Source organism: Borostomias antarcticus, assembly GCF_949987555.1.
Source record: "Borostomias antarcticus genome assembly, chromosome: 25".
Taxonomy (NCBI): Eukaryota; Metazoa; Chordata; class Actinopteri; order Stomiiformes; family Stomiidae; genus Borostomias; species Borostomias antarcticus.
This window is the reverse complement of record NC_140258.1, coordinates 7,262,045-7,386,858: the sequence shown is the minus strand read 5'-3', so window position 1 is coordinate 7,386,858 and position 124,814 is coordinate 7,262,045. Positions and strand designations below refer to the sequence as shown.

Below are 124,814 nucleotides of genomic sequence, written 5' to 3'. Positions count from 1 at the left end.
GGTGTCCTTCTTTATTTATTAGGGGCCAGGCAGCGTAGCTGCCGGAACCCTATTGTATTTGCCTATATTATTATTATTATTACTATTATTATTATTATTCTCCATCTTCCACTGAAGTCTAACTTCCCGTGGACAAAAAATTACCAAAATTTGCACAAAGCTCCAGTACTATACCCAAAGTCCTCAACCTGCATTGTAGGTCAATAAACCTGAAGGTGGCGCTACAGCAACAGTCTAAAGTTTAAAACTTAAAAAAAATCATAACAAATCAGCCATAGGTGCTATCACTGTAAAACCACCACGTGAATGTAGTCCCAAGTGAGACAAAACTTTCATACGCTTTGACCTTGCAGGAATTTTGAAGTCCATCACTCTGATTTCTTCATAAACTGTAAAACCTATCAAACCTATCTCCTCCCACATTTATTGTTCAATTGACACCAAAATTGATCTACTGTATCTTCAGACTGTCCTTACCAAACGATCCTCACAGATTTTTGAAATATGAAAAATTTAGCCCACAGCACATCAAAAAGTTTTACTGTTAACAGTTCTGTATACAGTTCCTATTAATTCTCGCCAAATCAATGTCTGATCATCCTCATAAAAAGTGACAACATTGGCCACATATCCAAGATGTAGTATGATTTATTTCAGAATTTTATCTCAAAAATTGAATTTTTTAAAATATGTTTAATTCTGTCCTCTGAAACCAACACTTCATACAGAGAAAACTACGTTACCCACAATCCAAAGCAAGCTCCACGAATCGGAGACATCGCTGTTGGCAACCCTACCCAACCCCCGCCGAGGATTACAATGACTAAATCGATTGATTGGCAACTGACTGAGTACACAGCTGCTGAAGTTAATGTTCAATTAAGTAAAAAAAGCTAACAAAACCTGTAACCAACATTTTTCAATCAATTAACCCTAAAGTTGCTACACTGGATCTTCAAACTGTCATTCACAAACTCATTGACCAGATTATTGAATTATCAAAATTGATCTTACAATGCATCAAAATGTTTTACTTATTATTATTATTCTCCATCTTCCACTGAAGTCTAACTTCCTGTGGACAAAAAAATCACCAAAATTTGCACATAGCTCCAGTACTATACCCAAAGTCCTCAACCTGCATTGTAGGTCAATAAAGCTGAAGGTGGCGCTACAGCAACAGTCTAAAGTTTAAAACTTTAAAAAATCATAACCAATCGGCCATAGGTGCCATCACTGTAAAACAACCACATGAATGTAGTCCCAAGTGAGACAAAACTTTCATACACTCTGACCTTGCAGGAATTTTGAAGTCCATCACTCTGATTTTTTCCTAAACTGTAAAACCTATCAAACCTATCTCCTCCCACATCTTTTGTTCAATTGACACCAAAATTGATATACTGTATCTTGAGACAGTCCGTACCAAACAATCCTCACAGATTATTGAAATATGAAAAATTGAGCCCACAGCACATCAAAAGGTTTTACTGTAAACAGTTCTGTATACAGTTCCTATTAATTCTCGCCAAATCAATGTCTGATCATCCTCATAAAAAGTGACAACATTGGCCACATATACAAGATGTAGTGTGATTTATTTCAGAATTTTATCTCAAAAATTGAATTTTTAAAAATATGTTTAATTCTGTCTTCTGAAACCAACACTACATACAGAGAAAACTACATTACCCACAATCCAACGCAAGCTCCGGAGACATCGCTGTTGGCAACCCTACCCAGCCCCCGCCGAGGATTACAATGACTAAATCGATTGATTGGCAACTGACTGAGTACACAGCTGCTGAAGTTAATGTTCAATTATGAAGAAAAGCAGACAAAACCTGTAAAAATTAATAAACATATCTCATCCCACATTTTTCAATCAATTAACACCACACAACTTGCTCCACTGGATGTTCAGACTGTAATTCACAAACTCATTGACCAGATTGTTGAATTATCAAAATAGAGCTTATAATGCATCAAAATGTTTTACAAATGTTTTACGATACGATATGAATGTACAAAATTAACATTGGAATGTCAACTTTCTTGTTGTCCTCCTATTCGCTCGCTTATTGCTCCTAAACTTGTCGGAAATTGCCTGGCCCCGCCTCATCGCTGCGAAGCAGCTTTAATTACTTTTATTCCTACATTCTGATAGACATTTCCTGCCTACTGAAATATGCTTAAACCATGGGTAGTGCATCCTGTCAGGTAGGAAATGTCTATCAGAATGCCCTACGACCCATTTTAATGTGTAGCACATCCTGTCAGGTATGAAATGTCTATTAACAATTCATACCTGACAGGATGTGCTATTCATGAATTAAGCACATTAAAAAGGGTCATAGGGCAGTCTGAGACATTTCTTACCTACCAGGATGCGCTACCCATGAACATAATATAATGGGTAATAGTCATCCTGAGGAGGTAGGCCAACTTTTCAGAACACCAGAATTGCTTTTTTTTGCCTTGAGCTGTGCCCACCCAACTTAACCCTAAAAAGAAGCACAAGAACAAGAGAACAGGGTGTGTCCATGTGAACACCTGCCTCTCTGGATCTACAGTAGACCTTTGTGGTACAGTAAGCTTACTTTCACAAATATATATTTATAGGAAATGGCCTGGATTTTCAACGGTGTAAAGCTGTCAGCCTTCCACTCTCCATATTTCTGATGGTGATGTGCAACAGTAGAAGCTGCTCTCCTGTAACCCAAGAGAGGAGGCCTGGTAGAGGCTGTATTGTGCTACCGTAATAACCCCTGGGGCTAACATTGTCAGGCACAATAATGAATGCCAAATATCCTCCTGTGCTGCGATTTTATGATGTATTCTACATAACCAATGCCAATTGGGTCAGGTGTGCATGATGAGGCCAGTGTTGTGGGTAACTGTATCTGTGCTCTTGCACAAAATGTGAAGAATGTGTTCTGAATGTTTGGCTTGAAGGAATTGCCCAAAATAAAATGTTTGACTCAAAACTCGACTATGAGTTACAAACATACTCATTCGAAATGTCTGCAAATGTAATTTGCATATATCTGAAGCAAATATTTTTCTTTGACTTCCTTATTCTTCTCAGTGAAGGGGAGAGATCAGGAGGAGTGGTGTACCACAAAATGTTCTGGGAGAGCAAGATAAAGCATAGCAAAGGGTTATCCACATCCCTGCCATAACAATAAAAATGTTCTCAACTACTTATTTATTTTTCCAATAGTGACAGATCAGAGAAGATTTTATTTAGTGTTGCTGCACAGTATCACATAAAATAACAATCTCAGTCAAGAAACACTCTTAAGAGCTTAAGAGCAGTCTGGTTATACTCTGTGTTAAGTACAATTTGAAGACAAATATTTCTAAATTTTTCTACATTTGGTAACTGGCATCTTAAGTGAAGATTCTGAATGACGGTTTATGTACATCGTGTATAGCAGCATCTTGGACATTGAAGCATTTACCAAGTATAAAATACACTCAAAAGAGAGCAAACAGACTAAATGATAAAACAAGTCTATATGATTCGCAGCATATGACTATATACAGCACAAGAAAACACTGATCTAATATAGATCTAATATTAGTATTTATGTTCAATAAATGTATAGTACAGCAGTTCACAGACAGGCAGCATTCTCAAATGCTGACTCTGAATCTCAATACTTAGCAAACAGAATGTTTGTTGTATCCTTCGGGCAGGCGATTTTTTTCTGAAGCATTTTTTTAAAATATTTTTTGCTATTCTCTTTACATCCCGACAGCAATTAATAAATTATCTGACACAAAAAAAAAATCAGTGGAAGTGACAGGATTGTAATAAGGCCATCCAATAATTTCAATGTGCCCAGTTGAAATGATTTGATGGCTAACTTCCTACCTGCCTAGCGAGGAATGGCTTTGGAGGGAAGCCTGAAGGGAGGGGTGGGTATTTTTTCGGTTGGATTTTGAAAATCTAACTTAATCTTCCTGGTTTCTCCAAAATCACCTACCCTACCTTTAATGTACCCTAGCCTTGCCTTTAGTGACAGGATATTGGTCTTTTAAGTTACTCAACAGTCAAAAGCATTCTGGGTACTAAATTTGGGTATAAATGTAATTATACTCCACTAGATATGTAAATACACTTGCCACTCTGATATGAGGACTATTAAATATAAGGGCTATTTATTGTAATATAAAGCCCTTATGAAGCTTTATTCACTGTAATATAAAGCCCTTATCACAAGCTTGTTGGGCCAAACTAGTTGTTTAGTCAAGCTGCAGTGACAGGATAGTATGGCCTGGGGTGTTGGGGCAGAGGTAAAATGAATTAGTTCTCACACTAAAATGTACTTTTATAGTTGCTAGCTATGTTATGGGTAATACGAATCAATCACTTATTTTGTGTTAGACTAACCACTATCAAAGACAAAACACAGTGTCTCAAGATTTACACATACTGTACATGTTAACACTACCACATAACTGTTTAATCTGCGACACTGCAATATTACTATCGACTATGGATATTTATTAAAGCATTATGGAACAAGAAGCAGTTGTGAGTGTGAGTGAGTGGGAGTGGTTACCCTGCTAGCCGTGGCAATATCCGTGACATCCCACGGCTTCGAGTTCCATAATGCTTTTATACAACGGTTGCCACATTTATCCGTCAATATTTCAAAAAGAAAGACAATATGAACTTTAAAGGAGTAGTAAAGGGAAAATGCATGTTTATCCCTGTTTTAAGGTTACTTATGATCATATACAATGGTTCAGATCAAATGTTGACAAAACTAGCACTTTTGAGAAAGTCTGATAATTGCTCTACCACCGTTTTGGTCATACAATGGATGTGGGTGGGCACCGTGAAAAATCATTCAAAAACATGTTAAACTCTCAATTTCAAAGACTATACCGTTGTATAACAATATAAACACTAGTGATATCATCACTAGTGTTTATATTGTTTATTATACTTAGTCCACATTTGTGGCATGAATCATACACATGGTGTATAAAGACAAAACCATTAAGTTAAGCAACCATTGGGCTTTGTGTGAAAAGATCATTGCTTGGTGCATTGTTCCACTGCAAGCTACCATGTGCTATCTCTGTAAGGTGCATCTTTGTGATCCATAGTTTGATTGATGAGATTGATGTACTGTGCAGCAAATAAATATACATATATAAGATAGGTATTTTGAGTTGTAAGCTCATGCATTCAGCATGTTTATCGTTGTTATCATAACTTTATAGCTGATACCCGCTGGCAACTGAGAATGAACTGCCATTCATGAGTCTACTTCAGTGTTTTTGTCCTTCGACCATCATTGACCATCGCCTACTTTGCAGTGTCTGCCCAGTCTAGTCTGGTCGGGCTGTTGGCTCAGTCTAGTTTGGTCGGGCTGTTGGCTCAGTCTAGTCTGGTCGGGCTGTTGGCTCAGTCTAGTCTGGTTGGGCTGTTGGCTCAGTCTAGTCTGGTCGGGCTGTTGGCTCAGTCTAGTCTGGTCGGGCTGTTGGCTCAGTCTAGTCTGGTCGGGCTGTTGGCTCAGTCTAGTCTGGTTGGGCTGTTGGCTCAGTCTAGTCTGGTCGGGCTGTTGTCCTTGCCACCCTCTGACTGTCTGCTGACCTCGTCCAGCAGGTACATGCTGTCGCGTAGTGTCACTGCCACAGAGTAGGCGTTGGGCTTCAGGGTCAAGCCGTATATGCCGTCCATGTTGACCGGCTCGTCTGGGTCCGCGCTGAAGTGGCACTGGTGGGCCAGCAGCGACGTGAAGAGGAACAGCTGCATCTTGGACAGATCCTCGCCGATGCACCGCCTCATCCCCTGAGAGAAGATGAGCACATGGCCGGTCAGGTCCTTGTTCAGTGCCCCATCCTGGTCCAGGAAGCGCTGGGGATCAAACTTCTCCGGGACGGCCCATGTGTCAGGATCATGGTTGATGGACCACTGGTTGATGAAGACCACCGTGTTCCTGGGGATGGCGTAGCCCATGATGGAGGTGTCTGTGGTGGTGCTGTGAGGGATGGTCAGGGGGACAAAACTGGTGAAACGCATCATCTCGTAGATAAAGGCCATGACATATGGCAGGTGTGGCCGGTCCTCGATGGTGGGAAGACGACTACGTACCACCACCTTGTCCACTTCCTCCTGGAGACGCAGCTGCATTTCAGGAAATCTACAAAGTCAGAGCCAAAGGTCATAAAAATGATGAGTGCATATAGAGAGATAATTTACTGATAACCTACTTAAGCAGCTGTAACCCTGATCATAAGTTAAACGTAAAGAATGATTTTCTTCTTAGTGGAGAGAAATGTTTTATAGTGGGTTGGAGCTTGCATATATTTCAGTGCACACTTGTAAGTAGGCCTGGTTACAACTAATTTAGCATTTGAGGGAGTAAAAAATCAAAGACCGTAGCCTATACGATGCAGAAAAGAAATTGAGCAATTCTGTCCACTTGCAATGAGTCATTACATTATTTGGCAGGGCTGGAGCGGTTCAAATTACACTTTTCCCCTGGCATTTGATATTACTGTTCCCTGCAGTTATGCCACCAATATACATGCCTGTGTCTAGTGGCGTGTTGTTCGTGAACAACTCGGATATTTTGGGTGAATAATGAGTCGTCTCAGAGAGTGATTCGTTCATTTTCTGACTCCACTCACAGCAAGTCAGCCAAGATTACTTCAATCGAGTCTTTCATTCATTGTTCACATGACAGCTGCAGCAGGGAAGTACCCTATGGGAAACTATTTGTTCATTTGTCAGGTGACAGCTCTTTCGTTCCTTTTTCACACATGAGAGCTGCAGGTCATTAGTTCACAAAGCCAGGGCCAGCGTCTCCTATAGGTGAAGTAGGCAAATGCCTAGGGCCCCTGGCCTCACAAAACCTTTTTTCTCTCTCTATAAAATTTTGATAATTATCATAAAACCCAGATTTCGGGGAGTCCCCAACCAGCAGATTGATCTGATTGCCTGAGGCACAACCAAATGTGATACTCAAGGGTATCATTGCTGCTGATGATAGCCTAACATTACATGATGAGGGGATGATGGTGCCTCAGTCTTTATTGCTTGATGGTGGGGAGGGATTATTTCAAAAGGGGGCCTCCACAGAATGTTTTGCCTATAGGACCTCCAAAAGTCTAGAGCCGGCCAAATCCATCTTTGAGTTGTTCATTTGTGAACGACTCAAAGACTTGTAGATAGATTCATTCAAAGAGCCCTCATGTGGCAAATGACGACTCATAGATAAATATAGATTTGTTCGCAAGTGAATAATTTCCCATCTGCTGCGCTGCTGTAGCCGTCACGTGAACAATGAATGAAAGATTCGATTCTTCTACATCCATGGACTCGCCGTGAGTCGAGTCGGAAAATAAATGAATCACTCTTTGAGATCACTCGTTACTCTCAAGTCACCCACAAGATGAATGGTTCTCACCTCACTATGCCTACCACATGCGTGCTGTTATGTAAGAACGTCATTTGAAGTGCCAAAGAAAAATACAAAAAACGAAACAAACAATAACATAATGCGTGTAGGCCTAAGTGCCTCAAATGTAGGCTATGTGTATGTGCAAAGTTGCAAACCCATCGGCGAGGACGGTGATAAAGTGTTTTTTTCTGATTTATCTCAGTGACAAAAACAGAGATCGTGGAAGTAAGACAGATATATAAATAGGGCCTAAATAAATAAATAATGGGAAGAGGGATACAGGTTCCTGATTATATGATTATAACCCCGCCGTCTTGATGTTCCACTAAGGCTCTAATCCTGAATGTTGAATATTAATATATATATAGGCTAATAGCCTACTTTTACCGCCAATTAAAGTAAAGTTACACTAGCTGTGCCTACCTTAAAAGAACAGTTAGGCTTATGATCTCAGACGACTTATAATGACTACGGGCTTAATATTTCTCAGTCAATATTATTAAACCCTACAGTAGCCTATCCGCGACAACCTACCTCACGAGAATTAGGATGATCCACTGAAGTGCCGTTGACAGGGTGTCTTGGCTCGCCCCAAAGATATCAGTCATAGTGGATGGCACGTAGTCCTTTCGAGGTGGGCCCTCTTCCGAGTTACCTGTGATACGGTCCAGTGCCACGATGAAAGCATCTGTCATGTCCCTAATTGCGCTTAATTGAATTGTCTTTCGGTGCTCGACTACCTTCACCGTGATGAAAGTGGTGAGTTCCCGGTTGATATCCTTGAAATTTTCAAATATGGTTTTGATTGGATTGGGGAAATATTGGAGCCATGGCATCACGTCCACTATGCTTCCAGCCCCCACTGCCCGAACGAACTGGTCATTCCGTCCAATAACCTGCTGGAACTCGGCGTCGTCGTATGAGTATCTCTTTCCAAAGCACACTGCGCTCATTGTGTTGGCCGTTGATACCACTAGATATGTCATTGGTTGAAAATATTTGTGCTCTTTAGTTTTTCTTAAGAACAGTTGCAGCAGCTCCCTGACTTCACAGACGAGGTGGTTTTCGATTGCTTTTTTTGTGTTTATATTCCCGGTGGAGAACGCCCTCAGAGTGGACTGAGCAACTTTTCGATGAACTTTCCACCATTCGTTGAAACGGCCAAAAGCAATACTGTCGCCATTGGAAACGTACTGAAAGGAGGTAAAGTCAGGTCTGCCGGCGAAATCAGCTCCCCTTTTTAAGAGCGCCAGTCTGATAGCATCGCCATTCAGCACCACCACGTTTCGACAGCCGAGTTTGATTTGAAATACATTACCGTATTTCCGTGACATGCGCGAGAAATAGAGATGAGGCATTTTGCCCACCTGTGCAGCATTCCCGATGACCGGCCAGGGGAACGGTCCGGGCGGCCGGTGTACGTCCCAGAACTGCCAGGTCCAGCTCCACAGGTTCACGGCAATCAGTAGAGTCACAGACGCCACTAGCATAGCCTGCAGTGATGCCCCGCTGACCACCTCCAATACAACTCGCATATTCATGATGGAGCGAGTACGGTGAATAAGATATGGCAGAAATATTCGCGATTGTGTAAAACACAATTTATAGCCTACAAACAATTGTTAAATAATAATAATAATAAAATAGCCTACTACAATTACTAGGCTACTGCGATTTCTTTACACAATTACTCAAATGTGTAAAACGTGTTGGGCACATAAAATAAGTAGACTGCATGCGGCACCATATTCAGCACCAATTAGGCTATATGCAAGCAGGCTACATAGGGTTGCTTTTTTCTGGATATCGATTATTTCACTTTTTAGAATAAACTCCTCCATCGATTGATTTGATTAGCCTACATTTTGATAGAGGTGAGTCTGGTGAGATATCCGAATGACCCATCTTTATAACGGATAATGGAGAAAAAAAATCCAGCATTCTAAGTTTCAGAAGTAGTCTAATCCAATATATCGCCAATATCTTCTAACAAGATCCAGGGCCTCCACTCACTCCCCGCGTACAGGCTATCCAAACTGTGCAGCCCCGAGTCCAATTATTTATTACGAACAGAAGAGCGTCAAATAGCGTCATGGCCAGTCAGCGTCCGTGGTTTGTTGTGGGTGAGTAGGTTGCAATGGGTGTCTATCCTTTCTCTCTCTCTCTCTCTCTCTCTCTCTCTCTCTCTCTCTCTCTCTCCCACTAGTCTCAGCCAGCTGTAATCTATCCTACACGCAGCTGCGCAAAACTGTTCTCGGTGGAGTTTTTTTTTTTTTGTGCCTCGCTTCCCTCCTTGCATCATTAGCAGCAGCACAGCATCATACCAGTTATTATACACAGTTCTAGGCTACTATATTATGCATACTAATACTAATGCCAATGATAATAATAATAATAATATAATCATCATCTTTATGATGTTGCTGTTGTTGTTATCAAATGATTATGATCAGATTACGGAGTCACTATTCAGATTAAAGTCACTATTTTATAGATATAGGCCACCACTATTTATTGTTTTACCTTATGAGGAAATACATTATTTCATTGATTTATTTATATTCAACCTTTCTTTAACCAGGTTTAGTCTCATTGAGGTTAAAATCTCTTTTGAAAGATAGACCAGGCCAACAAAGAAGCACAAAAGTTACAGACACACATATAACATATTGCATTAATATAGCCCAGATTAGGCATCTAACGATTAAAGATTAAAAAAGAAAAGACACACCAAGTTACACATTGAAGGCAGACAATATTATTTCTATAGCAATGTCACTTGGGTCAAAACATTTACAGACCTGCATTTCATTTTCCTCCATGATTTTTACCCTACAGCTTTTAAAACGTTTAGTGAGACAAGCTCAGCAGGACACTGCTTTGAGAACGTAGCAGATAAACAGAATTGTCCTGCTGGGCAATGAAAGAGCATGAAGGCTATGATAGGAACTGTCTCCGTATGGCCTTACCTGTGGCAATGATTCAGCCTGCCCATAGTTATGGAGGGCCATCCTACTCTCAATACAATGTTTGAAGTTTTTGAGGTAACCTGTTTGAGATGATCATCGGGATAAGGGGAATCTCGCAATGGGTGATTATAAACAATAGCCTACTTTTTGTTGTTAAGATAGGCCCCGAGATTTTATGCTTTTATACGCAGTAGCCTATGTGTAGGCCTTTAAACAATTATTTAATCTAAAAGCCTATATAGGGATACTGAAATATTTCTGAAATATACTGAGGAAAATAAGGAGCGTAGCTAGCAGCATGTTTCAGTAGGCTATTTTGTATTATTCATTAAAAAAAAAGCTTGCAGTACTTGCATTGTGCAGATATGACACGGTAGCAGATTATTGAGCTCTCAGTTTGAATGTCATGCAATGACTTACATCATTTGAATGATGGTGAATGACAATTAATAACAATATTAGGCACCATGCATCTGACCCGAGAACCTTCAACGTGTTGGGGTTTTTTGCTTAGTAAATAATACATTTTAGTCTATCTTGTCTGACTTTTGTAAGAGTGTTCAATGAAAATCTTGAATGCAGGTCAAATGTTGAACAATAAACGTTATTTCTTAATTTCACATAACTTTCTTTAACATGGCATCAATAAATGAACCTGCTCACATTAGGCTTTATTAAAGCTTATTGTTGTTTTTGTATTTAATCGTATTATAAAACTATAATAATAATACTAATAATAATACTAATAATATCCATAATAATAATCATCATTACAATAACAATAACAATAATAACATGCATAATAACAATAATAGGCCTACATAATAATAATAATAATAATAATAATATACTTATTATTGTTGTTGGTGGTGGTGGTATTATTATGATTATTATCATGATTATCACGATTATTATTATTATTATTATTATTATTATATGCATGTTGTTGATGTTATTGTAATTGTGGCTACTATCCATTCCTGTTATGAAACGAAATGAAGTGCCTGCCTGGTCTAGTCTCAATTATAATAGGCCTATAACATAGTCAACATTGGATGCATTTCTGCAAGAATATTGCCGAATATAACTTTCTTTTCTTTTTTAGGATGAGATATCCGTTTAGGATAAGATGTAAACTTTAAAGCAGTCCTGCACTTCTGTTTCATGCCAGGAGACAATGCCTTAACTAATGTTATTTTTTTCAAATTTCCAAATTTCTCTGATTGATATTGGTTACATTGCACTTCGCCTACTGTATGCAGATGATTAGGCCTAGGTGTACCAGACCTAGGCTATACTTTTCCAGAGTCACTTTCACTGAATCCTGCATGAGGTGAGGCACACACTATTGTTTAAATCACATGTATATGAGCACGGTTTTAGATATCACCGAGCACAGCTGGGTTTCAATGAAGGTCCAAGACCTCCTACCGTTTCATCCTTATCACTAGCTTGTTATTTTTAACACCAGCAGCGTTATTACCCAAGAATGCACTCGGTATGGGACCATGACTTTAGTTAGGACTCGTTGATTGCTTCAGTACCACGGACAGCGCATCGCAGACAACCTCCAGGGTTTATTTAGGCCTAAAGTGCGTGGATTTAATTATATATATATTTGCCGAAGGCTATTTAAAGCCACAAAGAATTGATAGCCTATATTTTTACATACCTTTTGAAGCCTTCCTGAATTGTCTTTTTATTGTAAATCAGATTGATGAACGATCGACTGTGCCGGATTGGGCTCATGTTTTTACTCCAAACTATTGTTAATTTCATTATTGACTTAAAATAACCTTCATGGTTTATCATTATAATGTAAATGGATGATACGATCAACTGAATAATAATTAAATAATTTAACTATTTATTCAAGAATAATCAAATAATTCGTTCCATCTGTTGATTTAACGATGTCTGTCCACAAGCACAATACACAAATAATATATTTTTTTCCTTTTCATACATCTTTCATTTTACTGTGGCAGTTATAATTGTATGAAGACAAATGATGTATTATGACAATTGGTATGTTTTCATTAAAAACAATATTAGTAGCCTAAGTGCGTTTATTTATAACAGTGTGGGCCAATCATAGCCTACTTTTGTATCCATGTCATTATAGCTGGTTATCAATGATAATATAATTAATTAGTAAAATAATTTAAAAACATTACTATACCCAGTCCTTATACAAGTAACCTTAAAGCAATACATCAAGATATTTGAACCTTTACAAACATGTCTGGTGCTAATTATCCAATTAGATTTACTGAAAGTAAGCTGAATCGTCCAAACAGTCTACTCAGAAAGATAATACATTGACATTTACGCAACATTCAGTCGAAGTGCGCATGCCAACGTTGTGCTTAAACAACACAGTAGTAGCTAACTATTCCGGTGTCTATGGACATCATGCGTTTTTTAGCTCAATGATATCATGACGGAGGTGAGAAAACCGAAGCGAAACATCACAGAGGAAGACAGAAAAATAAAAAGACAATCTGATAACTTTAAGACAGTACGACAGTGCACTTACTCGCAGAGCCTGTGGGAGTGCAGTTCCGAGAAAAAAATAGAAAAACGCTTTGTATTCCTTTAATGTAAGTGTTACCAAGTTTATTAAGTAGCCTATAATGTCTATTTAGACTTAGGCTGTTGCTTTCAGAGCAAGATTTGAGTAGTGCATGTAAATTCAATAGGTTTCAAGTAAGATTCCCATCAGAAATGTGTTTTCCATCAAGAAATCCAATTCTAAAGGGCAAATTACTCTCAGAGATCTCGTTTATTAAAAATACTTGGCCTTTTCCGAATAGTGAGTCATCAAGAATAGTGAATACCTTCTGAATAATGGTCTTCCAACAGTGAACACCTACTGAATAATTATCTTCCCACAGGGTCTTCCAGCAGTTCCTTGTCCCGTGGAATTCCTCCTGAATGGCTGATCATGGAAGCTTGGAGTGTTCCTGTGGTAACAAGACCAAAGAGGACGAGAGGAAATGGATCAACACTGTCACAGACAAGACCCACTCTCAGCCTCAGGGATTTGTCCACAATACTATAATATAATATAATATTTGACCCCAACATTATCCCTTGTTCATGTAAGTGGGGCGTTGGGGTGGAGGGGTATTTGGGCTTTTCGTTCACAGGCAGGGTCAGGAATGGCTACTCAACTACATTCAGTATAAAATGTTCCTTTATGCAATTGAAATAATAAGCTATTTAATGTCATTTGTGGAGGTAATGCTAACTTCAGAAGCAGAACAAAGACTCAGAAGCAGAACTACTTTATCCAGGATGTGTGTGTATGTGTGTGTGTGTGTGTTGAACCATGAAGGGCTCTGTTTGTGTGTGTGTGTGTTGAGCCATGACAGTGTCCTGTGTGTTGTGTGTGTGTGTGTGTGTGTTGAACCTTAAGGGCTCTGTTTGTGTGTGTGTGTGTGTTGAACCTTGACAGAGGTCATGTGTGTATGTGTGTGTGTGTGTGTGTGTGTGTGTGTGTGTGTGTGAGTGTGTGAGTGTGTGTGTGTCTGTCTGTTCAGTCAAAGGTCAAACTAGCGATCCTGAACATCCCTGGTCATGAGAAAGAGCTCAAGCTGTACAGTAATGCCATGGGACCATTAGTCATATGACATGCATGTCTAGAACATGCTGCAAACACCCAAGACACATATTACTAAATACATATTCCACTTTACAACATTTGTCTACTAACAAAGTCCCTTAATTGCTCTACAGTCCAAATTTGAATGTGTGCTGTGCAATATAAATGTTGGCCTATGTCATTTGTCACATTTCAATCCTACATAGACTTTCATCACTAGATACAAATATTTCCAAGAAACTGAAATGCTCAGTTGAGATCTTTCGTGATTTTGTGACATCAAATCAATTAAAATCACGTTTATTTATATAGCACCTTATCAATACAAATGAATGCAACTCATGTTGCTTCACAGTTTAAACATAAAAACAGATCACAAATGAACAAACTCAGTATCCATACACACACATGCACACGCAGACACACACACAACACACACACACTAACAATACACACATTAATAACAATACACACATTTACAACAATACATAGCCTACATTAACAGCAATACACACATCACACATAACAGTAACAATAAAGTTAATAAGAATAAAATGGGAGGAACATATATACCCAAATGCATATGAAAAAAGCAAGGTTTTCAGTCTGAAGGCTCTTTTTCGACAACCTGGACCTTATTTACGGCATATTATAAGATGTTTGACTCACAAGATAACTTTGGTGTAATTCGGAGGCCTGTAGAAGAAATTTAAAATCCAGCGCAAGCCAAGTATATCCATGTAATGGTGGCGGACGGGGCACCGAGAATGCAGCTTATAAAAAATGTGTTTTCTGCCGCGAAACGGTTGTTTTCATCAATCTATTTTTATGAATCGCTAGTTGTGCTTCCATAGAGCGAGGGCTTGTTGTGGTTTTCACATGCCTCTGTAATATGATCTTTAGAAACGTCTTTAGAAATGAAATACAGCTTCTCCACTTGCTCCAGCACGCATGCGCACAGCGCGCAGACTGGCTATTCTCCGTCTGTAGGCTACACTCGCGGCTCACATTCTCTACGCTACGATCGGCTTGTTGGTGCCTGGAATATTGTGTGCAATATGGCTGAATATTTATCAGATTTTGAGGATATAGAAGATGACTTAGAATATGATGGAAGCCAATCATAGCATAGAGAATGAAGATTGTCCTGATCTTGTAAGTACGATCTGAACCATTGTAGTGCTGTATCGGATAAGCCTACCCAGTTTTCTAATCTATCCAAGAGTATTTCGTGGTCGATTGTATCACTAAGGTCCAGCAGGACAGGGACAGAAATCTTGCCAGCATCTGTGTTTAGATGGATGTCGTTTAAGACTTTGATGAGGGCACTCTGAGCTTCTTGTCTTTGAAATCGAGAGTTTAACATGTTTTTGAATGATTTTTCACGGTGCCCACCCACATCCATTGTATGACCTAAACAGTAGTAGAGCAACTATCAACTTTCTCAAAAGTGCTAGTTTTGTCAACTTTTTGATCTGAACCATTGTATATGATCATAAGTAACCTTAAAACAGGGCTAAACATGATTTTCCCCTTTACTACTCCTTTAATAAATGTAGAACAATTTGAAATATTTAGGAAGAGATTGAGCTCAAAGACAATACATGAATGGTGTGACATGGCAACGTTGATGGCTTTCGTAAATGATGCTTCTAAACCTCTTGATCTTGAGTGTGGTCGTGGACATGGGTAGGCCCAGACACATGTTGGCACAGGCCGAAGCTGTCCATAAGGTTCAGAAGACCTTTTGTAAGTTCATCATTCTCAACGTCTATGTGTTAGAGACAAATGGTCATAGTTCATGGAGATAATGGACAGCAGTTCAGCGAATTCCTCAAGGAAGGCTGCAGAATATTTTGGGGGTCTATACATGACAAGAAGTAATACATTCGGAGTGCTTTGTAATACAGCAGCAAGGTATTCAAATGAAGAAAATATACCGAAGTCAACCTTTTTACATTCCAGACTGTCAGAGAAAAGTATGGCAACTCCACCACCTTTTTTATTTTCTCTGGTGTATCAATGAATTTAAAATTAGGGGGAGCAGATTCTAACAAAACGACTGCACTATTGTTTGCATTTAGCCAGGTCTCTGTGAGAAGGAGTAGGCCCATCCTGTACCGAGTAATATCTGTTAGATTGGGACAACCTAGTTGTACTGTGTGCAGTAGAGCTCCCTTGTTCCCATAGACTAAATGTGCCTTCTGAGACAAACAGCTCAATTGTTCAGATCACATGTTAAGGTGTGTTTGTGTTTGTGTTTGTGTGTGTGTGTGTGTGTGTGTGTGTGTGCGCATGTGTGTGAGTGTGTGTGCATGCGTGTGTCTGCTTGTGTCTAGGTGATTATTGACCAGAAGAGAGCAAGTCCTCAAGTAAAAGTCTGTTGTTGTGACTCTTTCCAGCTTATGTTCTACAGCAGACTAGTCTGCCATCTGTAGATCAGTGTGACAGAGTTAAGTACTACAATATAAACGACATGATCAGTAAATCAACTTAGTAAGGGCTTTATTTTGATTTATGTGAGTAATTAGTGGAAGTGTGCATGCACCTTCGGAATAGAGGAGTGTGCCAGCTGCTCTTAGTTGGCTTATCTTCGTCTCCAGATCGATGCTGAGTATGTGTGGAGGAAAAGATGAACCGTGGGGATGGCCTGGGGCTATTTGAAATGTACCGAGCAGTCACGCAAATGCACTCCATCAAGGAGGTAACTTCTGAGGGGGAACGCCACTGACAACTTCACCAACACACAGCTTTGTGTGTAGCTGTTAAGGGCTTGTGGAATAGCACTGCTCATCGGCCTATATCAGACAGCCGCCATATTGTCCAGGTCTGATGTACTGTAATGCGACGGGAGAATACGGAATTCCATTACTGCAGTGTCTCTCTCTCTCTCTCATACACACACACACACACACATATAAAATAATATATGTCTGTATGGCCATGTCTTGTTAATTGCTTCCCATTAGAGATGAAGCAACCTGCTACAGTTGGGTTGTCTGTCTGTCTGTCTGTCTGTCTGTCTGTCTGTCTGTCTGTCTGTCTGTCTGTCTGTCTGTCTGTCTGTCTGTCTGTCTGTCTGTCTGTCTGTCTGTCTGTCTGTCTGTCTGTCTGTCTGACCACCAGGAGAGTGAGGCATCCAGCCTAGAGATGTGGGTTGAGCACCGGCCCCTCCCCCCCTCACACACACACACACACCCCTCCTCCCTCATTACAGCTGAATGACCTCTGTGACTGCAAATGTCAAACTGTCACAACAACCCCCCCCCCCACCCCCCCCCCCCCCCACACACACACACACACTCATCCCCACTTCCCAGAACTCCACAAATCCTGTGTTTTTACTGATGCCGGAAAAAAAATGGTAAAAGTTGATGAAAAGAGAGCGGCGCTAATGAGTGTCTGAAGTCTCCTAATGACCTTGCAGAGTAACCGAGTGCTGACTGAGGTACCTCTCTCTGCCTGGTCGTTTTTTGTCTGGCCAACTGCTACTGAGGCCCTCGCCAAAGCGTAGCCATCAGCCCGTGAAGGCGTCTCCCTCCTTCCTAAAAAGCATTTTCCCCCTGAATTTTTTTTTTTTTTTACCGGGGGAGAAACCTTTGTCACAAGTCTTTGGGGGCCAGCTGGATTATTGCTACTTTAGGAAGAATAGGAGCCCGGTCACATCGGACATGTTCAACCGCATGAGTGCGCTTTCCAGATCACCCCAGCTAAAATAGACGCTTCCTCGCTTCCCTTTTTTTTTTGCAGTTGTCATCAGTCATTGTTTGTATGGTCCTAATTGAAGAGTCTGACCTATGTACAAAGATGGATGAGTGAGAGGGAAAAAGGCTACTAATGAGGACAGAGTTATTTTGTTTGGGGTAATTCCTGTGTGACCTGACTGGGACTGCTATAAGTTATGTGAACATAAATATTCAGGTCAAGTTTGAACATGTCTGTGCGACAGCTTCCTAAAATGCTGTCCTGGTCGCAGACACAAAACTAGTGTATTTTGTTTCTATTTTAGTACTTCAAGACCAAGGCTTGACTCTTAATAGCAGAATTAAAGAGGGAAAATAATGAATGGCACAAAATGTATACAAAATAATCAACATGGAACTGTCTGTTTCTTTTACAAATGGTAGCTTACTCCAGTAAATACCCCCCAAAAAATCTATCTTAGTTTTGGCTTTTTAGAGATAGGCTACTTGCCAGATCTGCTCTACATGATTGCAGCCATTTTCTCTGTGAAAAGCTAACCCCCCCCCCCCCCCCAGGGCCATCTTTAGTGTTTTTACAAGCAGGTGATGATGATGGACAGTCACGCACGATGGACCACGGCCTGTGGAGGTGTGTCTTACTCTGGTGGTCTGCAAGCTTCCCTTCATACTGTAGCAAAGTCTAGGGAGACCCAGCGGTGAGGATGTGATGATGGCCAAGGTTATTAAGATACCGTATAACACTAGTGAGACAGGCGAGGACTGCTGCACGGACAGCATGTCCTCCAACACCTACAGTAAACCTGCCTTCTCTTTGACTAGTGCAAAGTGCCCGTTCAAAATGCACTTGCCATGACATAATTGTGTCCCCTCTTCCATTATAGTTTGATGCCCGTGGTTGCTCTGCACATTACTACTGTATGCATGCCCGTCAGGACAGATCGACTGAATCAGGTCTGTTTTCCTCTTCTGTACCTTAACGTCCTGATATATGGAGGGAAAGTGAAAACATGCGCCCCTAGCGGATTTGTTCCTATCCTATTTTCGAATAATTACTACGAAGCCATTTCGGTGAAGTTATCAAGACAAAAAATTGTGAGGGTCTTTACAGTAATAACCTACTCACTGTGAGAATTTAAAACAGTATTTCGCCTTCTTTCAAATTTTTTAAATTGCTCCATTCGTTTCATAAATGGACTACGAAGCGAAAAATTCTGTGCTTTGCGCCAGATTGCTCCCATCAGTATGAGACGAATGGTTTTATATGAAAAAAACAGGCTGGTCAAGCTGGTCAACCTCAGCATGGTCTTAGCTGGTCAGTATGGTCTGATCAAGGTGGTCTTAGCTGGTTAGGATGGTATTAGCTGGTCAGGCTGGTCTTAGCTGGTCTGATCCGCAGGTGCGCCTGACTATTCTTTTAATTCAAACCTTTATTTATTCTTGAAAAGACAATTAAGGTTTCCCTCATTTACAATGTCGCAGAGACTATTATTCTTACTGGTCCGTAACCTTAACCCCTAACCGTAATAGGCTCACTTATGATGCTAACTCACCGGTCCTTCATGCTAGCCCTGATGACACCTAACAGCTCCCCCTACGGAAAAAATATTTGCGTCCCTTACCATGCTGGTCTGTGGAAAAGCCCCATAGCTGTAGTTAGCTAGCTGGTAGCATTCTGAACCCGCACACAAGCGACACATGTGTGGTTGTGGAGGGATACAGGCAGACAGACACACAGACAACATTTCTATCATTATAGTATGATAAAAATTACAGTAATGAAGATGTTTACTGTACACAAGACAATACATTATTCAAATCAATGCACTCCCTAGGAACTAATGGCCCTTGAATGATTTCATATCCATAACCATGAATGAATGTCTCAAGTAAGCATTTCATTGTAGGCTACATGTATCTTGTACATAATGAAAAATAAACAATCTTGAATCCTTGAAATATCACCGTTTCTCATTGTATTGTCTTTTTTTCCCACAAAAGGCGGCAGACAGGCTGTACTTTCACAAGTGAGTGGGTTTTTAGGCATTGGCAGTGACCTGGAGCTGGCCAGACAGACAGTTTAGAGAAGCAGTAGGCTGTGACTTATTTTGCCAGTCATGTGAAAACTAATATGCATAAAAATGTGCTGCCACACAAATGCAGGATGATCTGTGTCTCTGGTGATATAGTATCATGGGCTTCTTATCTGGGAAAATATGAGAACATGAGGGCACTTTTTTAGATTCTGTGGAACTCTTTAGTGCTCTTTTGGGATGGAACTGCTGGTTTGTGTTCTATACCGGAACCGGAATACCTGACTGAGGACCTTCATTTGTGGTTTTGCACCACATTCATTGGATTCCAAGATGTGTTGAAGTTTGCTCTCTGAAATCGGATTCTTATTGCTGAGTCATTATTTTGATGACTTTGGATGACTTTTACAGTAATTAATTGTTAATGTCCACAGAAACAAATTTCCCTCTTAGCTACCGAGAAGTGATGTGCAAAGGATTACATTCCCCAACTATCAAAATCATCTTTTTATCATGATGACTCACTTCTTTTGGGGGTATTATAGTACTCTGTGCCTGGAGCCTTGCGTGACTTCGGAGTGTAAAGCATTCCACCTACAGTGGAAGAGTTCCCCGCTGACAGCCTCCATTCGTCACTGCGTGTTCTAAGTGTATTGTTTCATCAAGGGATTGGTATTTCCTTTGAGCTGCTATTATCTGCTGATACGGTATTTGCGTCTATCAGATAGTGTCTTGGGGAGGTGGATTTGGCCAGGCTTAGTGGTCGACATTGTGCTTAGTCTTGAAGCTATTGTTGAGGTTTAGCTCAATTGGGAGGGGTCATATACAAGAGATGAAATAGCCATCAATGTACAGTACACACATGTAGTGTATTGTACTGTATATTCATGCTATAATAACATACATAAGTACATAATCATGTTCATGGACACAACATGAATGTTCCCCATCAGAACATTAGTCTTCTAACAAGCGCTTTGGAAGATAACTGGAGCTTATTCCCAATCCCTCTGGATTTGGGGTAAGGATTACATACCCATAAAAGAGGCGTAGGCCCAGATTTAAGTGTTGAAATCTTGGAATGATTTTTTTTTTAACAAGGTGGTCTGAAGTCATAGCATCTATAAACGTAGTTTCTCTGAACAAAGCCTGAGAGATGCCTGGGGTCATCCACATGGAGGCTGTTTGTTCAGAACACCTGGGCTGCTCTTCCACTGACATCTCCACCATGTAGCTCCCGATCTAAGTTCAACTTTTGGTACATGTATGTGTACATGAAAATGTTTGTTCTGTGGACATCAATCTATCTTAAAATTCTCAATGGGCTGGATTAATGGTCAAAGCTGGTGAAAAACATTCTTACTGGTACATTGAAGTGAGGTACAGTATGAAGTTACATCTTCAGGATTTTTAAGACTGCCCTTGCAATTAACATCAGGTCAGGCTCGGCCGCACACATGGCATTTGTAAGATCTGCAAAATTTCAACACTATAGGTATGGTAGGCGGATCAGATTCAGACATGTGTAATAATCATTAACACTGGACACTATTTACCCAAGCTTCTCTCTTAGCCATGAGGTTCATCAGCTATTGTCCATTCACCCTGTGGTCCCTCTCGTGCCAGGAGCAGGCTGTCTCACACAGGCCAGACGAGACACACCCTGGCGACTGATTGTTTGAGCAGAGCATTGTCGCTATGTGACCACAATGTCAACAGGATGTCCCAGCTCCTTAGGATGTGGCAGGGAGCAGAACGGAGCCATGGGGGGCCGCTGGCGGACGCAGACAATCATAGCAAATCATTTGAGCTGCCAGCATTTTCTCTGGTGCGATTTTATCAACATATCAATTGGGCTTTAGAAAAAAACATAGTACAGTACCATCACAGCTGCACTGAATGTGGTAAATTACATTTCTGTTGCACTTTACAAGAAACAACATTGTGCATCACTCTTTATTGGTCTGTCCAAAGCTTTTGACACTGTACATCATGATGTTTTAAAACTTGACTTCTTACCTCAAGACTCTCGGAGCAAGCAGTCATTTGGTTCTCAAACTACCTTAGTAATACAGTAGGAATAGGCCTACTCTTGAGGGAAGTTGGAGTATTTTGATGATTTTTAAGCCACATGTGTTGTACCTGAGGCTACAACTGGGTTTTTATTACCTATGCCCAGAATGAAGTCCGTGGCAGGAGGACCTCCTGAGGAGGTTATGTTTTCGGTGGAGTGTGTTAGTTAGTTTGTCAACAGGAGTACGCAAAAACTACCAGACTGATTTTTATAAAACTCGGTGGAGGGGTGTAGCCAACTTAGAACCCATAAAAATCTGGAGTGTCTCCGAATCACGGACCGGACCCACAAATCTTTGAATTTATTTACATTGCCAGATAGACCAGACCAGCACATATGGGTACTTTGCAATGTTTAATACATCATGACTAGCTAGCTTCTAGCTATAACATAGCATGCTGAGAAGGATTGATTCAGCTAGCTAGCTATAGCTTTTTTGTCGTATTAGGACTGAAATAATTGAATCATGCCATGATGGTAAAGATCAACTCCTTTAATTAGCTAGTTATGCTTGTAGCTAGCTAGATTACTGCTGTCGGTCCTATCATATCTAACTAGCTAAGGAGGTAGAGCGGGTCGTCCAATGATCGTAGGGTCGGCGGTTCAAATCCCGGGTCCTCCTGACTACATGTCGAAGTGTCCTTGGTCAAGACACTGAACCCCAAATTGCTCCCAATGAGCAGGCTAGCACCTTGCATGGCAGCTGCCGCCATTGGTGTGTGTATGTGTGTGTGAATGGGTGAATGAGATGCCTTCATTGTAAAGCGCTTTGCATAAAAGCTCTATATAAGTGCAGTCCATTTACCATTTACAAAGTTTCGGTACCTTAATGCCACAGCTTAAAATGGAATGGAATGCCAGAGAAAGTCAAATAGGCTCAGTTCAACAGAGGGGTGTATGCCAAATCAAGCGGAATTATAGTTCCAACATAATCAATACCTAATTTTCATCTGGACCAAGAAGACAATATTGCAGCAAACATGACAATTTTTTTCTCTTTGAATAACTGTGATGTGAACATTTCGTTATTCACCTGAACCTTGTGTTTTTCAAGACTCATCAACAAATTAAATGTTGACATTTCCATCTTGACCAACCATTCCATTCCAAGGTAAGTTATTAACAAGGTGTGTCGTGCCAGGGTTGTACCAGGGTGGTTTTGTTTCTCATAGTTGGACAGCAGCTACAGGGATGCTGTCAATGCGTTGGTACTCTGGTATGGTATGGAGGTGAGGGCTGGCCTGTCAGTTTGGATTACTTGTGTCTCAGCAGACTTTGATGTGGGGTGACAGCACCAGGCAACATTAACATTCTGAGGAACCCACACTTCCTCTCTTGGATTGGCTCCTATTCGCAAGAGATGAGCGAGACAAGCACATTGTTAATGCACTCTGCGTGCATGCGTGTGTGTGTGTGTGTGTGTATGTGTGTGTGAGTATTTATACAGTATTTAAATTACCTGATATGAATGTTTAGTATATGTATTCTGCTACCTCATTTACTTCTCATTAGACACATTAGGCCAATACATTTCAGAAATCTTTCCATTTAATTAATGTATGCAAGAGGCCTAATTGTGACTCTACACAATTCCTTGAAATCCCAGTGATCTCATCACTGCACAAACCTAGCAATTTGTCACTCAAATGAATGTTTGTTCAAGAATACGTAGTTAAGTACATTCAAGTGGATTTATGAATGGTATGAATGTTTTTTCCTCTGCTAGAAGTCTTGTGATCTCTAGAATGTGTGCCTTGGTGTCTTTTTTTTACATTCTTTCTAGTTTACATTCCTTTATGCAACCAGGTAATGGAGTGTGTATCAGGCTGAGTTGAACACACAAAACTGGTTTGGCAAGGTCTCAGCAGCAGGAACACGCAAGGGCTCTGTAGTCCCCGGCTTTCGCACGCACACACACACACACACATACATACACACCCCTTGGGCCCTATAACTCTGCGTTATAATTACTTTAATGATGTGAAGTACTGGTGACTGAAGAAGTAGATATACTATAACAGCACATTCTGAAATATTTAGTTTTTTACATCAGTGGTAGATGAGAAGTGGGTTTACTGCGTGTCTGTGGATAAAGAAGTGGGCATACTCTGTACACCTCCATATTCCTGCGACTACCCTACTGCTATCATGTATTCATTAGTAGTACATGCTCCCTGTGTGTACTGATATAATTGTGATAAATATATTATCAGAGAATATGTGAGTAGAATAGGCTAGGCATGCTTTGTTCACTGTGTTCAAAGTTCAAGGTGGTTTATTTGTCATATGTACAAGTTACAATGAAATGCTTGAGTTCATGTAGTGGTGTGTTGGTGAGTGTGTGTCTTTCTCAGCAGGGGCCCTGGTTGCTGTGTCAGAGCAGAGCAGGGTAAGATGAGCCGTTCTGGAGTTATTGTTACAGTACAGCCCTCACGTGTGGAGGCTCTGCCCCGACAGCTCTCTGGTGTACCGTCTTCTCACGAAAAGATAGCGAGAGGGAGGGGAGGAGATGAGGAGAGAGAAAGCAGAGCGAGACAGGTAGTGAGGAATCTCTCTGAAGACGTAGGCCACTGGAAACAATGACGTTTTCCACTGGAAAATGTGTATTTTGTGCAAATTAAGTTGCAGATTGGACATTGGTCTAATGAGAAATTAAGAGGAACGGACTGTGTGTCAGAATATGAGAATATTCCATGAATGCTTCAGTAACTACACGTTATCTGTATGTTGATTCACTTTCTGCTACTACAGGTAATGCTCTTCATGAATTGTGCCACAAGTACTACCAGATCAATGCATTCAAGTATCATAAGTCAAAATTTAATTTTCCTAATTATATTAGATTTTACATTGTGATATAGATCTTAATGAGCCTTTACTTCCTGTTCTTTGTCTGGACATTGCCACGGCAAAATAATGGTTACAGTAGGCTCATTATGGAAATCACATGAAAACAAATATATGAGCTGAAGACCAACTGACTGACAATAATCAGTATAGAGAGGGATGTCTGCATAGTCAAGCCCTTGATGACAAGGGCCTGGCAAGTACCCTCTCCACATCAGCACAATGACCTTCACCATGACCTCAGAGCAGGTCTACAGTGACCTTCACCATGACCTCAGAGCAGGTCTACAGTGACCTTCACCCTGATCTCAGAGCAGGTCTACAGTGACCTTCACCATGACCTCAGATCAGGTCTACAGTGAGTGTGGTGGGAGGAGTCATAGAGACCTCAACCAAACCTTCTTTCTAAAAACCATTGCATGCATTCTCGTCTTCGATACATTTCGAAACATCAGCAGCAAAACCAACAAAGTTTTGGTAACCACAACAACAGGCAGAAACACGTGTCTGTAAGCAGGCAGAGTAGACTGGTTCATTCATCTGTAGACTGTTTCATTCATCTGTAGACTGCTCTTACACATGGAGCTTTTTCAGCAGCAAACTGTGTGTTGGCGTCTCTCATCCATGTTGTGTTTGAATCCCAATCATAAACCAGTCAAATTCTCTTTTTAAATCCTTCTATTTTGTGCTCATTTACTGTAGTTCTATCAGATTTATAATGTTCTTTTTACACAGAGAGATATAAAGCAGTCTTCCTCCCTGTAGGATTGGATATGACTTAAGCGTTGGGTAATTACCGGCCTGCTAATTGTGTCATTGACAGCTTCCCATTGTGGTGTGTAAGCCTCGCCAGTCCTTCCTCACGTTTGGAGGAGTGTGCTGAATTCAACACTTTCGGTGGGACCTAGTGACAGACCTTTGTTTTCGTTTGTTTGCGCGTTGCTAATTGATGTCAACTTCTCAAGATCATACGAGATCACCCCCCTCCACCTCCCTGCTCAGTTTTTTTTTTTTTGTTGCACACTGTGAGAGATTTTCGAGACATAGGACTTATTGTTCCACTGTTTTGTTGTTGTCTTGTTAGCCCCACTAAGTTCAAGAGTTTCCTACACCCATCCCCACACATGGCTGCTTTTGGAAATCAGGTTACCACACTTTCTTTCTTGCAATGAAGTTTCTGTTTGTTAAAATCTCACCATAGTGTGACTAGGTCTCTGAGAGTGATGCCATCACCTTGGCCAGAACAATGATTGTTGCTATGTACATTTGGGCATAGTGGGTGCATTTCGGTCCCACCCTGGGAAAATGCAAACTGACACCAACTGGAGCTTGACTTGAGAGTGTGACAGAGATGTGTAGTTTTCCATCACAACACTGCTAGTCTGGGCAGCATGCTAACCGAGCAAAACCCAGTTGATATACTGTGTTTCCACACCCTCCTCCTCTGTAGGAAATTAGGCTTCCACATGATTTTAACGTGAATGGTCAGGTGCTCTATAAGACAGTATTATTTCAACCCTTATTATCACTACGGTAATTTTCGGTATTTCTGTAATTACTATATATTGCAACTAGATATGGTGCTCGGAGAGCACAGACCTCTGCCCATGAACACATTTTGTGGTTCTGTGTGTGTGCAAGTGTGTGCGAGCAGGACATGTACTGCTGCATTCGTTAGGTCGAGAGCTTTATGCCAGTCTAGAATTTTTCGCTCCTGAGCTTAAATCCAAAAAATTAATGGAGGTGAATAGGTGCCGTGTTTGGGCGGCTCTGTAGTGCCCCCCCCTTGGGTCGCAGCCAGCGGGGGGTGGGTGTAGGTCGGTGCACTCTGGACTCACCCCCTAGTCCAAACCCTGTGTCAGCGCCCCCACATGTTTTGTTTTAATTTGTGGACCCGCCCCATGATTTCAATCTGCTTCCAAATGTAATGGGTTCTAATGGCGCGTACCAGGCAACCCGTAACCCATGTTTTTCCAACCTTCTACACGTGAAAATGCACTGGAATGGCAGTCAAACCCGTAACTTCCCACCCGTGAACTCGTACCAGATCGATGTACTCCCAGTTGTGCTCTCTGACGTCACACAGCCCTCTAAACAAGATGGCAGCCCCCATGGGTACGGCGACAAAGATAACTTTAGGGCAACGTAAAGTAAATTTGTACATTGTAATCAAATTAATACAAACGATTATGCACTACAATCTGCTATGTGTATGTAATGATGCCCAAATATGTTGACAAGAGATAGCTAGTGCTAGCTAGCTAACATTAAGGTAAACCTGAACGTGACCATGCAAACGGCGAAAAGTCGATGATGTTAATAAATAAAAATATGTAACGTACGATTTCTTAGCATAGCGAAATTAGGCATACAATGTTTAGCTTGCCAGCTCTGACAGTGTGCCAAATCTCAAATTTTTGCCATATGGCTTGTTTACATTTATCCAGAATTCCACGCACTCAGACAGTTTGCCTGGAACGCTATGAAGTCGTGAGTCGTGACTTGAAGTCATAACTTACAGGCTCAAAATCCAATCTGGAACGCGGCATAAGTTGGCCCATGCTACACCCCTCCACTGTGTTTCGTGAAAATCGATCTGGTAATTTTTGCATAATCCTGCAACACACAAACGAACAAACCAATAAACAAACAAACCAATAAACACATGCCACCAAAAATATTACCTGAATTGGTAGGTAATGAGTGTTTCTCTATTGACTTAACATTGTTTTTTTGTTGTCCTATAAACAGTAACTATTTTGCAAACAATGGGAAAAAGCATTACGGACAGAAAAAAACTGGTGCCATTTTGTCTGTCCCTTTTTATCAAACCATTTACAACGATTTCCTGGTATTTGGTTCAGCTGTGTGAAAGAACTAGGCCATGTGGAAGGAAACGGTGTCCTGGAATTGTTTTCACACAGAACCCTGATGTGCTAGCCTTTCAGAGAACCACATGGACGTCTACCTGTTGAAGAATGTATGTGACTGTGATTGTCAGGTGCTGTGTCCAGAAAGGCAACCTGAATGCAGTCAGTGTGTTCGGTATATTAATTAATAAGACTTGTTGTGGTAAAGGCATTTGTGGAAAAGGTGGTGAAGCACAGCAATAGACAGTGATGAATCCAGTGTTAGTTTGATATACTACTGTAGTCAAGTTGGAAAAGGTCATGTTAAAAGAATTGTGGGTAACATTATGTCCTCACATACAGTACACATCACAATTACAGAACAATGTGGCTATTAATATATTGTGTAGGAGTTTGTGGCTATTAATAGACAACAAGAATGTACTGTATATCCTTTTCAGCTGCTGCGAAGAGTATGGCATTCTGTCCTCTCTGTTCCTCTGTTCTCACAAGGGTTTTGTTTTTGTGTTCAGAGAAAGTTCTTGTCCTTCGCTCTCCTGTGTGTGAGAATAGGTGTATCGCTGAGAGAGGTTTACAGAAACAGGAGAGAAGGAGAGGGGAAACTCGGGACATTCATGGCTGTACACAGTCACGGTATGAATGATACAGTATCTGTCAAATACCTTGTTAACACTTCAAAAGTTTCTAAAGCATATACAGTTCTATGTTCAGACATCAGAAACACCAATGTAGATCTCATGGAAGGAGATCAAAAGGCGGATCTTTCCAGGCAACACCACCTAGCAATTACAGTATCTGTGCTCAAAACACACTTTTTCAGCCAGATGCAGAGTCACCAGTGTTTGTATTCCAGGAATGTACCGCTAAGAACTTGGTCATCCCAAGCTCACCTGTGTACTGTTGTACTTTATGGTACTAACCAGCACATCATTACAGAGCTAGTCTCCCTAGGCCTCCTGAGTCATGGAAAATATAATTGAAACATACACACTCTTTCTGGTCCCCAGGGCTAGATCATACTTCAGGGTTCTGTGATGGATAGTTACCAGTTATCAGATTCTTGGTCTGCGCAGGCTCTTTGGAGGCCTCTGACAGGGTTTGATAGTGAGTGTTAAAATGATGGGCGATCTCAAAGGGGTACGCATTTTCAAACACCACAAATGTGGAGTTTGGTGCTCTTCTGACAAAATTGACCACTGGCTTTATCCTCACATTGGCGCCACTCTCATTCAACTCGGGGAAGTAAATTGCATCGATATTACGGCAATTTGGAAAACGACAAGCAAAGTCTCTTCTCACAGAAGGGCGTTCTCGTCATTTGAGCCACACAGGCGATAACGATCCACGGCAGTAACAGAGAGGCGTGGCGGTGAAACTACCTGGGCTGCAGCGTGTGCTAGTCTCCGCGTCATGGCGGACGTGCAGCTGAGCAGAGACACAGGTGTAATTGTTCCAGGACCAGAACCCGGTGAAGAAAGGAGGGGGTTCAGGCCCACTACAGACAGACCCTTTGTTAGCCAGAGCTGGTGCTGTCGTGCCCCACCACAAAGGTTCCCTTGAGGTTTTGCAGGCCGGGTCAGAGGTCCTGTTCCCGCCAGGCAGGTGAGACGAGGGAGGCCGTCCTCCTCTGGGCGGTGGGGGGACTTCTGTCGTCAGCCCTTATCAGAGCCACTGACTAGAGCCCCCCGGGAAGTCCAGAGGAATGTTCGCTACTCGAGATGATGGAGGGGCTCCCAAACAACCCTCTTTGACCCCTTCCCTCTGTCTCTCTCGCTCCGCATCTCCCTCAGGTTTAGCGTGCCATCACGATCAGCCATTGTTAAGTTAGGCTAACGTTAAGCTAAATTAAGTTAAGCTGATGTTCAACTAAGTTAAGCTAAGTTCAGGAATTGAGGTAAGTTTAACGTTGCATCTGGGAAGGAGGTAACGCTAGCTAAATGGTACCGTTGAACCCAGTTGTATGATCGTATGAGCCATTTAGTCACTCCTAAAATGATTTCCATTGCTTAAGTGAAAGGAAACATAGAATACTACTCCTTTAATACTCCATACTGACACTCCGTTAACACCACAGCCATGCACCATTCTGCATTATACCATTACAGGACATATGCGGTTGTCTTGGACAAGCTCTTTCCACAGCTCCTGATGGCTTCTCTGGATCTGGTCTTCTGGAGGAAAGGCTTACAAGGCCGGGGAAACGGGAATATAGAAACACTCTATACTCTCTATAGTATCATGTCCAACAAAGTGATTTGTGTGTGTTTGTGTGCGCGTGTGCATGCGTGTTTATTTGTTTGCTCGTTTCTTGCCAGAAAAGATCATGTCCGCTCTCTCTTTTGCATGGTGACTTGATAAAAGATAGTGTAAGTTGGGTATGCAACTTGTCCTGCAGTACATCACAAATGTTTGGCACGACGATCAGACACCAAGCCTATTAATTGCATAAAGGAAGCTCATTTGGGACAGCATGACAGGACATAGTTTGGGGATGGGAAAGAACTTTCTGTAATTATTCATTACTTGGCGCCAGTCCTCACCTTTTGGAATGATCAGATGGATCAGATGTTTTGGATTTCTTTTCAAGTGCAATAACTATAATCATCAATCATGCATCCAGGTGTGAGAAATATGTGTGCTGTTTTGTTTCATAGCATTTGTGCAGAGGTTTTCCCATTTCATGACTGCCTTGACTGCCCCCTCCCCCCCACACCCCCCTGGAGTGATGTCATGGTGGAGACAGCCCTGAGCAGAGTGGAGGACCGTTAAGAGGAGTGACACATGGAGACACGTCTGCTCCACATCAGCTCCAGGCCATCCGTCTGTTGGGAGACCTCCTCGGAGCCCTTCGTCTCCTGTCTAATGAAGGAAAAAAGGATTCAGATGGAAAGCGTCTTGCAGGAAGGGAACAGCGTAGCCTGCGAACGTACCACGCCACCTGCACGCCATTTCCATGTCCCAAGGATTTCATGCTCTGACACGACATAAACATCTTGATCCAATCACAGTCTGTAAGCAACAAGAACGTTACTTGGTTTGGTTTCTGGTCCCAGCAGAGCAACGTGTTAAGTACAGACAGTGTGAGGATTGGAGGCTTCACTTAACACGTGAAAGGTCAGTGAGGAGACCCTCGATACACACAGAGACCTCACTCCCTACTTGTAGAAAACTGAGGACAGTTACTAGTATTTGTAAGATGCTACTGAATAAATATTTACCACAGTACAAGAGGAGTGTATTTCTTGGGACTCACCCGTTTTGCGTTCCCGGGGGTTTGCGTGTGTGTAGATAAGGAGCGTGAAAGCCTCTGAGACACACACCCTGTCCAGTCACCTGTCTAAGCCTGTCCCAGCCTAGGCCAGTCAGCCCAAATAATCGCACCCTTGGGGTGCAGCGGTGACGTGATCCTGTACCTCTGGTGTGACTCTTCGAGGCTGGAGCAACCTCATCACCAGTCCTCCAGGGTTACATGTACTATACTAACCATAACTATCCTGTGAGTCGTGCCTTTTGCCCCTGGGTTCCTCTTGATGTTACACAACCTGGACCTACCTAAATGAACAGGATGTCAAAATATTCTGCTCATTCATTTAAGGGATTAAGGGATTATTTACTGATGAGCCTTGCTACTTGCTCAATCCAAACTGCCTGAGGAATGCACTTCCTACTGTACGCACAGTACACATCACTAAATTATAGTGTTGGGGAGCAACATAACCAATAACAGATCTCTAATGAGAACCTGCCCAATGTTTCTCTTCACCTGCACACCTCACATCTACCCGGTTTTGTCCATTTCAACCTGCAGCATCTTTCATTCTCTCCTCAAGCCGTCCTCTCCTCAGCTCTCCCTCCGGTCCGGTCCAGCTCAGTACGGAGGCTGGAGTCTGGGTGTGCTGAGGGATAACAGGCCATAACTGACCCTGTTCAGTAGCCCAGGGTCCCAGGGCTGGTCTCCAATGGGGCTAGGCCTCTCCCAGGCTCCCTTTACCTCTGCTGCTGTGGTTCAATGGCTGGTCAGGAGAACTCGGCTGTAGCAGCAGAGAGAGAGAGAGAGAGAGAGAGAGAGAGAGAGAGAGAGAGAGAGAGAGAAAGGGGCGGGGTGCGGGGGTCCTAGAGGAAGCACTGGCTGTCTGCCAGAGCACTCTAGGGAAGTCTTTCTACTGAGTTTCCACCTACTCAAACACACACACACACACGCACACACACAAACCACAAGCACAGTCAGACACACACACACAGTTTCCATATCAAATGAGGGTGTTTGTAAAACAATTACACAATATTGCTCCACTGTGAATATTGTGTAGCCTCAGTCCACAGATGGAGCCTATACCATATACTTCCTATTTACAAAAGAGGATTTCACATTGACATTCAGTAGCCCTATGGCATTTAACCACCTGAAGAGAGACTGGTCTTCCCCAGATACTTTTCTTTTGTTTGTGTGTACGTGCAGGTTGCCCCCCCCCCCCCAGTCACCCCTGCAAATGGAATTACTGTACGCACACGTGCACTCCTGTATTTAGACGATGGCTCAGACATTCCCCTGCACTTGATAGAATCTCACATTTGTGTGCGCACGTGTGCGTCCAGTGTTTGTGTGTACCGGAGTCAGGCTGATGTTATCTGGACCCTGACAACAGGAGGTCAACACAGAGTGCATGGATAATGTGCACAAACCGATGCATGGCCGTCCACCGTTCCACTTTCCATTAGTAAACAAACTGCGAGATATCATCATTCATGAGAGGGCAATGGGACATTGTGTATACAGTATACGTGACAAACAACATGTTAATTACAGTCAAAACATGCATGCAGTTGTACTGTAAGCCAACCAGATACTGATGAGCTTGATTCTTTGAACTGTCCCTGAGTCCCACAGGGTTAGATTTTGGGTCCAATCTTGTTCACTTTTTACTGTATATAAACACTGTAGGGTTGGATGTGCAAGGTTGTAATCTGCACCTTTAAGCTTTAAGATGACACAGTGTTGGACGCTATTGCCCCCACGGCTGACCAGGCTCTTGCTAAACTACAGTCTGCATTTACAGTACTGACCCACATAAATAATTTATGGAGTTAAAATTAGTATTGAATGCTGATAAGACCAAATATATGTTGTTCACATGAGATTGCATCTGTTGACTTGCGTTTAGTAACCCTATGGTACTCACATTGAACAAGTCCCTGCATACTGTAGTACCTGGGCATTTGGATTGAAAGAATGTGGAGTAGCTACATAGTCAAAAAGCTAAAAGTAAAATTGGATTCTATATATAGCAGAAAAAAAATTGTCCAATCCACTTGTGTGGAAGTGCTTGATTATGGATATATGTGTTCATATGAATGCTGCTACAACTGTAGCTACTACAACCACTTGATGCTGTATATCACAGCACGCTGTACTTCAGATCAGAATCAGCATTTGTTTGATTGCCACTGAAGTTTTTCAACATACAAGGAATTTGCGTTCGGTCGTGGATAATATGGAAACAACATTGGACAGGGTGCAGGGACGAGACAGGACACTGCAAAGACAGGACAGTGTAAAGAGCAAGTACAAAATACTAGTGCAAAATAAGATAATATAAAAAACAATATACAATGTGTGGTGCAGTCGGTGTATATACTGTATAAAGAGTGTGTAAAGGGTTATGTGCATGTGAGTGTGTGTGTGTGTGTGTGTGTGTGTGTGTGTGTGTGTGTGTGTGTATACTGTATGGTGTGTGCGGCGGTGAACATTTTATACACCTCACTGTGCACTGTATAGTAATGTAGGTTGGTTAACCTTTGAGGTAATCAATTCAGAATTGGGAACGTCTTCTTTTAGTTATTATACATCATCCCTATGACGTGCTAGTGCCATTAAGCCATTTTAAAAGACTGGTCGAGGAGTTTTATTCTGATGTTTGTATTGTTTTATTGTGAGTACCGTATGTAACAACTTCACATGCTATACACTGCACTTTGTATTTAACTTCTTATTTAAAAAAAAATTAAAATTAACCTTTTTTTTTATATCATATATTTATGATTGTATGTCTTTATTTATATTTACTTAATATTGTGTTGTATTGATTTTTGTATGCAGGGCTCCCTTGCAAAAGAGATATTTTCATCAATGGGACTGAATAAAGCATGAATAAAGGTTAAATAAAAAATAAAATGAAAACTAGAAATGGTGCTCGTAGTGCACAGACCTCCACCCATTAATGCATTGCGTGGCTCTGTGCACGCACAGCTCTGCACTGTTGCTGGGGCGTAGGTAATAAAAACAAGAGTGGAAAAGTTAGGGCTTCTGAATAGCGGGAGAGGGCTGAATGGTACTGTAGTCCTCTGACATAACAGGTCACACACAGAGGCATAATTGACAGCACATATCCCCCCCAGATGATCTCCTATCACCTAAAGCCTGGGAGCGGTAGCAAGACAATCCCCCTAGATCCCAGGCACTAAGCTCAGCTACCAGCCCCTCAGGACCACCTGTCTGAGTCACTGAGAACAGGCTTCAGATCCCCACCCAGAGACAGCATTCGCACGATTGGGCAACGTCCACACTCAAATCCCTGGTGGCCCTTCGCTGGTCTTCAACTTGCTCCATAAACAAATGCCATCAATTCTAAAGACCGTCATTTCCTCGTATGTTTTAGGTAAGGGAGAGGTCAGCTGTGAAAACAAACACAACACGGTATTGTATCTGAGACAGCTGCCTAAACTCAGGGGCCATCCGAGTCCCATAGAAACGGGACACACAGACACACTGGTGTACAGTAGTCTGAATGTTTTGTATAGAATGTGGTGTGTGGAGCAGCAGTAGCAGTATTATCAGTTTAAAGGAGGAGGTTTTGGGGGGGCCTGGCGCAGAGATAGCGTGTGACTGTGCAGCTGCGGCCACCCACAGAGATAAAAGAGATGGTGTCTGTCTGCAAGCCGGATAAACAAAGAAAACGCAAGGCCCTCAGATGCCTGTAGTTTGTAAGAACTAATATATGATCCCCCCCCCCATATCAGAGGGGAAATTCCATTTCATATGCTTGTGTATATTCACTTCACATAGCCACTGTTTATATTCAGATTACCCCTTTAAGGTAATCAACAAAAAAAGAAAAAAGGTTGGGGTTCAGTTTGCTAGATGTCTATCATTTATGTAACCATACCTTTGCATGCAACCTGCAGGTGCTGTTTGATCTGGTAGATAAAAGTAAGTTAGAGATTCTCACAACCTGTCCTGATTTATAGTGCATCTCTTTGAGTTTTAGTCAAAGTAATTGACTTTTGAGGAACTGGCTTTTTGAGAATTGTTACATCGCCAAGCATGTGAACATGTCTCATTGGGTTTTGGTTAGGCAATAGCATGCAACATTTTTACATGTTGCGTGTGAACCTTTGGCACCTGGCCAGGTGTGAGAGCACGCAAAGCATTGAAGGAAGGACTGATGTTTACATAATGAGCAGAAATTGTGTGTGTGTGTGTGTGTGCATGCATGCGTGTCTGTGTGTGTGTGTGTGTGTGTGTGTGTGTGTGTGTGTGTGCGTGCACGTGTGTGTGTGTTCTGTGTTGATTGGTAGTTTAATCCCAAAACATTTCACATACATTCCTTTCTGAGAAAATAAAGAGAAGGCAGTGATCAGAATGTCCTTCAGTCACAGTGACACACTTCCGCCTCTCTCCAGCAGAGGCCTTTCATAGCTCCAATGAAAATGAAGGGAAGTCCAGCCCTCTAAAAAAGAGTGGGCTATATAAAACCATTTGTAACAGTAGAACCCAGATAGAACCCTTTTTCATATCCATATGGTGCTGTTTGGAACCCAAAATGGCTCTGTCTGGCCTGAAAGCATTCTGTCTGAAACATTTTTACAAAGGGTTCTACTTTGCAAATGGTTCTATGTACAGTAGCACTTTTTTCTTCTTCTAAGAGTAGAGTGAGATATCACTCATGGCATATGTATGTCTTAGCTTAGTGATTAAGTACATTTTTATTCAGAGAATGTATCTATCTAAACCTGTTCTGGCCTTAAGGCTTGGCCAGAATTGAAATTGTTTTATATTAAGGTGGCACTGCATTAGTGAGACTTCATTGAGAGGAAGTTGTAGTTAAATAATAATTTCCTTCCCAGGTAAACTTCATTATGGTAGTGCAGCTAGGGCCTGCCCTTGGCTTTACTTCATAGAGGTTTCTGTGTGACATATTCCCCGTTTCATACAGTTGTAGGCCTCCACTTCACTTATGTTAGCTCATTCTTTACATCTGGTAGAAAGGAGTGCTGACCCAGTCTGTCAAGTGCAATTCAATGGTTGCTGAACAAGACAAGGGGATCAAAACGGTCAACTCCAGGCTTGAAATTACCTATAATTTAAATTGCTGGGGATCTATAAACTGCCTCACATCTGTAATACATTACTGCCCTCTAGTGTGGAGCGGAGGCTATAACAAACCGTTTCTCTCCCATAATGCAAAGCTATTCTATTCTTTTCCGCATGCAGGAAGCAAGAATTCACGGCATAGCGGATTCACAGTACAGTCACTATCCATATTTATAAAGTCGTTATTGTTTTGTATTATGTCTGTGTAACTAATCTACAGATATATGTAGTCTGCTGGAATGGACTGTAGTGATATAAAGGCGATATTGTTTGATCTGGACAACACGCTTATTGACACAGCGGGTGCTGGTGATGTAGCCATTCAAAAGGTTAGTTGATGTCGAATTAAACATTTATTTTAGAAAAGAAACAATTGCTTGATGCTTAATAGCATAACTTAAATGTCATCTGGAATGTACTATTCATTCTCTGGCACACACCACCAACGTGCCTCAGAATGACTTACCTGCCTACCTGCTATTTCCCCCGACAGACCAGTGAGCTCTTGAGGACCACCGGGGGCCAAGATGACCACTGCATCAGAGACATCTGTGACAAGTTCAAAAGAAAGCTTCTACATGAGGCCTACAACCCTTCAGAGAGCAAAACTATAGATGAGGTACGAATTGGGCACTGGCAGGAGAGCATCCTGGAGGTTGTGGGAAGTAGCCCAAACCCTAGCCTGGCTGAGAAATGCTACTATTTGTGGAAGAACACCCGCCTGGAGCTTCTGACTTTCTCACCTCCAGTGTGTAACCTGCTGAAGGAGCTGGGGGCCAGCTATAAACTACTGCTGCTGACAAATGGTGAGACCCAAACCCAGAGGGAGAAGGTGGAGGCGGCAGGGTGCCAGGGGTATTTTGACGCCATAGTGGTGGGGGGAGAACATGAGGAGGAGAAGCCGTCACCCTCCATATTCAGCCACTGCTTCTCCCTGCTGGAGGTGCAGGCTCAGGACTGCGTCATGGTGGGGGACTCCCTGGACACGGACATTCTCGGGGGCTTCAAGGCGGAGGTCCGCGCCACCGTTTGGATTAACAACAGGGGTGGCTCGCCACCAGAGGGTCCGGTCAAACCAGACTATACCATTTCCACCGTGTTGGACTTGCCTGATGTCCTGACTGCCCTTAAATCGTTTAAACGGGACCTGATGTCATGTCGAACGCCAAGTTGAATGAAAGATGAATTGTGAATCTTAGTTTTTTTTTACTTGAATATTCATGTGGTGGGAGTACAATGCAATAAAACAATCACGTCTGTCTACATTTGAAGTATATGGAATTATTCTTTATTTCACCATATAGCTTGTTCTGTTCAAGAGACGAACGGTAGTTGTCAAGTGTCAGCAATCCCTACATTTATAACCTTGTCACATGAATGGACTTTGTCTCCACCTGAACTATCCTCCTTTCACGGGGGCAGGGCAATAAGGAAAAACCACTTCGGCACTTAAGACAGTCTGAAAAGTCCATCGCATTACATTTAAGAAATCTTTAACAACACATGTCAACAAATGTGACAAAATTGACAATGTTTATATGGTGAGCAAGACTATAGTAGGATGCAACGCTGTGGTCCCCAAGGCTGGATATTTATACCAATCAACCACTCGCATAGACAAATAGCAGCCTCCCGTGAATGGTGCAGAACACTTCATATCCACACACAGTGTAGACACAGTCTTATCACTTCACCTCCAGTTTGACTTTGATGTTCATGGCCGCCAGCTCTGCCACAAAATAGCGGAAGACGTACGGCACGGACACCGTGTCGATGGAGTCGCTCTTGCCGCACAGGAGGCAGACGGTCCGGCGGTGGCGCGTCGCCGACCAGGAGGGCGGCGGCTTCTCCAGCAGCGGCGACAGCAGGCTGCCGCAGTCCAGGCACACCTGGGCCACCGAGCGGTCCGAGCAGTTGAACAGGCGGTCGTGCAGCAGGAAGGACGTCCCGTGCGCCAGCAGGGCGTCGCGCTCCATCTCGCCGAAGCGGATGCCGCCCTGGACGTTCCTCCCGCCCACCGGCTGGTTGGTGGCCTTGTCTCGCGCACCCGTGGTGCGCACCTGGAACTTGTCGGACACCATGTGGCGGAGCCGCTGGTAGTACACCACTCCGATGAAGATGTCCGCCTCCAGCTCCAGGCCGCTCAGGCCGCTGTAGAGGCGCTCGGTGCCGTAGTGGTTGTAGCCGGCCGCACGCAGCATGTCGCCGAAGTGGCTCAGCGCCGAGTGCTCCTCGGAGAAGACGAACGGCGTGGCGTCGTGGCACAGGCCGTGGAGGGCCGCCGACTTGCCGGCCATGCTCTCGATGAGCATGCCGATGGTCATGCGTGAGGGGAAGCCGTGCGGGTTGAACAGGATGTCGGGCGTCATCCCGCTCTCCGTGAACGGCATGTCCTCGGCCGGCCACAGGCGGCTCAGGATGCCCTTCTGGCCGTGGCGGCTGGCGAACTTGTCGCCGATGGTGGGGTTGCGCGGCACGCGTACGGTGATGCAGACGCGCTTGAAGCGGCCCGTGCCGGAGTCGTTGCTGCACACCTTGATGTTGTCGACGATGCAGCCCTCTTGACTCCTGGGGAGGCGAGATGTCAAAAAAAAAAAAAACATCACCGAGCTGTACGTTCACATCCATGAAGCTCGACTTCATCTAAAGCACTTTAAAACACGAAAAGACAAAATGTCGGTTCATCTTACTTGTAGAAGGTGACAAAGCTCTGGCCAGTGTTGAGGTTGATGTAGCTGTAGAAAGGGTCTCCGTACTGAATCGCCGCTCCGATGAACGGGAGCCCGTCGGCGTCCAGCTTGTCCGCTTTCGGGTCGCCAGGTTTGACCCCAAACACCAGGCTGTCGTCTCCCTTCATCTTCTCTGCCAGGTCGATCAGCTCGGTCTTGTACACGCTACCGTAAGCGAAGCCCCTCTCCCACGACGACTTGTTCAGAATCTGATATGGAAGCACAAGATTATCAATATTTTGCTTTTGGAAAACGTGCCAAGTCCTCTTTATACAAGCGTGGAAGCAGGCAATGCAGTAAAGAGTTTCATCTAGTCTCACCATGGCGTCCTCCATGTCGTAGCCGGTGTAGGAGATGACCGCCACGATGGCGTTGGTGCCGATGGGGTAGTTGTCCATGTTGTAGTAGTCGTACATCAAGGGCCTGACCAGTGGGCTCTGGGGGAACTGCAGGCGATACAGCTTGTTGTCAGAGCGATCCTGGAACGAGTGTAGGGGGAAGCCCATCGTCTGTTTACCTGGGGGAGGGCACAGATGGGGACGTTTGCGTTAATCCATTGACTTTCTTCTCCTCGTGCTCGTTAACAGCACTCCGCTGTGTCATCTGGACCGACACCGAGGGACGGCCTTACCCATCTGACACTGGTACATGTTCCTGGGACTCTGGTTGTGGTCAGAGTAAGGGATGAAGTTGGCCACCACACTCAGCATGCTGTGGGCGAAGAGCTCCTGGTGGGTGGTCACGCCTGGCTCGATCTCGTCCTCACTGATGCCAACATTGATGTACATCTAGGGGTTGGAGGAGAGAAAGAGAGGGGACATTTTAGTTCGCTGTTCCAGCTGTGAGGCCCACCCCCGTCCGCTAACGCAACCAACTGCATATAATTATTACATGGCGCAACATGGCGGCCTTCCATGGTGGAAAGACGCGCTCCCTATGCAGATATAAAGAGCTCATTCTAAGGTAACGAAAAAAAAAAAGATTTTTATTTTCATGGGATTATACACCAATTAAAACATACTTTTAAAATTATATTCAATTTCTGCCAAGTCCGACACAAAATTCCACCACAGAATTCTACCCACCGAACCTCAGCGAACCTGGTGTCAGTCCTGCTCTTGCTGTACCTGTTCGAAGGTGCCGATCAGCTCCTGCTTGCCCAGCGCCAGGTTCCTGACGGGCCGCACCATGCGGCAGGGCGTGGTGAACAGGAAGAGGCCGGGGTAAATGCTGGCCTTGCCCGTCTTAGGAACCAGCACCACCTCAGTCCAGGGTGGCATCTTCTTCTCCTTCAACACCTGCAAGCGCACCGACGTGTGAACTTATGAGCAAAAACTAACTTGCGCTGAACTAACGAGCATTAACGAGTGGGCTAATCAGATGCACTTAACATATTTAACTTGCATATTACTTAGAAAATGTAACTTGGCACCCTTACATACATTTAAGCGATGGGCCAGTGACCTTACCTTGAACCTGCGGAGGGAGTCTGCCAGCAGGGGGGCCAGCTCCGCCTCCACCCAGCCCACCATGGCTCCGTCCAGGACCACGGGGTAGCAGTCAGCGTAGGCCTGGCCAGGACAGCCGTCCACAGGGGTCACACCTGGGTTATTAAACGTTACATTAAGGTTTTGGGTGCTTTTTTTGGGTTTTCATACACACTGGTAACACACCCCAAACACAAAAGTGTGCCTACTGTAGAACATGTGCATGCCAACCCCCTATGGTGCGTTCTTGGCTTGTATCGCCTGTGCCTGCAGCCATCTTGAATAACAGGCATCCCTGTGGTTCAGTCATCCAAGCGGTTGGTGCCGTCGCTTACCCAGGGAGCAGAGCAGGGCGGGCAGCGCGTGGGTGGGGAGGACCGGGGCCACGATCTCGCAGTGGGCGGTCATGTGGTTCATGAGGCCGCAGGGCTCCCCGTCGGGGGTGTGGACGGGACACAGGAAGCCCCAGGACTCGGGCAGCAGCCGCCGCACAGAGGTGGTCCTCATCTTGGCGAAGGCCGCCCCTCTGTGCACGCAGCGGAAATGGGACAGGTACCGGATGAAGTTGAGCTTGTCGGCCACCACGCACAGACCCGTGTCCTGGAGCATTCCCAGGCCTGGAGGAGTGAGGAGGGGAGGAGGAGATCAGTCACACACACACACACACGTACACAATTACACATCTCATACTGTACACACACACCCAACATTTTGAATCACAGCATATGGCGTGCGTTTCGCAATGGCGATATACCCGTCTTTGATGCGAGATTCCCGGTGGCCATTAGATACTCGAAGGCCTTGGAGAGATCGGTACCCATGTTGAACATCTTCACCATGTATTCGGAGGTCAGCGCTCCGGACAGCTTACAGGCCCTCTTGTCCATGGACAGTTTCACAGAGACCAACCAGGCAGCCATCTTCTCCTGTTATCATGGTACAAAGCATGGGGTTCAAGTCAGCAACTTCCATTCAACACCACACTGTAATCGCTTGCTTAAGTACCATGGTAAATGGACTACACTTATATAGTGCTTTTATCCAAAGTGCTTTACAATGAAGGCCTCTCATTCACCCATTCACACACCAATGGTGGCAGCTGCCATGCAAGGTGCTAGCCTGCTCATTGGGAGCAATGTGGGGTTCAGTGTCTTGCTCAAGGACACTTCGACGCGTCGTCAGGAGGAGCCGGGATTCGAACTGCCAACCCTATGGTCATTCGATGACCCGCTCTACCTCCTGAGCTACAGCCGCCTCTGTGCCCACCTTCATAAACATGAGGTAGAGCTGCCCAGGCGTCAGCACCTCCTGACACATGAGACTGTCGGGGTTCTCCTCCATGCACTCCTGCTTGGCGAAGGAGAACAGCTTCCTGGTCATCAGACACAGCAGGTAGAACTTCTCCGTGTCCGACTTCAGGTGGATACAGATGCACTGGCTGCAAGCAGGAACAAACGGGGAACCGGCGTGTTAGTCTACTGAGAAAGAACACGCTCGCTCTGAATATATATATATAAAGTTTGTAATAAACTCTCACTCTAGCAGGAAGTTGGCACACTGCTCATGGGTGTACCACTCCGGTAGGATCATCTTCACCCGGAAGCGCTCGCCGAGATAGTTGAGCACCTTCCCCCGCGTGGTGCAGCTCTCCTCCATTACCAGGCGCAGCATCTCCGACACGCAGCTCTTGTAGAAGGAGTTGTCCTCACGGCCTTTGATTAGCTCCTGGTAGATCTGGAAATCTGTCAAGTCCACAAGGGCCTGGACAACAAAGGAAACGTGCACCATGGTTCAAAACGGTACGGTTGTATACTTTTACGCGCTGGAAAATAAACTGTTCTTCAATCTCACACTCGGTAATACGGTCAATTGTATGTTGAGTATTCACCTTCAGCGCAAAGCCCAGCGGAAGGAAGAAGAGCTCTTTCTGGTAGATGAAGTTCAGCATCACGGTGCCGTTGTCCAGGTAATGCAGGTTCATGTTGACGGCCGTGTGCTCTTCCTTCACACAGCGCATGGAGATACCTGAGGAGACGAGGCACGGATTCACCCTGGCGGCGGTTGATGACGACAGTTCACATTCTCCACAGCTCTTAATACTGCCAAGAGCGCTGTGTGCCGTGTATCTCTTTACATCAATGAACCGAAATATTCACCATTAGGGCTGCAACATTCTGGGAATATTCACAATCTTATTTACGGGAATTAACAGGAATACACTGGAAATGCAGGGGGATTAAATAGGAATAAATTCGGCTTTCCAGTTTATTCCTATTAATTCCCATGGGAGGTTTGAATAATCACAGAATTTTGCATCCCTACTCACCATACTGTGTGTATCCCTGTCCTCGATTCTTCCATTTGGGCCTGGACATGGCAATAGGATAGTTTCTCCGTGGCATAATCAGCATCCGGATAACCTTCTCAATCCCGTTCACTATGAAATAGCCACCCATTTCCTGTTTAAATGAAAGGGAGAGAGGGAATGGGGAAATCAATTATCCACCCTTGAGGATGGGGAATGATAATTTACAGGTACGTAGTGACGTTTTTCTACCTCAGCCTCCTCATGGTGCTCGATGAGTTCTTTGGGGGCGAGCCCATGCAGGTTACACAGCTTGGACTTCACCATGATGGGCACCTGGCCCAGAGAGTGCTTTACAATGCCTTTAGGGACCCCATTGACAGACCAGCTGACGTCTGCCTGTGAACACAACACAAACAGTTCATATTGCCTTGATGTCCACACGATTAAGGTGAGTCTGTGCTATGCACATGCAACAGGTGTCACTGTGTTGCTCGCCAGTACTTCTTCCCACCCCCACTTTGCCCACTCTGGGTTCGAACTCGGATCCTCTGACTTACGAAGGCACGTGACCACCTGTCGGAAAACACCGCTACCAGCTACGCCATCGAAAAGCAAAGCGATTTGATGGGGCAAGGGGCGGTATCTCAGGTGTGAGCTTCACCAACTCAACTCGGTTTACACACATACTGTCACATGAGCCTTATTTCCACTGTCGTGCCGAACGATACCGTGCTCAACCCACGCCGGACCCGTGGGAACGGTTACAGTGTCTGTTTCCACCTCTCAGGCTGTTGCGTTCCACGGAATGTTGTTGCTATGCAACGTCTCGCTCGTGCTCTTCACATTTCTACTAAAGAATGGATCTGCTTCACTCAGTACGGCTAGACAACCGTGCCATGGGAACGGTTATGCGAACGGTTCTGGGCCCAACCGTTCCCATGAGGAAACACCGTCGTAACGGTTACCCTGCGTGCTCTGAACGGTTCGGCACGACAGTGGAAATAAGGCTATAGACTGAAGTTCTGATAGATTCATGTGATGATTGAATGTGCAGGTCAGGCTTACCACCAGCTTCCCCCTGTAGGAGCTCCGTCTCCCCCGGCACTCTGCTGGGAAGACTCGCAGGTCCGTGCAGATGCTCCCCTTGGCCACCACTGGCTGATAGATGACAGCCTCCACAAATGACAGACTGATTCTGTCACTTTTGAACATAAACTCCAGGGGAGGAATGGCCTAGGAAAGACGTATGCCACACCATAACTTTAGATCAACTCGGATTGGCATCAACTGAATTTCAAATGAACCTAAGACCTAGTTAGTCATTTAGCTCGCTATCTGACACTACAGCTTAGCTAGTTGTCTTAACAACTGAGCACATCTGTCTAACAACTGAGCACATCTGTCTTAACAACTGAGCACATCTGTCTAACAACTGAGCACATCTGTCTAAACAACTGAGCACATCTGTCTAACAACTGAGCACATCTGTCTAACAACTGAGCACATCTGTCTAACAACTGAGCACATCTGTCTAACAACTGAGCACATCTGTCTAATAACTGAGCACATCTGTCTTAACAACTGAGCACATCTGTCTTAACAACTGAGCACATCTGTCTTAACAACTGAGCACATCTGTCTAACAACTGAGCACATCTGTCTAACAACTGAGCACACATACTGAGCTGGTGTTGTGAAAAGTTGGCCTACCTCTTCAGGATTAACTACCATCCACTATGCTGAAACCATGTCAGTTAGGACATGTCTATCAGAATGCCCTACGGCCCATTTTAATGTGCTTAATTCATGGATAGCGCATCTTGTCAGGTAGCAAATGTGGATAATAGTAGGTAGAGCAACTTTTCAGAATACCGGTGTGGTTGTAATGGGACCAACCTGCACACAGCGACCCAAGCCCTCTGTGACTGCCTGGTCGAACGACTCGATGTGTGCCTTCGTGAGGTCTTGAACGGCTGCATGCTGTTGTGCCTTCGGTCGGCCAAAACCTGCTTCGGTCAGATTCTTGAGGCTCGGTGTGGTTGGTAAAGTAGTCCACTTGGTTGAGTAGTCCTCCATGCTTGTTCTTGTTTATCACATGCGCATGGTGACCTGGGAAGTGAAAAGAAAAAAATAACCGGAAGCTAAGAAATAAAATGTAAAAAAAAATAAAAAAATACACGCATTTAAAGGGGCCGCATCGAATTGAAGTCAGCTACTGTACCATAAACTCTGACATGTCAGATGTGATTTTATATTCCATAACAGGATTATATAGATAAATGGTAAAATGGTAAATTGATTGCACATATATTTACAATGGCCTGTCATTGACCCATTCACGCAGCAGCTGCCATGCAAGGTGCTAGGGCTCATTGGGAGCAGTTTGGGGTTCAGTGTCTTGCCCACAGACACTTCGACATAGCCGGCTGGGATACAAACCGCTGACCCTACGATCACTGGACAACCCGCTCTACCTCCTAAGCCACAGCCGCCTCTATATGTCTAAACATCTATATAAACAGTTAACTATGTTACATTAGAATTGCTGAGACTAGATCTATTGTGTTTTACTTATTAACATAACATCACATTTTGACTCATTGGATATAGTTGAGATCTAGTTGGGTAAAATCATTTTTGATTTTTTTTTCAACAGTAGGCTGGCTACACGTCCTGATCGAAGAACAGGCCTGACAACTCACATTATTTGTACATGACGTTTAATTCTACATCACTTTTTTAACAGACAATCCAAGATTCCGTGCAAGAGTTCGATAAAACATTAGCAAAGGAAAACAATCTTCCTCTAGCTACAGTCAAATCCTTTCCATAGATCCTGTTGACTGAAGGGGTTTTGATCTTTTAATACTATTAATATTTAATACTGAGTGGAACGCAAAAGAGGGCAAATATAATGATCTCATATGAACAATCAGAGGTTTTCTTTGGTAAGTAAGAGGATTTTTCATCAAGATACTAAATCCACACTGTCCATTCAGGCGTAAAGAAACTGCATGATGATAAAATGACAAAAAAGACTGAACAATTAACAGCCACACAGATATTTGTCAGATAGTAGACAGACTCGCCTTATTACAATCAACTGAACATAGAAGGTGCATCATATCCAAGAGGTAAACTGCCTCTGTCAAACATAATCAAGAGGCATTTCCTATAAGGCACCCCTTCCCTTTGATGGAAAGTGTTTCACCACAAATTTGACGATGATGCAAATCATTTCCTTTGGATTTTTTTTTTTCCAATAATGTGCGAGCTAAGCGGTATTTTCTTGTTATCCATTTGCAAACCATCTACAGACATGTACTGTTACTACTATATGCTCCTGGTACCTATACTTTTACAATCTACCCAACTATTATGTGCATATCAAATGAATGCCATTGTAGCCGTCAGTCATACGTGCTTGTCCTTCATTATCCATGGTAAAAGTGTTAACAAAAACAGCATGATATAAATGACAAAAATATTAATATGTGCCACATATCCATTACTGTCTGACTCAAAACATGTCAAAGTGCAGCCTCAAAACACAGCCTCACACATTCCATTCTAAATTGGGACAGAGGAAGGTGTTGGAGAAGGGACTAACTCACATCTCTAATGTGATGTACTGTAGGTATTTAAACTGTGATAATGCTACTAAGCCTGTGTAAACGCAAAGGTCAGGTGGTCTATATGCACTGTATTCCACAGTGCAACTTAAACTCGTTACTAACAAGCAGAGGGAAATCTACAACCAAGCATGCTGGTGTCACAAAACATGGAAGTGTACGCAATACACATTACACTATAACTAAAAACAGGCTACTTCAATAAATTAACCCAAAGAAAATTGACATACAGTGGTTTTGGGGGGCAAAATTCTCACTTTATAAGGCCTCAAGTCAAAACGAACAAAAAAAAACACTTCACGGATTACTATTAAAAACAAAATCACTTACACATTTTTCCCATACAGTAGTAGTATATTGCAATGTAGAATTGCACCAGTCTATGTTAAAACTAATGAATGGCAGTTATTGCAGATCTTATAGTAGGATATGACAGAGTAAAAATGCTCTGAGTATCTCTTAACAAAGAGCTTTCAGTAAATGTGGAAAAAAGGGAAAGTATGCCTAATTGTAATAGGTCATAAAACATACGCTTCTAACTACATGCTTTCACAACAACAACATGCTATCCCTCTGGAAATGTCACAAAGACATCCTAAGAACAGAGCGCGTAACTTCATATTATACAAAGAAAATGAACATGGAAGTGAACTAAAGAGTTCTCTTTTTTAAGAATGTGAGGCCGAAGTTAACATGCACACTTCGTGCCGAGAATAACTGTCCAAAATACAATCTTAAAAGCAGTGAAACAGAAATCAGATGAACGTTCTGCTACAATACCTACACCTTTCTGAAACCTGAACAACCGTGATATGAGGCAGAGTATCCCGATATCTGGTACTATATCATTATCATAAAAGTGGTAGGAATGTTTATTGCAGTGCTAACGTTTTTGAGTTTGACACCGATAGATCTAGACACATACCCCAAGAAAGGGGCCAGACCACACTAGACATACACACTTGCCTGACCAACAGCTCACAGTCGCACATAACACACACAGAAGCAGAGGCTCGCTAAACTGACATTTTGCATCTTTTAAGGGGGTATGGGTGGAGATGTAAGGCACTACAGTCTCAGGATTGGATAACACTTAAATCTAACCCTCCAGCTTACACAGAACTAGAATGCATCAGTGGCAGCATCGGGGGGGCGGGGTGGGGAGACATGTCTCTTCCTTCTGAGATCCCCCAGACTCTCCATCACTCTGCTGGTTCACCTGCAGCCTCACATTCACCAGCTCTGCACACATTCATATATCGTGCACGGCCAGGCTTTTCTCAGATACCGGCCACGCCCTTCTTTCGCAGAGGGGTTCGGGAGAAGAGAATACAGGAGCATGAGTCAAGAGGTCCCGAGGGTGATCCCTTCCCAAGCTCCCAAGCCCACGGGACCTCTGAGGACAAGCTGGGGAGGGCGGGACAGAGAGCAGAGGCTGGAAGCTTCTGAGGAACAGAAGGGGTGTATTCTTGTGTGCTTACAGCCGGGTGAAAGGCCCCACGTGGAGAGGCCCTCTCAGCTTGGGGGAGGAACAGCAGGATGCGGTGACCGTGGAGAAGGAGGGGGAGGAAGAGTAGGGCGAAGAGGAGGCAGAGGAGGAGGAGGAGTCACTGTTCAGGGTGAAGACACTGGATATCGCCACGTCAACAATACCCTGGCAGAGCTCAGGATAGAGTTTCCTGGAGGGAGGAGAGACAGCAGTGTGGTGAGGACAGGCCTGCTTTGAGATCACACGATATAGACAATTTTACACTTGACTATATTGGTAAATGGTAAATGGACTGCACTTAAACAGCGCTTTTATCCAAAGCGCTTTACAATGAAGGCCTCTCATTCACCCATTTACACACCAATGGTGGCAGCTGCCATGCAAGGTGCTAGCCTGCTCATTGGGAGCAATCTGGGGTTCAGTGTCTTTGCCCAAGGACACTTCGACATGTGGACAGGAGCCGGGATTCGAACCGCCGACCCTACTTGACTATATTCAGTTGAAACGCAAAACAAACCCTAACATATAGTAATAGTTTAACCCTAACATGGCAAGTTATAGAGAGCCAAAGCTATGAACATTCTAATTTATAAAGGAACCTCTCAGCTGGAGCCAAATAAGCATGATCAAATGAACACATAATGGTCTGTGGAAATCAGAGCACAGCACCATCAAGGACTCGTCCAGGGCTAAATTTAGATCAGATGGTCGAATAATGAAATCAGAGACCATACTGGTCAGAGGACAAGCTGTTCTCTCTAATAATGGCAGAAAATCTGTGTGCATCCGTGTGGCTGTATCCCGATTTTCTTGACAACCGGCCACAGTATGAAGTTAATATTCAGCAGGGGTACTGCTCAGGACCCAAGGACGAGCATGCGTCACGTGTGAAGTTTTTTGGATCAGTGGTTCTCAACAAAATCGGTTCCTAACGATACGGGCATGTGTTAATGAGCAAGGGACCCAAGGAAGTGGAGCCAGAGGGCACTGTGTCGCCATGTGTATCCATCACAGTGTCATAACATAGCTTGCTTGCTAACAACTGTACAGCACCTACATGTTAGGGAAGAGGGGGAAGGAAGGACGGACGTTGAGAAAGAGACAGAAACAGGAAACAGTACTGACTGTGCGGAGGCCGGAGCGCCGTTGATCTCGATCAACCACACCTGGAAACTCTCGTCCACCATGAAGTCAAAGCCAAAGAGCTGGAAGCTCTGATAGGACAGGTGTTTGGTGCTGATCGCTGGTTCAATGCACGACAGACAGCTCCTGATGGAGGGGACAGAACAATCATAGTCAAGAGTAATTATAGTACATCATTCATCACAAGCTATTGATTTACACATACTGTAAGAAAGGACATGCAAGGTCATCTAATTAAATATTTGTATATACAGGTAAGTGCCTATAGCATTTCACATAACCATTGTCAATAGTGCTTGAAAGGATACAAGGCGAGAGAAACGTACTTTATGATTTGCTTGATCTGAGTTAAGATGGTGGTCTCCAGGACAATGTTGTGAGTGGACAGCAGGTACTGCCTGAACTCGTCAAAGAACATCTCGTTGCCCTCTTCGTAGCGGCCATAGTTCTGGGAGTGCTCCTTCTGGATGCAGTGATTGGTCAGGTGGCTGGTCATGTCCTGGAGGTTGGAGCTGTTGTATGGCTCCGAGGAGGTCCGCAGAACGCCCTCCCGGTAAAGGTAGATGTTGTACTGATGGTCTACAAGCACCCAGCTCCTAACAAAAGCAAATTCAAAGAGTCAGAAACCCAATTTTCAATTATGGGTCCCGCAGTGTCAATGCGCTCCCGGGTTACTAGCAGAAAACACTCATCAGTAAAGTTCCCTTGATTAGGCCAAAATGTCCCTCTGAGAAACTAGCCTACAATATTGAGCTACAGGACACCAAATTACAGTAGGAATGAATATATGTACAATACAATGAAGACAAGGATGACTTACCTGATGTCAAACTTGCGATGGCCAGGCTCCAGAAGTAGCGGCCTCTCCAGATACTTCTGAATGACGTGAACTTGCCCCTGATTATCAATGTATTCCAGCAACTGATTTGCATCATGTGATATAAAAATCCCAGCACCTGTAATAAAACATGTTTTAACATTTCCATAAAAAGTAATCTCCTTTACTGCACAGTAGGTTTAAATAAGCAATTCACAGTTGCTACAGGACACAAGATACAGTAAACCCCTCTTCTCCACATCCTCAACTAGTGAAAATACAATGATCAACAGAAAGGACACTTTCAAAGTCAAAGTCTACTTTATTCGTCACCTACTCATTCATACAAGTATGATGTGCAGTGAAATGTTATTGCTAGTGCCTACGTGTGCTTAATAAGTACAGTAACAACGTAAAGTAAGTAAAAAAGTGAAGTAAATTGCAAAATACACACACAAATAACAAATACAAAAGAATGTAACATTACAGATTCAGTAACTCACCTTTAGCCCCAGCAGATGACTTGGCAATCCACACTGTTCCTTCTCCACTGTCCTTTTTGGAGTGATAGGAGGCCAAGAAAACCTCCCGCTCGTCCGTCTTGGGGTTGCTCTTCATGTGGCTTATGCCGTTGGTAGCAGGAGCGACGGGAGTGTTGAGGTTAGTGGGATAGATGATGTAGGACTCAGGGAACCAGTTACAAGAGTCTCTCAGCTCCGGACTTGTCTTAATTAATCTGTATGATGTCAAGAACAAGCACCCATCAACTAAGAGTGCACTAATTTGTCACAAACTATTGATTGTTTTACAGTCACTGAATGTATGTTTGACAGTAGCCCACGTACTTGACTAACGATGCTTTGCGGCACAGCTTGTCAGCGCCCCTGTAATAATTCACCAGCTGCATCAGCCCTGGTTCATGACCTGTGGATAAGAATCACACAGGAGAGAGGAGGAAGATGATAAGATGAATATGTGGCACAAAATAGAGGTTAAAACATCCACAAAAAGCATATTGCACATTCCACACACAAAATATGACAATTCCTTGTGCATGGAGCGCTAACGACCTGACACAGTTGAAATACCATAAAGGCTAGTCTAAACAATGCACGATTCACAAATGTCAGTGATCAAGGATGTGGTTAGATCTGCATCCAGAATGCAGATAGTGCCAGATGGATGAGTGCTGATTACTGGTTTTAACTTGAATTAGTCTAAACTTGAATAGGTCGCTAGGAGGGAAGGATCATGTCTTCCCCCGTAAGTGGGGGCAGAGGGCATGCTCAGGAACCGAGTTCCGACACCAGATTTGCTTGCCTTAGGCTTACTTATGTAGGACCTAGCCTACTTTACTGTACACTACCAAGTGACACAAATTAACCACACACGTTTTTCCGTCTTACAGTCATGATTCAAAATACAATAATTTACCAAGCCGTCCAAAGGGCAGCCTGTTCCTTTCGCCCAGCATCAAGTTGAATCTCGGATTGTCTCTTTTCAGCCTCTTCCATTGTCCAGTTGAGACGAGGATTTTAGAAACTTCTGCGTACACGGTACTGTTGTCATCACGGCCGACAAATGTATACATTGGACCACTCATAATGGCAATACGATGATCAGTCAAATAAACTATAATTTCTAGTACTCTCTAGGTAAATTAGATAGTTGCGGGCAAGCTCCGTGGGTCTGTTGGTCGGGCACTGCAGCCTGGCGAGGGTTATCTCCGCAGACGGCTCTGTGGCATGGCGATGAGTCAGTCATAGCCAGGACAGGTTCCCTGTAAAATACTGTGAGCCTTCAGAAGAAGTAGCTAAATAGGTGCCTGAAATCGCAAACAGTCCTTGCAAATACTTCATATTACATGACTGAAATACATTGTCCACCATGGGTACCCAGATCAGGGTGTGACTGCGCTCCTGGGTTGTCCCTCGACTTGAGATCCCCTGACTCCTGACAGTCAGGACAGGAAAAGATAGCCAATGCGACCAACTTGAACTTGTCAAAGCGGTACGATATCAAAGCAAAAGCTCACGAGTAGCCGGCTGGGAAGCTGCTTTCATATATATTCGTTAGGTTTAGTACAGGGTAATCCGATCTTTAATTCACACTATTTTCTATCCCAGGATCACCCGTGCTTCTTTATTCTCGGCAGTTGTCATCCTCAATCGTCAGAATAAACAGGAACTGCACAGGATTGTGGTTACTGTAGTCTACTGTCGTCTACTATTACGTCTCGTAATAACCAAATCAATATTTTATTCATAAAGAGTTATATGTAGCCATTCGCAAAGGCATTTTTAGTAAATACGGGGGTTTGTGAAAGTAATAGCGGACACAACCCCATTGTATTAGAATAATGCAAAAGTTATCTACTGCATATCCCATAAAGCCCAGGATTATTTTGAGGGGGCGTCACTTCACACTTCCACCACTAGATGCCGCAGAAGAGTCACTTTGGAATTAAACATGTTTCTAGTCAAGTCTGTCACTTTTGCGCAGCATAAAGAAACGCAATCCTCAGCGTTCCGTTATTGAGACCATTTTATAGTAAAGCATTATTAGCTAATAATCAAGTGCTTCTTTAATGTGAAAAATGTGATGAAATGCATCTGACCCATTACGGCCCAGTATACAGAAATCGCCGAGTAACGTAGCTGTATACCTTTAAGAAGCTGGCGGGAGGTTTTGTAAACTCGCTGACTGACAATCCTCTGGACGACTTCTACAAATCTGTTGTAAGTAGCTAGCTAAAGTTAACTATATAGAGATATAAGCATGACTTTAAGTAACTTAACTTAGTTAGCGAACTATGTGTGAAGTATGTGTGAACCACCTGGCAATAAACAGATCTTGAGTCTTGAGATCTTGAGTCTTGAACTGGTACTAAATCCAATAACACTAGAGTTAACTAAAGCTAGCTAGTTATGCCAGCTTGCTATGAATGGTTACGCTATGGCAACGCTAATCGTGTGTGTGTGTGTGTGTGTGTGTGTGTGTGTGTGTGTGTGTGTGTGTGTGTGTGTGTGTGTGTGTGTGTGTGTGTGTGTGTGTGTGTGTGTGTGTGTGTGTGTGTGTGTGTGTGTGTGTGTGTGTGTGTTAGGCTAGCCATAGCGGCTAGCTGAATGTATTGGCAGCTGGGCAGTTGAACCGAGGTTTCCATGGGGTCGCTAATTAAATGTTACTTGTTGTTTTTTTTGAGTGCGTATTGTTTGCCTGGTTGCTTCTTGGATCTTGCATTGTTAATGCCTCCTGTCCCTGCTCCTTACTCAGGCTGCAGCACGCCAGGCATGAGTGGCGCACACCTGGGCGAGTGGCAGAAGAGGTCCTTTGACATTTCATCTGGCACCTGCACACCTGAACAGACGGCAGACTCCTATCGGGCGCACATCCTCTCCATTCAGTATGCATGGGCAAGCTCCCAGCTCTCCCAGGCCGCCGCAGCCGGCCTGCTCAGGACCTGCTCGGAGCGCTACGCCGCGGTGGTGGACTCGGACGACCCCCGCACGGGCCTCAACAACTACGCAGAGGGCGCGCTGCACCTGGCCCGCAGTCAGAGGAACCACAGCGACAAATGGGAATCGTCCCTGACCACGGCCAGCGTGCAGGAGCTGCCGTGCGTGCAGAGGATGATTCAGGCCGGGACGGGGGGCGGGGCGTCCCTTGTGGCGCCGGCAGATGTTAACATATCTGTAGGACGAGAGAGCAGAGGCAGCTCCCTGTCTCTAGTACCCTCCTCTGGAGTCAACGCAGAGCCCCCGCCGTCCAAGTCCACGGGACCCCCGTTTCCCAAGGCTGAGGGCAGCAGCACTTTTATTAATCCACTGGGTGGCGCAGCAGAGAGGGCAGGAGGCTTTGAGGGAATAGCGGGCGATCCGCACGCCTCCGCTCGCCCTCTGGCGCGTGCTCCGTCTCTATTCAGCAGCCGTAACTCCCCGACCCAACCGCCCGCAAACCCAGGCGGCCAGTCTGTCGGCTTTTCCTCCTCCAACCCCTCTAAGAGGAAGAACTTCTACAGCTCCTCAAGCGGGGAGGGCTGCCTGGACAGCGGGCGGCGTTGGGGGGCCGGGTTCGGAGGCCAGGCAGGGCCAGACTCACGGAGCTCCAGCAGCTTCAAAAGCGCCAGGGAGCAGCTGATTGTCGACCAGCAGAAAAAACACTCCCACCAGCAGCAGCACCAGAGAGCTCAGCCTCCGGGCGTGACGGCCGTGACAAAGAAGTCCCTGGGAGCCAACAGGCCACGGGGCAACTTCTCCAAGTTTGTGTCGCCTGTGCCAAGGCAGGGGGAAGAGGAGGGCGGGGCCGGTCACAGCGGCATGGCCCAAGAGAATCAGATTGTGGACGAGCGCCTAAAAAACTTTGAGCCCAAGATCATCGAGTTGATCATGAGTGAGATCATGGACCATGGGCCCCCTGTGGCCTGGGAAGACATAGCCGGTCTGGAGTTCGCCAAGGCCACCATTAAGGAGATCGTGGTTTGGCCTATGCTGCGGCCAGACATCTTCACCGGGCTCCGTGGCCCACCCAAAGGCATCCTCCTCTTCGGCCCCCCGGGGACGGGCAAAACACTGATAGGGAAGTGCATCGCCTGCCAGTCGGGAGCCACCTTCTTCAGCATCAGCGCCTCGTCGCTGACGTCCAAGTGGGTGGGCGAGGGGGAGAAAATGGTGAGGGCCCTGTTCTCCATCGCCCGCTGCCACCAGCCGGCGGTCATCTTTATAGACGAGATCGACTCCCTGCTGTCTCAGAGGACGGACGGGGAGCACGAATCGTCCAGGCGGATAAAGACAGAGTTCCTGGTCCAGCTGGACGGGGCGGCCACCTCCGCCGAGGACCGCATCCTGGTGGTGGGCGCCACCAACCGCCCTCAGGAGATAGACGAGGCGGCCCGCAGACGCCTCTCCAAGCGCCTGTACATCCCCCTCCCCGAGCCCGCCGCCCGGCGACAGATAGTGGCCAGCCTCATGGCGCGGGAGAAGAGCCAGCTGGGCGAGGAGGAGCTACGGAGCGTGGTGGCGGGGAGCGAGGGCTTCTCCGGGGCAGATATGACCCAGCTATGCCGGGAGGCGGCGCTGGGCCCCATCCGGAGCATCCAGTTCAGCGACATGGCGACCATCACGGCTGACCAGGTCCGGCCCATCCTGTACAGTGACTTCCAGGAGGCCCTGAAGACGGTGAGGCCCAGTGTCTCGGCCAGAGACATGGAGGTGTACCAGGACTGGAACAAGACGTTTGGATGTGGACATTGAACAAATGCTTGTTTTCCACACACATTGCTCTCTGTTATTGCATTGAACTTTTGCTGATAAAATAAAATGTGTGTTCTGGGAGAAAAACGTTGTTTTTGATGCAAGAAAATATTCAAACACTATTGAGATAAATCTGTTTTTTTTTGGAAGGTTGCATTATTCAGTACATGTTAGGAAATACGTGCCTATGATACTGTATAGATTTACCCTGTCGGTAAATGTATTTGTTTTCCGATATTTTGTGTGACGAGAGAAACACCACTGTGGGAATGTTTTTAGTTTGTCTGAGGGGGTGTGAAGTGGTCCTAATAAAGTTGCCTAAGAATTTGTGGTTATTCTCTGAAAACTTTTTTTCCTTTGTAACACAGGAAATGTGGCAAAGGTTTAGTTAAGGATCTTGGGCTATGGAGTAATAAACTGCTGTTCCCTTTTCACTCCTTATCCACTGCAGAGGGTTGCTTCCTGTTGCGTCTCAGGATTGAAGAAGTTATTGTCTCCCTGTCGCTGGCTTTGAGTGAAATGTTACTGAGACAGAATCCAAATGTTCCTGATTCTTTGACTTAATTCATGGGTTTCTTTGTGTGAGAGTACAGACTCAATACAGAGAGTAACCTGGTGCTATGACATGCCGCTATATGCCCTTGCACTAACTCCTATGTCAGGCTTCATGTTTAAGAGACTTGGAATGTTATTTATCTTTAAACGCTTCGTCGGGTCTCACTGACCTGCCCTCTCCTCACAGCAGAACTTTGAGCCCCGTCAGCCAAGTCTTAGTCCTGAGGAGGAGTCAACAGGGAGTTAGAATATAGCTGATCTCCTTTTAAGTTGAACGCCTCTGTTCATCCGCTGCTGCTGTGTGTGGAGGAGCCGATTATAGATCGTGTACACATGAAAAGAAATTGTCATGTAATTTTTATGAAACAATCTTTGAAAAACTGGAAGACCATGAAAAAAGGCTTTCATTTATTTTTCATATTTTTGTCAAGTCGTGATTAATATTTCAGAGTTCTGTGGCTGGCCGCAGCATTGAAGCTTTGTTGAAGAAGCCAGTAATGCAAGTAGTTAGCAGATCCCCAAGGGCTGGTGGAAGCTTCTCAGAACAGCAGGGCTCCTCGTAGTTGGACCAGGACAGATGCACTGCATTCCTCTGGTGGTGGGATAAAATGGCAGGTCCAGTTCCGTCACAGTGGAGAATGTCAATCACATTGCATATTTTCTAACACCTGATATGCCCAGACAAGGAATTATAGTAATGTAAGCCTTGGCTGATGAAGTTCTTAACAAATACTTGTCTACTAGAGCTAGACAAGACTAGAACTTTACCACTAATATACAACATACCGGAAGGTATCCCTTGGCAAGATACTAGATGAAGAGTTTATCAAAGTGTTCAGATGTCCACTCTTCTCCATAAATGAATGCTGACTGGCTTTTTTTTATGTTTTTGTAATATGTAAATTGTACAATTTTTGTAGGAAATAGTCAGGCTTGCCTTCGAGGCTAATTGTTGTGTTCATGCATATATAAGATACTACAATTTGTAGTTGGTTTGGTAAAGTGTTTCTAAATGGTCCTTTTCTTAGTAGATAGTTATCCCTCAGTTCAAAAGAAATGTATTGTTAATGCAGTCCAACAACAATTTTATGTGTAAAATGAAATAAAAGAGCTAGAAGCATATTGAAAATGCTATTTTTTTCTTTTGATTTGCTACCCTGGACATAACCTGGCATGGTCAGACAGGATCCCCCTATTGGATTGGTTAACTTTGATTCTTAAGTGGTTTCAGTGACTGCCGAAAAGTGGAAGTACAATTTGGGATTCTGGCAGAAGGAGAGTGTCTTGGCCAGATTATCCCTCTCATGCAAATGTCCTCCCTCCCCTGTTAGGTCCCAGTGAAGCGTGGCCTGGGTCTACTGGCCACAGCTGCTTCCCGTTTCCGCAGAATCACACAGCAGCCATCTGGACGAGGCTGTCGCTGTGCAGCGCTGATGAGCTCCTCCTCTGGCCCCTCTCTCTGTCTCTCTCTCTCTCCAGGCAGGTCTGGTCCTCTGAGCCCTGGCCCCTCGGTCTCTCTCTCTCCAGGCAGGTCTGGTCCTCTGAGCCCTGGCCCCTCGGTCTCTCTCTCTCCAGGTCTGGTCCTCTGAGCCCTGGTCTCTCTCTCTCCAGGTCTGGTCCTCTGAGCCCTGGCCCCTCGGTCTCTCTCTCTCCAGGTCTGGTCCTCTGAGCCATGGCCCCAGCCTCATGCTCCACTGCCTGATCCCCACTGTCCCAGCTCTGCTGCCGCCTCTGCTCCTCTGTGTCCTAGCTGTCCACTCGCTGGCTCTGCTCCTCTGTGTCCTAGCTGTCCACTCGCTGGCTCTGCTCCTCTGTGTCCTAGCTGTCCACTCGCTGGCTCTGCTCCTCTGTGTCCTAGCTGTCCACTCGCTGGCTCTGCTCCTCTGTGTCCTAGCTGTCCACTCGCTGGCTCTGCTCCTCTGTGTCCTAGCTGTCCACTCGCTGGCTCCGACAATCCTGGCTGGAACTCCTCACTTATGCTGGTCCTCTGTGTTCGAGAACTCCACAAGGTCCTCCTCTCTGTGTGCTAGCATTCAAGCTCTTGATCTGTATGTGATAACACTTTGTCTTTGTGTGGGTGTGCGTGCATATGTGTGTCAAATGGAGCTTAAAATATAGTGAATAGTGTAGTCAATAAATGCTATTTATTTTTGTTGGTATGTTTTCTTTTTGAAACATTGATACAGTAGATGAGACTTAAATGATACAAGCTTACATAAGATATATAACCACTCACTTATATTACTCTCAGTACACTTTACAATATGTGGCCTATATGTGTTACTACACTTAATAGCATACTGTAGGAAGCAATTCCCTAAAAGTGCTTTTCACATTCATACAAATATTAAGTATTCATATATTCAGCATAATTCAAGATGACCATGTTATCTTTTAAAAACTGTTTATTTTCTTCCATGAATATTAATGTCAATCACTCACAGTTATTGTTTTCCTTGATGGGTAGAAGGTTGAATGACATTTCAGCTTTTTGAATGACATTTTACCTTAATTATTTCAGAATGTTTCAGGGAGTGAAATTAAACATCAATTTGTATAAAGTTTAAGGGATGCTTCAACGAATTCCAAAGAATCCATAGCCAAAGGTTTGGCCTAATATCAATCTGTCTCCTTTCCTTATCTCTCAATTAAATACAGTTAATTACCAATCCAAATATCCAGGATAATCCAAAGTAAAAGCTTCTGAAATTGCCCTAATTTTAGTGGGTGGATGAAAGATGTGTTTTTGCATTTTAGCCTTTGACAGTTTATCTCAATAACCATGGATTAGTGAATTTGTTGTCATAAATTAACTAATGTTCTACACATTTACAATCAGTCCTGCTGCAGCGATGTGTTTGTGTGCTGTATTCCTTGTCCAGGTAGTCCTATTCATATTCAGATTCATATTCAGCTTGCAACAGGTCATTATTATTTGGGCCATTATCCACATGTATTAACAGACAATTTTTTTTTCCTATATTCATAATTATGCTGCTCATGTAATCTTATTTGTGAAGGTTAACGTAAAATTCTTTACCAGAGAATTCCCTCCTCCTTGATACTCTACTGTACTTTGTGAAAAATTGTCTGAGGTATATGTGCTGATTCCTGCCATAAGCCTCTAACATGCTAATTCCCAAGAATGAAAGAAGAATATGTATTCTTTGTGTTTATGTAAAATATCTTTTATTCATATTTTGCAAGCATAAAAAAAACGATGATCAGTTTAATTGACAATAACATCATTTTCTGCCATCCAGGTAAAAAGCTGGGAAAACAGCAGACAAAAAAACTAAACATTTTCCAGTGAATAGTGGTCATATAGGCATTTCAAACTCAAATTCAATTAATACATTAATGAACTGTAGGGATAGTAAAACTATTTTACAGACAAACAAGGATACCCAGACAAATGGCAATAAATTATAAAAAGAGACAAGGATGTGTACACGCATAAATAATGTATAAAACATAATACAAAAAACAACATAAAAACAAAAAAGAGTTTAAAAACAAACTGTTGTGGTCAAACCATGGATGTATTAGGGTCAAACTAGTAATAATCTCCCACTGAGATTGTGTGACATTGATTGGTGTTGGTTGTGTTTTTTTTTTCTTTTCTTTTTTTGTACCCCCATCAAAAACTTGCAGATTTTTCGTTTTCGGCTTAGAAAATATCATTTTATAACAATCCGCATTTCAAGCTATTCCTTGAGCCTTTAATTCAAGATGAGACAATGTCGTTCTTTTATTAAAAATTAGAAAACACAATGTGGATGTTTGCTGTCTGGGTGTGGGAACACTGGGACATGTATACACTCTGTACAGGTGTCCGAAGAGTCAATTCATGTGTAAGGGCTATACAGTATGTGACAAACAATGCTTACTGCTGAGGCACAATCATTTTGGATGTTTTGTGTTCACTGAACAGTAATCTTAATACTTTTTTCATTCACTAAAACGTTGATGAAGAACCTCTTTTCCTCCGAAAAACGGCATGTGAATAAAGTAGTCTTGTTCTTTTTTATTCCATCATGCATTTTCTTGTGTACTGTAAACTACCACTGCCAAAGAGCAACTGAGTGTGTATTTTACTTTGTGCTTGGTTGTTTATCCATGATCTGTGTGTGTGTGTGTGTGTGTGTGTGTGTGTCCGTGTGTGTGTCCCTCTCAGTAGCGATGCTCACCTCGCGTCATGTGCGAGGAGAACTCGTACCGGTCCTGACTGCGGTGGCCGCAGAGGTTGCACTCGAAGGGGTCTCGGAATCCGTGGCAGCCCATGTGGATGGTGTACATGACGTGGTCCAGGAACAGGATGCGGCAGTGTTCGCAGCGATACGCCCGGACCTGGTCCCCGTCCGCACTCACCACCTTGTAACCCTCCGAGGCCATCTCCATGCTGGCCCGGATGACCTCGTACTGCCTCTGCTGCTCCTCCTTCACCAGAGGCATCACGCCGTTGCGGACCCCCGAGGTGATGTGGTTGGTCAGGTAGATGAGCCCGGGGGCCCCCCCGCCGGCCCTCTCCTCGTTGTTGCTCTCCGTGTCGGTGGAATCCCGGCTGTGGCTGGGGGACCCGTCCTTCTCGCTGGAGGCCGACTTGGACTTGGAGAGCAGCAGCAGGTTCTCAGCCGCGCTGTCCTTGGCCGACGGGCCATGGTTGGCCGCGTGGCCCTCCGCCGGGGGCTTGTGGAGGGGGTACATTGGGCCCATGACCACGTCGGAGGAGGAGGCCGGCGAGGTCTGCACCAGCGGCCGCAGGGACTCGGCCCCCAGGTAGCTGATGGCGCTGTTGATGGCCTGGTCGATGACGTGAGGCTGCATCAGCTCCCCGGCGCCTCCCTCGAAGGAGAGGTCCAGACGCTTCTCACCTGGGGGAGGGAGAGAGAGGAGCACAAGGTCAGCACTGCACACTCTCAGACTCTCAGACTCATTGTTCAGTGTTTACAGACATCACAGGCACTGATATCCCTGTGTTACTTCTTGTATTGACTTGTCAGACACTTTATTTTGTGTTTTATTCCTCGTGTTGTTTTTTTGTTTTTTCAGTGACTCATGTTTGATGACTGTGATGATTTGCAGTTTTTTTCTGATACACTTTGAAATGCCTTTTTATTAGTGAGTTAAGATCATATTTAAATAAGAGAGCTCACAATATCATGCTCTTCGGGATGAAAGTTGAAACAAATGTTTTCCATAAAAAAGTAATATGTTTAAACAATGATATGGACAGATTACAGGCATAAGTGTGTTCAGGTTACACCGAATGTGTGCTGTTTTATTACACAGGATGTATTCTGCAGAGCCAAGGTGGCAGATGGAAAGGTTACTTGAACAGTACAGTATATAGCTTTTTTGCCCACAAAATTGTACACACTTGTTTCAGTTCAAGAAACGACTGATGTTGGCATACAAAGGAAGCAGACTTTAGCCCTTACCCACAAACTTCTGTGGCATACTGCTCTTACGTTTGGCTACATTATTAGCTAGTCTGTCTAGCACCAAGGCTCTGTCAGATCCCGTCTGGTTAAAGTCTTCCCTCTGCTCATTCTGGCTGCTTTCTTCCTTTACTACTGGAAAGCAAGACAGAGAAGTAGATTTCAGAGTTATACGATTAGATTACCTGTCCTGCTCAAATGATTCAGTTTTGTGACAGATTCCTTTTTATAATGGCAAAGTGGGCAAGCAAATCACTTGATAAAAGTGTTCCACTTTTAAATACAATAAGATGACAAAGCAGTTTTACAGCTAAAAAATGAAAATGAATGCTTGCATCGACACACGTGTAGAATGTGTTACGTTGTTGGTGAAAAAAAAATCCACTGTAGAATATCTCTACACTTCCTGTTTACGTGTACTATAAGGAATATCTCTACACAATTTATGTTTTCCCTCACTGTATCTTCTGCATATTAGTTATTGTCATGTCAGTGAAAGATCTAAAATCAAGAAGATGATAACATGCTGAACCATATACCATTGTATAGCAATTTAGTCAGTACAAACAGCAACATATCCTTAACTATCACAGCCGTACACTTCTTAGAACAAAGAGGCTAATTGTATAAATAAATGCCATAAAATCAGCCTGACCTGTAGGTGCACCTGGTAATTGCAACATAGCTGGTACATTAAAGCTGCTGTCACAGAGAGCTTTGAATAGAGTGTAAAGTAGGTCATCGGTGGAATGCGTGTGTGTGTGTGTGTGTGTGTGTGTGTGCGTGCGTGGGTCCTTGCAAGGCTGTGACTAACCTGTGTAGATGCTGCTCTGTAGGCCCATGCACTGGAGGTAGTTGTGACAGCGCTCCTTGTGCTCCTCCAGTGAGCTGCGCTGCTTGTAGCTCCGCCCACAGTACGCACACTTGTGGGGCTTTCCAACTGCAACAAAGTTAGATGAGTCGAGTATGACGTACAACGATGTAAACGGTAAACAGACTGCATTTATATAGCGCTTTTATCCAAGGCGCTTTACAATGGCTTCTCATTCACCCATTCACACACCAATGGCAGCAGCTGCCATGCAAGGTGCTAGCCGGCTCATTGGGAGAAATTTGGGTTTCAGTGTCTTGCCCAAGGACACTTTGACATGTGGACGGGAGGAGCTGGGATTCGAACCACCGACCCTACTATCACTGGGCGATCGGCTCTTCCTCCTGAGCCACAGCCACCCGATGTGTATATTCAAATAATGTATACAGTATGTCCAGTATGTCCATTACAGGCACCTAGCCTACGACAGTATGTGTGTACTCACCGGAGTGAGTGCGCAGGTGGCCTGTGAGGGCATCCCTCCTGCGACAGGCGTAGCTGCACAGGTGACACTTGAAGGGCTTCTCCCCCGAGTGCAGCTTGATGTGCCTCAGCAGGTTGCCCTTCTGGGTGAAAGAAGCACCACACTGGTTGCACTGGAACGGACGCTCTCCTATAGGGGCAGGAAACGCCACAGACCCAACCGGTCAGTTACCGTCAAAAGAGGAGCAGCTGCTGCACATTCATAAACTGACAAACATGATTTGGAATTAAGTTCCGTTTGGCTAATTTCACTGAAAAGCCCATTCTTGAAATGTGACACACATGCATGGATTATGTGTGTCTTGCAATGTGAAAGGCATGCATTTTGAAATTTGAATATAAATGAACACAATATTATTACTATGAGGGTAAATTTGAAAGACTGCTTGACTACAGATAGTAAATTGCCAGATTGGGAACCTTATATCTAGTTGCGTACCTAGGAACTGGAATAAGAATTTGATTAGTGCTGATAATTAAGATATTTTAAGGACAAGCGATAACAAGAATTCCAATGTACCTGTACTGGTTTTATGGTGAATAAACTTTTAGATTCTATTCGATTCTATTATATTCTACTGTACTACCTGGTCTAATAATTGGGAAGAGAAAGCAAAAATATCAGAGAATATTGCATGGGGGGGCATTTTATCAACCATTCAAGATTTCAGCCCAGCTCAATTAGAAGAGCCGCCACCCTTGAGAATATTCGGCAGGTACAAGACCATTATCTGAATCCTACTGTGGGAGGCAAGAACTAATGAACCCCCTCCCCCCACTCCCCAATAGTCAGTAGAGTCCAGAGTACAGAGTGTGGGGTCACTGTATTACACCAATCTCAGGCAACAGAACATCCTGGATGATGGGGACTGGGGGCAGAGCCCAATCAACCAGTGAGGGGGGCTCTGCAGAGCGGAGTGACACTCCATTTCTTGGTGCTCTCCCTGCCCCAGCGAGACGCCTGGCGCTCTGATCGAACAAGAGCCTTTCAGACTCAGGCTGCCAGATCCGTGATGCACCACTGCCTAGGTCAATTTGATCTGAAAATCTCATTTTTTCCTCTTCTTGGTCTCTAAAATAAGAGCGGCACATCACAATGCAAATTCAACCTCATTTGAATAAAGTGAAGGAAACACTTTGTGTTGAGAGCCAGTCTTCCTGATCAGCGCTTCTGGAATAAACCAATATCCAGTCTCTCCGAGTGTTGTGGCATTCTGTGAGAACGTTTTAATATCACTTTTTTTTTCAAAGGCCCCCATAAAATAAGAGTCACCAGTGAAGCAGCAAAAATATATAAAAAGAAAACTCATTAAAAATGCATTTCAGGAGCAGAGACTCACCACTGAATATTTTCTATTTAAATAGGAGACACTTCATTATATCTTTTATTATACATTATTTTGCATTTACATTAGTCTAGTGTTCCTTTCTTCCATTTTGGGTTTCATTAGTTTCTAAAGCTTGGCAGTTAAGTGCCTTTTTGAAAAGTGTTCCTCCCCACTGGTTTGGCTTCATTACAATAGAATATCAATTTTGAAATTTGAAAAACTTTTAATAGTCTGATAATCATCATATTTTGTGGAGATTCCATTTAATTGCTGCTGATATCCTGTTTTCAACTGTAATATAAAGGCATGTTTAGTGACTTAATTCATCATTTTGGTATCACTCAACAAATAGATCGAGAGCTGTGGCATTGTGCTCATCTGAAAACACTAAATGATCACCGCTTAGTATCCTCAAAGTCAATTTCACATAACACATACAGTATAAACACCATGCATATGAAGAAATAAATATTGTGAATAAACTAATACTATACTTTTTACTTTATAACACAACACCCAAAATTCCCCTCCTGGGGATTATTCAAGCTATATCTTATCTTATCTCTCCAGACCAGTACCAAGGCTATCATCAATCACCAGCCAGTTCAGTGACTCCTGACGAATTAATGAGCGGTTTAATGGTGCCTCCAAATACAAAAACAACTGTGACCTCTCTACATCAATCATTTCATTTCCTGGGGAATTACAGACTTGGCTCCTCTTCTACAATTCTACAAATACATCATGACTGGCACCTGCAAGGCGCTAACTAGAAGTGCTATTCTATATACATATCAAAGTGAAAACCCCCAAATTACTGTGTGACTTGCGTCACCATTTCAGGTGAACTTGTGTAAATGATGTGTCATGGCTCCAGTTAATTGAGCTGTTCACTTGTGTGTGCACTCTTGACAGCTTCTTCTGGGAGGAGACAGCCATGACCAAGCTCTAGACTGCTCTAGGAAACGCCGCTGCAAAGCCTCCAGGACAGAAGCCACAATGTAGTAGACACCCTCTCTGCTACTAGCTCCACCCCACATACCGCTACTCCCTCTTAGGCTAGCAGTGAGAATGGGTGCAAAGGAAGGGGCGATGGGTATCGCAGATGGCTTACCAGTGTGGCTTCGCTTGTGTACCATCAGCACATTGGGGCCAATGCAAACTATCCCACAGATATCGCACTTGAGCTTCCCGTTGGGCAGGCGGATACCCCCCGCCGAGGAGTAGGAGGCCTTGCTGTCAGGGCCCGCGTGCGAGCCGTTCACTTTGGCGCCAGAGGCGTCGAGCACGCGCAAGTCTTCCGCACACTCCTCCTCCTCGCCATTCATGTCACAGGCGAGCCCATTCTCCTCGTCACTGCGAGCCTCAACTTTAATATTACAGGCTGGAAAAGAGGGCAGTGGGCCACTGTTTAGAATATGAGCATGTTTCTGGACAGCTGTACTTGACTATGATGAACATGAGTACATGAGTGTACAGTATCACTGTGTGTCAGTCTATGGGATGTGACCAGACTTCTGTGTGACTGTGTGACTGCTTCATGTGGAAGCATGTGTCCATCCCTCTACTGTTGATTTGACTTTAGTGTCTACAGTATGAACATACTGTATAAAGAACAGATTTAAATCAGCTCTATTCAGTTAGTCTTATCCTCAACCTGAACTACTATACTGTATAGTATCAGTTCTTGAAATTATCTACAGTAGTTTAATGTGTTCATCTTCTATATTGAGCTGATATCATGCACTGGAGTGACATTGGAATTACAATTCTAGTATTTATATTATATCTTAGATAATAAGATAACACATCATTGTAACCATTTACTGCTTTAAAGCCATGACTTAACAGACAAGTAATCATTGCTTTATCTCCATGAATAAGGACCTTCAGGGAAATTCATATTGCATCTCTCTCTCTCCCTCTCTCTCTCTCTCTCTCTCTCTCTCTCTCTCTCTCTCTCTCTCTCTCGCGCTTTCTTCGCACTTCTGTGAAACAAATGACAGCCAGATAAACAGGAAACAGAGACACAGGAAGCAATGTGAAACTAGGGACAGCAGCGGTGTAAACCAGACCAACAAAGTATGTTAAACACACACACGCACGCCGCGCACACACACACACACACACACACACACACACACACACACACACACACACACACACACACACACACACACAAACAACCCTTAAACAACAAAAATATAATATCTAAGAACTGTTTACTCTCTAAAACGATGCTCGATCATCATACCCCAACTTAGAAAAAAGTGTTTTAAGAGGGAAGGATGCTAGATTTGTGGACAGAGATGTCATCAAAATGTTATCTTTGTTCCTGAAGAAAGATGATAGAGAAGTGTCCTATGAATCTACCTAGTCACACAGAGTACCAGGGGGAGATTAGCTTGTCATTGCATTCAAAACTGAATCCTTATAGTTTTTAGTACAAACTAACACCAAAACTTGGCCTGTTTTGTAAGTGGTGGTGGACGCCTGATTTCCTCATGCCTCTACCTCTGTTTGTACAAGAAGAGGAAGAAGTGGAAATAATGAAATATAGGAATCCAGGGAAAAAAGGGGAAGCTTCTGAAACAGAGCCTGTCTAACCGAAATGCCAAGAAGTATGGAGAAGTGACAGAAAGGGAAGCACGGACAGGGAATTGTAAAACCGTATACTGTAACTGAAACAGACTTTCTGAGGGACGCCAGTTTTCACTAGCACAGGGAGGGAACATGATCCCATTATTCACCAGGTGAAAGTGGAAAGGGGAATGTGTGAACTACCGGGTTAGGACAAAATATAATAGTGGTGAGTTAGTAGATACGCTCATATCTCATCCTTTGGTGACATTGATAATGTGCAACAGCGTGCTCCCACCCAGCTTTTTGACTGTTGCCTGTTTTGGTGCGTTTGTCTGTCTGACACTCGTTTTTGCAAGTGGACACATCTTTCCGCTTAGCAGGCGTGATGAAGAGAACGCAAACCACACAGTATTGTGGGTAAGCTGCAGACCAGGCTTGAAAGGAAGCTAAGGCTAAGGCCTCATGGAACGAGAGCTGCTGAGCACTACTGAAAGACAGAGAAACTTACTGGTACAAACAGTAACAGTAATACACAGTGATACACAGATAACCATGGAGATATCATTCCCATCATCTACAAAATGATTAGAGCCTGTATTACTCTATATTCGACAGGCCACAGACATGACGGGATAAATATGGGACGTTGGATACAACAGAAATAAAATAGTTGAGCTTTTAAAATTGAGTTAATATGACACTGATTAAGCAGTGCCTGAACGTTTAATGATACCTAGCTTGATCAGAGACAGCAGAAAGATCTCTGTTCTTGTTTCTTTGAAAGCTACTTATTTTCCAAGCAAAGTGAATGGGCTCCAGGTATTTACAGCTATGTGTCAGAGGAAGGTTCTGTGGGGAGCTGCTTCGGCCTCAGCGGTCTGTGCCGACCCCTGGCGTGGTCCCTCCGGGCCTCTCTCTGACCCCCCAGTCTAACAGCGGAGGCAGACCGTGCTGCTGTTGCTGACCTGGGTGCCCCGGAAAGGGGGAACTAGGACTGTCGGGCTGCAGCTTCTCAGGGATATGGGGAAGTTGTGACTAAACTGGGGATGGGAAGGAGAGCTTTTACTTTATATCATGTTTGTCACAGTCACACATCCTGATTTACTCGTTTTGGGAAGCGAGTGTCAAATCGCGCAGGGAAGGCAAACAACGAGAGACCAATAAAAATAAAGCACATCGCTACCAGTAGCTGATCGCCTCTCAATGTAAGAAATGGCTCTACTAAGTAGATTCTGGATAACAAAATAAGCAAACAAGTAATAAACGCAGGTGACAGTGATAATTAATTTCTACTGGTGCATGTCTGTATTGTGGAAGTACAGAGCCAGTTGGAGGTTCCTGTAAAAGGGCTCCAGCTCTCACTGCCTGAAAATAACTCAATGTGCTAGCTAGCTCGGCTGGGGAACCACATATGTGTCAAACCACACAGAAGCCGTCACACACAACCCAGGGAACAGAATGTACTCCTCATTATTCTTTTTAAGGTGTGTTTTGTGCATTTTCAAGAACTAGCATTTGATTCTCTGAAATAGCAATTATAGTGTTAAAGAGTAATTTTACTGTTTTCAGTCTGTCCCCTCTGGCATCTTCAGCAATGTGTGTTTGATACATGGAATTAAATTTAGCCATGTTGTTTTGTTATATTTTTTTCTTGGTAAGGGAGGATATTTTTCAGCCTGTTGGTGAAAGCTGTGTAGGATGAACTTAAACTGACAGTGAACAGGAAACTATAAAGTCAGCCTGGCTTTAATGTCGCATGAGCTTCTGACATTTTAAGGCTCCCTGTCCCACATTCTGCGTCCTGCTTGTGCCTTGCTCTTCAGGGGCCATGTCACACATGATCCTAAGAGATAATTCTAACTCCCTGATGCATTTGGGGCCAGTGATGCACTTTAGAGATATACTGTAACAGTCACTTCCTCTCACACTGGTGATTAGATCTGCAGGGAGTTAGAGCAACACTTACACAAACTCACACACAAAGATACACTCAATTAACCCTCTTGCTCCTTGTCTCACACACAAAATGAGCATTCCAGCAACAAAAAAAACACACACACGCTGTTGCCTATGCATGCGCGCGCACACACACACACACACACACACACGGTTTACAGTGTACTGTATAGACATACATAATATAGTGGACTGACCCCTCCCCTGTTATTTGTCCCTCCTATTTGTTGTTGATTTCTGACATGTCCATTATTATAATTGATAAAATCACTATACAATTATCCATTTCATGAAAAATCTGATGAATCGTTTTTTTTCACAGCACAAAGATTACCGATTCTTAGGCATAGACCCCAGCGAATCTTAAATGAATATGTGAGTCATTTGGTTTTCACTGCATGATAATGTCACTAGCTCAGCGTGCTACAGTACCATGACTAATGGCAGGCTTAGTCAGACTGGGGGAGTCATCTGGAGAAAGTGAGGCCTGACTCTGGACTGAAACCCAGCTGCCTGTCTCTGCCCCCATGCAGGTCGCTTAAGGTCTCGCCCCCAGCTCACCCAAAAGAGGTGTCATGGCGTCATGTCGATGAGACGACATCTGGCATTTTTTTAGATGTATGAAGATAAAATGTGAATTGCAGAGGTCAACATATCTTATTAGAGCGCTGGAAGGAATAAAGGACCTAGTTGCAGCTGAAATAGACTTTGTGTAAAGTGTACTAGTGAAGGTTGAAGATCACCGCTTGTGCTAAAAGCACGACAGTTGACAAGTGAAAGCAGGAGTGACAGAGAGTGTGTGTGCAGGTGTGTTGCCTGTGCGGTGGTGTGTGTGTGTGTGTGTGTGTGTGTGTGTGTGTGTGTGTGTGTGTGGGTGTGTGTGTGATGTGCTGCACTGATCTCCGAGCTTGTCTCTGCTCCTGAGCACTTTATCTCCAGGAGTGTTGAAACTGCCTGATGGCGAGCTGTTCTTAGGAAACTCTTGCACATCCTATTTCTGTTTCCTCTGACATCTTGTTTTTCACAGAGAGCAACTTCTGAGCACAAGGCTGCTCTGGCTATCTGGATACGTGGAACAACGCTGGAAAAATACTCCAAACCTACATGATATGTTAATAGTCATTTTCATAAAAATCAAGCTAGTACGCTTGTCTTGTTTGTAAATATAATCCACATACAGAAGCCATATATACTGTATACTCTAACCATGTACAACATGAGGTTCATATTGCCATCATATAGTACCAGAGGGCTTTTTCACAAATGTTCAGGACCCCAGAACGTGTCTAAGCTCCATCTAGAGTGCTTCCCAGTGCGTTCTTTCATCCCAGTCCTGTATGGAGAGTCGTATATCAACTAATATGTTTAATAATCATCTCCACGGTATTCCCTGGTTCAATGTTCATTACATTGTCGACCCAAGGCCGCATTAGCCATTCCCTAAACATATTAATATCATTATTAAGATCGATTAGAGAGCGATTCTTTATCCTTACACTGCCTATTGCTGTGATCTTTTTTCCCAAGGAGTTTGTGTCACAGAATTTATTCCATTAGATGTACGTAGGCTTAACATTATTAAAAAGGGGATGTGTATTATTAGTACATAATTATGAATATTATTATGAAACATTATTTTTATTATTATTATTATAATTAATCATAATAATAATACAACTATAAATGCTGTTATACTTATTGATGTTATTATTATCATTATTGTTTGTGACTGGATATTTATGAGGTTATTCAGAAAAATGGGCCAGACTGACTAGCTGCTGCTCTGGAGGGATACAGTGGCGTACAGTGCGATGGGCTGCCTGTTGGCACTGCTGGAGGAGTACAGGGAAACTGGGTGTGAGAGGCTCAAACCTACGGACAGCAAACTGTCACTCACCCTGCATGACTTTGTCGCCCCTGCTGTTCTGCTGGTGGGCGGAGCCGGCAGACAGGTCCTCCGGGACGGGCATGGCCTCCTCCCCCTCCTCACACACCTCATTTGGAGAGGGGCTGTCCCTGCCTGGGAAGAGGGAGGCGACATCAAATACTCATCACTCACCCACAGAATTCCTTACAGCAGAACAAATATGATTTATGATCCATCCGTTCCAATGTGTGTATGAGACAGTTCTCTCCTGTCAGAGTTTCCAACATGATCCCCTCCACCCCCCTCCCCCACCACACCTACGCTGCCCCCCACTACCTGGCATCTGGGCTATCTCCTGGGCCTCCTCCGTCTCCATTCGATGCAGGTACTCTAATAGGAGAGAGAGAGAGAGAGAGAGAGAAAGAGAGAGAGAGAGAGAGAGAGAGGGGGAGAGAGAGAGGGACATGTAGATGTGTTTAAGTTTAATCAACGGCAGCATGGAAAAACACCATTATAAAAAGTGAGAGTCAACCAAAGGGGAGCCCCCTTCTCAGCACAACTCCGCGACCCCGGCAAGATGGCTCCTGTCTCACGGGAAGACACACCACATTACATTACAAAGAATCACAGACATTTTCATTAGGAGCCAGACGCGGAGAAGCTGCGCTGGGAGAGTCTGGGCCGGTGGGGGGGGTTGGGGGAGGGGGGGGGGGTTGGGGAGTCCATCACAGGGGAGGACAAGGGCGCCTGGAGATCCGCTTTCACACCACATTTGTTATTTATTGTTAATTTCCTGCCACGTAATCATCCAAAAATGCAAACCGACTGCCGCAAAATTAAGCAGAAAATTAACTGGCCCCTGGGTCAGCGGGGATGCGGAGGCTCGCCGTGCCCAGCTGATCGGCGCCCGTGTTCACTCTAATTTACTGAGCATGCTTCACTGAGCCCGCAGCCTGAGCGCAGACACGCGTGAGCCCCAATCAGAAACAAAGGGGGGGCAGGCATGGAAAGGAAGATAGAGATAGAGAGGAGAGGGGACCAAGACAGGGAGTGTTCGAGATGGGCGAGGGAGAGAGATTGAGAGAGGGGGGGGGTGCGCGGTGGGGGGACAGGGACAGAAAGATAGAAGGAACAGGCCGAGGGGGCGGCGAAGTTTGTTTTTTTGCGCGAGAGGAGGCAATTTCGAGGAGGAGTGCGTCCCCCGGCCAGGCCTGCATATCTGAGGAGTCACCAGTACGCGTGGCCCCATTAATAATAGATGGCCCTCAAGCCTGTAGCAGATGGGCCCCAACAACCCCGGCCCCGGCTCCACCACTTCAAGAAGCCCTCGGTGGAGCCGCTGCTCAGCCCTCCAGCCACACAGGGAGAAGTGAAGCTCCCTAAAATAGCGAAACGAGCCCGAGGGAGAAGGGGAACCTAGGCCTTCCTGTTTCACTGACAGATGGCTCCACACATTTGGAACAAATACTGGGAAGCAACCAGGCCCTTCTGTCGCAACACACAGTGTTGTGTGGATCGACGAGTCGAGTCAGAAGTTCGACGGCCACAGACACCCGGGGCCCAAGGGGGACGTGAGGGGAGGATGGCAGGGGGAGGGGCAAAGGTCACTGGCGCAGATGATTTGTAGGGCGCGGAGGGTGTTGCGTGCTACTGTGCTGAAGGATGAAACTCCGCACCGCCATTTTTAAGCATCTGGAGTTGGGAGGGGGTAGTATTCTCATGTGACTCTCCTTCTGGGCAGATGGTGTGAGGGGAAATAGTGATGGTGCTGGTGGCGGTCTGTGGCAGAAGTGAGAGATAAATTCCCATATTCAACCACAGCCCTCTTGTATGGGCATGTGAAGGGAAAGGTGTACTTTTAGGAAGTGGCAGCATTTCATTTTCATATCTTTTTTAAATAGATTTAAAAACCTATTTTTAAACTAACAACAACCCAAACTAACATTTAAGCAGTTTTCCTTATTTATTTTTTAAGCTGTTTTGTGATCTCGTATTCCTAATTTTAAACTTAAAGCTTGTCAAGAACCCTTTTTTTCTGCCGACTACACACTTTGGACGTTGTATTTCATTGGATTTAGTTGATTTCCTGTGTAACACTATTGATGACAACTTGAGTAGTAGCGGGTGTGAGTAGAGAGCAGGCTTGCTGAGGGCAGGAAGCAACTCGGCCGTAGGTCTGAGCTCGCTCTCTACGTGAGGAGAGACAGGAAGAGGGTTGTGGTATAACACGCTCAATCCTTACTCAAGGGTGTGTGTGTGCCTGTGTGAGGGGGTGTATGTATGATGTGTGTGTGTGTGTGTGTGTGTGTGTGTGTGTGTGTGTGTGTGTGTGTGTGTGTGTGTGTGTGTGTGTGTGTGTGTATGCCTGCGTGTGTGTGTGTGTGTGAGGGGGGGGGTATGTGTGAGTGTGTGTGTGTGTGTGTGGGTGTGTGTGTGCGTGTGTGTGTTCATGCGCCTTGGTGTGTGAGTGAGAGAGAGGTGGATTGGGGGTGGGGGTGAGGGGACTGTTCAAAGCAGGCTGCAAAGCTACAACTGGGAGCAGGGTGGAGACTAGCAGCAGTGCAAACCGTTAAACAGACAAACAGAGGACGACAGCAGAAAGCAAACTTTCGGTATTGAGAGGAATTTAAAACGGACATATATGTTTTTATGACTTGAACTTGATAAGAGTGATACATTTAAGTTATAAAGCAGTTTAACTGGTAGCACAAATGCATATAAACTAAATCATAGAACATCCAAGGTGCCTTCAATACAAATATAGCTTACATATGACAGGACACTTATACACAATATCAGTGAAGCAGAGCATGTTGATACTTGATATTACTTATAGTAATAATAACAAAAAACTAAAAAACATATACAGTATACAGTATATGTACACACACACACACACACACATATATATATATATATATATACAGTATACGTATAGTATAGTATATGTTTGTTTCTGTATTGTACTGTATTTTATATTGCTTATTGTCTATGGTGTATGGTGTATTGTAGTGTTCTGTTGCATGCTGTGTGTTGCTCTGGAGCTGTACAGCACTTTGTTCAACCTCGGTTGTTTTAAATGTGCTTTGTAAATACAATTTGACTTGTTTCGTTTTTGTTATTATTACTGAGTATATATAATGTGTATACTGTATCTGTGTTTTTGGTTTTTGCTATATCCATCCATTAGAGCTGCACAAAGTCTGTTGAGACTGCAAGTCATTATGTAAGATTGAGGATTTATCACTGTTCAACTGAAAGAGCAATTTCCCCCCGGGATCAATAAAGTGCACTACTACTAGCCTACAGTACTACTATAACAACAACAACTACTACTACTACTACTACTACTACTACTACTACTACTACTACTACTACTACTACTACTAAGCCTATACTGTATACTGTATCACCTGTACTCTGTTAGTGTCTGATTACTTTATTAATGTTTATTTCTACAACCAATGAGACAGATATCTAATGCTACAGGCCGTCATCAGACTTGACAATGTTCTAGTAAGCCATTTATTACCTAAACTGTAATAAAGTAGAATAGCAACATTCATGTATTGCACTCATATATCCCTTGTAGCCTCAACTCAGTCAAATCATGAGAAACAAGCAATTGTCCAGCTGAGGGTTTCAATTTGGGAAACTTTCTGATTCAAATCCATTATGCTAAATTCAGATAAATCTGAATATTGAGATTCCTATCAGTAATTTAGGAAATGTGAAGACATAAATGGGAAGACCAGCCACGGAGCTGAAGCTCTTCTGAGGGGTCTGGAGAAAGTATAGACAACTTTCAAGTTTCCTTAAGGGTCTTAATTTGCATCTGCCACACCTTGCTTGTTTTCACACAGAGCAATCATTTTAATAACTGTCTGTCTGTCTATTTTCTTCTCCTGCTCCCTCCTATTTCTGCTACCACTGACAAGGCAGCAAAGGTTGGTTTGCAGCACCTCAGCCTGCCAAAAAGGATACTGTATAAAAGGTAAAAAAGTAGGTTACTATTTATGTGATGCACTGAGGTATGCACTGAGGAGAAGTTACAGTGCTATATGTAAAGAAAATTAGACAATTTGTTGTGCAAGCTAGGCTATTGGCCTACATAGCTGCTTTGGATTTGTTCTGAAATCAGCCATAATTGAGGCAGACAGTCAAATTAATCAGAATCATCATCATGTTGCAGGGACCTGTTGGGGTTTATAGTTGTCATTGAAAAAATAAACTACATCTTGATGATCCAGGTCATCATTAGATGATTTCATCAACCTAAATAAGGACGTAAATCAAACTATACGTCACACTTCGGGGCGCTATAGGGAGTGGACACACTTATAATTATATCCTAATCAAAGTAACCTATCGGCTAATGTAATTTCATCGTGGTATAAAAAATATAGTAGGCTATTTAGTCTAAACATCTGTAGCCTAACGCGTGATACGATGGTGCTCGAGCACACCAAACAGGAAAATGTGTATAGATGTTTCCCCTTATGTTCTCCTAAAATTAGTCTTTCATGGGTGTAGGCCTAGTTTGTTGGTCTCATCTCAGTTTCACAACAGTGTAAAAAGTTCCTGCCCACCAATATGCTATTACTGTATGAACACACGGTCTCAGATCAAATCAATCAATGACTGAGACATTTTATTGAAAACATCAAGGAGTTTGTAGCTATGGTAGGCTATTTTAAAATAAACATTAAGGTGGATTAAAAACAGTCCTTTACTCTATATCTCACTTCCAAATATAATAGGCCTACGTGATAGGCCATTTCCTGTTTTTTTGCACTTTCAAAATTCCATGACAAGTGACAACTGAAATACCCGAATCGTAAATTAATGTGTAGTTAAAGAGGAAAATGAAAGTGAATTGCATTAAAACGTCTGGCTTGCATAACAGTAGGCAAAAGAAAAAAACATTTTCTGAAACTTCGGATTAAACACTGGATGCGCACAGCTGCAACAGGTGCCTGTGGGATCCTGAGAGAAACTGAGAGTAGCCAGTATTCTTACTACAAAAACACGAATTTGGCATACTGTCTATTTTAGTAGATGTTTTTCTAATCAGGAGATAATACTCATGATAATATGAAAATACTTCTGAATTACAACAGGTTGCTTCAACTGTGCTGCGCAATTCCCACATTTCCAAGAAAAAAGTGTGTGGAAAATTAGGAAAATATTCCATCATTTTGCTAAGTTGCTCTATTGTTAATAATTGGAAAATACCACGTTGTATCACAATTCACATGTAGATTATTTATATTTTGTTGTTTTTGGCCAAGTCCGTTACATGCGCCACTTCACTAATACGCGCCCTACAGGATCTGAGCGAAGCTCACCTGCTCCGACATTTGGATAATGTTTTCCATTCAGGTTTTTGTCTTAAAAAAGCAAGGACTTCTGTTACAATATGAAACCTGAAGGAACTCTTAAAACTAAAGTTGCGTTTCAAAAGCAGTGTGTAAATCACTCTACCTGCTATTCCTTGAGTTTGCAATATGAAGTTCTTCCAACTGTCCCCCGCTCCATGTGCAGAAGTTCGAAGCGCGGCGGCAGCCCCATGGAACTCTGCCCTCGGTCCCTCCCCTCTCCACGGTACTTCCTCGTTCCAGCCTAACATTTCTATGTCTCTGTGCTCGAATGAGGCACTTTGCTTGCTTTTATCCAGAGGCAAGGTCTGCTCGGGGAGTCGAGGCACCAGCCCATGGCACTTGCTTTGTATCGTGCCAATAAAAGCTGACACCCAGTAGACCATTACTGGCAGCCATGCATGAGATGGGATGAGGCGCGCGGGAGACTGGACCATTGTTTATTTATTTATTTCTCGGAGAGGGACGGACAGGGACTCAGTTGCATATGGGCAGTTCTCCTTCTGTCACCTGCTCTGGCATGCTAGAACAATTCTGATTACACTGAATCATATGTTAAGATCTTGATTCTCTTATATCCCTCTATAAATCCCACATTCCCATACTATTATATTAGGCTACCGTTTCAACTTTGATAATCAAAACTAAGTGTGATCATCAAAAATCACCTAGTGATGGTTTATTATGCATCGTTAACTGCTTGGAATCCCTTTTGTCTCCCATTGAGGTAAAGTATTGACTCAGGTCTTGGGATCTCAGTCCATACAGGAGTGCAATCGCCTACATTTCAACTATCCATGAAGTTGAACCCTGACCCTTACCTTAACCCCTGGCTCCCTGACCTTTGTAGTATACTGTATGCATGTACACAGAAATGCAGTCTGTACTGATGCTGCTTTATATGGTCTTTATCTGGAGTAGTCTTTAAACACATAGTATATGGGCAATGGATATCACACTGTCATCATTACAGTTACAGTTGAAAATAGCAGGACAGCATAATGACAGCAATAAGAATGCCATCTGAACAAAACTTCCATATGAACTCATGACAATTCTATGCAAACCTGTTTTTCAGGAGCACTGCAGTGCTGCAGGTAGGCTATTGCAATAGCAACATTTCAGCATATTATCATTGAACTCAGCAAATAACCTCCAGTTGTATAGCATTGAAGTTTCTTAATCTTAACTTGTTAAACCATTGCTCTACTAGTATTGAGTGCACATATATGATATTGCTTCCAATTAGGCTAAGGCATTCTTGGAGATATCATTTCTGGATTAATATTTATGGAAATAGTCAATAAATAATGAGTTATATTTTCAATTTTATTCAAATAAAATTGACTCATTTCTCAGTTGTGTTTTGTCATTATATCTTAAATTAAGTTTCTGGTACGGTGAATCTTTGCGGCAAGTGCTAGAGTACAACAAAACCTTGCAACGATCTCGCCCATGTGTCGTGTCCCTGGAGCCCCCCTGAGAAGTGCTATCTCAGGAGATGCTGCTGCACGTTCTGGATTGCTGAGTCACCTTGTCTGGGAGGCAGTCCTTATCTTTACACAAGCATAGCATTCACAGGCAGTTGGTCTCAGTGCAAAAGGGGAACTTTGGGCAGTAGCACTTCGGTCTGTTTGTGTCCTCGACAGAGTGGACAACAGCGAGCTTGACAGAGTTATAGGCTGGGCAGAAATGGTGTCTGTAATGGAGGCTGTGTCAGTGTAATTAGTTGTGTCACTGTGGCGCTGATATGGCTCGTTCTCTACAGGCGAGCTCCTGAGCAGGCCAGGCTGAGGGAATGCCGGAGGAGCAGGACAGTGACTCAGCACAATGTCCTCTCCAATCATTAGCAGCAGTTACATGGGCTCCCCAGCCCCAGAGATACCACCCTATCCCTGTGACACAGCACATTCTCTCGCCGAGGGGCTATGAGGACACATGGACGCAGAACACAGCCGTTAAGAGAGCTTCGCCAAGTCATACGGATTGACCCACCTGTCCACAGATGCCCGCTCTTCTTTGTCCCGTGACCACCACTAGTTTTGGAACACTTTTGAACCGTTTTGTATTCCGCACACCAGTATTCATCGGTGTGTTGTCAGTTGCTCATGATCATCAGGTTGGCCACATCTATCCCAAACACAATCTTCTGCTGTGGCGAATTAATCCACAACCCTGTGTAAGGCATGTTGTAATTAATATCATTACCCAGGTGACATCACAGTGGCATCATGCAACCTAGCCAGTAGACTAACGAACAATGGGTTTAGCCTCATTCCTATTTCATGGACCTTTAAGCAGTATTCACACTTTCAAACCTGCAGGACGCATGAACAGCATGTATCCCTTAATTAGTTTCAACACCTTAATAAGTCAAAGACGTTCAAGACTGGTAATCACATTAAATAGTCCAATTTATCTAAAAAGTCAATTGGAAAGTGAAAAACTCTTCTTTCTTTTGGAATGTATTATACTGCAGGATGTCAAAGTAAATTAAATTCCCCACTGCACACTAAAGCATCAATTTCCTTATGGTAATTATCTGCTGGAATGGATGTGTCACTAGAAGGAGTCAGGCATGCTTGACATTTACCCTCTTTATGGAGAAACGAAGAGTAAAAAATTAAGATGAGGGAAGAGAAATTAATCTCCGGGGTAGGCAGGCATCGAGGAGATCCTGAAGGATAGTGGCTGAATCAATCATTATGTTGGTGACCCTGTTTTGAAAAGGCGATAATGAGATTCACTCCATTGGCGACAAGATGGGAAAGTGGAGAGGGTTTTGTAAAGGGGGGAGGGGTGGAGCACAAATATACGTATGATGGCACTGAAGAGGCATGACAATAATGCTTATTTCTCCTGAAAACAGGGGTCTTGTACCGTTTCGGTAAACACACATACGCCTCTATGGGTATTGAAGGGATACCTAGCTAGCTGAAGAACTCCAAAGAAAAGCAGCTAGTGAGATGGTTGGTAAATCACTGGGATAAAACTGTAAGCTGCTCATACATTTTAAAATAAAGTCTAAACCAAGACATATTTTAGTTGTCAAACTGTAAATAACTTTAACAGTGCCAACAGTGCAAACTTGCCTCTCCGTCATGACGCTGTGTGGTTCGTTGGGGCTCTGGGCTCCTAAGAGTGGGGTCAAGTGTTGGGTGTTTTTTGGTGAACAGTTACTTATTTACTTAATCCTATTCGTCAGACGCATGTAGCTCGGGAGGTAGCGCGGCCGGCTCGGATCAGAAGGTCTCCGGTTCGATCCCAGTTCCCGGCAGTGTGCCGAAGTGTCCTTGTGGAAGACAGTGAACCCCGAATCACTCATCTGCGGCATGGTGGCACCGCAAGAAGGTCCCTGGCCTTTCTGTGTGGAGTATGCATGTTCTCCCTATGTTCGCAAGGCTTTCCCCCATAAAGAGCCCAATATGAAAGAACATGCAGAAGAACAGATCACACCTGACAAAGGTGGACAGGAGCACTTGAATTTGTCCTTATGCACATGCCCTTGTCTGCTCCCGGCTGCCTTCGGGGGAAGGACGCAGGGTTGAATTAAGTGCAGAGAGCATTTCATCGGCAACCCATGAGTTCCTGTGTGTCGCCCATTGCATGTGTGTTGGGGTGTGCTGTGTGACAAATAAAGCCTTCTTCTTCTTCTTCCGTGGAACATAAGGCTGCGATTATCTGCTTCCATCTGGTCCTATGTTGTGCCTCGTGTTAGGTTAACCATTTTCAGTTTCGAGGTCACAGTTCTCCATTGTTTCCTCTTTCCAGGTGGAGTCCATCTCAAGGCTATTGTAGGACTTTACAGTTCTAGCCATTGGAGTTGCCCTTGTTTCCAGCACCACATTGTGACAGTTTTGTTTTTGTATTAATTGGAGATTCTTTCCTGCCAGAAGATGCAACATCCATGGTGGAATGCATTGACCTTTTTCACTATCAACCACTCGCCAGTATTCTGAGCCGTACAGCAGAAGTGATTTAACATTGCTGTTATACAGTCTGAACTTGGTTTTTAGGCTGTGCTGCTTTGACTTCCAGATGGTAATTAGGCTTGCAAATGCACTGCGAGCTTTCCAGAGCCTTACTACTGTATATGCTGATGTCTTTACTGCATGCATTGTCCTTGCTAAGGAGACTTCCCAGATATATAAACTCATTGGCATAATTGAGAGTTGCCGTCCACAGTGATTGGTGCATGTGGTGTTGAATTTATGCACATCACTTGTGTTTAGAAGATATAAATGTTCAAGCCAATTTGCCAGTCCTATCTGTTTTCTCTTGGAGGTGAGTATTATTTGTGGAGAGGATAACTAGGTCATCAGCATAGTCAAGATCTTCTAGCTGGATGAAGAGAGCCTCTAGGTTTGTCTGAGGTGGCTTTTCGCATGGACCCGTTGATGGCAATCAGCAAAAGAATGGGAGAAATGATACATCCCTGATGTACGCCAGATTTCACAGGGAACCAATCAATGGGGTTGCCATTTATGATCACACTACATTCAAATTGATAGTAAAACATCCTTATCCATGCAATTATCTTTGGAGGAACTCCTGGTGAACAGACTGGACATTAGTTATGTGGAGTGGCTGTGGCTCAGGAGGTTGTCCAATGATCGTAGGGTCAGCGGTTCAAATCCCGGCTCCTCCTGTTCACATGTTCATGTCCTCCTGTTCACATGTTCAAAGTGTCCTTGGGCAAGACACTGAACCCCAAATTACTCCCAATGACCAGGCTAGTACCTTGCATGGCAGCTGCTGCCATTGGTGTGAGAATGTGTGTGTGAATAGGTGAATATGAGGTATTTGTAAAGCACTTTGGATGAAAGCGTTATATAAGGGCAGTCCATTTACCATGATCAAATCTAATCAAATCAAACTTTATTTGTATAGCGCATTTCAACACAATGTGATTTACAGAGAGCAATGGGGGGATGAGCATAGGTCCCACCCCTACATTTTCCAGAGGGAAGCAAAAAAAACAGTTTCACACGGGGGCCAGAAAAGTGAGCTGTAAAAAGTATTCCCTGACCTCTCTCAAAGAGACGATTGAGCAAGCTCCTGGAAAATGTTTGTCTATTGGCTAAGAACATTTACAGAGCAGTAAACATAGGCTAAATACTTCATAAGAGAGACATGACTAACAGTAGAGTGCACAAATAGACACAGAGAAGTTGCCAACATGGTAGGCCATTTTGTGTTAGCTATCCCTGTAGTCTCTAATATGATATTTAAGTGAATCATACTGTATAAGAAAGCACAGTAAGCACTTAGCAGGACAGGCTCAGGCTACCATGTCAGTCATTGAGGGGCTTGAAAAATGCCAGTATTTGCACCACAGTTGGAGTGGTAGGTGGCCCAGCGGTTAGAGCGTCAGGCCAATGACCAAAATGTTACCTGGTTCAAGACTGGGCCAGGCCTCTTGACAAGGTGGGATCCTAAAAGATGTCTGGAGGGCAGTCTACTGCTGTGCCCAAGGCATGTGACCCCAATGCTAGCTCATAACTAACCAGGCTGACTGACCCTTTGCTCGACTTGACCAATGGTTAAGATAGAAGAGCAGATTAATACAGTATAAACAAACAAACAAACAAACAAACAAATAAACTCATATCAAACAGAGCAGGTAGCACAGGGGAAGACACCTGCTTCCATCAATATGCTTTAGATTTATGTGGTACATTTTGGACATTTATGACTAGCTTATAAGCTCTATAAAGATATTGGATTGCTTATAAATGTATCATAAACGCTTAGAGGAGCTTAATGTAGACTTACGAAAATATCACAGCTGAATCCTGGTAAGATGATTTTCAGCATAGAAATATAGACGAAGGAGACACAGGAAACCAGCTCATCCATATTTCCTGTCAAAGCATGAAGCTGCACTAGCACTATGCGTTTTATTCAACAAACCACAGGCTCTGTTATGAACTCCCTGCCTTTCTCTCTCGTGCCTCTGGTTTACTTTTGCTCTGTCCTTCCACAAACCCACATTTACACTCACTCACTCACTCACTCACTCTCACACACACACACGTACGCACGAATGCACCCGCGTGCACAACACACACTAACGTGCCAGCACACACACACACACACACACACACACACACACACACACACACACACACACACACACACACACACACACACACACACACATTAGAGTTTAACAGGACAATGACAGCAAGAGTTAAGAGCTCACAAACCTGAAGTCAGAAAATCACTCATCTACATCAGGGAAATTATGCTAATAAGGCATCTCATTATTCACAAACTCCCCCAGATCAGTCACTGACATCACATTATTATAGATCTATTCAAAATACAGATTGAATCGCATAAAAGGGAAGCTGGCACCTTCAAAACTTTCTCATACCCTTTGTTTAATATTTCTTCATGCGTTTCTCCAAGGGCCATTAGATAGGTAACACCAGTTACTTGGGGTGCAGGAACGGGTTTCGCGGGGGCACAGTGATCACCATTCTGGACAGGGGTGCAGTTCGACCGTGAGCTGGACTGTGTGGATCCTGAGAGGCCCTGTGAGAGCCAACACATGGAAAGTTAGGAACACAAACAATAGAATTTCAGAAGAGGTAAAATGGGCTTGATAGTATTGTGAATGTCTTACAGTCCATGAATACCACATAATAATGCACTACTCCTTATTCTTGCCATAATAAAGAGACTCCAGTAAGAAAAGAGCCTACCGCTAACATAGCAAGCCAAAAGGATTTTGAACGTTGGGGTGGATTATTAATCAATCCGAAAACTTGGCTTTTTTTTGTTTCAAAGGAAAAAATACGGGAGGCCAGCTTAATCTTCAGAGGAAACAGATCTTGGGGGGTGTTGGGCACCAGGAAAATGGATCTGGGTTGTGAAAACCACGATTACCACGAGCTGCTCTGGATTCAACCATCTGGAGAGGGCTGCTCCAAAAGCCGGTAAAATTCGCTCAACTGGGGCCCAACTAGGAAACAGGTTTCCACATCCTCAACAAACAGACACCCAAAACTCCCGTCTTTGGGGGAAGGTTTTCCTCTGGTGCTTCATTACCATAGCAGAAAATATGATGCCCTGTTAACTTAGAAACACACGTTCATCTGACTTCATTTTTGGAGCTCTGTTGACATTACCCATTGTTACTGAGTTTGTTCTACTTTTATGGTGAAATTGTTTTTAAACTTATTTCAAATTAGTTTACCTAGTTACAGTATCTGTGTTCCTCTAATTTTTTGTGTTCTGTTGACATTACCCATTTTGATAGAGTTTGTTCTACTTTTATAGAGAAATACTTTTTAAATGTATTTCAAATTAGTTTACTTAATTACAGTATCTGTGTTCCTCTGAAAATTCTTCTCACAAAAAATGTCCTTTACTTACTTATTTTTTTAAAATTTATTTTTTAAAGCTTAAATTTATTTTTTAATTTATACCATTCATTCATTGGTCTCATACTATTAATGTATACTATCCATACTATTTCAGAGCTTTGTTTATGTCACTAGGTTGAAAAATAGAGAAATATAATGAGGGATTTTAACAAGTAGCCTACATTACTGTACTGTACATATACATACATGTACCGATCCACTGCATAATCTGTATCACTACAGCCATGAGACTGACATTGTGATAACAGGTTCTTTCTTCCTGATTTTCTCCGACACTTCCCTCTGTCATGACGTGTTTCTGCTCCCTCTGTGCCAATGGCACCCTTTGTTTATCCTCACAGTCACAGCTGATGTTATTAGTGTACAAGGTTCCAATAAACCACTTCCCCTGCACCCACACCCCCCTGCACCTCCCACCGCGCCCCCCCCAACACCCCACCCCTCTCAAAAAAGCTGAGCAGTACTACTAATAATAATAATCAATGTGCAAACAAATGAAACATGAAGAACAAAAAGCATATGGAGTGAACATGCAGTTCCTACTTTACAAACTACACACTATGACGCTTCCAAAGGCTAGGGCATTTTGTGGAAGTATGGAAAGTCCACACAAAACCATAATAAAAAAATAATTTGGGACATATTTGGTCACCCAGAAACTGAAATTGTTTACTTGGTGTTAAATGCTCCTCTATGCTCTATGGCAGTATGAACTCCCCATGAAATCCACAAGCAAATCAGACAGCCTTTTACAGACAGCTGAGTCAAATGATTGACAGCTTACTCCTCCTTCTTTCAGCTTACTCCTACTCCTCAAAACAACAAGACAGTGACTTTACTAATACAATACTTCAGATGGCACACTGAACAACATTACAGTATGAACATAGATATATTATTATATTAAAGCCTCTAGCCAAATCAATTTTCACTAGCTAACTAACATATACCGTGAATTGATCATATGAATAAACAAACTGTATCACACAAAAGTGGTGAAAGATCTAAATTATATAATAATACATTAAATATAAGAATACAGTGCAATAACTCAGAGCTCTTGGAAGTTTAATGGCTCAATATCCAGCCTAAGGCAGCCTGTTTTTGAGTACTTAGAATGCCCTCTAATGGATTTCAGTGGTAATTCCATGGCAAAGCATGCCCTTAGAATTAAGAGTTCTATGTAACTTTTTTGTCAAAATAGAGTAAGTTAACATACACACACAACCTCCAAAAACCATAACCAATTCTTATAAAGCGTTGATGCTCAATATCTCAAAAAAATATCATTGTCATTTTCAGTCAATATCTAAAAATAGACATTTTCATTTCATTTCAATATCATTTTTGCATCTCGAGCAGGTCCGTGCAGAGGCCTTTAGAGGGGCAGGTGCTAAAATTTTTAAAAGGGCACATATGTCAGGATTTGTTTGCCTAGGACCCAATAGACCAACTCGGGAGACAGGAGAACGGGCAAAGCCCAGCGGGTGGTTTAGTAGAACAAAGGAGGGGAGCCACAAAAAGGTTTGCTACAGAGGGAACGCGCCCCAGTCCCGGTGGTGGGAAGTGGAAACTCGGGCGAGTTCGAGCGTCGTGGAGAGGACCCATGGCAGCGCCCAGGATAACGCACAGCGCGCCGAGAGCGCATGAAGGTAGAGAGGGACGGTTGTGGAGGCAAGGACAGGCGAGCCGTAACAACATGTAGGCTACTGTTTCAAAATGTTAGAACACCAACTACAGCATAATGTAACCAGCCAAACTACAGTACTACCAATCAATATTCAGAGAATGTAACAGAATCTTACAGTACGACAAACCGCTTCATACTATTATGATTATGCTTTAGAATCATTTGGGATTGATCCAAATGTATTATAATTATTATTATTTGAAGATTACTCAATTACAGACTAATCTCAGGCTACTAGAGGACAGTACCTGGACATTGCCCCAGCAGAAACTGACAAGAAAACACAGACAAAAATGCATATAAGAAAACACTGCTGCTGTGTACAGAGCAGTCCCAGATGCTGGGTAAGGCTGAAAATTTGTAAGGCTGTAAGGTTATGAATATCTATGGCTGTACTGTACTGTATGTAGGCTTATCCATGCTGTAATGTAATATTTGATGTAATACTAAAATACTGTAATAATGTAAATACAACACAATAATATATATTTTAGCTGCAGTTTATTATTAACAGATCATCCAAATAATATTTTGTGTGAATCATCAGCTGCAAGTACACAACTTCCTCTGTGTACTGCTATGCATTTAACTCACTCTTAATGCAACAGTTAGAAGACAAAACACAACCAATTAGAAAATTTAAATGTCACTTGAATTGTTATTTGTTGCAAGATTTAGTTTATTTAAGCTCTCTTATTTTTTGCCTCTTGCTGGTGTATCAGCTGTCCTTCCAAACCTCGTTTGTAGGCCAGCTCTGGTTGCACCGTCCCATGAATTCAGTTCTCTCCCCATGTCTGCATTCCTACTGTATACACAAACACACAGGGAGAGAGCATAGTATAATGACTACCAGGAGAGAGAGAAAGAGAGAGAGAGAGAGAGAGAGAGAGAGGGAGAGAAAAGGAGAGAGAGAGCAAGAAGAGAGAGAGAGAGAGAGAGAGAGAGAGAGAGAGAGAGAGAGAGAGAGAGAGAGAGAGAGAGAGAGAAAAAAGGAGAGAAAGGGAGAGAAAGAGAGAGAGGGAGAGAAAGAGAGAGAGAAGAAGAGAGAGAGGGAGAAAGAGAGAGAGGGAGAGAGAGAGCATGAGCAGCCTTGTAGTCACTCAAATATGTTATATGACTGAGTACAGTATAGTGAAATAGTGTGAAATACAATCTTTGGTGCCCATTCAAAGAGACAGAGAGAGAGAGAGAGAGAGATAGAGAGAGAGAGAGAGAGAGGGAAAGAAAGAGAGAGAGAGGGAGAGAAAGAGAGAGAGAGAGAGAGAGAGAGAGAGAGAGAGAGAGAGAGAGAGAGAGAGAGAGAGAGAGAGAGAAAATGAGTAGCCTAGTAGCCACTCAGATGTTATGACTGGGTACAGTATTGTGAAATAGTGTGAAATACAATCTTTGGTGCCTATTCAAAACAGCCACACATTCAATGTCACTTTATGGTGTTCAGTAGATGGTTTATTGCCAAAACCTACATCCGTTGAGTAAGACTATACTCGAGATAACGCTAGCAAACCGCAAAAAGGATACCATGAGATTAATTTCCAAGCATAGTCTTATCGTCATGTGAAGTAGTAGTGGACACCTGGCAAAATGATAGGAAAACAATCATTCTTACCGTAGTGTAGCCGTAGTGTTGCTTGAAGTAGCGTAGACTTCTTGCTGCTTGAATTCAGATGGCAAATGACGGACGAGATGCTCGGTTTGCCGCTTTATCTCTATTGGCTAACGGACCCGTCATTCCAAGTGGAGGCAGTCAGACGGGCATTCAACTATTTATTTCAATTTATATTATCGATTGTTAAAATAATGATGGCAATGGGCATTGCCCTTTATCAAAAAAAACTTAAATTGCCAAAAAGCCTTGCCATAAAGGGCACCCAAAGCATCCCCCTCTGCACGAGCCTGTCTCAGAGATATACTTCCCCTATAGAACCCTATAATTATACTTATAATAGGGTAATTGTTCCATATGTACCCCATGTGCTTATTGTCATGGTGATGAACTGAGCAGGGTAAGTATGAGGAACTCACCCCAGGGAGTGTGCAGAGCTGGGCAGAGCATGAAAACTGGAGCCAGAGGAGTGGGCATGTTGGGCCTTGCCTGTATAGCCAGGGATGGTGGGGCAGCTGGCATGGAGAGAAAGACAGAGCGTCAGGTTTGCACTTTTACACTGTTCCTAGAATGGCCCTTGTTAGGGCCCACCAGTGAAGGTGTACATTAGACACTGAGGTGTGGTCGTCAATATCTTACTGTGCCGTGGGGGTGTATGGGGGCAGGGTGGTCCTCTGCAGAGTCAGGGGGTTGAAGTCTCGGCCCATGATATCTATATCATCCATGTTCACAGACCCTACCACACCGCTGTAAAGACAGAAAAGAGGACACACACAGCAAGTCCAGCTCATATTCAGAAACAATGAATTACACTATCCCATACCTGGACAAGCTGCTTATGTAACAGGTGTCATTTCATTGCTTGTCATCGCTTCCACCCTCACTTGCCGCCGTTGGGTTCGTTCTTGGGTCCTCTGACTTACAAACGCATGTGACCCCCCTTCATAAACACCGCCTTAGCCACTATCAATTCAATGGTGCAGGTGGGGCGGTATTTATACTGAGGAGTGAGTTTAATCAAGTCAATTCGGTTACACCTACCTATAGAGTGGAATTTGTCCTGATTTTGAACATGGGCTGGTGCTGTGGATTCAAATAAGTACATCTTAGAACACCATTAACAGATGCATGATTTGCTTGGTAAAACGTGTGATTGTTTTGTTTACATGTCTTTGTTACTGAGAGAGATCATGGAACAACGTTAAAAGAACTCACAATGATATGGGTTTCCTGACGTCATTCATAGCTCGAAGCTGGTGCCTGTTCCACTGGCCTCCGACCATCTTAGAAAAGAGTAGGCAAAGTACAAATAATTAACTGGTAACACTTTACAATAAGGGTACATTAATAAACATTAGTTAATGCATTATTAAGCATTAAGTATATCTATCTATCTATCTCTCTATCTATCAACTCAATCTATGTCACTGGAGAGTGGAATATATCTCCTATTCCCGGTTGGGGGGAGTAGTCATTAACTCCATTCGAATGTGCTTTGCTGTTATGTGTATTCAGATGTGGTCCCACCTGCCAGAGCTCAGGTTTGCTGTGGTAGCGCTTCTGAGTGAAATGCTGATTCACAGGGTCCGCCATTTTCTCAAGTGTGGTTGCTGGGGGCTTCAGGCGCCGTGGTAACTTGGTGTCCCAGCCAACGTCCTCATAACCTCTGCAAGTTAACATGACCGCCAGACAATCAGCACTCTCTCATTCCACACTTTGGGCCATATACAGTAGCTCAAGAATTTCTCTCAGATATTTCTATCATGGTTGGAAGAAAAAAAGGACACACAACCGTATGATGTCTTAATTTTCTATAAAGTATTCATACAGTTTGATTATGCTTTGTAGTAGGTTTAAGCCTTTCAAAGGACAGACACTGTAGATAGGGTATAAAGATGGCTCCTGACCTCTGGGCCATAGAGGTGTAGATGAAGCGCCGTGCTGCCTTGTCCATCCACTGAGGTGGAACAGAGGAACTGACATCCTTCAAGACCAAACAATATTATAGCTTCCATTTCACAGAAGCTCTAATTCATCATTATGCACACTTACTTATTGCAACAAGTACTTTCAGGACAACAATAAAATAATGTAGGCTACAGTAAGTTTGCCTAAATTAAATAGCCTAAGGTTACAGTTATAACTTTATAACTATATTTTAGGGAACAAATACATTTTCTTTGACATTGTTGGTCTTGGATATTCAAATTTACTGGACAATTGTTTTAAAATTATGTATATATATATATATAGTTATTAACTGTAACCTAACTGTAACTTTAGGCTATATATATATAACTTATTTTGGAAAAGGGCGTAGGCCTACCGATGTTCCAGTCTCTCTTCCAGGGAAAAAACTGTAGAACTTCACTGAACATGGAATTTTGTGTGGCGCTGCCTTTACTTTTGCTTGACTAGTCCAACCTACGACGACAAAATGGAACACAACGACCCGAAGGCTAACGTTACCATGCAATTTTTCATACCTGAAAAATTGGTCCTTTTGGCCCATTTTATCTACCGGTTTTTACAAATGACAGCTTTTATGTTTTATTATCCTACTTATCTTTCATCGATCACTTCTCATGTTACCTCCGAGGCCAGCTCGTAGGGCTGAGTCTGGGATTCTCCGTGAGTTCCATGCCTTGTCTTCTGACGGGTCGCATGGCACCGCTGATGGCCTTACTGTAGGAGTCTGGGGCCTTTCTCTGGCACCAGGGGGGACCCATAACCCAGACGGCACATGACAGAAATCTATAAAGGCATGTCTGCCTTTGGTTGTTAAATCCACTTCTGCACCGGCACTCAGATGTCCAGAACACGGGTCTATTAACAGGACTTCATCCCGTAAGGGTGCCAGCGGTGCATTGCCAGCAGGTGGAGAGGCAAGTGGGTTGAATTTTGTGAAAGCGGCCCCCTCTCTTTTGAGTAAACTCTCAAAGTCATATCTTCCCTCTGGACCGCGCTCGCAAGGTAAATTAATTTGCTTGTGCACCCAGTTCGCTCCAACTCGGTTTGCATTGGATTGCAGTAGTCTGACCCAGTGCGAATCCGCAGAGGACGGCGCTGAAACACACACTTCAGACATAGTTGAAGGCGGCCAGGGTCCGAGTAGTGGGGGTTTCCTCGGATTCTTGGACCGATATTCCCTGAGTCATAGATCCGTTGTCAGAGACTATGACGAGAGTGTTCGGTGCTGTGCAACCAGTGTGCTACTGTGCCTCTTGTTGCCTGGAGACTGTCATTGTTGGCAGTAGGGGTCAAATTACTGATTTGGAAAGAAGAGGCGATCCTAACCTACTTCAGACGTATCTCAATTTTAGAGAAAAACGAGGGATATAGTTTTAAGACAATGTGATAGCGTTTAAAATGATTGAAATAGCGTTTTATACAGGGCAGATGCATGTTTTTCTATGACATGTTAACGCCTATCCACCTCTGCTTAGGCCTACCTTGTGCAATATCTTCAAATGGTCGGTAGATGGAGGTGTAGGCCTAGATCCGTATTATCCAACGAGATGTGGGATTATATTTTATTTTATATGAGGAGTATTACCCTTGGTTGTCGGGGATAGCTACTGTAACACACGAGAAAGGATTTAGACCTAGGTCTATTGAACATAATATGCATATTATTATCCCCACGTGTTCTATGCAATGGATGTTGCTTTAAGCACTAATTGATCTGTGTTAAAAAAAAAATACAGTAGGCCTAATCATTAATTGAATAGAATCATTTTTCTAAATTGCACTGACAATAACTGGTCATTTTGAAATTACTTGATCTGATCTCATGATTGGGGGCAACGAAAGGCTGTCATGATGTTCACTGGAGCAGCAAACGTCATCGTGCAGTGTGCTTCAGTGCCCGTAGATAAAGTCATGCTTGGCTTGTTAAAATGGCAATTCCAATGTAAATGTTAGTGTAGATTGACTGAAACTGAGAACTGTTGAATAATAAACCTGTCATAATTATAATTCCTTTTTATAGCTGTAACTACTGTGGATCAATTTAACCATACATTTATCTTTGCATACACAGTACAGTATTCCCATGGAGATGTAATTTCAGTGCCCATGTTCGTGTCTGCTGATGGGTGATTCTTAGGCTGTCATTAGCTAATGTAAACATCCAAAGAGCTGTGCTAAAAGTGCTGCATTAAAAATAGCCTAATTAGAGTCATCCTGATAACTGTGAATATGACACTATGCCTCCCACACACTGTCTTTTCACAGGAGATCAAATATTTGAGCCTGCAGTAGCCTGCCAGCCTGTTCATATAACACAGAATTGCACCTGCCGAGTCATTTCTCATTGTTCAGAGCACCAGAGCTATTCAGTCAGTCAGTAGCCTACAGTTTAAAGTCATTCACATTTGCCTAAGCTCCTATGTAAACTGCACTGAACACAGAGGGATGGCCAGCACCAGAGGACTAATGATTTATAGCATCTGCAACCCATTTAATTATTCTCAATTCCAAATGCATGGGACTGTAGCCTCTGTTTGATTCTGGCTGTTGTTTTCCTATTAATCAGGCCTTTCTTATGTTATGTTGCAGGAATTATACCTAATTTCCTCCTGCCCCATGATGAAAGTATTTTTGGCAGGGACATAGGTATTTCTGGAGTGAGAAATTGATGCGTTTCCAGACCAGTACTTGTTACAGTGTTCTCAGTTATTAGTCAGCTTGCCTGCCTCTCCTCTTCACCGCAGTCTCGGAAATTATTTAAATCTCACATCTATCCTTATGGTGCCAGGCGCAACACTACTGTGCTGCAGCAACTAATTTGAGCAGGCTCCACTCATCTGGAAGAAAATGCAGCTCTGGGTTTTTGAGCTGTTGTGTTGCAGAGGGTCATTAGAACTGAGTCATGAAGGCAGTCCTGTTGTTGTTATTGTTGTTGTTGTCGTTTGTTGTAGAAGATGTGGGTGGATGCTGCTCCTTGGGCAAGGATTATTTCTGGTTAGCAGCCAAACTGTCTGACTGATTGCTACCCAGAATGGCACCAAAGGATCAGAGCCGATAAAGGGAGGAGGAGAGATGGGGACTGAACCCTCCCGGCCTTGTATTCAGGAGTGTGAGGCCAACCCCAAAAAACACTCAGGTCATAACTTGTAGTATAACTGTGAAGTGACAAAATGCCCTTAAAGTCTTTAACAGATCACACTCATGGAAGTACATTCTTAACTCACACTTTGAATATGTGCTTTCCCTATCTCAAGTTGGCTCTCGTGCGTGCCTGAAGGAGAAACACTTATCTCTGAAGGTGATTATCTAAATACATTTATAAAGACTGTCCCTATGCATGAGGTACAGTAAAGCTCTACATCATGCATGAACGATTTCTAAGGACAATAAATACAGTTTGTGGCGTATTTATGCATTAATTGCTTGGAATGTCCATACAAACTCTTGTGCATGTTTTGCAAACTCAGGAAAATGTATGGCTTCATTTATACATTCCTGGCCTAGGTCATTGCTCATGGTCAGTATCCATCATACTGTAAATGGCAGTGAGAATTGATCACTGCCCAGTGCCTGGGCATTACCATAGAGGGCAAAGTGGATTGAGTAAACAGTATACTGTAAACCAGGTCTCGTGTTGTTTGCAGTACTGTACCTTCAACCATTTGGAAAACACAAAGGCTGAGATGAGCCCCCGTGAGCACCAGGGGTGGTGACGGTTTTTCTGAGAATGGCCGAGGGCTTTACTGAAGTACTGCTCCCCTGCCCTCGGTGGCTCCAGCTCCCTGCTTGTCACATGCCGTTAGCTCACTGGGGTCAAGAATATGCTGCTGTGCATATTTCATGAGGGGATGTGAGGGCAAAAAGTCTTTATTTTTCTGTATAATGCTTCTAATATGGAGCCTTTCACAATCCTCCCTCCAAAAACACTCTCTAAGCTACAGTATCACCTGCATGGCCACAATGGTTCATTTGTCCTAGGGAGCATATTACTTAGAATCAGCATACAGTAATACAACATCAGTGAACTTCTGCAAATACACAAACAGATGTAAACAGTGGTAAGTACAGTACAAGTAATGACCTTCATTCTTTTACAAAAAACGTGAGAAAGGGAAAAGACAAACTGAGGTGATCCTGAATGGGAGAAATGTATTCTCTTCATAAAGGTTTCATCAGCACGTACAGTAGGCCTACTCGTCAGCATTTCAGCAGCAGGCTCTACTCTCTCAGTAGGTTGTGGACGTCAAACCTTTGCAGTGTGCATCTGAAACATGATGATTCAGAGATTCGTAAAAAGAAATCCACCGTAATCAACCAAATGATGGAGAAACAAGAACAACATTATGATTTGGCAAGCCTTCTTACTATAGCCATTTGTGGGTTTGTGGGAATGGAACAAATAGAATTATGTTGGAACACAGAACCATACTGTACCTCAGCAACAAACAATCATGCATTTCTCACTTGTTTGAGAAGTGGAGTTCTCCCAAAAAACCACCTCCCCTCAGGAAATTCAGATGATCTAAGCAACGGTATTTCTAGAGACATCTTTCCTGGAGGGGGCACAGAGGAGAAACACTATCTGACTTTGGTCGGGCTCTTTATAGTGAGTGCTATAATACAACTCTGATTTTCAATTAGGAATAAGAGTTTCCATTAGGCAAAGAAACACTGAGGGGTAATGGACTTTCTCTGTTGCTCGGAGAAATGGGCCTGTCCCCTGAGACTCTGTTTCCATTATTAAACCACTAGTGGATATTGTGTGGCCAAGCTGTTCTCATTGCCTTGGACCAAGGTGAAATTACCTGCTTTTAAGACTTAAATGTAGCTTCTCTTTAAATGAGATGGCAGCCTCAGTGAGTGATACTTTCTAAGCCTTTAATTGCTGTCAGCTGTCTAAGGGCTTGATAAGAAAAGTGTCAAGCGTTGTTTAGGTTCTCTCGATACTCCTATGGTGTTAAAAGGGATTTGGGGTTAAAAGTACCCATGGTGAACACATGCGTGTGTGCCATTGTTTAATACATGTGCACTGTGTGGCTGTGGCTCAGTGGTAGAGCGGGTCGTCCAATGATCGTAGGGTCGGCAGTTCGATTCCTGCCTCCTCCTGTCCACTTGTCAAAGTGTCCTCAAATTGCTCCCAATGAGCAGGCTAGCACCTTGCATGGCAGCTGCCGCCATTGGTGTGTGAATGGGTGAATGAGAGGCCATTGTAAAGCGCTTTGGATAAAAGCGCTATATATTGTAAGTACAAGTCCATTTACTGTGCAGCAAGTGCATATAAGGACAAGTCAATTTACCCTTTACTGTGCAGCCTGACAACCTGTATCAAGAGTTCAACGATAAATTACAATTGAGGGACCGTAGAGATTTAAAAAATCCCAAAGATGAATGGTGTGTTGCAAACAAATACTTGGTATTCATCAGGGACAAAGACAAAAGCTGCTTCCCAAATGATAACACAATCCTGCCATCGGACTGTCTTGACAGCTAGTTATGCAGATGTGCGTATCAAAACAACGTTCTCCTGAACCGAACCCCCTGGAATGCTGTCAGTAACCAGGTCACACGTGGAGTTAGCTGCCTGTATCCCAAATGAGACGGTGAGATGTTGTCCCCTAGATGTTAACTCTGTCTTATCACACTCCTACCAGCACTAAAACCCTCCATGATGGATAGGGCTAGATTGGATCTCCAATAGCCTATCCTAGGGCAAATGTGGAGATGTGTACTTCCCTGTTCCAGTACGCTCTATATTTATACATGTCTGATGTTGATTTGAGGTGCTAGAGGGTTGTCTCATTGCAATACCCTAACCCCAGAGCTCAAAGAGATCAGATTTGGTAGCTGAGACATTTGAGTACAAAGCACAGCTCTAACTTTAGCCATAATCAGGTTTGTTTCATGGATCATGGAATTGAAACACAATTCACTCGTGTGATTGTGGACCTCATCTGGAACCTTGCATTCAGAAAGGTGAGATTGAAAATGTGAATGTCATGCAGGTTGATGGCAGTGGAGATATAATTTAGACCAAATCTATAAAGGACAATTTCAGACCCAATTTCAGATTATTGGGGTCCCACTTCCCAGCATTCAATCATGAAATGATTCACCCAGATTGATCAAGGAGTGGTGTACAGTAATCACGTGGGAGTGTTACATGGGACTGTGTGATTGTGCTTCTCATGGAATTCAAAAGAGGATCTTGTAATTTTTGAACTGATGTGTGGAAATCATTTCAGAAATACAGAATAGAATTCTCAGAGTATTTTACTAGCATTTCGCAGCTGTCTGGTTAAATGAATGTAGCCTACTGTACAGCAGAATGTTAAATGAATGTACTGTACACCAGAATGTTAAATGAATGTACTGTACAGCAGAATGTCTTGAGAACAAAGAACATGATTGAAAGAAACAGGGATGTATTCTGTGTTAAACAGAACTGGATGACTTGACTTACATTTGTACTGTTGCTATGGGGTCTGTGTAAGCAATGCCCTGAGGAATTAGACTGTTGATGATAACAGTCCCACATTAGACTTCATGCCTCAAAGTGCTTACAGATAATGTGTTCCCATTATTCAAACGTGAAGTGGTGCCTTTCAAAAGTGAACCCCAGCAAAAAATAAAACTGTTGAAATAGATGGCGTAAACAAGATAACAGCAAACATATCCTCCAGCGCTAAGAAAAGTAACACTCATGAGGGAATAAAGATGAAAAATGCTCAACATTGTTAAGACAGAGAGAGAACAACTTGAGTCTCCTGAACAGAGTGGATGTGGGAAGATCCTTCACCCCAGTCATTGCAAACAAATATCCGGTACAAGTACACTATGTTCAGAGAGTTCAGCAATGTTACATCCTGTATTCTGAAAACTAACAAGCTGCATGGGATGCGCTCCTAACAGATTACTCAACAAACTGCCACAACACATCTTGTCATAGTAAACAGGCTGCACAGACATGTTGGAGGTGTGGGGCTGGGCTGATGAGAATCCTTCAGCGTAATGTGCTGCCATTCTGGTGCTAGTCTTCTGCTGCTATCCACTATCCTTCTGGTGAAATACTAAAGATATCAGAGGTCCCGGACAGTTCACGATCATATCTTACTTTGAACATCAGCTGAAGGTCTCCTGCTAGCCTTTAGCCGCAATGAGAATCGGCCACAACTGTGTGAATGTGTGTCGGAGCTACATTACAGTACTGCTGGACTGTGCAGCGTGTAAAAAAAACAATGAAAATGGGCAAGTGGAACTCAAGCTTTTAAAAGACACCAGAGCCAGCTGAATTGTATATGACTATTTGTATACTGATGATGATGCCTCCATATTTTCTCTTCACTAGCACCGAACGGCAGTAATGGCCTCCCAGACCGCTGCAGGCCCTCTCTCCCACTGATTGCAGTGGCTGATTGCCAAGAATGTATAACGGATTTCATCATTGGATATGGACAAAGCAGGCTCTCTGATATGTCGAGCACTGTACAGAACTAGGCCTTAATTGTGTTGGAAAGATCAAGACACTCTCACATGGCTCTCTCTGACAGATGCCTCTGGTTAATGGGCTCTCTTTCTGAAGAGCAGGCAGTCTGGAAGGCGTGACGCTTTGGGAGTTTCATTTCAAAGCAGGAGACTAATTTGGTCTCTCTTCAAGCATGTACACGTCAGCACTAATTCTGATCACCTTCCTATCAAACTACATGTTCGACGCAATGTTAACTGTTGAACAGAAGTGCCTGCTTGCTTCCACTACATGAAACCTATACAGTTTAGGAAAAGCTATTTTATCCGTCTATTCTTCTCTTCCACACTTACTTACTAGGAGGTAAAGCAAGAGAGAGAGAGAGGGGGGGGCGTAAAAACACCAATATAATAGTGGCGAGTGCTGTTTGAGCGTTACTCACACGCCTGGTCCGAATCCATATTTCTTGAGTGAACTGAGACGGCGGGATAGCAGAAGAGATCTCCAGTTATAAGCAGAGACGGCTAGACGCTGTCATGCGGTACTACTCCCCCGCTGCTTGAGCGAAGCGTGTCATGTATGTGCACACGCTCAGGCTTGTTAACTCAATCCTGAAGGATGGCCTGCGGGCACGTCTCACTGCTGGAGGCGCAGAGCCGTTGTCTGGCAACCTGGGATCAGACATCAGAGACCGCTTGGCTGCATGGCTGGCGCGTCAGCGGCTGTGGCACAAACATCCATGCGGAATAAAACACTGTCATATACAAAACACCCTCTCTCCTCCTTATCACGGATTGTTCTACGCCGTTGCTCTGAGCAATAGTTTGTAATTTCTCACTGGTGGTTAAGAGGGGTAATTGAGCACCTGTGGAGAATGCCTGGTGTTTATGTAACTGAGTGAAACTGGGTTCACGTGAGTCCTTGAATAGGTAATGAGTTGTTGGTTAAACTCAGTATAAACACTGTCCACCCATGCCAATGAAGAGCTAGTTTTTCATCTGTGTAGCTGTTAACGGTGTCTGTCCGGCAGGAAACCCGGGTTCGAATTCCACAGGGCATGCCGTGTGATGATCAAGTAATGTGGTATGTCCCTTAGAGTTCTCGTGAGTCCTTGAGTAGGTACTGAATTTCATGTTTAGCCCTATTCCTGGCTTCCCTGGCATGTATCTGAGTAGAGGTTTAAATATTTCTGTTTTGTGCAATTTGAGTTCTGTGTCAATAACGTCGGCGCGCGCACCCTGGCTCGTTGCTAGCTATGGGCACACTCGAAAAACTATGATAAAAAAGTATGATATACGTAGATTTCAAGTTCAGGAATTAGCCTACATGGTTTATGCTTACCAAGCTCTGAAGTCGTCCTGTAAACACCATAGGTCCTTTCGCCTCTGCATTTCGAAACAAAGGTAACTTGTAAACAGTACTAATTTCACAGAACATACAACAGCCTTCCCTTCACGCTGTAAACCTCCGCGAAATTCATCCGAATCCGAATTTCGCGGAGGTTTACAGCGTGAAGGGACGGCTATTGTATGTTGTTGGTTAAATTCACTGCCCCAGCATCAATAGGGCCTATCATCCACCCACACCGATGACGAGCTAGCTTGTCATCAGCGTAGCTGGTTAGATAGATAGGCTATGAACTTTAATAATCCCTGTAGGTGGATATTTGGGCATTTTAGCTATGGGAAATTACAGCAAAGGCTGGAGATACAGAATATACTGTACACACTGTAGTAGAGAATATATATATAATAGAACAAGGAATACATACATACATACATACATACATACATACATACATACATACATACATACATACATACATACATAGCCTACATACATACAGCATGTGTAAAATATTGAATATATCCATCCATCCGGACAATATAGATATGTATAGTAATAGTCATAACTACATACAGTACATGCATAACTCCACTACACTCAGGAACACTCAGGCACAGTCTGTCTGATGGCCCCTGGAACAAAGGAACGCCTGAACCGCTCTGCACCTGGGTGGGATGAGCCTGGGGCTGAAACGTATGGGTTATTTACCCCTGTCATATAGATATTACTCCATCCCTACTCCATCTGAATATTTAAGACTAACTTCCTTCTGTCAGCAGTACCGTCTTATTTCAGAATGACATATTCAAGTCAGCTGACATTTTCAGATGTATGTATTCCAGCGATGGGAGACTGGGAATCAATGTAATTGGAGAGCCAAGGCACCTGCTTATTCATTACGTTGGAAATAGAACAGATCCAGCAAATACATTCCTGATTCTCTGTTTCTAGTGGACCATTTCATTGTAATGCACAGCTGTTGCACTTTAATTTGTACAATTGTTAAATCATTGAATGTGCTCTTAATGATCAATAAAATATTTACCATAAGCTTTAGCATCAAACATTATGAAAACTGGGTCCAAAGAAAAGTTTCAAAATATTGTGGGGAGCTCACTGTGCATCAATAAAATGGGTATAAACTGTGTTTTGCAAACCCTGCTTAGTTCAATGCAAACACACTTTAATATTTGTCAAGACAATTACACCCAGACGAATAGTATTGAGTTGGGAATTATTATTTCAATGAATTAAGTGCTTGAGCTACAGTAAGTTGTTGTCTACTGTATTTAATATGCATTACCTATTCAAAGTGCAAAAACATGCCAGATACTGTGTCAACTGTCAACAGAGCTTGAACTGAAATGAACATTTGAACACCTACAATGTAGGTGGTATTTATTTCAGAAGTACACCATACCAAAGGAACTGCTTACAAGATGCACTTCAAATCAAATCACATTGAGACATCAACATAAAAAAGAATAATAATCATCAAACAGTCAATTCCTACAGTAGCCTACAGTACATTTCTCCACATGTTCCTGTAAGTGAATAGCTTTCTTAAACGTGTCATATCATCTCAGCACCCTATGTATTATTTTTTTTTACATCAGATACTGTGGCACAGGTCTAGTCTGCATTTTGGTGGCAGAGGGATGTGTCATATCATGTAGGACACCACCTGTTGACAAAGACAGCGGCAGGTGTTCTATACAATCCATGTTGTTCAGTTGACTAATCCCATACATAGTTTATTAAAATACAGTTGCGTATAAAATATATTTGTTCACTAGTTCAGGAGTCTCCTCCTTCATGTCCATAAATGATTTGGTACATAGATAAATAGATATTCTGTACGAGGATTACAAATCGTCTTACAAAGCTTTATTCAGTAGTACATATATATATATATAAATGCAGAGATGGTACTGGTCACGCCCCCCATGTTTCGATCGGACTGGTCAAAGGCTGAGAGTTGCGTGCTGACTGGCCCCTGCCCACCCTCCCGATGCTGGCGTCTAGCTCTGCTGGCATTCATTCTTACTGCAGGTGGCCTGGCGCTCGATCTGCCAGGTGTCCTCCTCGTACGTGCAGTAGCAGATTGTACACTCGTCAATCTTCACTTCGCGCCCAGCTGGTATCACTGCTGTGTCCGCGTAACAGTTAGGCCCTGGAGAGACAAGAGTTATGAGTTAACTCAAACTAGGCAATCTCACTCACTCTGTCACAAGAAGTGCATACATGTGCTGCTACTCTATTTATTGGACCAACTCATTGGACAACCTCTTGATGAAACGATAACCATTGGTTTTGGTTAAAGCTTCAAATGGATTGAGGCTGGTACAGTGAGATTAACCATCTTCAACAATATTTAATAAGCTAAATTATTACCTACTTTGGCTCCCAATGTGATATGAGGAGCAATTGTTTTTAGAAGCTCATCTGTCTTCCATAACTGGTAAAAAAAAATCCCATAAATCATCCACTATCTCTTCAGCAACAGACTCAAACACCCTGCAAGAGCTGCCCCTGCTGCAGAGCGTATAGCATACAAATGGATCATTTATTAAGCTAACAAGGGCTTGCAAGACTGTGTTAATGAGGCGCTGATAGATTGGTTCCAACTGCAGCCAAGACGTTTCATTGGACAGAGACACTGCATTACATCCTGCTGGCACATCAATCAATGGTGAACAGTGGCTGAGGCTGTCAAAATGTCAGCCCTCGCACATTTAGAAGTCTTGAGATGAACATGCAAAGGTACAGCAGGAAAAACAACCTACAGTATCACATGCCCCCAATTGATTCATCCTTTGTAACAAATTAACAAAATTACGTGTCACACATTGCAAGTGTTTAAAAACAACAAGCTACAGTATGCTCGAATGAGTGAATAATCAGGAAAAATGTCCTGCAGAGCCAATATTATGCAAAAGCCCATCAACCACTTCAATTTACACAGATAGTTTGTACAACACGTGTATCTGTTAATTTCTGCATGCATTCTGAGCATTTGTGCTTACTCATTGCTGTCACCCTAGAAATCACTTCAACACCAACTTTATTATTCATAGATTCATTAACACAAGATCCCTCTTCTCCCTCACGCTGCCTATTTTTTCCCAACAATACATTAAGTGCACTATTAAGAGGCCCATTAGCGCCATCAGTCTGACAAGCCAGTGGTTTCAATGTGCATGAACAGTTGGCCTAAAATGGTGCCTCAATCCCAAGAAGCAGCAAAGAAATAGCCATTAGCACCTGTAACTCAACATCAGTGGCAGAGAAGATGGTAGTGTACTGTACTGTAAGTAATGAGCAGCATATCCTTATCATTTTCACCTCTGGAGTCGGAGTAATGGAAAACGCTGAATAGCAGGAAATCAGTTCCCATAATGCAGTTCTTTAATACACATGCATTATGAATGCTGCCCTGTCTTTGTGAAAATGGTAAGTGGGTGTGCTTTGGAAAGAGGGACTTGCGAACAATGATTTAGCAATTGTCATGAATCATCCACCGTCCAACGTGTTTCACCGGATGAGCGTACAGTACAGTTCTAATATGACATTGCCACACATTAATGTAATGCGCTTATAGAGGAATAGGGTTTTAGTCCTATATCCAAAATGGTGCTCGGAAAGCACATGCTTCTGCCCATGAATGCATTTTGTGGCTTTGCACGCGCACATGTGCGTACAGTATAAGCAGGATATATTTGGTACTGCTGCATTTGTTAGGTCGAGAGCTTTATTCCAACCCTGTGTCTCTGTGACCTTCCCATGTTAAGATATGGCTGTTTCAAGACCAAGTCCAAAAAATGAATGGAGGTGAATGGGCATCTCTGTGGCGCCCTCCTCGGGTCAGATCCGCTCCAAAATTTAATGGGTTCTAAGTTGGCCCATGCTACACCCCAGTTTCATGAAAATCGGTCTGGTACCGTCGTTTTTGTGTAACCTTGCTAAAGAACCAGGTAATTATTCACAAATTTTCATCTCCATTTTCCATGATAATTGTTTCTTCCAAATTATCTGCCTGCTATTGTATATGTAGAGCACGGAGTTGTCCTAATAACTAATAATATCTTCAGGGGGAATAATTGAATTAAAAGAGCAGTGTAGCACAGTTGAGTGCATTATAATCATCTGCCTTTTTGCTTAATGAGTGAGTCATGTCCTACTGTATCATGTGTCCATTTTCTTATTTTTATAATCAAGGTCTGTTAAGTGCTGCCTGAAATGAATAAATCCATCCCAATTGTCTACCTCCAAACATTACACACTCATACTGCAATGTTCTTTTGCTGCATCTGAACAGCCCCTCCATGAATATCTTTACCTCCTCCTACCTCCCTTGCACTCGATGCGAAAGCCTCGGTTCCCCCTGGCGACTAGGCTTCCTCTGTTGCACTGTTTGAAGTGCTTTTAGACTGTTTATCACAACCTCCTTAGATTAGTGTCGACCCCAATGTCTAAGCTTTCAGAAGCAGCACTTGTTTCCTCATGCGTTGCCAAGGCGATGGCCCAGCATGAGCTAAGGTCGGAGAGGGAGGGGTTACCACTGAGGCAGTGAGGAAGCGGAGAACCAGCATCATCTTCTCAAATTGACGTTCTTCTTCTGTTCTTGGGTGCAGCCCCTGTGTTACAGATACTGAGAATACTGATATGCTTTGTGGACAAAAATAATTGAATCTACATCCTAGGGAATGGAGGGGGTGGGTTGGCACTAAGTACTAAGAAGATGAGAAAGGTTTCTGTCCTTCTCCCACTTGACTGCACCTGTGCATGCGCTCTGCATATCTTTATAATGAAGTATACTTTTTTATTTTTTATTATACTACAGTAAAACCGTGTCTATAAAACCACTATTACCTTCCAGAGAGATGAGTCTGATTTACAACTCAACAGGTAGTGGATTATATGAACCTGCTTTAGTCAAGCAAAGATTTCCATTCACAGCTGTTCTTTGATATTCATGACCAACTGTCTAGGGTGCCGACATCTCTCACGAGTCACTTTCATCTGCTCCCTCCCGCCTCTTCCTCAAGTGTCCCCTTGAATACAGTCTGAACAACACATCTGAGACATGGTGCTCAAACACAGCCCACAACATTTTGCATGCCTGACAATATCAAAATTACATATTTGCATAATTGATAGTTACCCAACTTTATAACACAATTTTCCATATCTCTTACAATAATATACAGTAAACACCATGTATTCAGATGAATATTGATAATAAAGAAAATTATGGGGGGGGGGGGACTTTTGATGGCATAAAGGGGGGGGAAAAAACTTTGCCCTCTTTTTTTGTTTCCAAACTGTCTGCTGAAGTCATTGATTATTCCTGAACTGTGATCCTGGGTGTTTGTGAGTGTCTTTCCTGTCTCCTCCATGGAGGCTATTAGCAGTGAGAGGCTTTGATGTCATACTTTGATGCGCCAAGCCCTCCGGAGGTTCCAGCAGCTGTCTGCTCCTCAAACAGCATCTGTAGGTCTACTAACCACTCTGTTACAGGGGCAAGTATAGACAACCTAAAAGGCATGTAATAAAGATAACAGGTGAACACCATGTAACCAAAACTTGAACATGATAGCCCTGGAGTGGAATTGAGTGGTACGTTGGGCCATGGAAGGAATATATACAGTACTTTTTTAAGTGAATTAGCTAGCAAGGTGACCCAGGCGGATACAAGTGACTGGGACCTAACATATGTTCATGTATGTTTATCTCTTTGATAAAAAAAGGTATACTAATCAGCTGAATTTCCATAGCTGGAAGATGGGGTCATGAAATCCATGTGGAGATGGTTCCTACTGGTCCACTAACACTTACAGCAGACCTTGAAACATTTGAAATCCTTTCAAGTGTCTGCTTGAGTGCCTGGAGTGTCAGGTGGGCGGAGGTGGTTTTTTTTTTTGTACCAGACAAGAACAGTCATGCACAGAAAAGTCACTGACATGGTTTCAGATGGTATTTCAGCCCTGATCTGCTGTGCAGCAGCTTCCAGGGGTGACATATTCTGAACATGGTGCCCTTTAATGTTGCCGGAATAAAAATGTGAATTTGCAAAACTACCAGAAATGCACAAGGAAAGAAGTCCATTTCTGGAGCTTGATCTAAGCCAAAATAGATATCTGTTATGCTGACAACAATGGTTTTTGAACATTCTAGAAGAAAATTTACTTCAGTCAGGCACATTACCAATGGTCAGCACAAATGCAGGAAAAAGGAGCCACAGACTAATATGTCTGTGCATATTATAATTGCATTATTCCACTACCGCACTGCATATTCCACTGACCTTTGCTTCTCAGTTATGACAACATGTGAGATTTCTGACTTCTCCACAACAACTGCACAAACACACACACACCACTGCAAAACAGCCTTTCACCATCCTGGAGAAGGATGTCAATTGGCTGTTCAAGAGACAGAACCCCCACAAAGCAGTCAGACCAGACTCTGTCTCTCCCTCCATCCTGAAGTACTGTGCTGATCAGCTGTCTCCAGTGTTCACTGACATCTCCAACACCTCACTAGAGACATGCCACATACCAGCCTGCTTCAAGACCTCCACCATCATTCCCCTCCCCAAGAAAACAAGGATCACTGGCCTCACTGATTACAAACCTGTCACCTTGAGCTCTGTATTAATGAAGGGCAAATCCATCACAGACCCACTCCAGAGCAGAGCCAACAGGTCTGTGGACGATGCAGTAAACATGGCCCTACATTTCATCCTCCAGCACCTAGACTCTGGAGGAACATACACCAGGAGCCTGCTTGTGGACTTCAGCTCCGTCTTCAACACCATCCGCCCGGCCCGGCTGGAGGAGAAGCTTTCCCAGGTACACATGCTTGACTCCACCTGCAGGCGGATCACTGACTTCCTGTCTGACAGGAAGCAGCATGTGAAGCTGTGAAAACACGTCTCCCGCACCATCAGCACCAGTTCCCCCCAAGGCTGTGTCCTTTCCACTCTGCTCTTCTCCCTGTACACGAACAGCTGCACCTCCAGTCACCAGTCTGTCAAGCTCCTGAGGTTTGCGGACAACACCATCCTGTTGATGATTGTTGATGATCACTATGCAATGTCATTTTTCATTCATGTTCATTGATTGTAGAGCCAAACACTATTCAAGACTGACAATGAACTAGCTATCCACAAATAATGTAGCCTACAGTGCAGTAGGTTATGTAAACTAAAGAACAATCCTTGTTCTTCCTTGGTCCTTGGTCTTATATTGGCATCTGGTTACTGGTGGTATTACTACGTGAGGTGACCAGAAAAAACGAATTGTTCAATGCAATGTCAAGCTACTGTAGCTGATTCAGGTTAATTTACCCATTGAACAGGTCACCTTAACCGTCATCGCAACAATTTAAGATTTGGCAGGAACCGCCACTGCCTCTGACTCTGCCCCTCTGACTCTGCAGCACTACTTGCACATGACCGTTTGATTGTATTGTATATACTGTAGGATCTCACTGCACATATATAAACACAACGCACACATATTGTATATAAACACATTGCACAGACATTAACACATTGCACATAATACTGTACTGTGTACTGTATATACACATTGAACAGCATTTTGTATTTGCCCTTTGCTTCCTGCACTACTATATATTTTGCACTGTCCTGTCTTTGGGCTGTCCTGTCTAGTCCTTGCAACTTGTCTGTTGTTGTCTATCCATTAGTGTTATACACCAACTGACCAAAACAAATTTCAAGTATGTGTAAAAAAAACAAAAAAACAAATCTGATTCTGACTCTGATTCAGATGTGCTGTAGGCTATGGTTAGGAAACATGGTATTCAACAACCCCATTCATGACATGGTAATCTTGTAGTAATCCTATGGTAAATGATGCCTCATGGTCTGAATTAATCTTTAAGCTGCAAATCCTTGTTGCCTGAGTGAGCGCATGGATTTGTACTTTGGATCCTTGAATATACATGGACCTTTTATGTTTTGCTTATGCAGAGGTTTATGCCTCTCCTCCACAGATTCACACTCCTGCAAATACAACCCAGCCGATCCAGAGCATTCCACTGGGGGAAATACTGAGGACAGGCCACACCGTGCACCAAGCATTAAGCACTATGGGCCAAGCGCAATTACCCTGAAGGCCCCTAATTTCACTACCGTGGTTGATTTGACAAGTAGCAATTAATCTTCTTCATACTAAATAACACATGCTATTTGTTTTGATCACAACAGCAGCGTTGGAGGTAAATTCTGTTCTCTTTTGTCCACGCAGATAATATTCCCCTTGTTCCCAGTAAATGGCCTGCATCACTTTAAAAGGCCATGTCGGAGATGCATATCGCTAGTCATCATTGCTTTTGCTGAAGGAAGCATTGTTGCTGATGTTGCCATGTTGCATTAGAGTCACAGGAGGACAACAAGGGGACACAATCTAGGACATGCTGTCTGAAATGATCTGAAACACGCTCAGATAATCTACTGTGACCCAGAAGTCCGACCCAGATGGGGCCATGCTCTCATACCAGTGGGATCTCTCACACTAACCCCAGGAGCTGAGTCCATCTCTACCCATATATATTATAGAGTGGTGATGGATGTGGAACATAATAGTTTGTAGGGGAAAGGGCCATTTAATAGCATTTGAGAGGATTGATAATAATAATAATAATAATAATAATAATAATAATAATAATAATAACAATAATAATAATACATCATAATATATTCGATTTATATTTTACTGTTCAAGAGACCCAGACGTTTACATAGTGACAGAAGGAGACAGGTCGGACAGATAACAGAAACAGACCAGAACAAAACAAAACACAAAAACTACTGTAACTAATTAACTAACTACAGTCCAAAGGCCTTGGTGAACATGTGGGTTTTGAGGGCTGATATGAAGATGTCCAGGGTTGAGGCGATCTGATCTCTGTGGAGAGTTTGCAAGCTTGTAAGCCTGTAACTAAGGAACCCTTCGTTACTAATCCTTTGCACTATCTGCACATTTACAGTATACTAGTATTGTACACTTATTGACTTATTTAATAGTTTGTACAGCATTAATAATTGCACACCCAGTCATGATTCAAAGTATTTTATTGAATGTGTATTTTGATAGACAGTTTGGGTTTGTTTGTGAGGGTTGCTCCATCTTGTCCTGCTGGAATAGCTCCTCGGCGTGGGAAACCGTAAGCTCCGCCTGTAGAAGCAAATAAATGTTCAGTACTTAAAGCTGCAATCAATGATTTTATTCCCATTGTCAAAACTAATTAAAACCACCTAATATCACATTGTACATACGTACGTATGTATGTGTGACCTCTGCTAACCTGGAAACAGCTTAAAACCACTGCTTCCGAATCTATGCTGCTACCCTTAAACCATGGAAAGGCACGCAAGAGACAGTTTGGCTGATAAAATACAAATATATTTTATTTAACTATAAAATCCAGGCAAACACTTTATTGATTCAAGTTGCCTTACAATACAGCCAAGTAAAAGATGGGGGTAATGACACTGGTTGGTATTTTCAGAATGGGGCACTCAGAAGGCATTCACAGCTAACCCAAAGTTCACAGACTCTTCTTTAGCACTAGTAACAGATAGGGGACCACCTCAAAACAATGCTTTAACTCAAACCCAAAAGAAAATACATATGATAAGTCACTGCACCCAAAACCAAGATTTCAAGGTATAATCATGTCACTGCAAATCAGTATACACCACACACAATAATGGAGGTGTCCACCTATAGCTAGATAGGCATATTAGAGACGAGTAGCTTAAGGGATAGGCCTGAATGCCAACATGAGCTAATGTTAACTGTAACCAACTTAGTTCTTGCACTCAGTGTGGACCCAAAAGAAACTAAAACCACACCGTACAAAACAGTGGCTATGTCACGGTGGCAGTCCTTCCTGAACGTATTAATCACTGGCAAGTGGCAACTTGCACCGTATCCCCAGCGTCCTGACGCTGCTCTCACTTGTCACCATTAACCATTTACGCTGTCTGTAACGGGGGCTGAACGTATTAGTCACTGGCACTTGCACCGTAGCCCCAGCCTTCCGACACTGCCCTCTCACTTGTCACCATGGCCCCATAAAAGCTCCTGGTGTAGGCATCCCAATACATTGTATGTATGTATGTATGTATGTATGTATGTATGTATGTATGTATGTATGTATGTATGTATGTATGTATGTATGTATGTATGTATGTATTTATTCTATATTTTACACATCCTGTATGTATGGATGCATATATTCCTTGTTCAATTTTATGTTCATTTGCTAATTTTCTCCTACGTGGATTATTAAAGTTAATATCATCATCATATCATCATAGAATTTCATTGAGACACAGCATCCTAATAGCCTCCTAACTTAATGACTCACCCCTACCGGTCGCCACATCTGTTGTTATTCCAGCATTTCTGCCTGCGTTGTCAATAGCTGGCCTGTGCCTTTGCTTGCTCCGCCCCCATGCCTTAAATGTATACGTTTTAGCCTTTCATTTATAAACAAGTCTCTTACTGCCATCTAGCAGTAAATAAAATCAATGATTGCAGCTTTAACCTGACATGAAATAGATTTTCATTGTTTGGTTAAATGCAATGATTGGGTATGGGCAGGTGCAATATTTCTAAGTAAAATACTTCTTTAGTACAATTCTACATTGGTGCAATGTAAAGTTTTAATTGTTGGATTGTGCAATCACTTACTTGTGCCGTCTTGTGTGTTCAGGTAAAAGAGTTCCCCGGGGTGTCCGAGCACCTATATTTCTGCGCAGCATCTTCATTGCGCGGCAACAAAGCTCAGAGCCTCTGTCAGCACTACAGTTCTGTACACATAAATAGAGGACAAATCACGTCTAGTATTGATTCAGTATTGAATCTGCATTTTATTTTTCAATGTAGGACAATCCCACAAACATGGTAAGATTTGAGCTATTGCAAGGGTCACACGTCCACTGAATTGCATAACGTTAGTAAACAAACCTGACGTAGCCTAAGATTTAGGTAAAGTTAGGTTTTTTAACCCTATCAGATGCTATCAATTTGTATGCAGCAAGTGTACATGTAGGCCAACTGCATGATCATCAGTTCTGGACCCAGGCACACTCACTTCCTCATATTCCCTCTGGAATATGTAAGGGTGGGACCTATGCCCACCTTCCTTGTTCTCTGTAAAGTGCATTGTGCTCCCTCTGTGTATGAAATGCGCTATACAAATAAAGCTTTGATTGATTAATTGATTGAAGGTACTTCCAAAACAAGCGCAAATTCTCAACAGCTGCGACCACGTACGTGCATGTATCCACACATCACGCAGTCAACTGCAGAAGGAACAATGAAAATACAAGTTGGTTGAGTGCGGGGTGGCGTCTTAGGCCTTGTCCACGCGAACACGGGTATTTTTGAAACCGGGCATTTTTCTACACGGTTTGGCCTTCCGTCCACACGCAGACAGCGTTCTAGGTCACTGAAACTGGACTTTTTTGTAAACTCTGTTCAGGGTGAACTATTTTAGAAACTCCACTTTCAGTGTTGTCGTGTGGATGCTGGGGCGGCTGTATAGCTCAGGAGGTAGAGCGGGTTGTCCAATGACCACAGGGTTGGTGGTTTGAATCCTGGCTCCTCCTGAGGACATGTCGAAGTGTCCTTGGGCAAGAAATTGAACCCCAAATTGCTCCCAATGAGCAGTCTAGCACCTTGCATGGCAGCTGCCGCCATTGGTGTGTGTGAATGGGTGAATGAGAGGCGTTCATTGTATATAAGTGCAGTCCATTCACCAGAACCATTTGGACAAGAAAACCGGAATTTTGGGCTTGTAACCTCCATAAAATGCTGTAATGAGAACCCACTGGATTCAATCACACAACTCTGCAGCTCTCGGTTACCAAAATGCTGTTCATCTTGGGTTTTCTCCTGGCAAATAAAGGGCTAAAAATCAAAGTTGGAGTGGAGCAGAAATCCAAAAGTGAATGTAACAGCAAGCAGCCTATTTGATGTGTGTGTTACAGCATCGTTATCATGGTGCCATCGAACAGAATGAGCCAGGGACAGCCATGTGGATAGCGATTTTTTTTAAGAATGAAGGAGGAAAACCCCATTTTAAAAAATACCCATGTACATGTGGACAGGGCCTTATACTGTGAGGGAGAAACACCAACCAGTCTGAGCACTGGCCTGGCAAGCAGGGACAGGTCTACAAGCATCCAGAGGCAGACACAATGCTGCTCTCTGCCTACTGAGCTGGGGACCAGGAACTACACTGGGACAGTTGTACTAGACTGCAAGGACATGGATGTGTTTGTCCAAGCGGCTTATATCTCGCAACAACCCCGAGGCGATCTGCTGATTATACGCAAGCAAGCAGGCTGCCACGCCATGCTCTCAGAAGAGACATCATCATGGCTCTCCATGTGATCACTGGCAGTGGCCACACCGCAGGGTTCTATGGGCACAGGAAGAGGGTGTTGGAGAAAGTGATGACTGATCCTGAGGCTAGAGAGCTCCTGGGACGAGTGTGTGACAGTCTGGAGTTAGAATGTGTCCTCTCCATCGCTGAGAGTGCAGACGTTACCTGCGGGCAGGCCAGAGTTTCCAAGTGGCACAAGCATGAAGTGTACAATCCGTCTCTCACCTGATGACGACTCGTTGGGTCTTCATGTGGAAAAGACAAACTATATTATGTATTGCCAGCTCCATTACAATCTTCTTGGGCATCCCTCTCCCATTGGTCATGGCTGGGAACTTTTACTATCATTGTAAAGTTGCAAATTCAGATTAAATACCATGAGTATATATATAGAGTTTAACATGTTTTTGAATGATTTTTCAAGATCCACATCCATTGTATGACCAAAACGGTGGTAGAGCAATTATCAACTTTCTGAACGTTTTGATCTGAACCATTGTATATGATCGTAAGTAACCCTAAAACAGGGCTAAACATGCATTTTCCCTTTACTACTCCCTTAAGGACATTACTTAGGGTTTGGTTGGCATGTCTATACCCGAAACCCAGCTGCCTTTATCTCCAGCATTTCAACGCCGATCTCGACGACCTCTGGCATGTCAACTGACAGTGTCAATTCCTCACCACATACACACTTTTATACAAATCTGTCATTAAAAATAAAATGAAAATAAAATATCACATGTACAGTTCATAGGTATTCACACCTTTTACTCAGTTGAGGCACCTTTGGCAGTGATTAGATTAGTGATTCGTTGATTGGAGTCCACCAGTGGTAAATGCAATTGATTGGACATGATTTGGAAAGGCACACACCTGTCTACTGTACTGTATGTAAAGTAATAGTAACCCACAGTTGACACTGCATGTGAGAGCCAAAACCAAGCCATGAAGTTGAGGAAATTGTTTGTAGACTTCTGAGACATCTGGGAAAGGGTACAAAAACATTTCTGCACCATTGATGGTCCCGAAGAACACAGTGGCCTCCATCATCCGTAAATTGAAGAAGTTTGGAACCACCAGGACTCTTCCTAGAGCTGGCCGCCCAGCCAAACTGAGTAATCGGGGGAGAAGGGCCTTGGTCAGGGAGGTGACTAAGAACCCGATGGTCACTCTGACAGAGCTCCAGCATTCCTCTGTAGAGATGGGAGAACCTTCTAGAAGGACAACCATGCCTGTAGCACTCCACCAATCAAGCCTTTATGGTAGAGTGGCCAGACGGAAGCCTCTCAGTAAAAGGCACATGACATGGAAAAGGTGAAGGTGTGTGAGTACTTTTCGGATGCACAGTACTGTGACAGGTGTTAAAGCTGTATTTGTTAGTGCACTGATAGAGTTAGGGTTGTAGTGGTCATTTGAATTTCCTGTCTTTTGACAAACCCTAACTTCTCATACTGTACTGTTGTATATGCAATAATAGAACATTGAACAACACTCAAATAAAGATGATCATAATGATTCAGAGCCAAATAGTGGTGTGCACTTATATACCGATTTTATCCAAACTGCTTTAAAATAGCATATCTCATTCAAAAGCACATTCACACACCAATGACGGCAGCTGCCATGCAAGGTACTAGCCTGGTCATTAGGAGCAATCTGGTCTGTGACACGCTGCCGAAAGCAAGGAGCTGGAATCGAACTGGGAACCTTTCCGATTCCCAGACGGCTACTAGGCGCCCCAACAACTCACCAGTCTTACAGATGGGACAGCACTGGTCAGGCTCGTACTCCGGGTCCACACACTCTGTCTGAGGGCAGGCCGCCACAGAGCACAGCACCTCGCCACTTGGCTCACAGCGACACTTCTCACATGGAGACACCTGGACGGGGGGAGACAGAGCATTCAACAATGAAGTACCCACACTCATGCTCTGCTAGAGAGCACCGGGAGAGCTCCCAAATTAGACCGCGCTGTTAAATGAATACTTCATTTTAGGGAGACTCGAATGAAGAAATGTGTTGTACAAGCAAAGAGAAAGGGGAAATCAATACGCTGACTACGAGCTTAATGGGAAATGGAAGAGAGATGCGTCCCAATTCCTTCAGCTTGTGAACAGACGGCGCAATTGTTTCTGTAATAGAGCTTTCGATGTCTGGAGAACCAGCTAGGAAGTGCAGCGGAAGGGGGGTGAGGGCAGCTGTGGTTGCGATTATCCCTCCTACCAAGTCACACTTCTCAAGTAGAGCTGGGCCGGCAGGAGGCTTTTGATTTGGGCTGTTCAGGACGAGTGGTGCAGCCTCCAGCTTGGCGAGGAGGCGGAGGGTTAAACCTAACCGCACAGGTCCCGGCCGCTTGCAGAGGGGCCAGTGCCTCTGCATGGCTCTTCCACTGTGAAGTGAATCTGTAACTGGCCAGAACACTGCAATCAACCAGACTGCCAATGCCTGTTAGCTTGGATGCTGTTTACTCTCCCTCCCTCGGTCTCTCTCTCTCTCTCTCTCTCTCTCTCTCTCTCTCTCTCTCTCTCTCTCTGTCTGTCTACTCCTGGGAGAGATGTAACCCAGTCCTCAATACAGAGATGCTTCCAACAGTCAGCCTTCTCCAAAAATAATTGCATACCCGAGCCTCCTTGTATGACCCAAAGAGGCACAAAGAAAAGCATTAAGCAGACACATGTAATACCTCATATCAGAGATATAATATACGGCTGGTGGCATAGTGGTGAAATGAGCTTCTAATAGAAACCAGCAGATAAGCTCTTTGGGGCAACACAAGCCCAGCTTAAAATATATACTGAAATTCTACACAGTGTAACAAGATACTGAAAATGGAAAAATGTGACTTGACTTCAGCCTCTGGACATATTGAAGCTTTTGTGTTTGTACAATAAACGCTGACTTTTGATATTTATAAATGTGCTTGCTTGCTGCACTGCAAAGTAACTTTAACTCCATTGTACAACTAACTGGTAGTTGTCTATCAGCAGTTCCCCAGCAGTATTTCGTTTTGAGGCAGAAATAGACAGATCCAGTTACAGGCTCACCTTAAACTCCTCCAGTGATCTGTAGATCTTGCCCCGAAACTCACAGTAGTTCTTCTTCTCCTTGCACTGTGGGCAGCACTGGCTGGTGTCCACCCTGATACAGCGAGGGTGAACTTTGGGACATTCAGGCTTGGCGCACAGGGGCCCCTCGTCCGTGCAGAGGCAAGGGCATGTGGAGGGGCCAGGCGTGAACTTCTCACCGATGGCAAACACGAAGCCACTCTCGTCCATGCAGCCTTTCCCCCGGTAGTCTGGGTAGGCGTACTCGTCGATCGCATCCAGGGAGAGGTTGACTTCACTGGTGGGGCCCTCGTCTATCTGGTTCAGGCTGTTGTCCCCTCCCCACACCTCCTGGGATGTCTTCCCGCCCTTGGCTCCTCGCTTCTGTGAGCTGGAGCTCGGCCTGGGCCTGCTGACTGAGGTCCTGTTGGCCCCTCTGCTATCCTCCAAGGTCAAGGAGCTGATGTCCTCCAGGCGCTGCTGGGTACTGTAGTTCAGCGGGCCCTCGGAGGCCCGCTTGTCCTGCTGCTTGTCCTCACTGGTCTGGGTCAAGACCCTCTCCAAACGCTCCCTGCTGACTGACAAGGGTACTATGGGGTTGCACTGAGTACCGGTCATCAGGAACCACAGAACAAAGAGAACCTCTGCTGTCATGGCAACAGAGAGCAGCATATCTCCCCACCACCTGCGAGGTGGGATGACACCTTGGATCACATAACACACTTCACATCCCAGGTGTGAGCCAATCCATCTGGAAAAATAAGATAAAACCTGTATTATGTTTATATAGTATTTTGTCACATTTAGCCTAGACATTGGTGTTTTCACCACATTAGTCTCAAGAACTCTGGTAGAGAGTGGTAGCTTCCTCAAAAATGGTTTTGTTGTGTCATACAGTACGACACAAAGATATAGAGGAGAGATAATTGGGTTGTCAGAAGAGGGTATTCACGTCTACGGTCCAAAAATCAATATGGCTTCTTACTCTAATGCTACCTTCATAAATTGCTTCCAGCAGAGACAGTGCCTGAGAAGAAAATGGCTAAAAGAGGACTTGAGTGACTCACTGCTTTATCGGAACAAAGAAGATCAATCAATTGATTCTTTTTCAACAAATTCACAGTGGAACTGTACAGATGGAAGAAATTGATTAGAAAATATCCTGATTCTCTTCAGGACAATACATTTTACTGTAGCGAAAAAAAAGTACAAGACCAATTTCATTATGCTCAGTGAACAGTGTCAAGATGAACAAAGCCTGCACTTTCACATAGAACCTAGATATTATATACATTATTTCAAGAGCCATAGATATTGCATACATTATAGCTCCAAACTGTTCACTTTCTAAGGAGACCCATACAGAGCCTGTGCATTCGTTCGTCCTATTGGTAATACTTCGGCAGAGTCTACAGACTAACTATGCTGTGTCATGACACTTTAAGACACATTCATTGTCCAAAAAACCTTTATCAAATTCAAGTGTCCCTCGTGGTTACGTCGGACCCAGAATAAATTCAAGATCTTAAGTGGGATTTATTTGAGATTGAAGCCAGTGTTTTTGTTTTGGGCAGGTTGATTTACCAGAGCAGTCTTGATATTGCTGATATTTTGATGAGTCAGAAATAGGAAGAATATCAAGACGGCTCTGGTAAATCAATTAATTCCCTTTCTTTCCAAAGCGTGTGCAGTCTTTTTCTAAGATCTGCTTATCACACTGCAGTGAAGTTGACATTTATAGCTTGGTGTGAAATAGTTGGGATTAGTCTGTATTGAATTTGATTCGACAATTAGCTCTAGACTCTTGTCTTGGTTCTGTGAGAGAATTCTCATTTTCCCTTTCATCTAATCAGCATTTCTTGTTTGGGGAGGTTTGTAGGAAGCATGCTGAAAAAAAAATGCAGAGAAACACACCAAGAACCGCAAAGCATGATGGTTGGAAATAAAATGCTGAGAGAAAGTGCAGATACTGTGCTAAAATTGAATAAAATGAATGTTTGGGGGTGTAAGTTTGAGTATAAAATAAAGTTGTACTGTCTGGACATCAGGACTTTTTCAGGAAATGTTTGAAGGACATAGTATCCTGCTAGTAAAACCGTCCTCCTCTGCAGTGGTAATATTAAACTAAGCTGATGCAACTGAGAAACAAGGTCTGTGTATGAATAATGTCTGTGACAGTTCATTTAGGAGGAGTCCATGCTATATTGATTAATATGTCAACTCAACTGAACCAAATCTGTTTTCAATAGACTGAAGTAGGAACACTAAATGCAACTAAATGAAGATCTTGCTGAACATGAGGTCGATCAATACTTAAAGTTGTACGTTAGCATTCTTGAATGTTAAAGATGTAATGATCAAAGGGGATTAACAAAATGTGCTGGAGGTGAATGTGAAACGTGTCAATAATGAAATGGATGAGTGAGTCTGACTCATTAAAGTCTAACATGCCACCTCCGGCTGCTTGATGTGGAGATACAGTAAAGTTTAGTTCAAGTCCAGCTTATTCTTATAAAATCTGAACATGAATAGAATAACGCTTCATGTGTTACACATTTTGCAATTCATGAAATGCCAATCCCATTCCAGAATAATAGACTTGGAACTGAAATTGAATCTGCTTTGCTGTGCCGGTATGCAGGCCATAACTGAATGGTAAATTTAGTTGAATTGCTATGTTACAGGCAGAATCCTTGGAGCCAGAAAGCAGGATGAGGTGCATACCGATTGCAGCAGAGGGAGGGAGGGAGGGAGGGAGGGAGGGGGGGAGGGTGAGCCAGCCAAGGCCTCATTAGTAAAAGGACATCATTTGGCTCTGTTCAGCCTAACCTCACTACCTTAACAGCTGTTACAGCCTGTTAGAGTGCGACTGCTGCTTCCTGCCCTCCTTTCCTCCGACTGGCCGGTGTGTGGCCCCGGGGCCATCAAATCTGGGGCTCATGCTGGCCACAGCCAGAGCTGATATCCTCCTGCTTCTGCTGTCTTATTAGAGACTGGTGGCCTGCTAGTGAATTCTGAACAAAACAAAACAAAACAGGAGTTACAAAACTATACTACTGTATATATCAACACTACACTATTATTGAATGGTTAGTATTTACTCTGTAATTATACAGTAATTTACGTAATAATAATGATAACTCAACTCCATTAATGTGTAATTATGAAGCTTTCACGAATTTGAAGCATGACAACTTATCATGTTTCAATTTTGTGAAAGCTTTATAATTACATTATAATGGAGTTGAGTTATCATTATTGGTCGGGTTTCCCGAAACCTTCTGTGAATGAAATTCAAGTCTCACCAATGTGTTTTGTTTTCCTACTTGACTGTTGTTCTAACTTTGTAGTTTGTTCCTCTAGAATCTGTCTGTTAAAACTCAAGGTGCCCACCCACATCCATTGTATGACCAAAACAGTGGTAGAGCAATTATCAGACTTTCTCAAAAGTGCTAGTTTTGTCAACGTTTTGATCTGAACCATTGTATATGATCATAAGTAACCTTAAATCAGGGCTAAACATGCATTTTCCCTCTACTACTCCTTTAAGAAGACTCAAAGAGCTTCTAAACGCTAAGAAGGTTTCGGGAAACCCGGCCATTATTAAGTAAATTACTATATTTACTATACTATAATTACTTACCATTATGTAACCATGAATGAAGTATCCATAGTACAGGTAAGTACTACATATAGTGAGCAGAGATTGACTAATATTTACCTTCAAATTACACCCAGAGAATAGCCAATGACATTGTAATTTTGACATTTCTAGAGTGCACTAATTTGTCTACAATATTCTTTTGGAAGCTCAAGTTCAGTCATTACTGATACAGTAACATGGTTTGTAGATCTGTCTGTTTAAGGTCAAAGCTGGGATGTTAACATCTCTGGCTATTGAATGGACCCCCCCCCCTGAGTAGGGGTGGGAATTACAGAGTAACTCACGATATGATAACCTTACGATATTTTGCCCTCATGATACATCAATTCTGCGATAATCGATGCATTGTAAGACAATTCATCACCGATACATTGCGATATACTGTAATGAACAAAAAATACTATCGCAAAAAAAATAATGAATGATGTGTTTTATTCATTCACTGCAGCATTGTTGTTGCTGGTTGTGGTGAACTACTACTGTAGCTTAGTGTCTCTAACCTACACACACACTGACTGCAACTTGTCCATGTGTACCTGCCATCATTCCAATATAAAATAAAGTACCAAAAGGCCAAACTGCCCAGAAAGCAGGACTTTGTTTAAAGCAAGGACTTGGGCGAGCTGTTCCTCTTGTTACTTCTTTGGTGTTGGCCTAGGGGTTCTAGCTGGTTGTTTATATTGGCCCAACACCCAGGTCTAAACCGAGGCAGTGGAGTGTAGTTCTTTCTTCTGCCAAAATCTTCAGGGGAAGTCTAAGAATAATTGTCCTAATTGTTTATTCATGAAATTCGTTGCTGTTTAGCCTTCTGTTTGTGGAAGCGGAATAGTCCGGCTGAATGAATAAATGTAGATGGAAGACAATTACGATGGTTTCCCTGAACCTCCAAGCTTAGCAACATCATAATATCAGACAGAATCGGTTATCTGGGCAACAAAATATACAACAGAGCGGAGCGTCATGTAATTTCATAGAGACAAAAATAAATATGTCCCAATTAAAGCTAATTTGCAAGTTAATTTAACTGCCTATTCTCCTATAGGCTTAAAATAAAATATATCATACGATGTAGAAAGATAATGCCTGTCAGAGTAAATTGCACTGATTTGTGGGCCTATTATAGCACACTGGCCTGATACAGCTGAAATATGAGAAAGTAGTGGTTCTGAGACCCAGATGGTCAGTCTCCTCATGTGCATAGTGACATATGAGAAGTCCCAACCTTTTGCTTTGAGATCTGCGGCTTTTTGTGACAATGCTGATCATCTAAGATGGAATGGAAAGTATTCAGACTGTAGTGGCGAGTGGGCTGAGTTTGAAAGAGTTGAAACAGGATTGAATTAATGGTCCTTATCTGGCAAAACATCCATTATTTTATGAATAAATGGTGTGAAATGATGAAATCCAATTACAGAAATTAAAAGGATGAAGGCAGAGACCAAGATATTCTAAATCTGTCAGTCATTGAAAGGATTGTGTCAGGCTCTCTAATTGAATTGTATCACTGGCTGTGATATATTGACCCAAAATCTTAAGAAAAACAAGGGCATATTCTAGTGAATGTGTTCTGCCCAAGCACCTGCAGGCAAAAATACTGTGAGGCATTTTAACCCCACAGGCACACACACACAACATGCAGAAAATACATACTGTACACACACACACACGCACACACACACACACACTGCATTTAGGCCATTGTATCCATGGGTAAAATGAGAGGAACTTCATGGTTACCATGGCAAGATCCTGCAAAAACGTCTCCCTTTTAATATAAAAGCACAAGATGCATACAATTCTTGGCAGGTAGACACATACACACTGATGTCATATCTCTCAGTAACACATGAATTATTCTTCAATGATAAATCAGCGAGGTAATGATGATGATGATGATAATTATAGGCTGAGAAACTTGCATTCACTTTTGCTATTGGCTTTTCCTACATTAAATGCAATAATTGTTAGTCACTTTGGATAAAAGCGTCTGTTAAATGACTAATGTGAGTAATGTAATGTAATGTTATTCCAAAGTAAGTATGTTCAGTAATAATAATACATTACTTTTTTCATTTAATCATAGATGTTTATTACTATTCAATTTCCAGCACCTGTTGTAATTACAGCGACAATGACAGATAGGCTATAGGCTATACCAGTCAGGTGATTATTCCAGATACCGTCTACCTATGCAAAGAGACTTGCTCTTCTGCCCACTCTTTATAGACCTTAATCAAAATTGAATCGCCATTTTATAGGTTATCCTAACATTCAAAATGATGCAATGCCAATGCAAATGACCGGACCTGCCCAGATGTGGGAAATCAAGCCTACATGTTGCATTAAACGTTCCAAAGACAGTCACCTATAGCTATACACATCAGCTGAGGCTGTGGATGGTATGATCGTGATGCTGGACACACTACCGTCTATGCCTGGTGTTGCTTAGCCTACGTATTGGATGAATTCGAGTTTTCAAGTAAAGTTGCAAAACAATTCAAATAAAAAGTAGCCTAACATGCTTCTAATTCTGTAGCCTACCTGTGGTCCGTATGTGTCGGTAGCCTATCCGTTAGTCGGCTGTTAGGTTCGATGTAGAAGTCAAATATGTCTTTATGTGCTGAAATGTGCACACGGGAGCAATAAATTATCACTACTCACTAAATAACTGGCGCTTGTTTCCAATAAACCAACTACAATGCGACAGGTCTGTATAATGCTCGATAAACTGCGCCTTGCGCAACTTGCAGTCCTATCTCGTTCGATATAGGCTACTGAATAGCTGGCAGCAAATGCTTTCCCCTCGTCTATATTGGCACTTTTTAGGTAAGGGTGACAAAAAAAACAGCAGTTATACGTCACATTGAAGGAATAATGAGAATTGAGAGCGCTTCGATGTGACCACTAGATGGGGTAAGTCGTTTGTAGACAAAGAAGGTTCAAGACCACTCCAATTGGTTAGGGTAGAACATTTTAAACTAGAAATGGTGCTCAAAGAGGACAGACCTCCGCCCCTGAATGCATTTCGTGGCTCTGTGCATGCCAGAATTTAATGGGTTCCAATCTGGCCCATGCTACATCCCTCCACCGAGTTTCATGAAAAGCAGTCTGGTAGTTACCTCCACCCCAGCGACAGCGCAGGTTGAGAGGTCATGTTTTCGTTAGCGTGCATTTGTTTGTTACCTCCACCCCATCAACAGCGCTGGGCGAGAGGTAGTGTTTTCAGTGGTGTGCGTGCGTGTCTGTGTGTGTTTGTGTTTATTACCCTACTAACACAGTGGGCTGCAGCAACGTTGCACATAGGTTGTAGTTTGGGAAGTTGCAACATTACCATCAGGCGATGTTGTAACAGCGTCCATCTATGGTCGAAAATAACTTACCCTCCTTAGACTTTACGGCAACGTTGCTGTATCAGTGACAACAGTGGGTCCTACAACATCATTAAATAACGTGGCAGTGACGTATTACAGTCCTATAGACCCTTTTACAGCCTATGTCAGCAGAAGTATGCGCGCGCATTCTTGAAACAGTAGCAGGGGGAGACCATGGATGTATTAATAGAACAGACGAATTCAGAGCAAGGAACCCTAACCCAGAGCAGTATTTTAGTGCAAGTAGATTTTATATACCATCAAGATGTCCTGTTGCGTCTACGGGTGTATAAATCGGCGCTCTAGTGGATTGAAACTGTATTCAATTCCAAGAGGAAACCGGCCTTTTCAGAGGAACTGGAGGCGCCTGTGGCTACAAGCCATTAAGCGTACGGACTGGACTGAGGGCATCATCAGAAATGCCCGCGTTTGCGTTGCCCATTTTATATCAGGTAAGTTATTTTGACTATCTGGTTTCCCTGGAATGTCTGGTTGAAATGTAGAGTAATATCTGAAGTAAACAGAGAAGTACAAACACAGCCGGACTGCCCCAGTCCAAACCCCATTTCTCTAGCAACATGGCTTCCTTCCTCTCTCTTAATTAAATCCCTCTACTCCCACTCCCCTTAACCTACCTCAACCAAGTACCCTCCACCATGGACACCTCCCTGCAATGAAAAACAAGCAATAAAACATTCTAGCTGCGGCGCAGCACTGGATTGGGGCTGGGCATTTTGAGGAGGAAGAGGAAGGAGGAGACAAATGACAAATGACTTTAATTATTTAAAACTTACATTTAATAAAAAAATATCTTTAAAATCATGCGTCTGGATCCAAACAGTACAATGCCCGAGTAGACATTAGCATGTTTATTCTGCATCAGGGCTTGAGCTCACAACCACAGACATCAAGGGAAGGTCATGTCAAGTGAGAAGCTGTCAGTTTGGCCTTTGCTTGATCTTCTAATAAAGATCTTCTTCTCAAGTTCTACAAAAGAACAAACTTACGAGGCATGTGGCAGCCTTCATGTATGTATGTATGTATGTATGTATGTATGTATGTATGTATGTATGTATGTATGTATGTATGTATGTATGTATGTATCTATCTATCTATCTATCTATCTATCTATCTTCATGAGTGACAAATTGGCTGGGGTTTGAAATGTTTTTGGCATGTTTTCCTAATTGCAGAGTCTGTGACTGTGCTCAATCAGTGGCCAACCAATCAATTTGGCCGGATGTAGTCCTAAGCAGGGGTTGGGTGGGGTTGCCAACAGCAATGTCTCTGATTGGTGGAGCTCGCGCTGTTGCACTAAAGGATTGTGGGTAGTGTTTTTTTTCCATATGAGCAATAGTTTCAGGGGGAAAGGATGAGGACAGAATTCCAAATACTGTCAAATTGTATTTGAGATACTGTATAATTCTACAGTATCTATAACTACATCTACCATGTCAGTGAAATGTATTTTTTCATGAACATTGGAGATTTTGCAGTGAATATGAGAGCATGGCTGGCTTCAGATAGCTCTAACAAAAAGGATTAATGTCACAGCTTATTTACATCATATCCTGGAAAAAACATTTTAGTAGGCTTTCATACTGTGACGGGAATGAGTTGTGGGACTCTGAACTGAGCACAGATTCACTGATTGAATTGATTGGATTGAACACAGGTGGGACTGATTAGCAGACAAGACTGACAAATGACAAATTCATGAACATACATGATCATTTTTCAACATTGGAGATTTAGAGTATTTGCAGTAGTTGCATACAGTACTGTTAACACTAAAACATGTTGATGCGCTGTGGGCTCAATTTTTGATATTTAAAAAATCTGTGAAGATCGTTTGGGGACAACAGTCTGAAGATGTTGTGTAGCAATTGGGGTGTCAATTGGCCCAAAAATGTGGGAGGAGTAGGGTTTGAAAAACAGAGTGATGAACTTCATAATTTCTGCCAGCTCGAAGCATATGGACATTTCTACTCACTTGGGCCTACGTTTTGGTGGTGGCTGCAAAGTGATAGCACGTACAGATGATTTGTTATGATAAAGTTTAAGCTTAAGATGGTTGCTGTAGCGCCACCATCAAGACTATTGGTCCACAATGCCAAATGAGAGCTTTTGGCATAGGACTGGACCTATGTGCAAAGTTTGGTGATTTTTCCTGCATGCGAAGTCAGACTTCCTAGGAAGAAGATTCAGATTCAGAATATACAAGAGGGACCGGCAGCTGAGGCTGGCCTGCCCCTAAATAACCCAAACCCCTTTACACCCAATGAACTTCCCCATGCTCTGCAGTCCAGGAGGGACCATAGCTAGCAACCCCTTCCTTCCTAATGTCCCAAGCTACAGCGTTACCCTGACCCCCCCCCCCTCACACACACACACTCCAATTAAACCTCTAAATGTCCTTCTCCCTGAGGACCTCAAGCTCAAAGTCCTGATAACACCGTGGAGCCCTACGCCTTCTTACAGGCTGGCCTGGCATCCCCATTCCACTAGGGAGGAATAACAGCTCCAAAGGGCATGACTTGCGCCACATCAAGTTGCACTGGTGAGTACCATGGGGGATCTGGAGAATATTGTGGGGGATCTATCCCCCTGTGCGCAGGCCAGGCAACCGGGCCAGCAATGGAGAGTCTCGGCCCCATTAAGGTGGGGCCAAACGATCGCGATGTAACCCGCCCATGGCGCCAACTTCACTCTGTAGGTTCCCCCACCGACCCCACCTGCTCCTGACAAAGCAAGGTCCGATCCAGATTCTCTGCAGTTTAGGTGACAACATCTCCCTGTCTGATCCTTTTGGGTCCATAGATCCACACTAGATCGCCTGACCGGAGGTGTGCCCCCTCAGTGTACTGGTCCTAGGCCCTCTTTTGCCTCGTTTCCTCACAAACACATGTGTAAAGTGAACCCCAGACTCTCCCTTAACTGAATAGTGTCCTCCAACCCAGCTGGTCCCTTGCCGGTGATGCACGGGTCACATCTCAGACAAAACTGTTGCATCCTGTTTTTTTTTTGTTTTTTTAAATGTGTTTGCATCTCCCCACTCTCTATGATGAGAGGAAATCATTAATATAGCATTAGCAATAGACTGAACAAGATGATCTCATCACAGCAGAGACACACAACTGTTGGCAGTTCCCTCACACTTCCCCTCAGGTAAAAAAGCCATCCCTCACTGCCATTATGTCCCCATCCCTATTAACTATTCATTATATTGACTCTAATGTGGTAATGTCCGGAAACAGCTCTGTGCTCTTATGGGTTTGGACTGTGAGTAAGGCACTTCAAAGATGATACATCTTGAAAAGGGTTAGTTTAATATGCAGTGGACAGGCAGCAGGGTAAGAGACAGGGCAGAGGGGCAGGAAGATCCAGAGGACCTTCCTGAATGGGCAACTGGAGGTTAAACAGCAGCACCTGTGAGGATATTTCTACAGGGTGTGATGTTGAATACTGACTGGATTTTTAAAAACCACACAAAGTTCATAGCACTTTCTAAGTAAAGTAAGTCTTCCTGTATGGTGCTGTGGGCCTCTGGATTAGAAAGACCAAAATGGAAGACACATCACAACTCCAAAAACAAATTACCTCTACACACCACAACAAATCCCTATAAATCAATGTCCGGAAAATGTCACATTTTTCTCCAAGGGAATCCAAGCTATAAATAGGAATACGTTCCTGAGACAAGATCATTTTAAATAACAAAGAATTTTAAATGCAATGAATTATTGACAGACAATCCAGCGCTGTGGAAATACAGTTTGAACCCTTATCAGAGATCATATGGGCAGAATCAAAGCACAGTCTGGCCATGCTATGGATCTATAGGGAGGGAAAGTAATCTCATTGCCGAGAGAATGAATGGGATTTCTCATAGACACGTCTTTGGAAAAATTATATCTTGGTCGACACCGAAAATTAGTAGAATGTACGGAAGAGCATAAGGGCCAACAACTGAGTTTTTTTTTTTAAGCTTCTGAGTTTAAAGTCAGAATTTCTGACTTTAAAGTCAGAATTTAAGAGAAAAAGTCAGAAATAACTTCTGAGAAAAAAGTCAGAATTTCTGACTTTAAACGCAGAATCTTAAAAAAAAACTCAGTTGTTGGCGCCCTAATGCTCTTCCGTAAGAATGCCTTAAATGGCAAATACTTGGATACAAACTTTATTGATTCTGGTGATCATAGTTGATTTTCAATCACAATCCGAATTCTGAAAATATTTTTCTTAAATTCCATTGACTTTGACTGGAGGAATGGAGCAATATCGAAAATCTGAAAGAAGGCGAAATACTGTTTGAAATTCTCACGGTTAGTAGGTTATTACTGTAAAGACACTCACAAGTTTTTGTTTTGATAACTTAACCGAAATGGCTTCGTAGTAATTATTAGCTAATCCGGTCTACATTGAAACTCCTCTCTACGGAAGAGCATTAGGGCCAACAACTGAGTTTATTATTTTTTAAGCTTCTGAGTTTAAAGTCAGAATTTCAGAGAAAAAAGTCAGAAATAACTTCTGAGATCAAAGTCAGAATTTCTGAGATTAAAGTCAGAATGTCTGAGAAAAAAAGTCAGAATTTCAGAGAAAAAAAGTCAGAAATAACTTCTGAAAAAAGTCAGAATTTCTGACTTTAAACTCAGAAGCTTAAAAAAAATAAAAAAAACTCCACTGTTGGCCCTAATGCTCTTCCGTACCTCTCCGATAGGAACAAATCCGCTAGGGGCGCATGTTTTGTCTGTCTGTCTTCAAATTGCATACTTCATACTGCAAAGAATGACAAGAAGAAGAAAAATAAAGTAATAAAGAATGAACATAAGTATTCATAAAAAGCTATATTTATTCCAAGTTCATTTTGCATGTGACAAATATAACAAATATCGAGAACTCATCAACAAAACTGAGGGGAAGAATTGACTAAAAACACAAACAAACAGATTTGTTACAGTATTGGTCTGCATCAACCATAAGCATTGACAGCAATCTGAATATGAATTGCATTGTAGAATTCTATACAAAATGCATTTTGGTGAAAACCAACTAACAAAGAGAACTCTGTAAGGGTTAGTAAGGGCCAGTCCGGCTCTATGGGATTATTGTATAGTGTCAAATCCACAAGAATCCAAAGTGGTTTAAGAGTAATCCCAATCCCGTCAGAACTACAGAACCCCCAAGCCTGCTACCACTGATGCCAGCCTAGTGAGGAAGAAGAGGAGGACATATGACAGAGGAACAGAGGAGTGGAATAGTTCTTATTAAAAGAAACCTCACATTAATAATAACTAATTTACAAAACAACCTAATCAATAGATTCCTGTATAGCAGATGCAGTGCCATTAAATATGATACTGGCTGCTCTTTCTAAAGAAAAATGCTTTTAAAAAATACAATAAATGATACAAACTATTTACATCAATACAAAACAAGATACAAATCAAATTTCCAGTACAGTATGTAAAACAGTCAAGTTGCCACATTGAAAATGATTTGTGTAAACCTCAGTGGAACATTATGAAGTATGTATGAAGATGAACCGTTTCTGTGTTCTGCCATGCAAAAACAGGTCCACATGCGGGGAAAGTAGTTTGACTGACAGCAAACTATTGTGTTAT

The 124,814-nt window shown here is 43.2% G+C and overlaps 8 protein-coding genes across 8 annotated transcripts; 2 read left to right on the top strand and 6 right to left on the bottom strand.

Moving 5' to 3' along the window:
- Window positions 1-5,560: 5,560 nt before the first annotated feature.
- On the bottom strand, window positions 5,561-8,962 carry cyp1b1 (cytochrome P450, family 1, subfamily B, polypeptide 1; the record flags this gene model as incomplete). Its single annotated transcript, XM_084458773.1, has 2 exons — window positions 5,561-6,164; window positions 7,962-8,962. The coding sequence occupies 2 exons, from the start codon at window positions 8,960-8,962 to the stop codon at window positions 5,561-5,563; spliced, it is 1,605 nt and encodes a 534-aa protein (XP_084314899.1).
- A 27,093-nt stretch (window positions 8,963-36,055) lies between these two features.
- Window positions 36,056-37,073, top strand: nanp (N-acetylneuraminic acid phosphatase; the record flags this gene model as incomplete). The annotated part of the gene is made up of 2 exons (XM_084458770.1): window positions 36,056-36,228; window positions 36,393-37,073. Exons 1-2 carry the CDS (start codon window positions 36,139-36,141, stop codon window positions 37,071-37,073), a joined length of 771 nt encoding a protein of 256 aa, XP_084314896.1. The 5' UTR covers window positions 36,056-36,138.
- A 147-nt stretch (window positions 37,074-37,220) lies between these two features.
- On the bottom strand, window positions 37,221-44,487 carry polr1b (RNA polymerase I subunit B). Its single transcript, XM_084458811.1, has 15 exons — window positions 44,320-44,487; window positions 43,489-43,656; window positions 42,673-42,819; window positions 42,442-42,574; window positions 42,004-42,140; window positions 41,653-41,876; window positions 41,382-41,553; window positions 40,870-41,041; window positions 40,451-40,732; window positions 40,098-40,231; window positions 39,756-39,926; window positions 39,260-39,416; window positions 38,949-39,145; window positions 38,590-38,837; window positions 37,221-38,467 (listed from the first exon to the last, which is right to left on the bottom strand). Exons 2-15 carry the CDS (start codon window positions 43,633-43,635, stop codon window positions 37,585-37,587), a joined length of 3,204 nt encoding a protein of 1,067 aa, XP_084314937.1. The 5' UTR covers window positions 43,636-43,656; window positions 44,320-44,487; the 3' UTR covers window positions 37,221-37,584.
- Window positions 44,488-47,496: 3,009 nt separating this feature from the next.
- On the bottom strand, window positions 47,497-51,116 carry ttl (tubulin tyrosine ligase). The gene is made up of 7 exons (XM_084458607.1): window positions 50,939-51,116; window positions 50,350-50,428; window positions 50,008-50,240; window positions 49,508-49,643; window positions 49,014-49,283; window positions 48,670-48,813; window positions 47,497-47,734 (listed from the first exon to the last, which is right to left on the bottom strand). Exons 1-7 carry the CDS (start codon window positions 51,105-51,107, stop codon window positions 47,533-47,535), a joined length of 1,233 nt encoding a protein of 410 aa, XP_084314733.1. The 5' UTR covers window positions 51,108-51,116; the 3' UTR covers window positions 47,497-47,532.
- Window positions 51,117-52,213: 1,097 nt separating this feature from the next.
- fignl1 (fidgetin-like 1) lies at window positions 52,214-54,753 on the top strand (the record flags this gene model as incomplete). Its single annotated transcript, XM_084458596.1, has 2 exons — window positions 52,214-52,242; window positions 52,778-54,753. Exon 2 carries the CDS (start codon window positions 52,795-52,797, stop codon window positions 54,751-54,753), a length of 1,959 nt encoding a protein of 652 aa, XP_084314722.1. The 5' UTR covers window positions 52,214-52,242; window positions 52,778-52,794.
- Window positions 54,754-59,481: 4,728 nt separating this feature from the next.
- Window positions 59,482-75,628, bottom strand: ikzf1 (IKAROS family zinc finger 1 (Ikaros); the record flags this gene model as incomplete). The annotated part of the gene is made up of 8 exons (XM_084458845.1): window positions 75,322-75,628; window positions 70,174-70,227; window positions 69,868-69,990; window positions 64,546-64,815; window positions 62,066-62,233; window positions 61,564-61,689; window positions 60,750-60,884; window positions 59,482-60,182 (listed from the first exon to the last, which is right to left on the bottom strand). Exons 1-8 carry the CDS (start codon window positions 75,599-75,601, stop codon window positions 59,482-59,484), a joined length of 1,857 nt encoding a protein of 618 aa, XP_084314971.1. The 5' UTR covers window positions 75,602-75,628.
- Window positions 75,629-81,652: 6,024 nt separating this feature from the next.
- On the bottom strand, window positions 81,653-88,631 carry spmip7 (sperm microtubule inner protein 7; the record flags this gene model as incomplete). Its single annotated transcript, XM_084458769.1, has 8 exons — window positions 81,653-81,755; window positions 86,322-86,417; window positions 86,542-86,649; window positions 86,944-86,985; window positions 87,118-87,185; window positions 87,430-87,568; window positions 87,810-87,859; window positions 88,560-88,631. The coding sequence occupies 8 exons, from the start codon at window positions 88,629-88,631 to the stop codon at window positions 81,653-81,655; spliced, it is 678 nt and encodes a 225-aa protein (XP_084314895.1).
- Window positions 88,632-98,701: 10,070 nt separating this feature from the next.
- On the bottom strand, window positions 98,702-118,587 carry vwc2 (von Willebrand factor C domain containing 2). The gene is made up of 4 exons (XM_084458523.1): window positions 118,364-118,587; window positions 112,159-112,909; window positions 110,865-110,994; window positions 98,702-98,855 (listed from the first exon to the last, which is right to left on the bottom strand). The coding sequence occupies exons 2-4, from the start codon at window positions 112,828-112,830 to the stop codon at window positions 98,704-98,706; spliced, it is 954 nt and encodes a 317-aa protein (XP_084314649.1). The 5' UTR covers window positions 112,831-112,909; window positions 118,364-118,587; the 3' UTR covers window positions 98,702-98,703.
- Window positions 118,588-124,814: the final 6,227 nt, after the last annotated feature.

What these genes read in the sequence shown, in the direction of transcription:
- polr1b (XM_084458811.1), bottom strand. Translation starts at nt 43,635, where the DNA reads ATGTTCAAAAGTGACAGAATCAGTCTGTCATTTGTGGAGGCTGTCATC. An exon ending in AGCACCATGAGGAGGCTGAG is followed by an intron (nt 42,575 to 42,672) that starts GTAGAAAAACGT and finishes TCATTTAAACAG; the next exon opens with GAAATGGGTGGCTATTTCAT. An exon ending in TCTACCTCATGTTTATGAAG is followed by an intron (nt 41,042 to 41,381) that starts GTGGGCACAGAG and finishes CCATGATAACAG; the next exon opens with GAGAAGATGGCTGCCTGGTT.
- ttl (XM_084458607.1), bottom strand. Translation starts at nt 51,107, where the DNA reads ATGAGTGGTCCAATGTATACATTTGTCGGCCGTGATGACAACAGTACC. An exon ending in CATCGCAAGTTTGACATCAG is followed by an intron (nt 49,284 to 49,507) that starts GTAAGTCATCCT and finishes TGCTTTTGTTAG; the next exon opens with GAGCTGGGTGCTTGTAGACC. An exon ending in GGCGCTCCGGCCTCCGCACA is followed by an intron (nt 47,735 to 48,669) that starts GTCAGTACTGTT and finishes TCCTCCCTCCAG; the next exon opens with GAAACTCTATCCTGAGCTCT.
- vwc2 (XM_084458523.1), bottom strand. Translation starts at nt 112,830, where the DNA reads ATGCTGCTCTCTGTTGCCATGACAGCAGAGGTTCTCTTTGTTCTGTGG. An exon ending in GATCACTGGAGGAGTTTAAG is followed by an intron (nt 110,995 to 112,158) that starts GTGAGCCTGTAA and finishes CCCCCCGTCCAG; the next exon opens with GTGTCTCCATGTGAGAAGTG. An exon ending in CTGTCCCATCTGTAAGACTG is followed by an intron (nt 98,856 to 110,864) that starts GTGAGTTGTTGG and finishes TTGTCTCTCCAG; the next exon opens with GGCCTAACTGTTACGCGGAC.